Source organism: Eumetopias jubatus, unplaced genomic scaffold (assembly GCF_037043125.1).
Source record: "Eumetopias jubatus isolate StellerSeaLion01/CBP00866 unplaced genomic scaffold, mEumJub1_p1.0 scaffold_1, whole genome shotgun sequence".
Lineage (NCBI taxonomy): Eukaryota > Metazoa > Chordata > Mammalia > Carnivora > Otariidae > Eumetopias > Eumetopias jubatus.
In genome coordinates this window covers 84,382,137-84,526,315 of record NW_028274807.1, presented here as the reverse complement: position 1 = coordinate 84,526,315, position 144,179 = coordinate 84,382,137, and the positions used below count along the sequence as shown (strand labels likewise).

The window sequence follows — 144,179 nt, the reverse complement described above, 5'->3', positions numbered from 1 at the left end:
TTTGCCTTAAAAACTGATAAGAAACCAAAAGAACTAGAACGAAGAGCACTAATTTTGTACCCAGCTGCATGCTAAACACACAATGAACCAATTTGAACCCAAATATTACTGCTATTTTCAGATGTCTGTTTAATTTCTTAAGTAACCCATGAATATGTTCTATTATGAAAGATTCAAACAATCCCAAAGTTCCTTTCCTTTTATAAGTATTTACATATATACACACATATAACTTTAAATATTTCACATAAATGGAGTCATCGTAAATGTATTGTTCTGCGGCTTACATTTTTAGTTAATAATTTGTTTTGAAAATTTTCTAGTTGTACAGAACTCATTTTAACAACTGCATGATATTCAATAATGGAATGCATATAATTTATTCAACCATATCTATTAATGGATATTTAGGTTCCTTCCAATTTTTAGTTATTACAAACAATGCTACAACAAACCATAAACATTCCTTGCTTCACATTTTTATGCAGCATTTTGAAAAATCAATTGAGACAGTATATACGTAGAAGAACAATATATCCCCTGAATGACTCCCATATGCTTGATTAAAGTTCTTGCTTCATTACATATAGAGATTTATCTAACAGGTTATAATAACATATTAATTGAACAAATGGATCACTGCCTGTGTGGATGTTACCTAAAATAGTATGCTTAATAAAAGTCTCACGTCTCAAAATGGAACTGCCACAGACAAGTTCACGAGCTGACTAATCTAACTGGGAACGCAGGCTGACTTTAGGCATGGTTTATTAGACCAAATTTCTTTCCTTCCTTCTTCCCTCCCTCTCTCTCTTCCTCCCTCCCTACTTTCCCCCCTTACTTCCTTCTTTCCTTTTTTCCTACTTCCCTCCTTCCTTTCTTCTTCTCACCCTTGTGCATATCAGTAACCCCTTATTAAATGTTAGAATATACCTTTCAAGTCTTGGTACTTCCACTAACCACTGAGACATATCTGTGAAATAGTTAACGCTGTATGAACAATTACTAGGAGGAGTTTCTAATTTTCACAACTTTGAGACTTAAAGATCAGTTTTTAAAAAGTGGTTCTCGGGCGCCTGGGTGGCTCAGACGGTTAAGCGTCTGCCTTCGGCTCAGGTCATGATCCCAGGGTCCTGGGATCGAGTCCCGCATCGGGCTCCCTGCTCCTTGGGAGCCTGCTTCTCCCTCTGCTTCTCTCTCTCTCTCTCTCTCTCTCCCCACCTCTGTCGCTCATGAATAAATAAATAAAATCATTAAAAAAAAAAAAGACTGCAACATCCTTAAAAAAAAAATAAAATAAAATAAAAAAAAATAAAAAGTGGTTCTCTTTCAAGCAATTACAGAATTATACTTGTCAGGCTGTTTTTCATTACAAAGGAAGACTTGCATTATGTTTTTATTGCCTGGAAAAAAACCCAGCCATGTTTTTCATGTTATCATGTAATCTATAAATAGATTTTCTCATTCAGCAGAAAGGAAGCAGAAATTTGATAAGTTTTACATAAGATATCAAATATTCCTATGGTTCATGGGTCAACAAACTGAACTACACCAAATCTCCCTCATATACTACAGTCCGCATTAGCAGTAATTCTTAGTTTAGCAACCTAAGAAGAATATTGTAACAGAATCAAGGTCTGAAGGCATCAGAAGGTATTTTTAGACTTCAGTGGGATCATGATCTGTTCTTTTTAGGTGTGGGTTTCATATATTAAAATTCAGTGGCTAGTTTTCCCAACTTCATAAAAGCCTTCAGGAAAAATGCATGAGGAAAAATTCTGTGGGGTCCCAAACAGTAACAAGGGATATGTTTTAATTTTATTTCCAGTGTTGTTTTCAGTAGTTATTCAACTTGTTTACTGTTATGCCCTAGATATACCTAGGCAGCCAGTTGTAAAAGGCTTTTGTGATTTGGCAGTATAAGAGAACATAAAAGAATGGACACTGAGCTATTTCCAATTAGCACAAATGCCAGGTTAGATACCAGTCAAGTGCGGCGACAGATAACATTCCTTGCATGTGTAAGGAATTTTTGTTCAACAAGACTTCCTGCCAGGTTGATTTAATTTAAACATACTAAATAAAGAAAACTTCCGGAGACTTTGTAAATAGATTTCTTAGAAGGCTATAAAACTGGCTTGGCTCTCAGTTAAGTCTTTTTAAAAATCTTAATTATACTCTCTCAGCATTTTCATACTAACATCCATAGCAATCTCTTTGTACTTTGACCAAAGATTGTTTTAAAACGTAATGAAGTAGAATCGTGCTTTCATTTGCATCTGCAAAGGCACTTACAAAATTAGGGAGAATTTTTTAAATGCACTAGTAAATCCACAAGAGATTTTCATTTAATTTTGATTCATCCTAAATAATTTTAGGTAACTGTCAAAATGATTTCATATCACTTGTGATTTATAAATCATAAATGCTTTCTCAGGTTTTGACTGTATGATGACATAGTGTTCCAAAATGAGTCAAGTATTTAAAACTTGTATTTTTTTTTTTTTAAGATTTTATTTATTTGAGAGAGAGAGAATGAGAGCCAGAGAGCACGAGACGGAAGAGGGTCAGAGGGAGAAGCAGACTCCCCGCCGAGCAGGGAGCCTGATGTGGGACTCGATCCCGGGACTCCAGGATCATGACCTGAGCCAAAGGCAGTTGCTTAACCAACTGAGCCACCCAGGCGCCCTTAAAGCTTGTATTTTAATCACATAGGGGCAAAAAGTGACTACTATCAATTCTTAATTTTGCAGCATGTGCAATTTATTTATTTATTTTTAAAGCTTTTAGTTATTCATTTGACAGAGAGACAGAGAGCACAAGAAGGTGGCGCGGCAAGCAGAGGGAGAGGGAGAAGCAGGCTCCCCACTGAGCAGGGAGCCCGGCATGGGGCTCCATCCTAGGACCCTGGGATCATGACCTGAGCCGAAGGCAGACGCTTAACTGACTGAGCCACCCAGGTGCCCCATCAGCATGTGCAATTTATTTGATTCCTGCTCGGTAGTGGATGGGGTTAGGTCATGAGAGGTGAAAGTTCCACTCATTATTCATTTTCTCTGACCAAAATTTGCCAAATATTCACCATTAACTCCTTGGTTGCTTTTTTATAGATAAGGAATATAAGGCATAGAGATGTTGAATAAGGAATATAAAGCATGGAGATGTTGAATAACTTTTCCAAGCCCACATAACATGTCAGTAACAAATCAGAATAGTCTTTCTGGAAATTTCAGGATGTGACTTAACCTCCCAAATGATCTTAAAATGCTAATGCAGTGACTGAACATAGCAATGAATTGTAGCTGATGCCATAGAGCAGAAGCTTATTGTATTTAACACTTTTCCTAAGAGGGAAAAAAAAAGGGCAAAGTATATAAATAGAACAAGAAATATAATAAATTACCAATTAGCATATAAAAATATGTACTCTCGGGGCACCTCAGTGGCTCAGTCAGTTAAGCATCTGCCTTTTGCTCAGGTCATGATCCCAGGGGTCGAGTCCCACATGGTGCTCCCTGCTCAGCGGGGAGTCTGCTTCTCTCTCTCCCTCTGCCTCTCCCGCTGCTTGTGCTCTCTCTGTGTGTCAAATAAATACACAAAATCTTAAAAAAAGGAAATATGTTCTCTCACTAAGAATTAAAAAAAAGGTAGGCATACATGGGGTACCTGGGTGGCTCAGTCGGTTGGGCTTTCAGCTCTTGGCTTTGGCTCCCGTTGTGATCTCAGGGTCCTGGGATTCAGCCCCACCTCAGGCTCCGCGCTCAGTGGGGGAGTCCGCTTGGGATTTTCTCTCTCCCTCTCCCCCTGCTCTCTTTATCTCTCTAAAATAAACAAATCAATCTTAAAAAAAAAAGTAGGTTTACATAGAACAAAGACTGGAAGAATACATACCACTTTTAATAGTAATTAGTTTTGGGAATCAGGATTGTGGAAGGCAAATCTTTCATTTTTAAATTTAAACATTTTTGTATTGTTTACATTTGTTATAATCAAATAGCATGATAGTCAACAAATATTTATTGAACTTCTACAGTGTACCAGCACTGTATTTGGACTACATCAGTGAACAAAACAAAACTTCCTGTTGCTATGAAGCTTCCATTCAGCTTCTATTATATTGGAGTTCAAAAAACAGCTGAGACACCTTTAATGTGAGTTTAATGTAAACTGCGGCAGAAAAAATTAACAGAGGGAACTGCTTTCTCAAGCAACGTAAGTTACATCAAGGTAGATATGTTTGTTTTCAATGACTAGGGGAAAAAAGCCCCATGCGGAGGTGAAAAATGGACAAAACAAACACATTAAAAACAGGATTTAGTGATATCATAATAGGTAAACTGTCTTTAACTCCAATACTAGCTATGTTCCATGATTTCAAAAAGTTATCTAAAGGATGAATCAGAAAACATAAAAAGTAAACCAAGAAGTGGAGTTAGAGTTTATACTTATAATAGAATATGGTTTCTGGAGCACATTTAAGAAATTTGCATGTTTTTGTAACTTGGGTGTCAGGTGACATGGGAGGAGTATATCTATGAAGGAGATGAGAGTATAACAAAACACAATGTGAAATGCAGCTTTGAATCTCAGTCCACCTGGTTCAGCTAATTTGCTGCACAAGGCAATTGTACATACTCCAGAGCAGGAGAATTTAGTGCATTGCAGCTGAATAAACCGAGGGGCCAACAGATTGCTTCAAAATCTCCCTTTAATTAAAAATTGATTCCCTTCTTACAAGAGCCAATTCATATTTCTTATTTAATATTTTCCATTATCAAAAAGTGGTTTACACTGTTCCACACTTAGAAGGCTCTACTTTTTTTTTAAAGATTTTATTTATTTATTTGATGTAGAGAAAGACAGTGAGAGAGGGAACACAAGCAGGGGGAATGGGAGAGGGAGAAGCAGGCCTTCTGTGGAGCAGGGAGCCTGATGCGGGGCTTGATCCCAGGACCCTGAGATCATGACCTGAGCCGAAGGCAGTCGCTTAACCAACTGAGCCACCCAGGCACCCCAAGGCTCTACTTTTTATTTATGATCACATACATATTTTTCAAATGCCTTTCAGATGGATACATGATATGTATCCATATGTGTTCAGATATATATGTGAATTGTGGATGAAATTAGGTTTGATTTTTAAAATGTTCTTAAGTGTATATTTGAAGATTTTCTCTGCTGCATGATACATGTTATCTGAGTTTGATTTTAAATACTACCAGAAAGTTTTCAAAATGCTATATATACCATGTACTTCGTAAGTCATACTGAAGAAAACACTAATTTCTGAGTACTCATCCATAACAATCATAGCTATATTCCTATTAAATACAACAAATTATGCTATAGAGACTATTCCACATATGATGGTGAGTTTTGTATCATATACTCATTAAACTTTCATTTTGTTCATCTTGGATTTTGAAAAATATATTTTTATTATATATAATACATACTGTGAATCTATTAATGTTTATAATATGTTAAAATATATCATACAGACCTAAATATTACATGTTTTTTATATATTGTATATATGTTTTTTCTTAATTTATTTAACTAGCAAATAAGAGGCAAAATAATATCAGTGGACAATGATTTCTTAATATTAGAAGAAAGAATGAATATTCTTGTTATACTTAATATTATTTTTCAAGTGTTAATACTTACCAGTTAAGCATTCCACATTTTAAAATCACATTTTCCTAGGAGTGAGGTGAATTATGTACTATGAAGTGAATCAAAATACTCTTGATTCTTTTACACATGATTCTTTTAAAAGGTTCTTGGTAAAATCAAATAGTCATCCAAGAACTGATAGACATGTTTTTTGGAATTGTCTATGATATTTTTATTGTTAAGTTCTACTTTTGGTTTTACCTTCTCAAACCAGAAGTTCTATTTTATGGAATATGAACTAAACTGATGCTGAAAATCTTGAATTCATGCCTAAAGCTCTGAATTTATGAAATACAAGTTAATTGGAGCAGGTTGGAATGATTAATTTTGCTGTGGTGTTAGGAATCAGAAAGAGTAGGTTTTCGTTTTCTTTCAAATTCTGATTTAACTTAATGTCAATGATAATACCCACAAAATATTTACATATTGTTTTAGTAGCCATCAACAAAGGCTAGGGGAAAGAAAAAAATAAATACCTAACCATTGTTGGAGACCCGAATTTGCCAGGAATTGATACAAATGTTTTTTCTTCAATCTCTACAACAGTATTATGAGATCGGGAATGTTATTTTCAACGGTTTAAATTTGAAAGAAAGTAACTTTCTCAATGTCACACAGCTATTAAGTGGCTGTGTGGTTGAACCCAGGATTGGTGACTTCAGAAACTCAGCCCTTCATGACTCTACCCTGATGCCTATCGGATTGGTCTTAATTTCCTTTTGTTTCCTGGTTCACTGTTAACTTCCTTATTTGTATCCTACTTTCTTTTCTTCTCACACCCCCTCTTTCTTTCCGTTTCCAATATGAATGGAAAAACACAAGAGAACAAGTACGGCTTCATCGTATTGGGAAAAATACAATATGAATATCTGAGGCATTTTACCTTATTTATTTTCAAATTCTTTAGGGTAAAGCTCAAAAGCAGCAGAGTCCTAAAGGATTTTATCGGTGAGGGACTGGTAGGAAATTGAAGACATACTCGAATTGGATCATTCAAGGACAGTTTTAAAAAGAGACTATTTTAAAAGTGCCCTCAGGATGTAGGGAAACTACCATATGAGATAGTGCAGTAGGAATTGGGCTGCCTTGCCACTGGTAGGCCTGCAGAGCAAGCGGATTTGTGGCTTCCAGAACCTGGAGACTCGGAAGGCTCTGTGGAGAGGGCGTCTGACAGATACTCTAACCTTCAGTCAATGGATGCAAACAGATGTGAGATGGTGGAACCGGCTCCCCATGGCTACTGCCCTCCTACCATCTCCTTCAGGGGCTCTGTCTTAGTGGCAACCACTCAAAGCTAGAAGGCAAAAAAAGCCTGCGGAGGCAGCCTCTGCCGGTCAGCCTCCCAGCTCACAGAGCAGGCTGAAGGAGAATGGAGAGAGGGCCTAGTGAGGTAAACAGAAGATAATCCAGCACAAGGTCTAAATTGTGATAAAAAGAGGCAGTGCAACTTCTCTAGCAAGGGGTGATTCCTTGTCTATCAAAAGCTTTCGTTTTTGCTAATATCAGAAATAGTTCTCCCTGATTAATCCCCATCAAAATGCATGTAATTTCTTTGTACAAATTGCAATGACATTAAATATTTTATCTACGCCTGATTAATTTATTGTTTCTTTCACGCATATCATTGTTCCTAAGTTTTTGCAATGTGTATATTTCATGTATGCTACTGCTGAGTCATAGAAAGGAGCAGGGCTGGGGCCTCCTCGGTCAGATGGCTTGGCCCTGGAAAATGTTGAGAATGCTATGGTCCCCAGATACTAGCCACAGGTAGCCTGTACGGCACAATGCTTAAGAATAAAGATTCTGAGGGGAGCCCAGGTGGCTCGGTCGGTTAAGCAGCTGACTTTTGGTTTCAGCTCAGGTCATGATCTTGGGGTTGTGAGATCGAGCCCCACATCAGGCTTTGCACTGAGCATGGAGCCTGCTTGAGATTCTCTCTCTTTCTGCCCCTCCCCCTGCTTGCTCTCTCTCTTCGTCTCTCTCTTTCTCTAAAATAAATCTCATTCTCCCCCTGCCCCTACCCCTCCCCCCTCTCTTTCTCTCACTCTCTCTCTCTCAAAATAAATAAATAAAATCCTAAAAAAACAAAAAACAAAAAAACTACAATAAAGGCTCTGGGGGTGCCTGGGTGGCAGTCAGTCAGGTGTCCAACTCTTGGTTTCAACTTAGGTTGTGATCTCAGGATCATGAGATCAGGCCCGTGGTGGGCTCCATGCTCAGTGCAGAGTCTGTTTGAGACTCTCCCTCTCCTTCTGCCCCGGCCCCCGACCCTGCTCACTCGCACTCTCACTTTCTCTCAAATGATTAAATAAATCTTAAAAAAAAAAGAAAAAAAGACTAAGGGCTCTGAAGCCAGATTCTGCTACCTGCTAGCTGTATAGTGTTGGGAAAAATTATTTCTGCCTATGCTACCTATTCATAAAATGGGGAGTAATGATACCATCAACCTCAAAAGGTCATTCCAAAGTTTGATGAATTAACATGTGCAAAATGATGCCTGACACATTATAAGCACTACAACAATGCCTGACACATTATAAGCACTAAACAAATGGTAGCTTTATGGTCTCAAAAACGATGTTTCTGGTCTGACACAAATGAGCTGATTGAAAGAAGACTATGCATAAGAGTAAAGATAGATCAGTATACATTACAATTCTAAAAGTAACTCAAAGTGACTTCAAGACCGCATAAAGAAACATTGGGGCAGAAACCGTATCTAAGTGGCCAATTTGCAGCAAAAACATGAGTCCAGAAACCAGTTTCGCAGTATGGGGTCTCACATCAAATCTGCTTTATGTTTAGGTTGACTGTCATAGTTCCCTTATTCCACAACACTTTACCAAGTATTTTTGAGTCATTCAAGTGACCACAGGTCAAATTGTTTTCCCTCTGGCTCCTCCTCACTGATCCCATATCTCAAATGTCTTGAATGAGCCACTTTCCCTCTCTATGTCTCCAGCTCTGATCTGGTTTCATTTAATGCTACTTTATTTTCTTTGCTCCTGGGGACAATGGTTTTTTTTCACCATTTCTGTTCCCACAGTTCTCTTCTTAACTTTGCCTAGTTCATGCTTAGGGCCCTTGGATTATTCTCTCCAGAAACCTATAGCTTTATCGACTTTATTCCTGTCAAACAATTTCTACTTCATATAAAGTGATTGCTTTTGAGTAGTCATTTTATATATATGTCCTTAACTTTTGTATCTCCAAAAAGTGAAAGCACAGAAAGCATGTTATCATAGGTAAATGAAAAAGTATTATTAGTAATCTAACAAGCTCAAGGTTTTCTAAATTGTAGGCCATGACCCTATTATAGGTCATAAGCTAAGTTTAGTTGGCAGACTCTAGAATTGTTTTAATTAAGCAAAATATAGTAAGATAGGATGGGATAAAAAATAGAAAGCAGCCATAAAATAAGACTATGCATTGTTTCATGTAACTTTGTTTTAGTTATTTATGTGTGTATGTGCTTGGTCACCATGTAAGGTCACCACGTAAAATGTATTTCTTACTCTGGGCTCAAAATATAAAAACTTTGAAAGCCACTCTACTATATCTCATTTACTTGTTTGTTGCTTTAAAAATGCTCTTAGTCCTTTCTATGAGAACATTTTTATGTTTTCAATTAGATTGTAAGCTGTTTGAGGGAAAGGACTCATTTCATTTACCTTTTGCATAACAGCTCCACTGTTTAGTTGACCAACATTACTGAAAGCCTTAACACATACAATATACTAAGGATTTAATAAACATTGGCCATTTTGACATTTATATAACTAAAGAAAAATGAAGGGAATGCTAGCTGAAAATAAATCATAAATGAAATATCCAATTATAACAGATCTCCAGTTTATCTTATTTGCTCAATACCATTAAATTAAATGAAAAATTTCTCTCAATACTATACTCCAGACCAGGCATTTTTCTAGGTGTTTAAGGGAGAGATGTGATTAATATATGGTCCCTGCTTGGAAAGAGTTCATGATCTATAAGAGATATGTGTTTTGATGAAAGAGAACTGAATGGTAAGTATTAAGTATTTGGTGTTTTCCTCTCACAACATTCTTTTTTTTTTTAAAAGATTTATTTATTTGAGAGAGCGAGAATGAGAGAGAGAGAGTACATGAAAGGGGAGAGGGTTAGAGGGAGAAGCTGAGCAGGGAGCCAGATGCGGGACTCGGTCCCGGGACTCCAAGATCATGACCTGAGCCAAAGGCAGTCGCTTAACCAACTGAGCCACCCAGGTGCCCTCTCACAACATTCTATTAAAGTGGGTATCATATTCCCACTTTAAAGAAGTGGAAACATGTTTAGAGATGTTAAAGTACTATTGGGATTTTAATCCCTCTAAATTCAAACTCATGACTTTCCACCTTATCCACTGTATTAGGCCTGAAATTTTTATGTGACTTACTTTGCCAAATCCCAGAATGTGGAGGGGTGTAGAACTGTAACATTCAGATTTATTAACTAATCAATAAATTTTTGAGGGCCTACTATATGCTCATGTTCTAGAAAGAAGATAAACATGTGAAAACTTAGCATAGAAATTAGCTACCAAATGCAAGGAATCCCACAAGATGAACAAAATCAATTGCCAGAGGGATAGACTTCATAAGAACCGCTACAAAAGTCAAATTGTAGAAAATTGCTATCGAAGTCAAATAAGTCAAGTTAGGTCTGGTTACATACAGCATTGCAAAGCATTTCAAAGAAGTCATAGCTCCTATATAACAAAATTGGAATAACCCTATGAACCACTGCTTGTATGCCTCCCCCAAACTCATTCACTCTAAAATGTGTAAATCTGAACCAAAATGGCTGAGAATACCAGTGTCAAGTAATTATGGTTTACTGTAGTAGTTTTCCCCATAATTTTACAAAACTCACAGTTTCCTCTGTGGCAAACTTACAATGAAATCTAAAATGGAGAAGAGATAAAAGCAGAGCTAATCGTGTAGCAACGAACGGTCACACAGAACAACACTGTTCCCACCCAAAGTGTCCAAGTGTTATATGATTAGAAATAATTCAGTCGGGCTGAGTTTCCTTGTTTACTTCACTACTTACTGGCATTGGTGCCAACCCTCAGGGGACAAGAGGAAGTTGGAGGAGCATACATTTAAACAGCCTTTAGGAGTTTATAAAATACATTAATACATATCATTTTCTCAAAACAATCCTGTATGATAGGTTCTGGCAGAGATTTTAGATACTTGGGTCAAGATTGTGACTTTTTTTTTTAATTATTTTTTCCTTCACGAGTATACATACAAGTGGCTTTAAAAATATGTTCTTAAAATAATGTTGAAATCAAGAAAATATTTTGAAATACAGGATTCCTTGGTAATACCAAAAATCCTTTGCATTTTATCTCAGAATAATAATATATTGGTGATTAGTGATGGTAAAATGAGTCTAAACTTTTTCATTGTCTTATTCAGTATGCTTTGAGACTTCCTGAATAACTGAACATTTTACATTCTTGGTTCTCTTGATTTTAAATTGCCAAGCAAGAAAGGTTTATTTTTTTAAAAGATTTTATTTATTTATTTTTTACAGAGAGATTGACAGCAAGAGAGGGATCACAAGCAGGGGGAGTGGGAGAGAGAGAAGCAGGCTTCCCGCTGAGCAGGGACCCGATGCGGGGCTCAATCCCAGGACCCTGAGATCATGACCTGAGGTGAAGGGAGACGCTTAACCGACTGAGCCACCCAGGCACCCCACAAGAAAGGTTTAAATTATGTCAGCTTTATATATTCATACCTTTTTTGAAATATACCTAAGCTCCATATACATTGATTCACGGGATTAGAATCCTGATTATACTTAATATGTTTCCCATTCTTTAAAGTGGGGATAAAGTTGCTCACCTAAGGATAATCTATTGTAAAATTTACCTGTCAGATGTCAAGTTTGTGAAGGTTTATGGATGTGTCTTTAAGTATTTTCATTATAAAGCTTAACCTTGAATGACATGGGTTTGAATTGCACAGGTCCACTTACATGCGGATCTTTTTCAACAAATACAGCATAGCACTATAAGTCTATTTTCTCTTTCTAATGATTTTCTAAATAAAATTTTATTTTCTCTGGCTTACTTTATTGTAGGAATATAGTATGAAATACATATACAAAATATGTGTTAACTGACTGTTTATGTTATCAGTAGGCTTCTGGTCAACAGCAGGCTGTTTGTAGTTAAGTTTTGGAAAGTCAAAACATTATATGTGGATTTTCCAATGTACAAGGGGGTTGGCACCCCTATCTCCCCTCTTTGTTGAAGGGTCAACTGTAATTTCCATATATTCCAATTATAGAGGTATTGTGTAATTTCTTACTGTAAGATCTCAGCTTAACCTCACTTCCTCTAGGAAATAATGCATTGCCTTTTCCCATGATTATGTTATGATACCCTGCCCTGGGGTCTAATAGAATCCAGTCCTTTCCCCATCTGTAACCTGTCTCATTTTATTATAATTCCTTGTTCATTCACCTTCTTGCCTGATAAACTGAAAGCTCTTAGGGAACAAGGACTCTATCTGTTTCTTACCATTATATCCTATGTGTACCTAGCATAACATACAACAGAGTAAAAGTCTAATAAATACTTGCAAGGTGAATGAAAAATCAAAGTTGGAGCTCTTTCTCCTTTTCATAAAACTTTCATTATTGAAGATTATTATTTTAAAAAATAATTTTATTAGTAATACAATTCCCTAAGATTTTGATCACTTTAATCTTCCTCTAACCCATTAATATGAACATTTTTGCATGGAAAATGCAATCATAATAACAAATAATATTAAAATGCCTTCACAGCATATTTGCCTAGAAAACTGGTGTCTTTGAATGAGGAGTCATTAAGATGATATTCAGAGTTATCACACTTGTTGAGTTGCTATGAGTTAATTACATATTATTCTCTAAAAATGTTGTCTTACCAAGGACGTCGTTTTCCCCTAAGAAGACAATACTTAGTAGAGAGGAAAAAAATGTTTCTATTTTCTAGCCATGGGAGAAAAAGAATTTACAAAGCAAGATCACAAAAAGAAATAAATCTATAAGCAACTTTCAGAAAACAAAATTGTAATAAAATATCAAGACTGCACTGGTGCTTTAACAATTTTTTTTAAGTTCTCAAGCCATTTCTTAGGTGAATTGTATAAATTTTGGTCTTTCTCATGATAAATACCAAGCCTATCTTAGTTTAAAAATACAATATGAGGGTCGCCTGGGTGGTTCTGACGGTTGAGCATCTTGCCTTCAGCTCAGGTCGTGGTCTCAGGGTTCTGGGATCAAGCCCCACATCTGGCTCCCTGTTCTTGGGGAGCCTGCTTCTCCCTCTCCTCCCCATTCTTGCTCTCTTTCTAAGTAAATAAAATCTTTAAAATGAATAAATAAATAAATAAAAATACAATATGACCTCTGAATAAGAGTATGATAGTTTCTATTTTGATATTAAAGCTTATGTACAATGTAATTAGTAAATTGGAGAATTCAAAGGAAATTGGAGATCAAAGAATTATCTCCTTTTTTCCCTCTTTTCTCTCACTGTTTACTCCCTGGGGAGGGGAGGGATAATTCACATAATATAAAAAATTTTACTCAACATATACCCATCAAAAGAAAATGAGAGTCAAGTAAATTAACTGTATATATATATATATATATATACACACAAATATATATCTATTTGGCACTTAACAAATGCTTGACATGTTGTATATATCCCAGAAGTGTTTAATTGATGGATGAAAGAAAAACAGATTTTATAATTAGTTATTCTTAAGATCACATTAGAATTTTCAAAAATTCTATCTTAGTCTCCATACAAATGTGGATTTGCTTATATTTTTTATGTTAACTAATACATCTAGTAATACTTGGCAGATGAAAAAACTTATTTATGGTCAAGAACCTAGCTTTATTTAGTGGACTGAATCCAATACAACTTCTACATCACTGCTTTTATGGTTTCTTAAAAGCAATGTGTCATTAGAAGAATTACTGCAACTCCTTTTTCTTAAATCATTAACTTATTCACAGAGAGCAGAATGAAAAACTCACAAAAGAAAAACAAACAAACAAAATAGCTAAACCAGGTCAAAAGATTCATCAAATCTAGGACAACCAAAAATTTTTTTGTCTACCTTCAATTAGAGATGTCTTCTTTCCCATTTTGCCTAACTGAATCTACCTGATTTAATGTTCTTTATATAGAAGTATCTTCCTCTCAACATCACCAAGTATAGATCTAAAGCAAAACAATTTTAATCAAATTCACATGCAGATTATATGGGCTCCAGCCAATTCCTTTAACATAATTGACCAGAACTGTGGTACTGCCGTGCTTTATAGAGTTTTAGAATAATTTTCTTTGATGCACATTTCATATCATTATGAATGATATGGACTGTTTAAAAATGTCTTATAAAATTGTTTCCCTCTCCTGTCTTATTAACTCTTGAGAGTACTGAACAGTAAAAATTTTGGAAGTTATTTATTTCCATCTTTTTGGTTTTGAAATTTCCTTTATATCGGAAATCGAAGAAAACACTATTAAATTTCAGCTGTTTCAAAGTAGTTTTACTTATCCCAAATATATATATTTTTTAAATAAATATATTTTAATAGATAATTTATATGTATATTTTAAGTAAGCTCTAGACCCAGTATGAGGCTTGCATTTATGACCCTGAGATCAAGAGTCACATGCTCTACTGACTGAGCCAGCCAGGCACCCCTCCAAATATATTTTGGAAGTGTTATGAAGTATGTGTTATCTGCAGTTATGTCTCATAGAAATGGCATAGTCAAAATTAGCCAAAGATGTTAAGTCCAAAAGACAAGGAATTGTACAGTAAAACTGGAAATGCCTATCATTTTTTTAGTTTGTAAATCATCTTTAAAACATTTTAATATATATCATACATTCATAAAAACATAAAAAGCAGACCATCTAGAGAATAAAATAATCTCAGAATGAACACCCATAAACCTGGTAGCCTAATAAATAAAACATTACTGGTATCTTAGAAACTTTTTCTATGTCAGTCTCAGATTGAAAAATCTTTCCTTCGGGATGCCTGGGTGGCTCAGTACATTGTCTGATTCTTGATCTTAGTTTAGGTCTTGGTCTCAGCTTAGGTCTTGATCTCAGGGTTATGAGTTCAAGCCCCACCTTGGGCTCCACGCTGGGCATGGAGCCTACTTAAAAAAAAAAAAATCTTCCTTCTCCGATCTCAAGAGGTTAGCTGCTATCCTGATTTCTCTGTTAACCAGTCCTTGACTTTTCCTATAATTTATATCACCTATCCCTAAGCAATTACCTGTTTATTGTTTAATTTTAAAAACCTCATTAACAGGGCACCTGGGTGGCTCAGTTGGTTGAGCGACTGCCTTCGGCTCAGGTCATGATCCTGGAGTCCCGGGATCGAGTCCCACATCGGGCTTCCTGCTCAGCAGGGAGTCTGCTTCTCCCTCTGACCCTCTTCCCTCTCGTGCTTTCTATCTCTTATTCTCTCTCTCTCTCTCAAATAAATAAATAAAATCTTTAAAAAAAAAAACCTCATTAACAAACCCAAATCTAGATCTATATAGGTCTATATTGCTACTGTTACACATACCTTCCAAGGAGAAGAGAAACTGAACAGAGTTTTTATGTTATAGTCTTGTTTCAGCTTCCCTGAGAATTTAAATTTAAATGAGCCCCTTTTTAAGAATTCAGTGAGCAACAGTTGGTTAAGCAACTGCCTTCGGTTCAGGTCATGATCCTGGAGTCCTGGGATCGAGTCCCGCATCAGGCTCCCCGCTCAGCGGGGAGTCTGCGTCTCCCTCTGACCCTCTTCCCTCTCGTACTCTCTATCTCTCATTCTCTCTCTCTCAAATAAATAAATAAAATCTTTAAAAAAAAAAAAGAATTCAGTGAGCAAGGCCATAAGTGAATAGATAGAGCATCAGTCAAGACAGTAATGTGGGTCAACTTGAAAGAAACAGACAATGAAAGGAGGACAAACTTACACAGGATCATTACTCAATAACATGATTAATATACCCAAAATGTAATAGGAATGTATATATATACCTATGTGTGTGTATATGTGTGTGTGTGAATTTCTCTGAAGTATATAAATTACATATATAAAAACCACATACATGCAAAAACTGCATACATTCAATGGACTGAATGGTTATGTTCCTCTAAATTCCTATGTTGAAATCTTAACCCTCAAGTAATGGTTTTAGGAATTGGGACCTTTGGGAAGTGATTAGTTCCTGAGGGTAGAGTCTTCATGAATGGGATTAGTGCCCTTATAACAGAGGCCCCAGTGAGATCCTGTGCCCCTTCTACCATGTGAGATTATAGTGAAAAGATAACTATCTATGAGGAAATGGGCTCTCACCAGATACCAAATTGCCAGCACCAGGATCTTGGACTCCCTACCCTCCAGAACTATGAGAAATAAATTTCTGTTGTTATAAACCACCCAAACTGTGATATTTTGTTATAGTGGTCCAAATGAACTAAGACAATTATATATTTATTTATTTTAGAAAATTAGAAAGAGCCCCTGGATATTAAAAATATGATAGCAAAATGGGGTGCCTGGGTGTCTCAGTAGGTTGAGCGTCTGACTCTTGATTTCGGCTCAGGTCATGATCTCAGGGTCATGAGATCAAGCCCTGCATCAGGCTCTGTGCTCTCTCTCTCTCTCTCAAATAAATAAATAAATCTTTTTAAAAAAATTCTGATTCTAACAGTGTAATCAGTGCTTCTGGAGTTTAATAATAATAACTAGGCACTCATTATATGCCAGACACTTGTACTCAGCACCTTTACATATATTGCTTCACTTAATTTTCTCATTAGTCCTTAGGAGTGGCTATTAGTATTCCTCATTTCACAGAAGACAAAACCAAAGCTTAGAGGTGTTAACTAACTTGCCAGAGATCATATAACAAAAACCCAGGTCAAATTCAGTCTTTCTAACTCTAAAGTTCATATACTGAACAGTTACATTATAATACCTTGTACCATTAGCAAGCTAATTAAGGTGGAATGGGCACAAGGGTTAGATAAGTTTCCTCAAAGGATGGTGGAGGAAGTCAGCTTAAAAGCAGCCAAATGGGGCACCCAGCTGGCTCAGTTAGTAGAGTGGGCAGCTCTTGACCTCAGGTTTGTCGGTTTGAGCCTCATGTGGGTGTAGAGATTACTTAAAAATAAAACCTTTTAAAAAAAATGGACAAATGATGTGATAATATGGGCGAGGAACAGGAATCTGAATTTGAGAACCAAATCATGTCTGTTGACCTTCTGAACATGCTTCCACTTTTCTTAGTCACCACTGGTGTTATCAGACATCAAACTTTTCAGTCCTGGATTCTCAGCAGAGCATACAGGATACTCTTTCTTTGTTTTGAAAAATTATATTTTTCAATATAAATTGTCTCTTTCCCAGAGACAACCACTTTTAACTTTTAGTTTATTATTTTGCTATCTTCTATATCTCTAAATAATATGTAGGCATTATCTACTGACTTCCCACTGTGGAAGAGTAGGCCTCAGCTCTCTTCTTTTTACTGCCTCTACTACATATGCACACTTTCTATTGTTCTGTTGTTCTTCCTCTTATTTAGTCTTATTGGAATTTAGGTTGGATTATCATATATATTATATTATATTATATTATTATATTATATTATATTATACTTATATGATACATATTCAGAGCTGAGCCATAAGATAAATAAGAGTTACTTTTCTGGGATGATTTTATATTTTTCCTAGAGTTTTAATATTTTTTTACCTTGCTTAATGTTTTAATTACTTATCAACAATTAAGTCCCAAACTCTTCACAAGTTGTCTAAACATCATTTGAAGGGGTGCCTGGGTGGCTCAGTTCATTAAGCATCTGCCTTGGGCTTAGATCATGATCCAGGAGTCCTGGGATCAAGCTCCATGTCTGGCTCCCTGTTCAGCAGGGGAGTCTGCGTCTCCCTCTCCCTCTGCCCCTCCCCCCACCACCCCGCTTGTGCTCTCTCTCCTCTCTCTCTCTGTCTCTCTCAAATAAATAAATAAAATCTTAAAAAAAAAAAGACCCTGAGATCATGACCTGAGCCAAAACCAAGAGTTGGTCACTCAACTGATTGCACCACCCAAGCACCCCTAGAATCAGTATTTTAATTTAAGCATGAGACTAATTTATGTGAAATCACTATGGGCTCTTTGTGCTTTCTAAAACTGATTCACTGGGGCGCCTGGGTGGCTCAGTCGTTAAGCATCTGCCTTCAGCTCAGGTCATGATCCCATGGTCTGGGGATTGAGCCCCACATCGGGCTCCCTGCTCTGTGGGAAGTCTGCTTCTCCCTCTCCCCCTCCCCCTGCTTGTGTTCCCTCTCTCACTGTGTCTCTCTCTGTCAAATAAATAAAATCTTTTAATAAATAAATAAATAAATATAACTGATTCATTAACAGATTATGGAATCAATTCAGTGGATCATTATCAACTTTTAAAAACAAAAACAAAGTAGTAATTAATAAACCAGAGTACTAAATGTAGTGATCCAAAGGGGTATGTGCACCCCAATTTTTATAGCAGCAATGTCCACAATAGCCAAACTATGGAAAGAGCCTTGATGTCCATCAACAGATGAATGGATAAATAAGATGTGGTATATATACACAATGGAATATTATGCAGCCATCAAAAAATGAAACCTTGCCATTTGCAACAACATAGATGGAACTAGAAGGTATTATGCTAAGCGAAATAAGTCAATCAGAGAAAGACAATTATCATATGATCTCACTGATATGTGGAATTTGAGAAACAAGGCAGAGGATCATAGGGGAAGAGAGGAAAAAATGAAAGAAGATGAAACCAGACAGGGAGACAAATCATAAGAGACTCTTAATCTCAGGAAACAAACTGAGGGTTGCTGGAGTGGAGGGGAGTGGGAGGGATGGGGTGGCTGGGTGATGGACACTGGGGAGGGTATGTGCTATGGTGAGTGCATATGATGTACTGATGAATCACAGACCTGTACCTCTGAAACAAATAATACATTATGTGTTAATTAAAAAAACGAAAGTTAATTAAGAGCAATTGAACTAGACCATAAAAATTAAAACTGCTCCATCAATGGCTAAGGTGTCATAATGCTAACCTAGGAACACCATTCTGACCAGGCCCACCCCATGCCGGTGGGGCCCAGGGTGAGAAAAGAAATGAAGGCCTAACCACATGTAGAAACATTTTGAAGTAATAAACCAAGTGGACAGACTGTTAAAAAATAAAAAATAAAAAACAAAATAAAACAAAACAAAAAGCCCAGAGTACTTTGTACCAATAATGGTTTATTTAAATATTTGAGAAATATTGGCCTAAGTGTTGATGGGAGTGAAGCATGCTATCTGAAGGTAGTGGTGGTTCTCTCCTTTAAGTAAAAGCATAGTCACAGAAAAATAGGTTAAAGGTGTTATGAATAATTGTGTTTTTCAAAGTTTTTGCTGCAATAGTAAGCTATAATAAAATCTAAAGTCAAGTCCAATAAAATAATTCCTAGTTTTCAAAACTACCAAAGTCCAAAATGGTGTTTTTTGGAGTCCATTGCATCCTAGCTCATCTTGCATGCATAAGAATAAAATTCTGAAGTCTTATAAATAAATTTAGTTTATACAAGTGTCTTTGACAAAATTTCATTTTTTAAAAGAAGAAGGTATATATTTATCATTCAGACCTTGGTTTCTAGATCCAATTCCATGATAAAAGTAATCAGGGCTCTCCAGAGAAATGACTATTTCCATAACAGAGGGTAGAAAAGTATAAAATGAACTTAGAACATATTGTCATGCAAGAAAGTACATATTGCTTAAATAGTGATGAGCCATCTTAAAAGAACTTGCTAGCCAGTTTGAAGAGATTCCTGCTGGCCAAATCTTTGACAAGTTGTGAATAAAAAGAAATATTTAGAAAAATATTGGGCTGAGGTAGGGAAAATACAAAATGAACCTCAATCGTCTTATAGTAACAGAAAACAAGTAAATACACAAAAATGAAACAATGGAAGTTTATCAAAAGACAAATGGAAGTTTATCAAAAGACTCCTGTGTCTTTTGGTCAATGGCCAAAGCTGGAACAATTTGAACAAAATAAATAAGTAGTATTGGATTATATCCAAAGTATAAAATAAATTACCATGATTCCATACTCATATAATTAAATGATTGAATAAATAAATGAGAGTGAAGGGACAAATTTCCCTTACTGTTAGATTTCAAAAAACATATGAAGATACTCTTTCCTCCTAGAAATTAAGCTTAATTCCACTTCCCCCTGTCCATTCCCCAAAATCCCTTGCCTTGAGTGTGGTTTGGATTTTTTTTTTTTTTTTTTTTAGAGAGAGTGTGCATGCATGCACACATGTGGGGGTGGGGGTGGGGCAGTGGGCAGAGGGAGAGGGAGAGAGTGAATCTTAAGCTGGGCATGATCACAATCTCAGCAGAAATCAAGAGTTGGACTGTTAATCAACTGAGCCACCCAGGCACCCCGGTTTGGATTTATTGACTTCCAAAGAATACAGTATAGATAAGGGAAAATTGCAGTGGAAAAATCTGGGAGACGCTAGCTTACCCAAGTGATCGAGGCTAATATCATTAGTAACAAGTCATGTTGTTGACATTTTACCTCTGATATGATGTGATGAAGACACTTCACCTCTATGGTATTCTTCTTCCAAATTCATAACTCCAGTCTAATCATGAGAAAACCATCAGATAAAAACAAATTGAGGGACATTGTAAGAAATATCTGTCTCAAAACCATCAAGGTCATGAAAAACAAAGAAAGACTTAAGAAACTGGCACAGACCAGAGGAGACAAGGAGACATGACAACTATATGCAATCTGTTATCTGGTATCCAGAATTGGATCCTAGAACAGTGAAAAAGTATTAGTGGATAAACTGTTGAAATTTAGTAAAGTCTGGAGTTTGGTTAATACCAATATTCCAATGTCAGTTTTTTGGTTTTAACAAATCTATGATGATAATGTAAGAGTAACATTAGGGGGAACTAGGTGAAGGATATATGGGAACTCTCTGTACTAACTTTGTAATTTATCTGTAAATTTAAAATTACTCCAGGGGCACCTGGCTGTCTGTAGAGCATGCAAATCTTGATCTCAGGGTTGTAAGTTCAAGTCCCACATTGGGTGTGGAGCCTACTGTAAAACAAACAAACAAAAAAATCATTCCAAAATAAAATGTTTTAAAAAAGAAGCAAATATAATTTAATAACAATGTTAACAAAGAGTTGAAAGCAAAGAACTCTAGTATAAGGAGGCTCATAATCTTTTATGCAAGTTCTGGAAAATACACAAAGAAATGTGGAGGTAAGCAAGTTTTTAGAAAGTTGATCACAGCCCCCAGATGATAAGAATTTGAGATCACCGGGGCGCCTGGGTGGCTCAGTCATTAAGCGTCTGCCTTCGGCTCAGGTCATGATCCCAAGGTCCTGGGATCAAGTCCTGGGTTTCCCGGCTCGGTGGAGAGCCTGCTTCTCCGTCTCCCACTCCCCCTGCTTGTGTTCCCTCTCTCGTTGTGTCTCTTTCTCTCTGTCAAATAAATAAATAAAATCTTAAAACAACAACAAAAAAAGAATTGAGATCACCTATTTTCAGACTCATATTTAGAGAGTTTGAGAATTTTCCTAAGGTCACCTGGCCAGGCAAGTCATGTGAACAGCTCTTCTGTGATACAGCCTCTGCTCTAAGCTCCACGTTTTGATGAAACCATATACTTTTTTGCATGAACTGTCTGACCTCATAGAGCCACATCTTTGCTTTATTTTACCTTTAGTGGGTTCCTATTGTTCTCAGTATAAAATTTAAACCCCTTGGGCGCCTGGGTGGCACAGTCATTAAGTGTCTGCCTTCGGCTCCGGTCATGATCCCAGGGTCCTGGGATCGAGCCCCACATCGGGCTCCCTGCTCAGCGGGAAGCCTGCTTCTCCCTCTCCCACTCCCCCTGCTTGTGTTCCCTCTCTCGCTGTGTCTCTCTGTCAAATAAATAAAATCTTTTAAAAAAATTATAAAATAAAATAAAATAAAATTTAAACCCCTGGGGGCCTGGGTGGCTCAGTGGGTTAAGCATCTGCCTTGGGCTCAGGTCATGATCCAGGGGTCCTGGGATCGCCCTGCATCAGGCTCCCCGCTCAGTGGGGAGTCTGCCTCTCTCTCTCTCCCTCTCCCCCCGTTCGTGTTCTCTCTCTCTTGATCTCAAATAAATAAAATAAAAAAATTTAAACCCCTTAATTGTTTGCCAAGGATCTCTAGCCAGGTTCATCTCTTGTCATATCCCCCTTATACTCTACTCTCCAGCCATTCTGCCCCTCACGAAATATTTTTCCTCTGACTAGAATATTGTGCCCTTCACTACTGTCCCCATTCTACATGGTTAAATCAGGAATCATCTTTCTCAGGTTTCTGCATAATGGCAATCTTTCAGAGAGGTGAAATGACTACCCTAAGGTAACCACAATAGAACTGGGCCTGCCAAAGAAAGCAGTTGTCTAGCCTTCTGGCCAAATATGCTTGAACAGTTTTCTTTCTCATTAAATTACATTATGAATGGAACTCCAAATAAATGTGGGAGAAAAAAGCAGCATTCCACCAATCATACTAACAAATTAAATTTTTTTCAGTTGTCTAAGTGCTTATTCTTATCTATGTGCACAAATAAACTTTACATAGTTATATCATTATGCAGACTGACTTTTATGTTCTGCTTTATTTTTTATTCACATATTGTTAAGCATTTGCCATATTATTACATAGATTAGGTGTTTATTTTTATTATTCCTATTCCTAAATTCCATACATTTATTCATATTTAGAACCTAAAATATTTGGAGTTCTAGGCAAGATGATGTTGTACAGAAGCAGAAATAAATCTTGGCTCTAGAGGAGTTTTTATCTAGTTTACATTAGTCAGAAACTTTGCTTTCTATCTTTTATTAATATTATTATTATTAAATACTATAGTCTATATTAATAAGATAAGATTATCTTGTGTTCGGTAAGTTATACTATGTACCCTTTTTCCAAATAGTCCCATCTATAAATTGCATTTACTCTTATTTTACTTTCTCCTCATAAGCTTTCCCTAATCTCAATTGCTTCCCTGATCTTTTTTTTTTAAAGATTTATTTATTTATTTGAGAGAGAGAGAGAGAGCACAAGCAGGAAGGGAAGGGAAGAAGAAATCTCAAGCCGACTCCACGCTGAGCACAGAACCCGACGCAGGGCTGGATCTAACATCATGCGCTGAGCCAAAACCAAGAGTCCAACGCTTCATTGACTGAGCCACCAGGTGCCCCTGCTTTCCTTATCTTAAATGCTGAATAGTCACCACAGACTCCCAAAACTTAATCTCTACCCTACACCTCTACTAAAACTTCACAGGATGTTTTGAAAACATCTCAATGCCATATTTCCAAAATAGAACTTCTTATCTGCCTCCACAAATCTTCCCTTATGTTCTAAACTAATAGCATCACTATGTGCCCAATTGCCCAGATAAAAGCTAACATTTATCCTTGAGTCTCTCATTTCTCATCATATCTCTAGCTATTAGATCCCATTGCTTCAACATTTTAAATATCTCAATTTTATCTCTTTTTCATTCTTATTGCTTTTATTTGTGTTCTATTTATCTCTTATCTAGCTTGCAATAGCCTTTTAACTGGTTTCTGTCTTCACTACTGTGATTTTAAAATCTTTCTCCCTCTCTACTAATAAAAATTTTCTTCCTTAAGACCCAAACGTGGTTAAGTGATCTCCCTACTTCTGAACTTGTGATGGCTTGTTCATTATCTAACTCCATCACCATTTACTGAACATCTAATATATACCAGGCATTCTTCTAAGTTCCTTATACATATTATTTCATTTAATCTTTGCTCAAAGTTGCAGCTAGCAAGTGGCAGAGCCAGTAGTTTGACTTAGCATTGGTCCTCTTGTATTACATTACATTACAGCTGTCTTTCAGAAATATAAGAATTCTAAACCTCTTAACATGGCTTATAGTATTCATACCGATTGGGTCCAAATTCCATCCATCATTTACCAAATATATACTAAATACCAAGTACAGTTGAGTATAAACAGAAACTTCTGAGGCGCCTGGGTGGCTCCGTCGGTTAAGTTCTGCCTTCGGCTCAGGTCATGATCTCAGGGACCTGGGATTGAGCCCCACATCGTCGGGCTCCCTGCTCAGCGGGGAGTCTTCCTCTCCCTCTCACTCTCCTTCTGCTCTCTCCCTCTCTCTCTCTCAAATAAATAAATAAATAAATAAATAAAAATCTTAAAAAAAAAACCCAGAAACTTCCTTCAAAGTGCTTACAGGTTGGTGGAAAATAATATGAGTGCAAAATGTTTCGATTAAGTGGTATAATACAATGAGATAGAAATAGTCCCAAATTCTATGTGAACAGACTAAAAAGCTTCAGCTGGACTAAATTTTCCTCTTTCATACATCTGGTCATTTTTCATGCTGTTCTAGGGTTTGGAATGTCTCCTTCCTTGACTACATGACAACTACAGTGTCTGCAAGGTGCCACTAAATAGTCTTCTGCTCTGTGGAGGCACACTGACTTCTTAGCACAGAATTGGCATTTCTCCTTGGCATATCCATTTTACATGGGGCAAAGTTGTAAAACAGTATGTTCTGTTTGAATTGTATTGCTTATTTATGGTGCTATCCTCTACCCAACCCCCAAACTATAAACAGAGATCAGTCTGATTTTTCTTTATTTTTTTAAAGATTTTATCAATTTGAAAGAGAGAGTGAGAGAGAGCATGAGCTGGGGGAGAGGCAGATGGAGAGGGAAAGGAGAGGGAGAGGCAGATGGAGTGGCAGACTTTCCTGCTAAGCAGGGAGCCTGATGGAGCGCTTGATCCTGGAACCCCGGGATCATGACCTGAGCTGAAGGCAGACACTTAACACCCAGCAGCCCCAGTCTGATTTTTTATATTCCCTTCTATCACCTAGCATTGGTCATACACTATCAATAATTGCTTAAAACATAAAAGATGTCACCATTTTACTGTTTACCATGTATTTGGCTTTCTTTTAAGTGTTTTAGATAAATCAGATGAATAAATTAATAAAATGAATGAATGAATAAATAACAGAAATAGTCTAGAGAGAGGCTGGTTGGTTAAGGCTGTGCTTCACAGATTCCCAGAGTCACCGGTAGGTTCTGCTCTCTTTTATTGTGGTTGGTAGAATTTTATTTATTTATCTTTTAAAGATTTTATTTATTCATTTCAAACACAGAGATACAGAGAGAGAGAGCATGAGCAGGGGGAGAGGCAGAGGGAGAGGGAGAAGCGGGCTCCACGCTGAGCCAGAAGCCTGATGTGGGGCTCAATCCCAGGACCCTGGGATCATGACCAGAGCCGAAGGCAGGCGCTTAACCATCTGAGCCACCCAGGTGCCCCGTCAGTAGAATTTTAATATGACTCTCCTGATGCTTGCTCCCTGGGTACCGATGTTTTTGTGTGGGAAGAATATGTAACTAGCTTCCAACCAATAGAATAGGGGAAGGTGAAGGAGTTTTGCAGATGTTGTTAAAGTTCCTAATAAATTGATTTCAAGTTACTTAAAAAGGAGATGATCCTGGATGGAACTGACCTAATCAGATGAGCCCGTTAGAGGAGCATCTAGAAGTCAGAGACCATGATGGTTAATTTTGTTAGCTTGGCTAGTCTATTGTGCCCAGGTGTTTGGTCAGATACTACTACTGTAGATGTTGCTGTGAAGGTATTTTAAAGATGTGATTAACTTTTATATCAGCAGCATTTGTTTTGAGTAAAGTAGATTGCTCTCTCTTTTGTGTTTTTTTCCAATACCACCCAACAATTCTCCAATTCTCAGCAGACACTAACTGGGTGTTCTACAAATTTTAACTCAATTTTGACATTATCAACCTAGAGATAGCATCAGATCCCACAGTTTAAGGGACCAGTCCCATAAGACGTCACCTACCACAGAGGCCAATAGCCAAGTCCAGGTTGTCCTGGGCTTCAGCCCACAAATTGGAGTTTTCCATGACCTCTTCCTTGGGTTTAACTAACTTGCTAGAGCAGCTCACAGAAACATTTACTCATGCTTACCAGTTTATTATGAAGGAAATTATAAATGAGACAGATGAAGTGGTACATAGTGTGAAGTCAGGAAAGATCACCAGCATAGCAGTTTCTGTCCCTAGGGAACTAGGAAGCACCACCCTCCCAATATGTGGACGCATCAACTTATCTCCTGGTTCAAGACTTTTTTGGGTTTTTTTGTTTGTTTGTTTGTTTTTACAGAGCTTTAATTTGCAGCCACTCACCCATGTTCATTACCAGAGGTCAGGGGTGGGGCTGAAAGTTCCAACCCTCTAATCCCTTGGTCTTTCTGGTGACCAGCCTAATCCTGAAGCTATCTGGGGGGCCCCATCCTAAAACACCTCATTGGCATAAACTTAAGAGTGTTCAAAGAGCTTCCATATGATTAACAAAAGACACTTTTATCCCATTTAGGAAATTCCAAAGGTGATAGAGAGAGACAGAGACAGATAAAGGAATTGCCTCAAGCAACAGTGAGGGCTGGAAAGTCTGAAATCTGCAGGATAGGCCAGCAGGATGGAAGTTTGCAATAGGTGTTGTGGTCTTGAGTCTAAAGGTGGCTCAGTCGGTTAAGTGTCTGCATTCAGCTCAGGTCATGATCCCAGGGTTCTGGGATCGAGTCCCACATCGGTCTCCCTGCTCTGTGGGGAGCCTGCTTCTCCCTCTCCTCCCTGCTTGTGCTCTCTCTCTCTCTCTCTGGCTATTTCTGTCTCAAATAAATAAATAAAATCTTAAAAAAAAAAAAGGTGACCTGATACATATCTTTAAAAAAATAAAGGCCTTATCCATTCCTTCCAGTGGGTGTATATTATTCAACTTTATGGATAAGTTTGCTCTAATTACTGCTCTATGAAGGGTGAAGTTAGGCTCTGATTTTTATTCTTTCCTCTTTTATTTTTTGTTCTTAATTGTGACTGTGAGTTCCTTCCACCAATGAAAAATCCTTATGAACAATCTTGCAACCTTATTGAGTAGATCTGTAAAAAAGAAGTCCTACAATTTGAATTGCTGGCTTAAACAGTATGATTAACTTAAACATTGATATCATTTAAAAATGTCTCCATGGCGGGGTGCCTGGGTGGCTCAGTCATTAAGTATCTGCCTTCTGCTCAGGTCATGATCCTAGGGTCCTGGGATTGATTCCCGCATCGGGGGTGGAGAGCCTGCTTCTCCCTGTCCCACTCCCCCTGCTTGTGTTCCCTCTCTTGCTGTCTCTCTCTGTCAAATAAATAAAATCTTTAAAAAAAAAAGTCTCCACTGAGGTTGAACCAATTTACACATTTGTTACCAATATGACCCTTTTCCAAATTTTTTTAACACTTATTTCATCAAACTTTATATATTTCTATATATTTATTATTTATATATGTATATTATTTATAAATCTTTATGTTTCAGAGAGGGAAAAAGTGTTATCTAGATGTATTTCTTTGTTGAGAGTTTTAGTTGTGTTTTTAGTATGTTTATTTACCATTTATATTTAGTATTATGTCAACTGTTCATGTCCTTTATCCATTTTTCTTTGGGATTATTTGTGTTTCCTTATGGTTTTCAAGAGATCTTTGTACGGTAAGGAATATAGTCGTCCCTCCCCCCCAGTCTGTCTTTTGACTTTCTTTATAATTTTTTTCCTTTGAGAAGTTTTAAATGTTCATGTATTCAAATTTACAAGTCTTTCCCCATTGGCTTCTAGGTGTTTTGTTTTGGCAGATTCAATTAAAAAGTAATTTAAAAGGTACCCATACTTACCTGTACTATTTTCATGGTTATTTTTACACTTGGTTTTGTTTCAATAGGAATTTATTTCGAAGCAAGTAGTAGAGTAAAAATTTTAGTAGCCTAAAAGCATTGTCTTCACATTAATAAAATTTTCTTTCTCATTTACATATAATTCAAACTAGAAAATGACAAAGCTGGACTTCAAAAGGGCAATCCATGTTCAGAGCCCACGCTCTTAATTTTATTAATTATTCTTCAAGTGGACATGTGATCTAGTCCTTTTTGCTTTAAGTTCAATTTTGCATTAGGTTAGGGCCTTGGGGAGGAAGGAGATTCAATTTCTGACTTGCAAAATAAAACCAATATGGTTTCTTTCTTCTTTCACCTTAATTTTCCAATGTCATAAGAAATAGATTGAGGGACTTAATACAATATGAAGACAACTAAACTCAATTTAGTTAGGTTTAATGTTGTTTTCTTTAATATTAATTCTTATACTCCATGTTTGATAATACCTAGTTATAAAAAAAATCAAAGATGCCTGTGGAACAAAAGCTGAAATATTTTAAACTATGACTCCTGAGTCTTTCATTAGTTATTTATAAAATAGGACACAATTTGTTTTGGAAACTGTTGGTTGAAATATTAAAAGTTAGTTCACACTTTTTTTAAGTTTATTTATTCCTTTTAGTAATTCTACACCGAACATGGGGCTCACACTCACAACCTTAAGATCAAGAGTCACACGCTTTTCTGACTGAGCCAGCCCAGCACCCTTATTTCACATTTTCTAAATCTTTGTTTCTTCAGGAAGGAAAACTCATAGTCCCAATTTAGTCAAATTTAAATTATTTTCCAAGTCAGTACTTAGAGAAGATTTAAAACGATGATAGTATGTTTCCATATCACATTTCATTAATACAACTCAAACTAAATATAGTGCCACAAAGTTGATAAAAATCTTAAATTCTTAGTGTTTCAGTAGCTCTGTATACAAAGTTTCATTATGCACGTTTAATTCTATTTTTAAAGAACACATTATTTTTTTCTAAAGATTTATTTAATTATTTTAGAAGGAGGAAGGGGCAGAGAGAGAGGCAGGAAGAGACTCCCAAGCAGACTCCCCCTCTGAGCACCAAGCCCAATGTGGGGGCTCGATCTCATGACCCCAAGATCATGACCCCCAGCTGAAATCAAGAGTCAGACACTTAACCAACTGAGCCACCCAGGCATCCCAAGAACACTTTCTTATTTCATTTATAATTTTTTAAAATTAGAAATGGTACTACTTATCATGGCAGAAAACTTGGAAAACCGAAAACAGGGAGAAAACTGATCATTCATAATGATACTGCCTTAAGATAACCATTGTTAATTTTTTGGTAGAAGTCTTTACAATGTATTTTCATGCAATATATGTATATATTTCCTGTACAAAATCGATTCCACAAATAGTATTTAACCATCTTTTTTTATAGGTATGTTATAAACATTTTCTCATATCAATAAATTTTACTCTAAAACTTCATCTCTAATGGCTGCAGAATAGTCCATAGCATAGTGTTTAAAACATGATAATACTTTTTAATGTGAGAATCAAGTGATTTGCTCATTCCAAAAAATCCAAACAGTGCAAAAAATATAACAATTATAAAATTTATGTCAACCATAAGTCCACCTTCTGGAAATACACACTACTAATACACTATTTTAAATGTGATTATGCATGCTGTTTTGTGCCTTTCTTTTCCTTTAAAATTTTTTTTTACTTTTACTTTTTTCCAGTTTTATTGAGATATAATTGACATTCTTCCCTTTTAATAACAAACATCCTTTCAAGAACATGGAAATAGATTTACATCAAAATTTTAAACTTTGTGTAATATTTCATTATGACTATAACAGGGTCATTGATGGAGGTTTTAGAAATGGAAAGGGGAAGGGTGCCTGGGTGGCTCAGTCGTTAAATGTCTGCCTTGGGTTCAGGTCATGATTCCAGGGTCCTGGGATGGAGCCCCACATCTGGCTCCCTGCTCTGCGGGAAGCCTGCTTCTCCCTCTCCCACTCCCCCTGCTTGTGTTCCTTCTCTCCATCAAATAAATAAATAAAATCTTAAAAAAAAAAAAAGAAATGGAAAGGGGAGGGAGTTCCTGGGTGGCTCAGTTGGTTAAGTGTCCAGCTCTTGATTTTGGCTCAGGTCATGATCTCAGGGTTGTGAGATTGAGCTGCATGGGTTGGGGGGGGTGTCTGCGCTCAGCAGGGAGTTTGGGGGAGATCCTCTCTCTCCTGCTCCCTCTGCCCCTCCTCCTGCTGGCGCATGTTCTTTCTCTCTCTCCCATATAAATAAATCTTAAAAAAAAAAAAGGAAATGGAAGGGGGAAGACTTAAATTCTAGTCTGCTACTTAAAACTGTGCGATCCTAGATAAATCACTGGTTGCTGTGAATCTCAATTGCTTAATGGAAATCATGAGGTCAACTTAGCAGTAGTAGTAAAGTTTTAGCAGGAACGGGTGGGGGTGGGGGCAAACTCAAATGTTTTTAGCATGCATGTCCTGAAGAGGACCAACTTTAATTCTTCAAAGTTCAGATAATATGGAATACTTTGGTTTGTGTCCAAATGGAATTTTTGTAGCCCTACCCAAAGTCACTCACATTGGGAAGCAGAAGAAAACAATACACTGAAGGCCAAAACAAGAAAGAAAGAAGGGAAGGAAGAAACAAAGATGAAAAAGAGAAAGAAAGGAAGAAAGAAAAACCCATGAAGCAAACTAGACCCTCATCCATTGCTGATGGAAACACAAATGGTGAAGCCACTTTGTTTTTTTCTTTTTTTTTTTTTAAGATTTTATTTATTTATTTGACAGAGAGGCAGAGCGAGAGAGGGAACACAAGTGGGGAGTGGGAGAGGGAGAAGCAAGCTTCCCACCGAGCAGGGAGCCTGACGTGGGACTTGATCCTAGGACCCTGGGACCATGACCCGAGCCTAAGGCAGACACTTAACGGACTAAGCCACTCAGGAGCCCGGTGCAGCCACTTTGGAAAAGAGTCTAGCAATTCCTCGAGAGATTAAGTGGAGTTATTACCATATCAAGACAGGGAAACTGAAGGACTCCATAAAAATCTGCTTTTTGCTCCTTTTTCCTGCTTCTCCACCCCACTTTACACATGCCTTGTAAATCGCATCTATCCTCCTTGTAAGGGACAAGGAGTAATGGTTCTCCAGAATAAATAACATCTAAAGAAGGACCAGGTGAGAATGACCAGGGAAGCTATCCTAATGCACATTCCAGACCACTGGAGCTAGACATCTGAATGCAAGACTCCCTGGTTCCAGGGAATGACACCTGGGCCCTTGTCTTTGTTCTAACTGGTTCCTGGATGCCTGAGAGGACCATACACCAGAACTCCGTCCTCAATAAAACCCCCCAGGCCCCGAAGAAAGATGAGACTCACTCCTTTCCTTTCTGAGTCTCCTGGACACTCACTCTGTTAATTGCTTTCTCTTTTTCTTCAATAGACTCTGCTTTCACCTCCTGCTGGCTCACGTTTGATATCCATCCTGTATGAAGCCAAGGACGGCCAGCCTGCTGGCATCAATATGAGCCAGCAATTTCAATTCTAGGTATATACCTAAGAGAAATGAAACATACATCTATTAACTTGAACAGGAATCTTCATTGCAGCATTATTCCTAATAGCCAAAAAAGTGTAAACAACTCAAATGTCTATCAAAGGATGAATGAATTAATAGAATGTTATATATCCATGCAATGGTATATTTGACAATAAAAAGGAATGAGTAGTGATACATGCTTACAACATGGATGAATCTTGAAAACACTATGTTCACTGAAAGAACTGTCATAAAAGACCACATACTATATGATTTATTTCATGTATATGAAATGTCTGGATTAAGCAAATCTATAGATAGAAAGTAGGTTAGTGATTACATAGCTCCTGGGGCTTGGGTGAAATGGGGGGACTGCCCACAGGTACAGGAATTCTTTTGGGACTGATGAAAATGTCTGAAATTGATTGTGGTGGCAATTGCACAACTCTGTTAATGTACTAAAACCTGTTGAATTGGACACTTTCAATGGATGAAATGCATGGTATATGAATTCTATCTCAATAAAGCTGTTGGAATAAAAAGCAAACTAGGGCATTGTAATTCTGAAAGATCATAATAAGATGGTATATAAAGTGTTGGACAGATGAAGCCCTTAATAAATGGTGGCTATAACTCATTGAGGGAATTTAGTTTGTTTACATTTTCCTCACCATAATCAACATTTTATAAAGATCATTTTGGGGGCGCCTGGGTGGCTCAGTCGTTAAAGTGTCTGCCTTTGGCTCTGGTCATGATCCCAGAATCCTGGGATCGAGCCCCGCAGGGAGCTCCCTGCTCTGCGGGGAAAGCCTGCTTGTGTTCCCTCTCTATGTCTCTCTCTGTCCAAAAAAAAAAAAAAAAAAAAAGGTAATTTTGTATATAGCAAAGCAATACCGAATACTGTTGCAGACTGTTTTCTTTCTGAACCTTTGGAGATGTAGATGTGCTGATGAGACGTTATGTACATTATTTTTAGGACCCCCTGTCCTCAGAAGGTCTGGGCCCATGGGCATTACTTTGTGAGTATGGAGTGCCAGCAAAGCATCCTTTTTAAAGTTTTTCTGTCAAAATGGTAATAAAACACACACATAAAATAGTCCTAGGATTTTTTCCAAAGGCTTTGCTTTGGGAAAAGGTTTTGGTAGTTAAAATAGATATTCAAACTATCTCCAACACAATGCTTGGTAGAAAGCCATGCAAGATGACTCTGCTTTGATCCGTTCTGTGGAAATTTGCATGCATTGCCGAGGGGGAAAACGTGGTGTCCTGCTCAGTACCAAGTTTCCCTATTTCTAACAATGGGTATTAACGTAAACTCTCATGCAAGTTGTAAACACGTCTGACTCAAAACTAACTTCAATACTTAGCCTGACTTTTAACTAGCTGAAATGTTGAACAGGTGGGGACAGGGATCCAGCGAACTGTGTGAGGAGGTGTGGGACTGTGCGTTTGAGTGAAAAGAAGGCCACCGATTTAAATAAAAAAGTGCGAGATTAAAGAATTTGGAGGACAAAGTATGTACAATTTTAGGCTCCCTCCCCCGCCCAAAGGTTGTGCCAGTGGGCAACTGGAGCCCCCAAACTTGCTCTTCCCTCGTGAGGAAGTTAGTTCAGGGCTACCAGCACTTGCAAGAAGTTTAGGGGCAGAATGCCCGAGCGCCGCGGTAAGCAGATGAGTGGGGCAGACGGCGGCCGGACAGTTCACGCCGAGGCGGCTGGAGGTACCCACCCGCCGGAGCAGGAAAAGCAGTGGGTACGGGAGGGCGGGGACGTAGGGGTGGGTCAGCAAAGGTCTGGCGATTGTGTCGGGAGGCGAACGGGGCGTTGGCAGCGGCGGGCGGAGCCCAGGACCAGTGATGTAAGAAGCGGAGGGATCCCACTGGGAGCGTCGGGTTTGCGCTGTGAGACCCCAGGGGTGTGGGGCGGGGGATCCCAGTCCCCGCCCTGTTTTCCCCGCCCCTCCCCCCGGTCGCCTTTACGCCCCTCCCCCTCCTCCCCTCTGGTTGGAAAGTTTCTAGAATCTCTTCCCAGCGGCCTTTGCGGTTCCAACATGGCGGAGCTGACGGTGGAGGTTCGCGGCTCTAACGGGGCTTTCTACAAGGTACTGACCCTCTTGCCGCTTTGTCGGCTGTTCTGGGGGCTAAGGCAGGTTTGGGGGAGGGCTGGTGGTCCCGGAGAGTGAGGTTTGGAGTCGAAGAGGGCGGCCAGGCCGAAGCCCGGTGCTGCTGGGTTCCTCGCTTCTCCCCCCTCCACCCGCGGTTTAACGGTCTCGGGGGCCGGGGCTCCGTTATGTTTTGAAACAACACGTCGGACACCTCTTGCGTTTTCCTACTTATGAACCTTCTTCTTGGATGCTAGTGCGGCCCTTCGCGCGCCGGTGAGGAGAAGCCGAGTCTCTGCTGGGCCGCGGGGAGCTCCCTGGGAGCAGGCCTGAGCGCCGGGAGGTTGGGGAGTCGTGAAAGGAGGTGGTGGGATTGTGTGGTCACAGCCGCTCCCCCGCCCCTCGGACTGGGCCGAGCGGGAGCGCCTCGGCCCGCTGCTCCGACCCCTCCCCACCCCTTTGCGGGGGGGGCTGCGTCGCGGAATCTTAAGAATTCACCTTTGTATTAGGGTCTCGGGATAATAAACTTTAGTGTCTGACGGGGAAGCGGGTGCCGAATTGAGGGTTAGGATCGAAGAGAAAACTGGAAAACCTTGTAATGTGGCGGGTTGAAATATTTTTGCGGCCTGGGAAATTGGGCGGCGCCTTAGCCCCTTTATTACGGAAGAAAAGGCTAGAGTTGGAGGCTTTAAAGTAAGATTGAAAAAACGAAGTCGATCAGGGAGACTGGTGGGGAGGTGAGTAATTTCTTAAATCTTAGTTATCCAGTGTTTCTGGGAAGAACTGTTGATTTTTGTTTCTTCCCCACGAGGTTTTTTGTTTGTTTGCACCGGGAGATGCATTATTATGGGATGGGGACTGGAAAACAGAGGAGGAATTCGAGAGTAGAGGAATTTAGTGGGGGCTTCCAGTGTAGGGGTCACATAACTGAAAATGAAATTCTTACAGTTTAGTTTTGCCATTATAACGGCCCCTTGTCCCGATTCTTTCTCCAAAAGTATACCACGATATTACAAGATCAATACAAAATCTCCCCAGCTGTGTCTGTCAGTCAGTCTTACTAAGCCAGGATCTCAAATGTTTGAGAGTCCTGGCTATTTTTATGAAGGGCCTTCTCTTAATACAGGAGTATTGGGTGTACGCAGAATATGTTCTCCCTGGGTTTCATTTCAGCGTACCTTTTGTCCCACGGGGTGGTCGTAATTTCCTTTGGTTAGCGTTGTTTTCCCTTTTGTAGTTTACTGATAAGCTATGTGGATTTGCTTTAACTGTCACGTGGTAATAACCTGGTAGGGAATCACTTGGCGTCTAAAGGATCTCTCTAAGCTTTTTACAAGTTTAAGTCACCTTAGGTGGTCAACAAAAAGTAAAAACAGTGACTGCCCGGTGGAAAGGAGTCTTTGCTTGACTCCATATATATATATTAGCAGTCTAGATTTAACATTTGGCGTCAAACAAAAGATCTAAGTGAAATTTGAGTAGATATTTCATTGACTTCTGTTATTGAAACCTAGTGGTTGCCTTCTCTTACCCCAGATACAGTTGTGGCATAATGCACAAAGAAGGGCTTGCCATATTTTTCCTGTCAAGGGTAGGTAAGGTTCATCATTTTTGCACACCGCCCGTGGAAAAGTTTCATATTCCCACTGTATGGTGATACAGTTGTTGTGTAACGGAGGTATGCTTTTTTTTCCCCTGGCAAATTGAAAAAGTAAAATTTTTTTGCCTTTGTAGCATGTGGATGGTAGATAGGACATGCCTTTTTTAGCCAAGTATTTGTGTTGATCGCTATAGAAAATACTTCTTATTTTTATTTTATAAGATTATTTAAGGTTATCAGTTTGAAAGTTTAAGATTGTTTACAGTTTTTTTTTTAAGATTTTATTTATTTTGAGAGTGAGAGAGCATGAGCAGGGGCAGAGGGAGAGAGGGAGAAGCAGAGTCCCTGCTGAGCAGGGAGGCCGGCGTGGGGCTCCATCCGAGGACCCTGGGATCTTGACCTGAGCTGAAGGCAGATGCTTAACCGACTGAGCCACCCAGGCGCCTCTGTAGTGTTTGGTTTTTCAGTTTTTTAAAAATCAAATTCACAGTGATTGTCCCCATTTTGGAACCCTGAAGTATTGTTGATCCTTATCCTTACTCTACAAATCTGCTTGGTTCTACTTAGACGTTGAGTCCATTACTCATTTTTACTTCACAAAGGAAGGTGGTACTTTGGCAAAGGTTGGGAAGGATCTTAGCCACATTGTGTGTACTAAAATAATTGCACTTGAACGTTTGGAATTTTATGTTTTCGTAATCCACTTGTACATTGTGGAAACTGGGGTCCTCAGAACTCTGAAAGATCGAGAATGGTGAGGCGGGAGGAGACCTGGATTTGAAGTTAGATAATAGTAAACTGAAAGTACAGACCTAGAATTCCCATGTGTTTACCCATCCGTGCACTCCTGAGCATATCTTTTCTGTAAAATGAAGGGTTTGAAGTAGTTCATATCCCCTGTTTTTTAATCCCACGGAACTGCTCACTTGGAAAAAAAATTGGTTTACTGAACAAGCAATTTATTATTTTAACTACACTAATTGTTTTGGATTAATTTGCATGTGGTAAAATTCACCTTTCTGGTACATAATTACGTGAGCTTTCGTAAATGTCCTGTAGCAACCACCAACATGATGGAGATAGAAGAGTTCCACTGTCCCCCAAATTTCTCTCATGCGCCTTTGTAGTCACCTTCTCTTTTCACCCCCAGATCCTAGAGGGTTTTCCTGTCCCCATAGTTTCACCTTTGCCAGAATGTCCTCTATGTAGATTCATACAGTATGCTGAGGGTTTTGATTCTGGCTTCTTTCATTTAGCATAGCAGCAATTTAATTTTAAGTAAAATTTTCTAATTTAAAAACAATATTGGTCAGTGAGGGCATTTTGGAAACAAAAGTTGCCTTTGGATAACAGCTGTTAACATTTTGGTTTATTCTCTCCCTGGTGTATTTTTTCGTTGTGCAGGTGATTCTGATTTTCCTCATTTTCTCCCCCCACCCCTCGCCACACACAGCTGTAAATGCTAATCGCAGTACAATTTCAGTCATGGGTTTAGTAGCTAGTATCATCATGCCTTGAGGCAGTGCTCTGTAGACATTAAAGATTTTCTGGTGGAACTGAAACTTCATCTTACAAATTAATTGGAACCAGTGAAAAGCTAAAAGAAGATGTGGCCTAAAATTAAGATCTTGTTTTTTTAAATACTGTTTTGCATCTTGCTTTTTTTTTTAAACAATGTATCTGTAGTTTGTTAAGGAGGTAAAAACTTGATATGCTTCTCTTTGCAGCTCTGTAAATCTTTGGGGATTGGGAAGAGTGGGAGATATGTTAAGTACCTGATAGGGGATATAATTTTATATAAAAATTTGTTTATAGCCTTTTTTACCTAGAGTGAGGCATCTTAGGGTTTATACTACTGGCCATTGAAGGTGCTTTTATTTAAGATAGAATTTACATTTTATGTTTGTTAGTGTATTTATAGAGTTGTGCAACCATTATCACAACCTTACTTTAGAACATTTCAATCAGCCCCCCAAAACCCCTCTGCCCATTTGGAGTCTTTAAAATGCTTAACAACTGATGTATGTGATACTGTGCTTTGTAATAGCATTGCAACTTGCATAGCCGTGGGCAGAATATAATTTAAATAGAAGTTGAAAGTAAGTCCCTCGATTTCTGGCTGATGTAAAGGAAAGTTTCCATGGTGTTCCAAGGAAATGTGTAATCTCTAAGATGGCTGAGTGAAATTTCAGGCCTTCTCTAGAAGACAATTACTTTTGGAGTTCTGCAGTTTCAACTTTAACTGACTACAAATTTTAAAGCACTACAATATTTCCAAAATTTCCTATTATTTACCTTAACTTAATATTAAAATGGAATTTGAGTGTAAATTATGCAGTAGGTTTATTAACATTAATGATGATGACCTATCGAATTTTAGTAGAGGAGTTTCTTGAGAGAGTACTGACTTTTCAAAGTTAGCATTGAATATTGATTTCTTTGTGCAGATTAGTAATTAAGAAAAAGATAGTGGTTGTCTTAATACTAGGGACACTGTTAAAAACACGTTTCAGATATTTTAAAGATAATTCTCAGTTGTACTTTTTTTGTTGAAATATTTTTTTAGCGAAAGATTTAACTTAATACTGTACATATGGGGAGTCCACACATGGAAATTCCAAAGATCGCCCTAATCATGCAGATTTTAAAATGTGTTTTTATAAAAACATAAAAGAACTAAGATTTAACTGAAAAGGTCATTGAATTTTTAAAAATTAAACTTTTTTGTAAAGTTTTGTTTTTGTATTATAAAAGCAATATGTAAGTATGAAAAAATCTGAAAACAGAAAAGCAACAAAAAAATTTTACCTACCGAGAGATATATTGTCAAGGCCTGGCTTTATGTATGTACAGAAAACATACTTTATCCCATATTTTCATGCGCCTTTTTTTTTTTTAAATATTTTATTTATTTATTTGACAGAGAGAGACAGTGAGAGCAGGAACACAAGCAGGGGGAGTGGGAGAGGGAGAAGCAGGCTTCCCGCTGAGCAGGGAGCCCGATGTGGGACTCGATCCCAGGACCCTGGGATCATGACCTGAGCTGAAGGCAGACGCTTAACGACTGAGCCACCCAGGCGCCCGCCTTTGTTTCTTGTAACATCAGATATTTGTGTGCATTTTGTAAGAATAGTTTGCTGTGTCTCTTATTTACTGGATAGCCTATGAAGCTTATACTAATGTTTTCTGATTTTGTTCGTTCAAAAACTCCATTAGATACTTTTTTTTTTTTAAAGATTTTATTTATTTGACAAGGAACACAAGCAGGGGGAGTGGGAGAGGGAGAAGCAGGCTTCCCGCAGAGCAGGGAAGTTTTACATACTAGGAAACTGACAATAACAAGTAACTTGTCCATAAATAAACTAGCTGAAATGAGATTTCACTCTAGGGCTTCTCACTTCCAATGCCTAATTTAGTATAGCATTAGATGTTCTTCAAAGGAAATCTCAGAGTAGTGGGCTTATACTTAAGTATTTTAGTTAGACAAGGCAGGGTGCCTGGGTGGCTCAGTCTGTTAAATGCCTTTGGCTCAGGTCATGATCTCAGGGTCCTGGGATCCAGCCCCTTGTCAGGCTCCCTTCTCAGTGGGGAGCCTGCTTCTCCCTCTCCCTCTCTCTCTCTCTCTGTCCCTCCCTGCTGCTTGTTCTCTATCTCAAATAAATAAAATCTTAAAAAAACCAGGCAAGGCAAACACTTGATAATTCAAGAAGCGAGTTCTCTACCACAATGTTAAGGATGTAGTAAACTAGTTTTTTTTTTTTAAGTTTTATTTATTTTTAGTAATCTCTGCACTCAGCATGGGGCTCAAACGCATGACCCTCAGGTCAAGAGTTGCATGTTCTTCTGACTGAGCCAGCCAGGTACCCCAAACTAGCTTGCCTTTTTTTTTTTTTTAAAGATTTTATTTATTTATTTGAGAGAGAGAGAGAATGAGAGATAGAAAGCACGAGACGGAAGAGGGTCAGAGGGAGCAGCAGACTCCCTGCTGAGCAGGAAGCCCGATGTGGGACTCGATCCCGGGACTCCAGGATCATGACCTGAGCCGAAGGCAGTCGCTTAACCAACTGAGCCACCCAGGCGCCCGCCTTTTTTTTTTTTTAAGATTTTGTTTTTTGAGTGAGAGTGCATGAGCAAGCACAAGTGGGGGCGGGGAGAGGGAGAAGCAGGATCCCCATCCCAGGACCCTGGGATCATGACTTGAGCCAGAGGCATATGCTTAAAGGATTGAGCCACCCAGGCGCCCCGCCTTCTTTTTTTTTTTTTTTTAAGTAGTGGGAAGAGCTATAGGCGTTCCATGAGTGATCCTAATTCTTGTACTAGGTGGTCGTAAGACCCCTCTTTTTCTTTCATCTGCAGTATTAGGCAGTTAGATTGCTTTTTAACAGTTTATCAAGTGGTGGTGTCTGCTAGGTTCTGTTCGTTAAGGTTCTGTCTAGTTTTTTTTTTTTAAGATTTATTTATTTTGAGAGTGAGAAAGAGAGAGAGAGAGTACATGAGAGCAGGGAGGGTCAGAGGGAGAAGCAGGCCCCTCCCCGAGCAGAGAGCCCAATGCGGGACTTGATCCCGGGACTCCAGGATCATGACGTGAGCCGAAGGCAGTCGCTCAACCAACTGAGCCACCCAGGCACCCTGGTTCTTTCTAGTTCTAAGAAAACTATTGAGCACTCAGGCTGTCTATCAGACTGTGCAGATACTTTATATGAATTTATCTCGTCTCGTCTTCTGAATCACAGGGAAGGGGAGATAATGTTACCAGCAGCTGAGGAAACAGGCAAGTGAATCTAGGTCCGTAAAATTAATAGGCTGATTGGAAGTTCAGATTGGTTTTTCAGACTTTGGTAAAGTATGATTTTTTTTAAATACATATATTTTTATTACAGAATTAAAATAAAACCCAAAATGCAATATTCTAAAAAACCAAAAATTTACTACCAATACTAACCTACAAGTTTGTTGTGCTACAGTACATGTACGCAAGTCAAGAAATTAAGAAAACTTAAATATTTAGAAACATTCAACATCAGAAGCTTTAAATTCTAACTGTAGGAAAACGTCAGAAAGCTACAACCTGCATTTTTATTTTTTATTTTTATTTTTTTTGAAGGTTTACTTATTTTAGAGAGGGAGCAAGTTATGCATGAGTGGGAGGGACAGAGGGAGAGGGAGAGAGAATCTTAAGTGGACTCCCTGCTGAGCGGGACGTGGGGCCGGATCCCAGGACTCAGATCTTGACCTGGGCCAAATCGAAACCAAGGGTCAAACTCATAATAACTGCACCAACCCAGGCGCCCCAACAACCTGGGTTTTTAAAAAAGTATTTTCTCTAAAAAGAATCCTATCAGCTATAAATAAAAATCTGAACAGTTTTATACTGAAGCTAATACTCAGCTGCACTTAAATTCACATTTTTTTTTAAGATTTTATTTATTTCAGAGAGAGAGCACAAGAGGGAAGAGGGTCAGAGGGAGAAGCAGACTCCCTGCGGAGCAGGGAGCCCGATGTGTGGGACTCGATCCCAGGACTCCAGGATCATGACCTGAGCCGAAGGCAGTCACTTAACCAACCGAGCCACCCAGGCGCCCTTGAATTCACATTCTTAGCAGAACAGTTGTCCAAGTACACATGCACACTCCTCACATTATTATTACAGGATAGCCATTCTTCATCTTCCTTCTCTTATCATCATCATCATCTTCTCATCCTTCTTTGAGCCTGTTGGCCTGCCAGGGCCCTTTTTTCCTCCTTCAAAGTGATTTTTTTTTTTTAAAGTTCAAATACATGGCTTATTTTGTTATTAATTACATACTATTCCTAACAAGCTGTTAATACAGTGGGAGTCAAGAGAAAAATGATTTAATCATGTTTTAACATTTTAAAATGGGATTACCGGGTGCCTGGGTGGCTCAGATGGTTAAGCGTCTGCCTTCGGCTCAGGTCATGATCCTAAGGGTCCTGGGATTGAGTCCCGCCTGCATCGGGCTCCCTGCTAGGCGGGGAGCCTGCCTCTCCCTCTGCCTCTCTCTCTTTCTCTCATGAATAAATAAACATTAAAAAATGGGATTATCTATTAAAACATTTTGGATGCATTGGATTAAAATTATTGACATTAATTTACCTGTTTTCATTTTTTTAATTTAAATATGGCTACTAGAAATCTTAAAACTAGGTATATGCTTTTTAAATATACTTTTCTCAGTTGCTGCTTCATATTGCTCATTGTACAATGTATTTTGGGAAATATTTGAAATGCTTTATGCATAAGCAGTTGTAGGTTTCAACTACATGCATCCACTTACATGTATAAATGTATTTTGTCCTGATTTTACCATTTTTTCTAGCTTTACTATAAGAATACTGTATATAATACATATAAAATATGTGTTGATAGATTGTTTATATAATTGACAATGCTTCTGGTCCACAGTAGGCTATTAGTATTAAGTTTTGGAGGGGTCAGATGTTTTATGTGAATTTTCAATTGTCTTGGGGTGAGTACCCCTATCTCCTGTGTGTTCAAGGGTCAACTGTACATGAAACTTTTTCAAATTTTCTTATGATGAGGCACCTCTGGGTAATCTTGCCACATAGTATTGCGTATTAAAAGGTTTTAGCATATTATTTGGAAGATGTTTATTAGTCAATAGTAAGAGTCTTTGATCTGTTAAATTTTCTAATACCAAGTCTTAATACCTTGAGCAAAACAAAATACAAAGGATTCCTTTGTTGATTCAAATGTATATATTATTTATACATACAATTTTAGTTTATTTGTCCTTATATTAAAAGATGCTGAAAGCAGTGGCAAAATTGAGCCGGCATTAAATCTCAGTTAAGTATCAGTTGTTTTAACTTGTTTCCTTTACTTTAGCCTCAGCATTTTTTGCTTAGCTTTTTTGGGAGAATGAGTAGAGGTCTCCTCCAGTAATAACTGATGAAGTTTGTAGTTATTTTTGGCAGATGAACATGGCATGCCTTCTCTGTTGATTTCTTCAGGGTCAGACTCTCAGGCTTTCTGTATCTCTGTGTTTCTTACAGTGGCTAATTAATCATAGTACAACTTTTCTTTCTTTCCATTTTGTAACTTTCTGCTTTTATAGTTTTTCATATTATAGGATATTTTCAAGTCTTAAGTTTTCCGGTGGCTTGTTATGTGTATTTAGTACATCGTAGGGCTTTTGTCTGTGTTTGCTGAATGAACAGATGAATCCCTCATTCTTGGCTTTGGGACACACTGATTTGTTTTTAATTTTAGGTAATGTAATGGCATACATGCAGAATTAACTTCATTTCTGATTCTAATTGACTCAGTTGAAAAATTTTTTTTAGCTGTTATATATTGACCTTGGTTGAGTTCTGATGTGGTCACAGAACTTTACAGATACCTAGAACTATGGGGAACTTCAACTTCTTGCCAACTGGAAAGTCATAATAGTTTCAGGTGGCTGTGTGGAACCACTAAGGAATTCAAGGAGAGCTGTTGGACACGTGAAATTAACAAGCCAAGAACAATGATACACAAGTGTTATTAGGTATTTATGCATTCTTATGAAATCTTCATATCTTCATTGTCATTTTTTTTTTTAAAGATCTTATTTTTTATTTATTTGAGAGAGTGAGAGAGAGAGCACAAGAGGGGATAGGGTCAGAGGGAGGAGCAGACTCCCTGTCAGGGAGCCCAATGCGGGACTCAATCCTGGGACTCTGGGATCATGACCTGAGCCGAAGGCAGTCGCTTAACCAAGTGAGCCACCCAGGCGCCCTTCATTGTCAGTTTTTAAAACAGAATAGTTAAATGTTCAGTACTAATAAATGCTGAAGGTTTACTTGGAATAATTTTTTTCCGTGTTAGAACTTACTCCATAATGCAATAACTTTTCTAACATAATGTAATCAGTAAATTTGTGGACTTTATTTGTAGAACATGTGTCCATTGATTTGAAATGACCTCCACTTGTAGATTTAGTTGTGCAGGTCTTCAAAAAAAAGTACTACTTGAAGTTAAATTTGATTGCAGTATTAGTCTTAAATATTTGTGCTTGTTATTGGAATCAAATTACAATTCAAATATTTTAGGTGTAGGCATCAAACTAGTTTGTTAATTAGAATCTAGATTTGCGATCCCTAGGTATGGAAGAATTAAAAAGATAACGGAGTGGTGCTGTATATATGTGCTGTATGAAAAAAGTGCTGGTTGACATCGTGCTTTAGGATAGTATTTCAATTCTTTTAAGAATATATATATTTTTAAAGATTTTATTTATCTGACAGAGACACAGAGAAGCAACACAAGCAGGGGGAGTGGGAGAGGGATAAGAAGCAGGCTTCTTGCTGAAGAGGGAGCCCGAAGCGGGGCTTGATCCCAGAACCCTGGGATCATGACCTGAGCTGAAGGCAGATGCTAAAGGACTAAGCCACGCAGGCGCCCCTCTTTTAAGAATATTTATGCTTGCATATGTATAATTTTACATGTAGGCATTGAGTATTCACGAACTTGCTTTGTTGTAAATTTTTTTCCTTCTTTTTCTCCTTGCTCCCCTTTGCCACATAATCTCTCATTCCCACTCCATTTCGGGTAATATGTATAGCCAGGTATACATCATACTAGATTTTTCTCTACACTTAATAGAATGGTACATAGATACATACTCATATACACATGTAGGTTTTTTTTTTTTTTCCCCCAGTATTGCTCTCTAAAAATAGGATTGTCTGTATTTTGGCTGTCTTCCCTTGGAGTGTAGTTTATTTTTAAATGGTTACATAATATTTCATGGCAAGAATTATGATATCCAGCCCTTCCCCAGTTAGTTAATAGACACTCTGTTTTCAGTTTTTTGCCACTCCACATACCTCTTTCCATTGGAGAGGTTTCAAAGAATGGGAAGCTTGGTGGAAGGGAACTTTTCTTTTTTAACTCTAATAAATGTTAACATTATTTCTAAAAGGCTTAACCCTTCCTATTTTCTCTGTCAGTAAATATAAAAGCTTTTCTGTACATCCTTGCCAGAAAATCTTTAATTTTGGCCAGTCTGTTGGATATAAATGGTTATCTCAATGGAACTTTCGTTTGCACGTTCCCTCTTGTGAATTTTAATGTTTGTTGGGCATTTGGATTTGCTTTTCCATAAACTGTTGTTTGCCTGTTTTCCTATTGGATGTCTTTTGTCACTTTTTGAGATCTCTTAGGACTCATTCATTGTAAGAGTGCCCCCTTCTCATTTAATACCTGTTGACTTTTTGGTATCTCTGGTTATAGAGAAGTTTTATTTTTTACATACTGAACTACTTTTTACTTATCAGGGCTCCAGGGTTACCAGTTCTGGTTAAACGCAGCCTGTGTCATGTTTATACATAGAATTTCTTAAATTTTCTTGTGTTTTTAATTCATTTATTTTATCTTCACTACACCAGGACTTACTTTTGAATATTCATAGGCAAATGTGCTAGTACTGCGTATTAAAAAAAAAAATCTGTTTTCGGGTTTTTTTGTTTTTGTTTTTGCATATGGGGGAGTTAGGGGGAGGATGCCTAGCATCCAGGAGAGCTGTCTCATTCAGGTTGGATAGAACCTTCAGAGAATTGCTCCAGAAAGTCTCTGGAGTGCTCTGGGAAGAATGTAAAGACTCTTTGAATGAGGACATTGTGATTTGCTTTGTAGCAAAAATACAGCCAGTTAGGAGTCTTATTACCCTTACCTTACTGCCCTCACCCCTCTTGTTTTACCTGTCACATAGTAAGTGGATCTGAGACCCAGTCTTAACAGTGAACCATTGTGCTGTAGTGAGGTTTTTTTTTTCCTTCTTTAATGAGTTATTTCTATATCTGTTACCTGAATACACAGTCCAGAAACATAAATGTTTAATTGTCAATTGTTTACATTGCTTGATATAAAAGCACCAGAAGGAAGATTTCTCATGGTATTTTGGGGGAGAGGAGTAGCTTTAAGTACTTCGGGCACTTGAATGCCTGGGAATACTAAGAAGCTTTGATTCTTTACGTTTGCAAATTAAGACATATATAAAGTTACGCAATGATGATTACCTGTGTTAGGAGCCTCTAAGTCAGTTTCTCAACATAATAGAGTGTCTCATCCAAATTATAACTCAAACACTATTTTCTCAGTTCTTGTAAGGATAGTGCATAGCTAGTACCATTCTAGATGCATGGGAGAGAAGTTAGTTTATTATCCATAGTGAATGTCTTAGTGATTGGGCTGTATTCTCTTAGAATCCTAGTTAAAAAATACTGTGTGCTGTATTCAATTTTATTTTTACTCTTGTAAAAAGGATCATAGCATGTAGAGTGCAAAGCAGGACAAGAAATGATTCTGATGACGTGTTGATTTGAGGTATGAAAGTGAGCCAACGGCAGGGGTGTCTGTACAGTTAAATTGGGGTTTAGAGTCTAAGGAATAGGCTACTTTTCTATACACAGATTTGGGAAGTTAGTGGAAGATCCGTACGGTTTCATCTAAAGTGACATTAGTTCTGAGAGACACTAAGAAGTGTTGTCAGTTAACGTCTGTAAATGGTAGTTCATACTTATTTTTAAGATCTTTTAAGTAGTTTCTACGCTCAACGTGGGCTCAAATGTACGACCCCGAGATTGAGTCTCATGCTCCACTAACTGAGCCAGCCAGGCACCCCTGAAAGATGTCTTTAAACGCTTGCATGCATAAAATAGAAGATATAAACAAACTAAATTGGTTAGAACATCTTCACATTCAGGTGATTGTGTTTCTTCTTAAAATATCTTCCTCAGTGCCATGGAGAGCATTGATGTTGCAAGCATACTTGAAAAGAGCTCTCCTCTATTTCCAGGATTTTCTTGCAAGAATTTTCATCCACTCTGCAAGTTTTGGTGCTGGTGCTTTCTTGATTTTATCAGAAGGTGTCAACAGAACAACCTTCTGGTAAGAAACCTTAATCCTTCCTAAAATTGGCCTTCATTGGTTTGCTGAATGAAATGTCAAGAGGTTGTAGTCAAGTGGTGCAGAAAATTACAAGCAAACCAAGTTTGAACATGCTCAGTGACATTTATATCCTGATTGCCATGTGGTTATCTGCTATTCTTTAAGATTTGCCATCAATTGTAAGATGTATCCTGGTTTCAGAGATACTAAATTGTTAGATTTAGTATCTAACAAATTGGGCTGGGAAGGTAGACTGGGGCCAAACAATGAAATCAGTAAATAAACGGTTAATTGATCAAAGGATAACAAGTGATAATCAAATCTGCAGTGGCAGTTCTTGGGGGTGGTGCATGGAAGGACCTGAGGTGAATTTTGTACAAATTATGCTTTATTAACTTTTCCTTTCTCTTGGTTGTGTTTTCATAATCATCTTTATCCACAGCAGTAATTGATGCAGCTGGGGAAAATGGAGAGTTAGCCCATATAGAGGTAACACAGAATCTAACAAACCGTGCCCAATGTCTTTAATATAGAGAGAATTTATTGTAATCCACATATTTTTAGAAATACAGTAACTTGTCACAAGTTTGGTTCAGTAGTTAAGTCATCAACTGTGATGTTTTAACACACTGGAAAAATGTTATTTGACTGTTGTGGCCAGGTAGAAAAATAAAATTTAAAAATTTCATGAAAGTGATCCTGAGAAAGACTTTAGGAAGAAAAGCTTTGATAGAAGTATTAAAGATAGAGTGAATCTTAAATTATATAAGAATATTTTGAAGGAGGCAGTGATGATTGTGAGAACTTTTTACCTTTTGCTTAGAATAAATGTGAACTAGAGATTTTTGATGGATCCTTTGCTTGGAGTCTCAAAAAAACCTACCCTCCATTTAGGAAGATTATATGGTTTCTTGTGGCAGTTTTTGGCTCAGTCTGTTGGCAATCAGTAAACTCTTCTAACAAGAATTTTGAGTTTGGGGCGCTTGGGTGGCTCAGTCGGTTAAGTGTCTGCCTTCGGCTCAGGTCATGATCCGATGGTCCGGAGATTGAGTGCTGCTTTGGGCTCCCTGCTCGCTCACTGGGGAGTCTGCTTCTCCCCTCCTACCCCTCCCTCCTGCTCGTGATCTCTCTCTCTCTCAAAGTTCTTAAAAAAAAAAAATTTGAGGTTTAAAAGTTACAGCTTTAGGGTATATATCTTCGGATTTTGGATTTTCCACTCTAAAATCTTACTTTAAATTGAGGGTTCAAGTTGTCTGGTTTCTGGGTAGTTTGCTGAGTATTAAGCTTTTTGAGTTTGTTTTCTGTTTGATAAGGAATGTAAATTTTGTGATGTAATGAGTTGCAATTATAGGAGGTTACTAGTGGATTTTTGAGAAATTTAAAGAAATGGCTGAATTTGAAAGGATAGTTTACCTTGCAGTCAAAGGAATTTTTCTTGACTAGGATGTGTTCTTAGTGATTTAGTGGGAATGCTCTCTAAGGGATTCAGGCATCTTTCTAGATTTGTAAATCACACTTCAAGCAAGGCTTTTGATAAATTGGTTTAAACACTAAAATTTTGTTTCGAGCCTTTTTTGGTTAAGATAGCTTGCCTTTCCAGTTGTGAAGTATATATTGAGGTCCCCCCCACCCCCCGGGAACTTTGCCTTAAATAGGCTTTTTAGGAATGGCGCTTTATTTCTTCAAATTAGTATTGCTACCAAACTTAACCTTTTGGAATTTAAAAGTACAAATCAGGAAAAGCATTTTATCATCTGATTGGAAATGAGTTACTGAAGAGAGCTCCAGAGAGATGAGTGTTTGAATTCAGCATTTATAGCCGCCTAGGGAGTGAATTTTGGGACTATGTAGCTGTATGTGGTTTTAGCTTCCCTTTCACTAAAATGAGGGATCTGAAAGGTCTGTAAATGAATTTTTTTTTTTTTTTTTTAAGTAAGCATTATGCCCATTGTGGGGCTTGAACTCACAGTCCTGAGGTCCAAGAGTCCCATGCTCTACTGATTGAACCAACCATTTGTCCCAGTAGAAATTTTATCTTCGGAATCAGGTAACTTTCCCACAGACAGGGTCCCTGATTTTTATCCTGATTTTTGACTATATTTATAATCTTGGTCTTTCAATTTCTGAAATAATTCATACCATGTTTCTTTCTGCTTAACCAGTTGGATTCCCCCCCCCATGACTGCCCTCATCAAGCTGAAAACCTGTTTTTCAGCTGTAGTGTTCTCTGTCATCACAAATGTATCTTTAAGTTAGGTAGATAATTCTCTGCACTTTGTTCTTTCCCCAAGCAGTTGAAGCTCCCACCTCAAAATTGTTAGGTTGCTTTTTGTATTCTGAAATGGAATGATCTACAGAACAAAAAGTGGGAGGAGAAAAGCAAAGTTCAGAACAAATCACAGTAAACATAAGATTTTTTATTTTTTTAAAAGATTTTATTTAGTTTTCGACAGCGCGAGAGAGGGAACACAAGTAGGGGGAGTGGGAGAGGGAGAAGCAGGGAGCCTGATGTGTGGGACTCGGTCCCAGGAGCCTGGAATTGTGACTTGAGCTGAAGGCAGACGCTTCACGACTGAGCCATGCAGGCACCCAAACATAAGATTTTAAAAACGATTTATATAATTAAAACTACAACTTATTTTTTCTGTGACTACCCATTCACATAGTTCATACCCATTGTTACTTTCGCTTATTAGCTTGTTCACCTGTTAGCTCACCTGAGACTATAAATTGGGAATTTAACTCAACTGTGTTTTACCCTCCTTTCCTTTCTTTGTTATGATTATTTTTAGCTTTTAGGTAGTGTAAACTTAAGCATTTTGTGGCCTTTTTTTTTTTTTTTTAAGATTTAGAGGGAGAACCCACGCGTTTGTGTGCGCCTGTGAGGGGCAGAGGGAGAGGGGTGAGGGAAAGAGATCCTCCAGCAGACTCCCTGCTGAGTGCATGGAGCCTGAGGTGGGGCTTGATCTCACAACCCTGAGATCATGACCTGAGTGGAAATCAAGAGTCAGATGCATAACTGAGCCACCCAGGTGCTCTTGTGGCTTTTGGGTTTTGTGTTTTTGGTTAGAAAGGTCTTCCTTAGTCTGAAGTTATAAGTAACTTAGGTCTCTCGGAATCTCTGTTGATTTAAAAAACTTTGAATCTTTCATCCATTATATTTTTGGTGAAAATGTCTATTTTCATTTTTTCCCAATAATTATTCAGACGTCCCAATACTATTTAAAAACAAACCATTCTTCCTCCTATTTGTAATTTCCTAAATGACTTAGACCTAGTTTTGGAATTTGTTTTGTTCTCTTAAAGTGTGTGTGGGGTTTTTTTTTTGTCTTGATTGTTATAGCTTTAAAATAAGCTTTAATATTTGGAAGGGATAATGTGTTTTCTTTACTCTCTACTCCCACTTAAAAGTTTCGATTTTGAGTGTTTTAACTTACTTTAAATATAGACATTGGTGTTATTAAGATTAATCTCTTTTCCCCTAATAGAATCATAAACTCTTAGTTATTTTAGTGGGGTCCCACTTAGGGGCATGTTAAGTTTTTACAGTATCAAGATCTCCTAAGGATGTGATAAGATTTACACTTTCCTGAATATTCTATATATATATATATTCATTAGTCGAATTTCAAAGATTCTGCACATAGCTCCTGTACATTTTTGTTGTTGTTGAGGGCATTCCTAAGATTTTAATTTTTCATTGCTGCTGCCGTTAGATTATTTTTTGTCTGTTTTATTTTCCAGCTGCTTATTATTTTATCTAGAGAGCAAACTGATTATTAACTTGCCACCTTATTGAATTAAAATTTTTTTAAGGCTGTATTGCTTTTAAAAAAAATCAGTTCTTCAAATAGTACTTCTGTAGCTCAGGGATTTTTGCTGTTTTCTTCATCCCTTCCCTTACCTCCCATTTTACACATCGTTTGTGGCATTCCTGGGTTTTTACTGTGTAATGTTCTATTTGTTGCTTTGTTGGGGACAACATTCTAAAGATACTTTGATCACATTTTTGATGTGTTAAACTTCCTTGTTGCTTATTGATGATACTTTGTAGTTAAGAATTTCACATAAGCATACAAAGGGACAATTTTATAATGTTTCGGAATTTTCGTGTTTGCATATTATGTGGGAAGAGGAAAAAGAAATGTAAAAGGTTTTATTCTGAGAAATACAGGTCCTGGGCCAGATGAATGATGAATAGGAAGAGAGACAAAATCCCCAAAGGTTGGATTAGAACATGAGGAGGTACAGAAGTTGTGGAGACATAAAGTCATAAGGCCCTGCTGTTGTCTTGTGCAGACAAATATGACCATTGTTATTTACTGTCCCCTGACTTGGATTTTGGCAATGACCTAACCCTGCCATTTTGCGGCTTGAGTGAATAGGGAGCTAGCGTCATCATTCTGGTGACTTTGGAGCATACAGAAATACCATGAGAAGTGATGTCTGAGTCCTGCATCAAATGGACAAAATTTCATGGAGTTCTGGCCTTTAGAAGCACCTTATCCCTAGAATCAAGGGTTTGGGGATTAGAAAGTGTTTGCTAACTAACAGTTTATTGTTAGTCTATTTAATTTTATGTTTGGAGGGTATTAGTAATTTGAGTAGGTGTCTAGAGTTGTATTTTTTCTCAAAAGTTTGTGGAAAACATGCACCCAAACAAAAATGATGGTGGTGATGGAAGTAAAGTGGGGATGGGTTGGAAAGAGTTGAGTAAATGTTGACTTTTAGATAGAAAAATAGATTTTTAGTATAACGAAGGGTAAAATTTCCCAGTGGCTTGGAGCTCTGACTTGAACTCATTTTGTAAATTATACAGAAACTGCAAAGATTTCTTAGTAAAACATTCTAGACTCTGAAAGTTGTGAAGGACTAGAAAACTTTAGTCAAAGTCGAAAAGGACTAACCTCTTGATGGTAAGATATGTTTTACTTCATATTTATGAACTTGGAAATTCTCAGTTTCTAAATATTCCTTACAAGTGTTAAGGGTATTAATAGAGATAGATTTGTTGGTAACATAACTATGAAAGTGCTGACCACAGTGATTGCAGAAAGTGATCTGTGGTTGAACCTACTGGGAATAGAGAAACAGGCCAGGCTGTCATTATTATGGCATGGTCAGATAATCAGAACTGGAATGGCAGCTCTTAATTTTTAACTTTGGGAAAGAGGAATAAAAATGTCTCTGGCATTGCATGGCAGGAGTTGGTATAGCACTCTTGAATGTATCCAGAGTTTAGCCTCACATGAGGATATTTGCATTGAAATGTCCCATAGCACACAAATAAAGCAGATAATAGACATTTGAAGCTGGAGTGACATCAGGGCCAAATACAAAATCATGCAATTGAGTAGCAAATGTGAGAGGAGTGCAATGACTTTAGATTTATTTAGTTACCTATGTTTTGTGATTGGTGAATCTATATTAATGAAAATGATTTTATATTTAGCCACATCTCTTACCTTCTCCTTTCCAAGAGTTTCTATCTTTAGATTTTCTGGGGTGGTGGTAGTGATCTGCTTACTTTTCTTTTGGTTTGTAATGCTTAGAAAAATGTCTGACATATAGTAAGCATTTCAGTATTAGTAACTGTTGTTTTATTTTTTAAATTACTGATACTTCTGTTTTGTAAATTTCCAAAATGTTGCAATTTTTTCTTTGCTCTTTATTGTCTATTCTTGTTGGTTTATGCCTTAAAGTTCCTTTAGTATTACTAAATGGACTTTTGGGGGAGGAAGATGAAGTAAACTGGAAATGTTCATCCCTGCCTTGTTTTAACCAGGTACTGCAAGTGTGTTTATTTAGCTAGTTTTTAATGGATATTATGGAGTCTAGTGTGATAAAAATGTTTTAGAAAATTATTTACTGAGTACCTTGTGGCTCAAAGTATATGTAAGCATTTGGCTAAGGTTTGAGAACTTCGCATTTCTTCTTGACAGTAATACAAAGTGTCACTTAATGTCAGTTGTAATCATACAAATGTAAAGTGGACTGCACTCCCAAGGTTATGCAGTGGCAGAGCAAGAATTTGAACAGTTTTTCTACACCCGTCCTTTGCTCTTTTTTGAATGTCAGATCTTAGAGTTTCTTTCAGCAGTATCAAATGAAGATAGATTAAAAATATTAGTTTGAAAATTAATTTTCAGACTAGAAAATGACCACCGATTTTTATTGTGAATCTTTATATTCATTCCAAAATGGTTTTGAAGCAGTGTACTTAACTATAGTTCAATTTTTTTTAAGTGAAGGAGGGAGGGAAGTTGGTAGGAAAAATAAAATTAAATTAACTGCAGGTTAGTATTCAAAATGTAGTTATGATTTTTACTAATGGTGGAGGGTAATATTTATTGATATTTGTAATTTCACCAAGTACTATGGTGAACATTAAATCTCAATTTTCATAATTCCATGAGGAATGATGTTGTAATGAACCATTAGGTTAAAATTATGCCCAAGAATATGTAAATGCAAGAGCTTGGGATATGAATCCTGGCAGCCTGATTCTAAGAGTCTGAACTCCTAGTCACAGTCCTAAAGACAGCCTTGCTCAGTTTGAGTATCGATTAATATCTATGATGTTTTGTGGGTGTACATTCATTTTTTCCTAATTCTAGGGTAGGTGACACTATGTAGAAACAGATTCAAAGAGGCTAACTTCTGAGGTTCTATAGCTCATAAATGATGGAGATGGAAATCAAACCCACATCTGCCTAATTCCAAGCTTTGTGTTCTTTTCGGTGTTCCATATTTGTATGTGTAGTATAGGCTTTTGCAGTTAATGTAATTTTTTTAAGTGCTCTCTCTGCCCAAAGTGGGGCTTGAATTCACAACCCTCACAACTCAAAAAGTTGCATGCTCTACCGACCAAGCCAGCGAGGCGCCCCTAACGTAAGGTTTAATTGGATATTGACGTGCTTTTGATAATGTTTTTGTTTTTTGCAGGGATTTATCAAAGATGTTCATGAAGACTCCCTCACAGTTGTTTTTGAGAACAAGTAAGTCATTTTTTATCGATAGAGATCTTAAAGATTGGTTGTGCTAAATTCGTGTTTGCTTCTGGGTGTTCTAGTTTTGATAACTTTTCACCTCTTTCTCTGCCCACAATATACTTGTTATTTTTTCATGACTTTTTTTTTTTTTGCCAAAACATGTGAACATGAATTAGTATTTTTTGCAAAAATAGATGGCACAAATGGAATTATACTATGCCTAATTCTTAAAATCACAGAATGCTGAAACGATGTTGTAGAAGGCATTCCAAATGGCTGCTGTTGTGTATTGGGCCGCCTTTAATTTACACTTGATATTAATAAGGAATAATATCAGTTTTATAGTTGTTGTAGGGTCTAGGTCTTGTTTAGAAAATGTGTAAGACAGGGCCACCCAGGTGGCTCATTTGGTTAAGCGGCTGCCTTTGGCTCGCATCATGATCCTGGAGTCCTGGGTTTGAGCCCGCATTGGGATCCTCATGCAGCGGGGATCCAGCTTCTTCCTCTGCCCCTTCCCCTTTTCCTGTTCTCTCTCAAATAAATAAATAAAATCTTTAAAAAAATGTGAAAGACAGTATGTTGGGCTTGGTTCAGAAGAGTTTTAAAGGAGCACTGTATAATTGAAGGTCACAAGTCTTCAACTTTCACTTTTAAGCTGCTTCTGGAATGGCCTGAAGAGAGCTCTGCCCAGCAGCTGTTTCATGTAGAAACATGTGTTGGGGTGATTCCTGTCTTTGAGCAGCTGCCATTTCACAGTAATGGTGAAGAGAAAGCACTCAAAAATCTTGTCTCCTGATGTTTTGCCTAGCATCTGCAGTTGGAAGCTATAGGAATTTATTTGCTATTTTATGTGTTAGTGTGCCTCCCAGGCATATGAATGACTTCTTAGAATAGGGAAGAATTTTTTTTTTTTAAAGATTTTATTTATTTATTTGAGAGAGAATGAGAGCACGAGAGGGAAGAGGGTCAGAGGGAGAAGCAGACTCCCTGCTGAGCAGGGGGCCAGATGTGGGACTTGATTCCGGGACTCCAGGATCATGACCCTCAGGTCATGCTGAAGGCAGTTGCTTAAGCAACTGAGCCACCCAGGCGCCCGAATAGGGAAGAATTTTTAACTTTATCAACCCAGTTTTTGCAGTATGACACAAAAAATGTTATCTAACCAACAGCCAAGTTTGTTTTAATTTGGTTATATTTGCTATAAAGTTAAATGTCAGCTTTTCCCAAGTTTTAATATTAACATATTCATTGCAGAAAATGTTAATTCTGTTTAAGAAAGTTAAATCTTGTAATTCAGCTGTGCAAAATAACTAATTTTCTGCATTTCTGTGAACATGTACACACAAAAAATGCAGTTAATATTTTATAAGCTCTGAAATTGTTCCTTTGATAGGTCATATAGTTGTAAAATTGTTTGAAATAAGTTGGTTGCACTATTCATTGACAGTGTAGATGTGACATTATTTCGAGTCTAAATTATTACGATGAACTTAAGCTATTAAAATGTATGTACTGTTCCTTGAGTAATTTTGATGGCAATACATAATTAGTATTAATGATGCTAATTTATAAACTTCATTAAGAGTCATGCAAAATCTATTTTACCTCAACAGACTACTTACTTGGAAAAATATAATATGAATGAAGGTTGCTTTTTATTAGAGAAAGCTAAATGATTAACTCACACTCAAAAAATACACACTACCATAGACTGTATAGCTTCCATATTAGGGACTTTTAGAATAATCTGTTTCAGATTTGTTAATTCCTTTTCTGATCTTTCAGCTGGCAGCCAGAACGCCAGGTTCCATTTAATGAAGTTAGATTACCACCACCACCTGACATAAAAAAAGAAATTAGTGAAGGAGATGAAGTAGAGGTATGTATTTTAAGTTTTTGTGTGTGTCTTTTTTTGTTCTAAATAAATATTCTTTTAGGAAAATCTGTTTAGCTGATAGACAATAAATTTCTTTTCTCTAGTCTTTCTATTATTAATTGGCTGTGTAATATATATAGCAGGGCTTGAGTTTGAAATCAGAACTGGGATTCATATCTTAGCTTTACCATTTTTAGCTTTGTGGCCTTGGTCAAGTTTCTTTACTATGAAAATGAAAATAATTTGGGAGTAAGAATGATAGTGTATTTGAATTGGTTTGTATGGAATCTGGCACAGAGGGCTGTGTGGTATTGGTTGCTGTTTTCCTTTTTGCTAATTACTTTAAATTTTTTCTTGTACTTTTTTTTCTTAGTATCTTTGTAATATATTAATAGTCCTTTATTGTGATCATTAATATAGTTGATACATAAAAATGTGAAATATTGTAATTAGCATACAGCCTTGTTGAATAGTTTAGAAATGTCCAGAAAATTTTTAAAAGTACAGAAAAACCAAAAGGACTACATAGGAATTAATGTGAGAAGGAAAAAACCACTGTTCACCATTTTTGTTATTCCTAGGCTCTCTCTCGCCCCTATTTTTAAAAATAAAAGTGGGATTATATAGTGCTGCTGCTTTGTACATTGCTTTTATTCACACTTAGTAGAGTTTGGATGTCTATTTTCAATATGTTAGTGTTGTTAAATATGCTTGATGTTATGTGAAATGAAACATGGAAATAATTGTCAAATAGAGGTGTTGTGAGTCTGTTGGAGACAGAAAATTTGATTTGTGATTTTCAAGAAATTGATGTAATTCCTTCAAGGTGCTCTAATATGCTAAATATATTTTTCTAGTTTATGTAGGATGGGATTGGGGGAACTGGAGGTATAGGAGAACCTATACAGATGAAATATCTGTGTGAATGTTTTTATAAGCACTTAGCAGTACATACTCTGAACCAATGTTCTGAGCACTTGGCGCATGAACTCAGTTATCTGTCTTTTATTTTTTGTAATTCTTAATAGTAAATTTTGAGTTCCCATTAATTGTAGATGTTATATGCTAGGAAACCAAAGAATGGTGGCTCGTTTTAATTCCTGGCAGCCTAAACTCCTTGCCATTCTGAAATTTGGCCTAGATTTTAATTACTTGCTCTAAGTTCACTGGGCACCCTTTTGCTTTTGCTAAATCAAAGTATGTTATAACTTAATTGTGTCAGGGCACCACGAGACCACTCTGTAATGGTATAACCTTCACTTTACTTTTTTCTTTTATAGTTTACTTCCACCAAAAGTGGGAACTAAGAACTTTTTTTAAGATCTGTAGCTGTAGTCTAGGTGTGGTGTGTATTTGTGTCCTTTAGGGAAATGTCATAGATGGTATGGGAAGACACAGGGAAACAAAGTGGGAAACTGTTTGCTGTAAAGTAAGGAGTGTGAAATAGGGTACTGGTGCATACTATGAACTGTAGCCATGATGCTGCTGATTACTACTCTACTTGTTCACTTGGACTTTAGACTCCAGTGAAAATGTTTTTCTCAGTATTGAATCCTTTTCTAATCAATATCTTTTTGTAAGGATGGGTAAAAGAGCTTGATTTGTTTTCATTTTTCAAAATTTCTGTTTTAGAAGTTTTTTCTTACGGAATTCTGGTGATGGGTTAGGTCAAACAAGGAATGACTTCATTTTGGAAATGTTCTAGAATTAGAAATGTGTGGTGGTCAATTTTGAGACTAGTGCTTTTCATACTTTTTAAATTGTTCAGATAATGAAACGGTAAAGGCTCAGATTAAAGGAAAAAGTTGGTGGTGTGCTCATGGTGCTTTCCCCTGTCTCAGACTAAGAAGTTCCTGGACCATCTTTTTGGCCTGCCTCTCCAGCTGTGTACAAAATATCGGTGTAAGAGATGGAATGATTTGAAAATTGATTGCAGTGTTTTCTTTCACATTGTATTTTATGGTTTAGTCTTGGTGAAATTTGTTCCTTAAATTGTGAGAATCATTATCTGAAATTAAGATGTCATTTTTTTCCACTTCTGAAAAATTTGAAAATTCACATAAAGAAGTTTCAAATCGATCTTGCCACCCACGGATTCACTGGCTTTTTCTTTGTCCTTTTTTCTTTTTTTTTTTTGGCCACCATTAGTTAGGAAACTGTATGACCTGAAATGTTTAGGAATTATGGTTGTTAATTTTGAACCAAATACATTTTTGAAAATTCCTTACTCTTTTTAAATTTTTAAATTTTTAAAAATTTTAATTCTAGTGTAGTTAACATAGTGTTCATTTAGTTTCAGGTATACAATATAGTGATTGACTAGGTTCATATATATTACTCAGTGCTTATCAAGATAAGTGTACTCAAAATCCCCTTCACCTTTTTCACCCATTCCCCCACCCACCTCCCCTCTGGGAACCATCTGTTCTCTGGTTTGTACTTTGGTTTGTCTCTTTTTTTTTTCCTTTGTTTTATTTCTTACATTCCACATATGAGTGAAATCATATGGTGTTTGCCTTTCTCTGACTAGCTTCTTTTGCTTAATATTCTCTCTAGCTCCATCAGTGTCATTGCAAATGGCAAGATATCGTTCTTTTTTATGGCTGAATAATAATCCGGTGTGTGTGTGTGTGTGTGTGTGCACACACCCCACGTCTTTGTCCATTCATCAGTTGATGCACACTTGGGCTGCTTCCATAGTTTGGCTGTTGTAAATAATCCTGCAGTAAATATAGCGGTGCATATATTTATAACCCTTTGAATGAGTATTTTTGTATTCTTTGGGTGGATACCCAGTGGTGTGATTACTGGGCCTTAGGGTAGTTCTCTTTTTAATCTCCTCCTCCTTTAAATTCAAATAAAGTTTAATGTAAAAAATGATATGATACAGAATTATATAAAATAAAAAGCGAACTTTCCCTCTTAGTGTAGGTATGTTTGTACACTCTAGCTTAAATCTCATTTACCAGAGTTGTGTTTTTCTTTGCATTTTTAAAGAATGTTTTTTTTTAAGTTACAGAAATTGGGATTATGTTATATATTTGTGATTTCTGTATTCAGTCAGTTGGGATATAATAGACATTTTCATGCTGTACATACAGATTTACCTGATTCTTTCTAACCACCCCATAATATTTTTTAGTACGGATGTATCATAATTAGAAATTAAAATTACTGGCAGATTTTTTGCTATTGCCAAAAAATAAAACCCAGAGTTAATGTCCTTATGTAAATCATTTTCTGATAGTATGGAATCTAAGTGGTTCACTTGCTAAATTGGAGGCATGTGTATTTAAAATTTTGATGGTACCAAAATATACCAATTTTGTCCTCCAAAAATGCATTTTGATTTACTACTTCATACTTTTGCTAACACATGGAGTTCAGTCATGACAGTTTAATTCTTGTAGGTCAGGAATGGTTGAATATTGACAATTTCATATGGTTTATCCTAAAAAATTTTTATTTTATTATGTTAATCACCATACATTACATCATTAGTTTTTGATGTAGTGTTCCATGATTCATTGTTTGCATATAACAGCCCGTGCTCCATTCAGTACGTGCCCTCTTTAATACCCATCACCAGGCTAACCCATCCCCCCATCCTAAAATTTTACTACTATAAAAGTGGCTACTTGAGGTTCATATTTCCAGTCAACTTACGAGGCTTACATGGAATTACAGAACATAAATTAGTGTCATGGTCTAATGTCCTCAAGAAAACAGTATATGATTTATAGGAGAGATGGTTTTGAAAGGTTTAAAATTCAAAGTTTTATTTTTAAACCCTCTTAGTGCCTTTTTTTTTTTTCCCTTAGTGGCTTTTTCTTTGACTTTTTATTTAAAAAAAATTTTTATAGATTTTATTTATTTATTTGAGAGAGAGAGAATGAGAGATAGAGAGCACGAGAGGGAAGAGGGTCAGAGGGACAAGCAGACTCCCCACTGAGCAGGGAGCCCGATGCGGGACTCGATCCCGGGACTCCAGGATCATGACCTGAGCCGAAGGCAGTCGCTCAACCAACTGAGCCACCCAGGCGCCCTTCTTTGACTTTTTAAAAAGTGGCGTATAGGGCACCTGGGTGGCTCAGTTGGTTGAGCGACTGCCTTCGGCTCAGGTCATGATCCTGGAGTCCCGGGATCGAGTCCCGCATCGGGCTCCCTGCTCAGTGGGGAGTCTGCTTGTCCCTCTGACCCTCTTCCCTCTCGTGCTCTCTATCTCTTATTCTCTCTCTCAAATAAATAAATAAATAAAATCTTAAAAAAAAAAAAGATTTGAAGAAAGAAGAAAAAAAATAAAAAGTGGCGTATATTTTAAAATCTTTAACGTTTAGTAGAATTAAATTTTTTCAGTAAGTATTTGCTTGGTTGATTTTGCTAACTTAAGATTGCTAAGAAAATGCTCACCTTGTGGAATTGGAAGTAATGGGAAAATGATTTCTAGATTTTCTTAAGCTGGATATATAATATAGTATTCTGGGATATTGGAAGTGCAGTAGAAAATGTTTTTTCTCCAGTGATTTCACATGTGAAGTGTTTTGTCTCTTATTATAGATAACTGCTTTGTTCAGCAAGTTAGTGTATGAGCTCACACAAACACATTCCATAGGAAGCCTGACACTCAAGCCAGTATATAATTTTACAGGGTTTTCCTCTTGGGTTTAATATATTTGATTAAGCAACTTTTTTTTTTTTTTAATTGTGATGCTTTCTGGTTGAGGTAAGATTGGCAAGTTTCTGTTCTTGTGACATAAACCTTTTATCTTTTACGGTGGCTTGTCAGACATTATGTTTCTATGTCTTTATGTTTTAATTATAATGGGATAGATGCCTTGAGAGAAATAAGGGTAATAAGAATAATTTGAGATCAGAGACTCCCTTACCGGAAAATTTAAGAAAAACTTTTTTTTATTTATTGGGGGGAGGGTTGCGGGTTGGGGGAGAGGTAGAGGGCCTTTGAGTGCATGTGAGTTGGGGGGAGGGGCATAGAGGGAAAGAGAGACTGTCAAGAGGACTCCCTGCATGGAGCTCAGGGCAGGGCTGTCTCACGATCTTTAGATCATGACCTGAGCTGAAATTAAGAGTCGGATGCTTAGGGGCAGTTAAGCATCTGCCTTTTCTCAGGTCCTGATCCCAGCATCCTGGGATGGAGCCTCACATCAGGCTCCCTGCTCAGCAGGGAACTTGTTTCTCCCTTGGCCTGCTGCTTCCCTTGCTTGTGCTTGCGCACGCGCGCGTTCTCTCTGTCAAATAAATAGATAAAATCTTAAAAAAAAAAGTTGGATGCTTAACGAACTGAGGCACCCAGGCGCCCACGCTTATGTTAAAATTTTTAAAATTCAGTATTTTTTTTAATGCAAGAGACATGTAGTTTCCATTCTACCTTTATTATTTTTTAAAGATTTTAAGATTTTATTTGACAGAGAGCACAAGTAGGCGGAATGGCAGGCATTCTACCTTTAAAAAATACCTCAATTTGATTCTTGCACCCAGTCTGAAAATTTTACCTATCTGTATTTAGTCTGTCTTATAATGCCAAGTTTATTGTTAGTCTTAGTGCTTAGGAAATTTGCATATGTTAAAGAGGTAAACATTCTTGTTTATTATATGGGAAATGGCTATTTTCCAAGACTTAAGAAACCCATTTGTTAAAAGTGTCAGCAACGTATTTGAGAAAATACTATTACATAGGTAGATAAATCACGTTAGTGTGTTCTAGATGTTAAACTTGCTTTCCTAATGGACATTTTCCATTCATAATAGGTTACGATTGTAATGAGATGAAATAGTGAATATAGAGGAACAGTACTTATAAAACTGGCTGTTATGATTAAGTATTCAGTTTAATGGTTAACATTATTTAGAAATTTTCTTAGTTAATTTGGTGAAAACTGGTAAAAAAAATTATTTCTGGTGTTCATATTTGGTTTTGACTTTGAAAAGGATAGTTAGATATTATTAACTTGACTGAAAGGTTGATAACATTAGGATCCAGACTGGAATTCCATTTAAGTAACAGTTTGGTTGTGGGTTAGAATTTAGAGGCTGTTTTTTAGTATGGTTTGACTTGGAGTTACTTGGCAGAAAGAACCCTGAAATAGAATTCTGGAATTTGATTTTTCATATTCCATCCTCCACTCCGTGAAATTGGACTTCTTCAGCCTGAGTACTGTTGTGCTTTTAGGTCTTTCACGGGTCTTTTTTTTAAAGCTCTTCCTTGGATTTGTAGACACTTAGAATGTTAAAACAATGAGGGCTATTGCTTTAAAGCGTGATTTGCTCCTTGGGAATAGTTTGGAAATTTAAAGTCAGAATAAAGGGAATATCTATGAGGTGCTCCTATTCCAGTGATGTAGTCATAAATACAGTAGTCAACGTCTGGGGCAAAGTATACTAGGGCATAGTTTTAATGCTGCAGCATTAAAGTGATTTTTTTATTGTGTGAGATAAACTGTTCATTTTGGAAAGAATGTGATTTGACCCACTGCACTCAAGTGGAGCCAGATTCATAGTGTTTGATACAAGCTCAGGAACTTGGATTTAGTTGGCTTTATGAGAATGACTTTGTCTTTCAGCGGTAGAGTTTTTAATGAAGCTTACAGAGGTAGGTTAAGTATAAAATGGAATCCAGCATTTTAATGTTCAGTGAGAAATACAAAGCCTCAAGGCAGTCCAGAATGGTTTATTCTCTTTTTTTGGTGGTAAGCTTACATAGGAAGCCACATGCCTAGAAAATTGTGTTTTGGTGAAAGTAGAATTAGAGCAAAGGGATTTAGGTAATTTAAAGACCCATTCACTCCTGCCCCCCCCCGGAAACTTTTGAGGCACCCATTCACTAGATCACCAAGAGATACTCCATTCTGTTTAGCTGAACTGCCTTTCTGAGACAGTGTTTGGAATGGGCACTTTCCCTCTTCTTCTTAGGTTTTCTTTTAGTCTGGCATACTCAGGGAAAATGGTCATCAGCACTTACCATTTGGGCCCAGTGGGCCATTTTTAAGAAAAATTTAAGTCTGTTTACATATAATTTCACAGAAGTTAATAAAAGGATGCTCATGGTCCACACTAAGTATCTTAATGAGCATTTAAACATAGCAAATATAGGGACACTTCGGTGGCATAGTCGGTTAAGCGTCTGACTCTTGGTTTTTGCTTAGGTAGTGGTCTCACGGTGGTGGGATAGAGCCCTGTGTTGGGCTCCGTGCTCAGAGCGGAGTCTGCTTTAGTTTCTCCTTCTCCCTCTAGGGCCCCCCCCCCCCCCCCGCCGCCTGTGCGTTTTCTCTCTTCTCTCTCTCCCTCTCTCTGGAATAAGTAAATCTTAAAAAAAAAAAAAAAAAAAAAAGGCATAACAAATACAACTTTTTATTCCATATTTTCCTGGTTTTGACAATACATATACCTAAAATGAGTACAGGTCTCTAAATATTACTTCTCATCAGCTATCATGCATAAACGCAGAATAAATTCATCTTACAAATTCTGATATCAAATTTAAAACACATCTAGTAAGTTCTAGTTTATCATTTCATTCTGGTTCATCTTATACTTGGATTATCAGAAATGCAGTACTTTAGGAATATTTTGGAACTCTTAGTGGCTTCTAATTTTATTGAACAGAGCATAGTCATCTTTGTGTTAAAATTATACCATTTTCATATTTAACCAATTGCATTGACTAATCCATTGAATTTTTTGCATGTCTTCATCATTTGTTTCTAGTCATCTTTGCCTTTGGCATTTGTCCACTTCGCTGTATGGGGGTACATTTTGGTGTACAATCATAAAAGATGAAAGAATATGGTCACGTGTCCTTTTAGAAAAACAGAATGGTCCCGAGTCTTGTTGCAGGATTTTGTATGATGAAGTCCTAGTTTGATTAACTGGGTGAGGATACTAAATTTCCCTTTTCTACTTAGAAGTATATTGTTTGGGAATATTCATCATCTGAAGGCTTCATGGTGGGAGATTCTGCTTATAATTTCACATTCATCATTAGAATCTAGAGTGCTATTGTCTGTCTCTGCATCAGTCCTGATTCCTCTAATAATTGTGAAAGGCCTTCCTCTGTAAATTTTGTCTTTGCAGTTATGGGTGGAAAATTAAAAATTCTGAATTCTTAACTGTTCAGTGAAAACCAAAAGCAGACTTCAAGAATGGTGTCTCCAGTCTTTTTATACTTTCTTGAAAGACTATGCAGTAAAGAAACTACAGGATGATGCAATAGTAACGCTATATTTCACTGTTGTGTTCTTCCAGGTGATACCATCATTCTTCTTCTTTTTTTTTTTAAGTCTTTTTTAATGCACAGTTGGGAATAATTGATGAATGATGATGAAATAGTGAAGTGTTTCAAGATACAGAAGAAAAAGATCGCTAGATTTCCCCTTAAATTTATAAGAGGTTCCACTGGATATATAATTGCAAGATAGAATGAATTTTGTTTTATTCTAAAAAAAAGTAAAATTTATTGTTTTTTGGAGACTATAAGAAAGGATGAAAGTTACGAAATAGATGGGCTCATAAAGAAATGCAGAGCTAAAATTGAGTCCCCTGGAGCCTGATTGGTATGTAGATCTTCCTTTTTTCCCATCATGGTGCACAGTAAAGTTGATCATGAGGTTTTGGCTTACTCAGTTACATTTCCAGTATTCCCCCACTTCTAAGATTACTCTCAAATCACCTCAGTGAGGCTTCAGGCTTTCCAAAACTATTTGCTTATTATCAGTAGTTGTTTGCATTTAACCCAAAGATGGGTGTTAACATATATTGGTAGATTTCTCTCTCCTCCTCTGCAGAGACATCCTTTGTTCATATAATAAAAGATTTTTATGGGGCTCTTCTTGGTTGTCTCTTCCCAGATTCCCCCTTCCCCCAATTTTCCACATATTGAAAATATATCAAGATGCTGTACCATAAGAAATAACTCTAATACCTAAAGGAAACTTCCCTAATGTGTCACGTTACGAAATACCTGATAATTAAAAATACAGAGCAATATAAGATAATTTTTTTTACGGAAGAGGTTTGTAAGATTCTTACGTACTGTGCTAGATGTACTAAATGTGTATAATTTAAATTTTTATTCAGCTGAACAATTTTAGTGCATTTGATTTAGGTTCTTCAGGAAGGAATCTAAATATCATATCCTTGAAGGTTTTAAAATTGGGTTTCTTTTTGAAAACCATTCTTGATTTCAACATCTTAAAAATATTGTTATGAGATTTGAAATGTCTATAATTTCTAGCTTATCCTTGTGTCTGATACTTGAATCATCAGAATGCAGTGCTTAAAAGTGAACAGTATTGACAAACTGTGAAAGAACTCTGTTTTGCACTATGTTAAACTGCCTTGTGGAAAGCCTTCTTTCAAATAATATTTATGTTTGGAAAACCTCATGAATTTGGAATTAGATTTTCAAGGAGCCAGATTACCCAAAAAGGGTTCAGTTTTGGTTTTCAGTAGTAAAATTTAAGGATACATGACTTCTTTTATTAAATTATGGTTAGCTCATCAATTTTAGTGCAGTGACATTTTTCTAGAGTTTAATGGGATTTGGCATATATAGTAAGTCATTATAATGTTGAAATCTTTCAGGATGAATGGATAAAGGCCTTTTTTTCTCTTCTCAGGTATATTCAAGAGCAAATGACCAAGAACCATGTGGATGGTGGTTGGCTAAAGTTCGAATGATGAAAGGAGAAGTAAGTGATGTTTACACTTGCATTGTGACTAGTGTGCAAGGAGATACCTCAGCTCTTGGTTTCTGTAAATGTTACTTCAATTCTTAGTTTTTTTTTTTAAACGCCTAATTTGGAAATAATTGATCATACATTTTAAAAATTCGTTAGACCATTTATTTATTTATCTTTTTCCTGAATTTGCAAACCTCAAAGCTTCTCTTCAGGGATACACTTCAAGGATGTGAGGACCACCAAGGTTCATGTTGTAAGAGCCAATAATCTAGTTTAGGCAAATCAGATTGATGTAACTAAGCTGTGCTTAGTATTGTGCCACAAGGGGGAGGGTCTGTTGGTTAAGCTGAGCAAGGCAATTAGAACTCATTATTTTTGTTCAGATGGGATTTTTAAAGTATTTTGATGTCTTTTAGTTTTATGTCATTGAATATGCTGCTTGTGATGCCACTTACAATGAAATAGTCACATTTGAACGACTTCGACCTGTCAATCAAAATAAAACTGTCAAAAAAAATACCTTCTTTAAATGCACAGTGGATGTTCCTGAGGATTTGAGAGAGGCGTGAGTAATTTTGTTTACTATTGAATTGCTTTGTGAATTAAGAGGATTTTTTAGTGTTATAAAAATCTTTTTTTCCCAAACACCCAATGAAAAACTTCTGATAGATAATCTTTTTAGTAAACAAAAGTTTTAATGGGTAATGTCAAAATGAAATACTTAGTTTGCATTATAATTGCCTTCTGAATTTATTATTTAGGTCTTAAATATGAATTAATTTCTCCCTAGGTGTGCTAATGAAAATGCACATAAAGATTTTAAGAAAGCAGTAGGAGCATGCAGAATTTTTTACCATCCAGAAACCACACAGCTAATGATACTGGTAAGATAACTACATATTTTAAGGTAGCCAATGGATATTTCACAGATTTTATAATTAAATATTTGAAAAGATAAAAGCTAACTTGGTATGCAGTGTATTTGTTAATGCATATGAAAGAAACTTTTTTTTTACAGCTATAAAATGTTAAATTTCTATCTTTTGTGTGGAATAAGGAGGAAAAAATCTTAATATGGCATTCTTAACAACATGAAATTCTGAATGTGTGGGATCCTGGATCCTCCCCTGCCCCCAACCCCAGTCATTTGAATAGCAGAACTAAATACGGGACTTCAGAAAGGGGAGTGGGGAGTAGGGTTACCTGTGGGAGGGGGCGTGGTGGGGGGGGAGAGAAGTGTAGTAGATGAGGGTCAAGGACAGCTTTACGTGCAAGGTTCTTATTTGTATTATCTAGAAAAATAAGATTTTTTGAGTGATTAACTTGTTTGTTTATAGTCTGCCAGCGAAGCAACTGTGAAGAGAGTAAATATTTTAAGTGACATGCATTTGCGAAGTATTCGTACGAAATTGATGCTTATGTCCAGAAATGAAGAGGCCACTAAGCATTTAGAAGTAAGTGGGTTTATCAGAAGGTTTTTTGTGTGTCCCATTTAGTTTCATAAGTATATTATTCACGTTCCCTGGCTTAAACTACTTGACTATTAGGTAAGGCAACTTGGGACCTGTTTTGTGGCTAATACCAGGAGGCATTGTGCCCTTAGAACAATTATTTTTTTTCTGTTACTTTCCCCAAACAGCCTTCGTTTGCTAAATGCCTGTTGAGTTTTTTGTTAAGACTTAGATAACAGGTGCGAAAGAACTTAGAAACTCATAAAGATATCTAGTAGAACTGTATTCCTGGTTTTTCTTTACTCTGTCCTTAACCTTTTTTTACTACCCTTTTAGCTGTCATTCATAACACACTTCCATTAGTTAACTAGTTGACTATAATAACTCTTACGTAAGAGAGGAGGGGAGGACACATAGCATGTACGTTTTAAAAAAGAGCCTATTTCTTTTCTATCCCATCCTAAGGTATTCCTTTGTTTTCTCTTATTCTTCATTGCCACACTAGTAGGAGACTCTTCCCCCTCCCCCATGCACCACATTCAGATCTTAGAGAAATTGAGGTATATAAACATATCTTTATATGTTTAGGACGTATTTGCAAGTACCGTTAATAATTTGAAAGGTTCCAAACAAGGGATATATGGTGAGTGAGAATTGAAAAATGAATCCTCTGAATTGGAGAACTCCTTATATCAGTAATTCCAGAAAATTGTTTTAGAATTAACTATTTTCTGTGATCATGATTAATATACTTATCAAACTGTTTTTCCTCTTCTATTATATGATCCCAAATGAGTATCTTTTTTTTCTTAGTTTTTTTTTTAATTTTGGTAAAATACAACATAAAATTTACCACTTAATCATTTTTAAGTGTGTAGTTCAGTAGTGTTAAGTCTGTTCATGTTGTTAATCAACCAATTTCCAGAACTTTTCATTTTGCAAAACTGAAACTATATCCATTAGACAGCCACTCCACCCCCGCACACCTCAGGCAACCACCATTCTACTTTTTATTTCTATAAATCTGACTACTCTAAAAACCTCGTATAGGTGGAATCGTAACAGTATTTTTTTTTTTGTTCCAACTTATTTCACTAAGCACAGTGTCCTCAATCCACATTGTAGCATGTGTCAAAATTTCCTTTTGAAGGCTGAATGATTTTATATGCCTATATCTCATTCTGTTTTCTGTTCAGTCAGTGCACATTTGGTTTGCTTCCACTTCTTGACTATTATGAATACTACAAGCATGGGTATATGAAAAACTTTCTGTTTTTGATGTTTTGTAATATAAGTTCTAATATACCTCTTTTACTAGTGCACAAAACAACTTGCAGCAGCTTTTCATGAGGAATTTGTTGTGAGAGAAGATTTGATGGGCCTGGCAATAGGAACACATGGTAGTAACATACAGCAAGCTAGGAAGGTTCCTGGAGTTACAGCTATTGAGCTAGATGAAGATACTGGAACATTTAGAATCTATGGAGAGGTAAGCTATTGTCTGTCCCCCATCTCAGTAACTTTATTTAAAAAAATGTTTTTCAATAACTTTATTATAACTATTGTTTGATTGTATATTATTTGGGGCGCCTGGGTGGCTCAGTTGGTTAAGCGACTGCCTTCGGCTCAGGTCATGATCCTGGAGTCCCGGGATCGAGTCCCGCATCGGGCTCCCTGCTCAGCAGGGAGTCTGCTTCTCCCTCTGACCCTCCCCCCTCTCATGTGCTCTCTCTCTCTCATTCTCGCTCTCTCAAATAAATAAAATCTTTAAAAAAACAAAAAAAAACAAAAAAAATATTAGAGTGTCTGTGAGTTCAAAGAGCACAAGTGAAGGGGGTAGGGACAAAGACTCCCTATTGAGTAGGGAGCCCAGTCCTCCCTAGGACCCCGGGATCATGACCTTAGCTGAAGGTAGACACTTAACCGATTGAGTCTCTCAGGTGCCCCTCAAGTCATGACTTTTCATAAATAGTTGTTCTCATGAAAAGCTGGGTTATATAGTGAATCTGACTAGAGGCCTGATTTTCTTTCTTTTTTTCAAATTTTATTTCTGAAACCTTTAAAAGTGGGCAGTATAGAGTAATTAAGACAGAAGGCTTTGGAGCCACACTGTCTGAATTGGAATTGTCTCTACCACTTGGAGTGAACTTGGAGAAAGTTAGTTACTTAACTTCCCTGCATAAGTTCCTCATTTAGAAATGAAAATAGTAGTGCTTATGTTATGGTCTGTGAGGATTAAATATACTTAAAAAATTTTTGTGTTACATGATATGAGCACACAATACACTTCATCTGTTGTTATTAAAGAAGAAACAGTAAAAGTGGAAGGTAACTTCCTGAGAACTATAGATTCCCTGTAGAGAGACTCCCTTCCCCAGTCTTTCAGTCTTAAAATTTTACCCATTAGAAGTTAGGAATTCTAATGATCTTATCAGTAGGTACTTTAAAAAAAATGCATCTCCACAAAAACAGCTTTTTAAATAATTTATGTTGAGAGTGAAAAAAAGTGTGGACAGTGTAGACAATATGAATAATTTGTATCTAACATTCACCTAGAGAAATTTAACACGGGAGTATGGACCAAATATATTTACGATTGGGTTAAAATTTGGCTAATGTAAGTAAGCTAAATTCTATTTTCTCAGCTTAGGGTTCCCTCCCCTTCCCTTAGAGATGTTCTAATACTATGTTTTTTTCCTAGTCTTTTAGTAATTCTTTTTTTTTTTTTTTTAAAGCACTTCATGAATTACTTGACCTGAAATGTCACTTTAGTGGGCTGAGCAGAATCTTGTACTAGAGCATAATAAATCAGAATTTCTCATTTCTTGTGTGGGTTGTTTTTTTTGTTTTTGTTTTTTTTTTGGATTGGGGTTTTCTTCAGGGTTATATTTTATGTTTATTTTCTCCTGCAGAGTGCTGATGCTGTAAAAAAGGCTAGAGGTTTCTTGGAATTTGTGGAGGATTTTATTCAGGTTCCTAGGAATCTTGTTGGTAGGTATTTCTACTAAATGTTAAATAAGTTAAATGTTATTAATTATACAACAATTTAATTGAAATTTAATCTTGTCTGATACCGTATTTATAGTTACATGGAGCATTTGATAGCCGTACTTTTAATTTTTTAGTGATGTATGTGACTTGTATCTCGTTATTATCGTAACAAAAAGTAAAGATATTTCCTTCTGTACAGGGTGCCTCACTAATATGACCCATGATTTTTATAACAGTTTGTCATTACATTTCTTAAAAGCCATTTCACCCCTTGGGCTTGCTCTTCTTATTCACTTAATGTTTTTTTTTTATCACTCATATGTCCATCAAAATTGTCATGGTATTTTTTTAGAAGGTGTTTGTGATTTTTTTTTCTTTTGTTTAGTGCAGAAGAAAAAGTAAGAGTGGACTAACAATAGGGTAATAAACTTCTACACAGTAGGCCCTGAATAAATAATAATTGGTTGTTGCAAAGGCATAGAATAAGGTAAGAAGTCATGGGCAGGAGAGAAGAATGGTGATGATGATAGAAGGGGAGGATTCACTATTAAGTTTCTGACACCATTATGGAAATTATGAACCCATGGGCTATAAGTTAAAGTGACAGAATTTTGAGTTTGAAGCTGTAGTTAAAGGAGCTTTATAGCTTGGGTGAGTTGTTTAATAGCTTTGTTATTAATATTCCCTACATTGGTGTTATCTGTCCTTTTAAATGCTGTTTGAGACAAATGGAAAAATTTTGGTCATGTATTAAGTAAATCCTGTGATTATCCTAAACCTTGAAAAGTAAGCATTAACATAAAGCAGAGACATTTACTAGGAGGGGCTTGAGTTTTTGTCCATTGCTGTGTCTGATGAGTTTTTTGACCTTATTGAAACAGAGCCTCTTGGGCTCCATTTATATACAGTTAGGCCTGTTTTGCCTTTTGGAAATGACTTTTTTTGCTATAGGTGTTCTAGTTGTCAAATCCTGTTTCAAAAAAAAAAAAAACCTTAATAGAAAACACATCAAAACTTCCACTTTAAAAAGATGCTTGTTTTGACTAGTAACAAGTTAGCATACTCTGGAAGAAGAACTTGGACAGTTTCTTGGTATTCAACTATTAGTTTGTCTCTTCTCCCAAGCATTTGGACAGGTATGACATAGTGCCAGATAAGTAAGCTCCATTTTATTGGTTCTTGTTCACTGTAGGTTGAACTGCTGGAGAGATGAGATGTTAAAATTAAGTATAAGCTTGAAGAGTTTTTGTATAATTCTAACAAATATTAAGGTACAAAATATCAAATGTTCATCATTCTCAAATGAAGTCACCTTTAACAGGCTGCTTTTGAAAACGAATCCCCTATTTTCTTTAAATCACAATTATTGACACCTGTTGGTAGTAACATTGTGGTTGCTGCTTTACATAACAGATTTAACTTAGGTTTCTTCACTTGTAAAACTGATTTGGAGATGAGGGTGTGAAAGGAAATCCGGGTTCTTTCCAGCCCAACAATTCTATAGAAGAGAGCCTTGGTCTTACAGAGTTTGTGATAGTGTTAATTTTGAGTAAAAATTCCTGATATTTCAGAAATAAGGAAATTGGGTATATTTGTAGTTCTCTGGTTCTTCTCTTTATTCATTTGTCTGTGCAATGATGTACTTGTCATGTCTCTTTTCTTCTACTCTTGTCTTGGTTCGCTTTGGTGATGTGGGTTATTTGGGACTCTTCGGAAAATACACATTAGCAGCAACTATTATATGTTGGTGAAATACTCAGAGGTAGTGTAATGATTTCTTGGTTGTTGTATATAATAATACATTTCCCTCCAAAATGTTTTATGGGTGAAGCAGTCTTTTGAAAAATAGTACATTCTTAGTCCAAGTGAAAAAGAAAAAGTGGACTGAGGAGTAAAAGGGAATGAGGACTACTTGGTGGGTAAGTTCAAGAGAATTCTCTTACACATTCGGGTTCTAAGAGTTCTAGACCCCTGACCATAGCCACCCCTCCTAAGTCAAAAGAAAATTATTATATGAACGTTGATTTAAAAATAAACTGAAACTTTTCACCTCCTGGAAGCCTTCCTTAATCACTTCTTTACTCTGTCCCTTCAGCATTTATGCTCAGTGCTCAATTTATACTACAGGTCTGCTTCAGTTTGTCAATATGCTTTGGAATTTAATGGAAATGATCATTTAAAATATTGACGGTCTCTGGTGGGACTAAATAAAACTTTCAGGTAGGTCCCTGCCACAGACCCCAGAAGGGTGATGGATGTACACTCACCACTGGTATAGTTCATAGAAGGAAGGGGCAAAGATTCTGGGGGAGGGATTATGATATATCAGTCTGATTTTTGTATTTTCGAAAAGACATTTGCTTATTTTTAGCAGGGTCAAGGATGGAGTTGCTGCTTGAGCTTCACTGTGTTAACAATGAAGGTTGCTTTTATATACTGCTGCTAGGGCTGCTCAGAGAAGACCTACATCATGTGAATTCCCTGTCCTACTCTTATTTTTTTCTTTTTACCTGTTCAGTTGCTGCTGCTTTTAAACTTAGGGTTATTAATGGGGAAGGAGGTTTGAGAATAGGGATAGAAAATCCTGTAATGGTGTCTTTGCTGTACTGACCCATTTACTCTTGCTGTTGTTCCCTTATTTATTCTTTAATGGAAACTTGTTTTTTCAAGCATGCAATAGGAATTAACTCCCATTTTAACCCCTTTCAACTGAAATTAATTTATTCTGGAAATAGATTGCTGATTTAAAAAAGAATGAGGGATTTGGACTTAGTAACTTTTATAAGGGATACATCTATTTCATACGGGGAAGGTTACCTGTGAATATTTACTTCTTTTACCAGGTAACACTATCTATTACTGCTTTGCTATTTTACTAGTTTGCTGTAAGTTCCTAAGGGGGAGAGAATTTCCTGTCCCCCCCTTTTAGTTTCTCTTTTAGTTATTGGATACTCAGTAACTGCTGTTTGACACACTTAAATGTTAAGTGTGGAGAAGGTAAATAATTTGGAATTTATGTCAATATATTGTATTTCATACCTAGGAAGACAGCATTAACATATACATACTATATGTATTTGTATAGCTATGAAGTACTTAAAAACTTGGTCAAAAATGTTAAACGTAAACATTTCATTGAAGGAGAGTATTCATTTTAAAAGTATCTTCAAGTTAATAGGTGTGTTTTGGACGAATAGCACCTTGAATATGAAAGCAAGATTGAATTTGTTAACAGTGCCAAAATAAGTTTCTTTTGCCTTTATATGTCCACAAAGTTTTGGAATGGGTTACATTGATATTTTAAAAATATAGAAATGATGGTAGAGCACATTAAAAAATGTTCTAGACTTGGAAAATGACTTACATGTGAGTAACATTGTCAATCCTAGTTAATAATAGCCTTAGGCACTCTGAAGAGAAGGAAGTTTTTCAGACCAAGGATAAAATTCCTCCGTAGTCCTCAGGGTGAATATGTTGAGAGTATAAAAAGATGGAGATTTGCTTGATTTTTTAATTTGATAGCAAGTCAAATTATTTGGGCTAGTGTTGGAAGGATAACAGTATTGGTTTTAACTTACTGTTATATTTTTTTCTCTTATTAAAGGAAAAGTAATTGGAAAAAATGGCAAAGTCATTCAGGAAATAGTGGACAAATCTGGTGTGGTTCGGGTGAGAATTGAAGGAGACAATGAAAATAAACTACCTAGAGAAGATGTAAGTATTTAAAATGTAATTTAATCCCCCCCTTTTTAAATCGTGTTCTGTTCCTGGTTGATTTATAATGTTTTTTTATATTTTGGAAATCATTTTGATGAGTTTTAACTAGTGAACTACTTACAGTCTGATGCAGTGGATTTTTTTCTTTTTTTTAATTTTATTCCTCACAATATTGCTTTCTGTGCTTAAGGAATCCACAAGTCATCTTTCAATTGTGGGCCGTGGGATCTTGATTGGTTTCTCAGTACTTCAGTAAAAAGCCAATTTTTGATAAAATGGTTTCAATTTGAGAATTTTAACAGTTCTTTTTTGTACTTAAGTTTGTTATAAAGGAATTCTTAGTAAGTAACTGTGTACTTAACCTTTTTTAGAATCTGAAAACACTGATCATTTCTTAACTGAAATCTTTAATATTTTGTGTTGTTATTGTGACACGAACTTTCTGAAATTTCTTTTTCCGTCTCCTTACATGTTCATGTTCTGTCTATAATACTGTTCTTTACTCCTCATCCATAACTTGAAGGATCTCTTACTTTGTTGGCTCCAGTGGCTTAAACTTTGTATGCCTATGAATGAATATAAGGCAAGGATTTTCCTCCCATATTATCTCTCGGGAAGCAGCTTCAGTTTTGCACAATAGATTCTTGCTTACTAGCCTGTTGGAAAGAATGCGTTTTCTTTAAAAGAAAGATTAGCTCAGATAACCTCACATCAAGTATTGGATGTTGTAAAGATGTCTGTTAGGGAGCCACTTCCTTTATTCCTTTTAATTAGAACGTAGAGGCAAAGCAAACAAAACGATTAACATAGGACTTAGTATTACAGAAATGAGTACTTGTGGCTGAGATTTGTTTCATCCTACACTGCTTCCAAAATTGCTATAAATCTCAAATAACCTTTACTTTGAAGCAACCCTCCCTCCTGAAGAGGATTAAAATCGAGGTGTCATAAAAATTCACACTTTCCCCTTTCTTTATACCCCCTATTTAATGTATAAAAGAATGGTGATCCATTTGGCATACAACCACTCCATAAAAGTGGTCTGGACATCAAGGTGTTTATTGGTCAGGACCATTATATGAGTCAACTATAAATTTCTTAGCTTGATATGAGTAGCTACTCTTAGTTTGTTTTATCCCTAGTTGCTTTCCAGTGTTTAACATTTTGTTGCAAAGCTAATTCTTCTAAGTCTGTCTTCATAAATAAGAACTTAACTTTACTGTTTGTAGTTTTGGTTATTGTTACCCCCATTTCTGTGTCAGGGTTAAGAAACTTAAATGCTTATAGAAACCAAGCAGATTACTTGGTTTCTGGTTGGGATATACAAGATACACATAGGGAGGGTACATGGTCTCTTTCTATAAAAGAAGCAGATGCTGCTTAGCTTTAATCTGGTTGCTATATCTTTTGATAAGAGAAGTTGGAAACCTATAATATACAAAATTTAAAAATTTTCAGAACATTGCATGTTAAAACAAATTTGAAGGTTGGTATTCACTTATTTGGGGCCACCATTTCATAATTTAAGCTGTCTAAATCCCCTGACAGACTGTTTATAACTGGTTTATGCTGAAGTCTTTGGTGACCCACCTTGAGCCTGAGATGACCTTTCCCACCTATGTGTCATAGCAGTTACTGTCTATGTAATTGTGTATTTAATGATTTTTCTCTCAACCTTATATTTTTTGTTATCTCACCAAGCCACATTATGAACTCTGAAATCAAGAAATAAAGTCTGAATTCCCATATTCTCTGTTTTTCTCTAGCTCAATGAAGTGTACAGAGTTAGATGCTCAGTATTTTCAATCCGTTTTTAAGATTGGATTTGAGCTTTTCACTGTAAAAGAAATACACTTAATGTAAAAGTTAGAATAGCACAGAAGGATATAGTGTGAAAAGTAAATGTGTATCTATGTCCTGTCTGTGTGTCTCCTCTCTCCATTGTGTCTTAGAGATTTTAGCCTGTTGCTGGTTGCCTTTTAATGTTTTTGTTTTGCTACTAAAAACAATGCTGCAGCAAATATCCCTTAACCACTGGAGAGTAAATTCTGGGATGGGTTTTTTAGATCAAAGGGTAAAAGGCATTTAAATATTTAGATCTTAGTTTTCCCACACATTCTTTTTTTTTTTTTTTTAAGATTTATTTATTTTGAGAGAGTGAGAATGAGAGAGAGAGAGAGAGTACATGGGGGGGGGAGGGTTAGAGGGAGAAGCAGGCTCCTTGCTGAGCAGGGAGCCTGATGCGGGACTCGATTCTGGGACTCCAGGATCATGACCTGAGCCGAAGGCAGTCGCTTCACCAACTGAGCCACCCGGGCGCCCTTTCCCACACATTCTTTCCACCAGTGTCGGAAATGGGTCTATTTTCCACATACTTGCCATTACAGAGTTTTATCAAACTTTTAATTAGTGCCATTCCAGTGTACATGTTCTCTCTCCATATGCTTAAAAGACATTTTAATTTTTCTGTTAAGCAGCTTGTCTTTTGTATATTTTTTGCCTTTATTAATAAGTTGTTAGAACTTTTGCATTTTAAGGAAGCTAGTCTTTTGTCTTTTTATATTTGTAGCAAATACTCTTTTTCCTTGATTATTTCCCCCCAATATAAGTTTATGTTGGAATTTTTTTAAGGCTTTTGCTTTATGACTTAAGACTTGCATTTTGTGTCCTGCTTGGCGGGATCTTTCCTACATGTAGATCATTTAGAGACCCATTTATATTTCATTCTCCAGGTTTTTTAAAAGTATGTAAATTTTTAGGGGCGCCTGGGCGGCTCAGTTGGTTGCGCGACTGCCTTCGGCTCAGGTCATGATCCTGGAGTCCCGGGATCGAGTCCCGCGTCGGGCTCCCTGCTCGGCGGGGAGTCTGCTTCTCCCTCTGGCCCTCTTCCCTCTCATGCTCTCTGTCTCTCATTCTCTCTCTCTCAGATAAATAAATAAAATCTTTAAAAAAAAAAAGTATGTAAATTTTTCACTCCAATAAATTTTTGGGGGCGCTTGTAAGGTATTAGGAACCAGGGATCCTGCTTTATTTTTCCCAAGTGCTAGTTGGTAGTGTCAGTGCAATCTGTTAAATATAAGTAACCAGTGTTTAGCATTTTTTAAAAAATCTAGAAATTTCGGGGCACCGGGGTGGCTCAGCTGGTTAAACATCTGCCTTCGGCTCAGGTCATGATCCCAGGGTCCTGGGATTGAGTCCCACTTCGGGCTCCTTGCTCGGCAGGGAGCCTGCTTCTCCCTCTGTCTGCTGCTCGCTTCCTGCTTGTTCTCCCTCTCCCTCCCTCTGACAAATAAAATCTTAAAAAAAAAAAATCTAGAAATTTCATGGAAATAACTCTTAGAAACAAATTTGTATATTGAGTATTAATCATTTACTTTTCAAATTTTTTATTATGGCTCTATAGTAGCCATTAAAGTATTCCATAAAATATGTCTTTAAGGTTGCATTCTTAACTGTACTTTTCTTTGGAGGTAACTATTGGTGATAGCATCTCAACTTCAGGGTCAAGGCATTGTATTTCTCTTACTCTCCTTACAGATCGTCTGTCTGGAATGACTTTTCCTTCTTTACCTCCTTGGTAAAATTTTGTTTGTTTTTAACATTTACTTTAATAATGTTCTTAGGAGTTCCCCTAAGTTTCCACATTTGGGATGGCATAATCCACATTCTACTTAATATTGCTGTGTTTTTCATTGATAACCACTAATGCTGTGCAGTAAGATTATTGCAGGAATGTTTAGTATCTTTTCTGAGATTGTGATTGCCTTTAGGGATTTTATTTATCCTTTTTCATTAGTGTATATTGGGGCAAGTGACAAGTGATTGTTACTTGGAATTAGGTAAGTGGATATGAAATTGGCTGGCTCATTTGCTAATTGTATGACTTTGGGGCAAATTGCTTTCTCAACTGTAAAATTGTTGGAGTTTTTTTTTTTAATTGGAGTGTTTCTTAAAGTTACTTTTTAATGAATATTAAATAAGATACAGGTGAAGAATAATATACTCCTAGAAATATGGTATGTGCTTAAAATATTTTAGATCTTTTTTAATCCTCCATCTTTCATTCACTTTGCTGTCTTTCTTACCTGCCCATGAATTCCTGAGGACAGAGTCAAGACTTCTTACTTCTTAAGCTTCAGTTATAGTCCTTTTTTTCATGCCCTCTTAAGCCAATCTGTTTGAATAGCTGTTAGGAACTCATCTGTAGAATCAAGAAAATGAGACACTGAATCTGCCTGGGGAAGTTTATTTAGGCTCTACTCCTTTTTTCCTTAGCCATTAGGAAGGTAGAAGTGTATTTCTTTATAATTCAGCAAAATTAATCCTTTGATTGGCTTTAATATTGGTGACTAAATATTTGCCCATATCAGTAATTCCTTTATTTTACATGGTGTAAATATTTGTACTCTGTACGTTACACTGTTAATGGTCAGGAAGCACTACTTCCAATATACAACATTGACAGTTTTGTTATGTGAGCACGTATTAGGGATAACCTCCCTAATGTGCTTTACCTTTTTAAAGCCATCACTACCAACGTGATCTATCTGGTCTATAAATTTATACCAGTTTGAAGGAAAATTTCATTAAAAGGCGGTTTATATATGGAGAAAGACTGAATTAGGAATTAGAAAATCTTATATAAACTGGTTATTTTAAAGGTAATTTAAATTTTTGGCATACTTAAATTGTAGGGCAAATACAATAAGTTATTGAAAACCTCAGTATTTCAAATTACACTGATTTTTTTCTTAGCAGTTTATTTTTTTATTTTTATTTTTTAAAGATTTTATTTATTTGACAGACACAGTGAGAGAGGGAACACAAGCAGGGGGGAGTGGGAAAGGGAGAAGCAGACTGAGCAGGGAGCCCGAAGGCGGGACTCGATCCCAGGACCCGGGGATCATGACCTGAGCCGAAGGCAGATGCTTAACGACTGAGCCACCCAGGTGCCCAGCAGTTTATTTTTAAATTTTGAATTTTAGTAGATATAAATTGCTGTATTTTTAGAAAAGTTTTCCAAATTATATATTGGTATGTGAAATTTAGGCTAGACTTTGTTAAAATATGAAATACTGAGGATGTTGTGTTTTCTTACAGGGTATGGTTCCATTTGTATTTGTTGGCACTAAAGAAAGCATCGGAAATGTGCAAGTTCTTTTAGAGTATCATATTGCTTATCTAAAGGTTTGTATACTGTTCACATTCATATCATTGTTGCTTCATATGTTAAACTGCAAAATACATCAATTTTATATTCATATTAAATTTCAAATCATTAAATATTTTTTTAATTCAGCTTCAGATTTACCCTGTTCTCCTACTTGAGAATTCAGGAGTAAAAGATCTGTTTGCCATAATAAAATGATTGGCCTTAATGCACATTGTTTCTCTTTTTCTCTGAACTTTGACATTCTTTCCTTACTGTTTAAGAAATGGTCACACTTATGTTCCTGTGATTTGACTGTCCTCACCTTATGTATATACATGTGCTATACTGAAACCATTTTGTTTTTACCTTGATGTTTTAAATGCAAATAGGGCAGGGAGTAAGATGGGCTTTCTTTGTAACTGGTATTTGAATCAGAGGTGATACCCCATAGACATAATTTGGTAATTCTTAACCATTATTTTTAAGATAGTCTATTTGAGTTGATAAATAAAGAGCAAAGATTTGAAAAAAGAAATGGCCCATAAATTATTAAAAGTTGCAATTGTCATTTTCTACTTTATCTTTTATTATTAAGTTTCTCTTCTAATATCCTCAACTGTTCTGTCTCTAGTAGGTTTTAGTCCTTTTAATCACTCATATCATTGCTGTTACGTTAATATTTTGAAAGCACACATGATGTCATTCTTTTAAAACTCATGTTTATAAATCTCAATTCAGTCTGGCATTTTAAAGCCCATGCTTTATCTTCCAGTACTCTATTACTACTTAGCCAGAAGCTTTGTCTGGTCGCCTTACCTTCACATTCTGTAATGACCTCGGTTTCTGAATGACCCAGTCTCCTAGTTCATGTAGGCCACAACTCAGGTGTCACTGTTTTGATGGAAAAGTAGCTTAATAGTCCCTCTCATACATGGCACCTGTATCTCACTTAATCAGAGTTTTAATTTCTTGAAGGCTGGATCTGGTAATATTGTGTAATTATTCGCTATTTAACAAACCGTTAGTTCATTCATTCATGCCAGGAAGTTAAACGCAAACTTTGAATATTGCTCTAGCATAAGAAACATTTGTTTTGGCCCTGTAAGCACCAGCAGATAGTTTATTTTAATGCTTGTCTGTTAAACATACCCTTGAAGGTGGAGAGTCCTTGTCTTTTTCTATATTGTATGTTTGTAGCACTTAGCATACTTAGTGCTCGCTGAAGTATTCAGTAAATGTTCAGTGAATTGAGTCAGCAAATGACCTTGTGAATTGTATTTACTAGGTACACAGTTGTATTTTACCAAATAATTGGCCAAGATCACAGCTACTTTCATTGGTAGGGAGTATAGCTTTAACTGTAGGCTTTAAGAAGGTAAAAATGGTACAACATAGAATATTTACCCTTTTTTGTTTTGCTTATAGGAAGTAGAACAGCTAAGAATGGAACGCCTACAGATTGATGAACAGCTACGACAGATTGGTATGGGTTTCAGACCTTCTTCCACCAGAGGGCCTGAAAAAGAAAAAGGATATGCCACTGATGAAAGTACCGTCTCTTCTGTACAAGGTTCTAGGTCTTATAGTGGAAGAGGCAGAGGTCGTCGGGGCCCTAATTACACCTCCGGTTATGGTAAAAAAACAATTTTTTGTTAGTTGTTTTAGTTTAGGCACTTCAAAACTTTTTTCTCGTTATTATTCGTTGCTCTGTCTTGGCTTTGGGGGCAGGAGATAGTTTTGAGCTATGTCTATGGTAGTGAAGGCATACTTCATATTAATGACAGTGAAAGATATATGATCATGCAGCTTTGTAATGAGATCAGACATGTTTTTGTTAAGTTGGCAGTTCATGATCATGTTTATTTTAAATAATTTAGAATAAATATAGGTGGCATTTGTATATACATGTATACAAAAATGTATACATATCAAAATCTAGTAATGGTGATAATACTGCTAGGAATCTCTTTAGCCTACTCTAGGAAAAGTAAAAATGAAAAATAATGCTAATCAGTGTGCTAAGGTTGTGTATAGTACATCTGTACTAGCTTTATAAAATATACTTTATTGGCTCTCTTGGCAGTTTTGAATATAAATATCTCATATCTGGAATTATTTTATGAAGTAACATTTCACTAAAATGAGGACTTTTTAAAAAGCCGGAACCAAATTAACATTTTATAAATGAACATTTTTCTAAAATGTATTTCAGTGTGAGGATGGGGCCTTAACCCATATAGGAGGGGGCCAGTGGATGGTGGTGGTCAACAATTTTCTAATCCTAAATTTTCACTTATTCTTCTTCAGCTTTGGAGTTGTTCCATTTTTCTGCATTTGGACTTGGATCTTAGCAGTGACCTGATTTTTGTCTTCCCTTGTTGTCTTCCCTTTCTATTTCCTTCTCCTTTCTCCATACCTCTCTGCTCATCCTAACTACTTTAGAAAAATAATTCATAAGCCTTTTCCAAAATAGAAGGCATTTAGGGAAAATGGATAAACATAAAAGCTTACAGAGTGCAGATTCCACACCCAGATTTCATGTTTGAAGGATCATCTAATGATGCCAGAATTATATTAAATTTGTCCTTTCATTTGTTGTAGAGCTGAAAGGTTAATTATCCCTTCCCTTTCATGTATTTCCACGTTCTCATTTCTTGATAGTTTTTATTATTTAAAGTTAACTGTTGAAACTGAAAAACAAAATTCTAGTAAAGTGTTTAGCATATGAAGGGCAGAAAATTGTGAAGTACTACTGTATTTCCTGAAAATACATTTAATACAAAAGACAACTAACCAGTAATTAAAGAAAAATTACATTGAATGATTCTAGAGGCACAAATTACTAGTACAGATAATCAGATTTAGTTTTTTGGTTGATAGGATGAAATTCATTGAAGACTTTTATAGGCCTTTGTGGGAAGTCAGCTTATTGTTGAGGCCAGTCTTCTGCAAAATGCCTTTGTTGACAGTAGGTAAAATTTTTATGAGTTAGTAAGTTTTTATGAGTGGTAGAGGAGTATCATCTGGATTGAAGAAAGTTATGCAAGTTGTTCAGTAGATGGCACTCTTACCTCTGAAACGTTGCGGACTGGTAGTAGTGCATTTCTTGAAATAGCTATTGAATTTAAGTGGACTTGAGAGAAAAACCATTTAAATTTGGTTATAGATGTTCTCTTACCTACTTAATATCAGGATATTTAGGTGATAATTTATAAGTTGTATAAGAAACATTTGTCATGATGTCCCTGAAGTTGGTATGTTCCTTAGAATGAATGATATTTTAAAGCTAATGGGCAACATTTTTTTTAATGGCACACAAAATATGTCTTTAAAATGAATGGATGGCATGTTGGAGTTGATAAAATACGCTACTTTAGCTATTAGGTTTAGTGTACATGAACATTGAAAAGGATGTGAAGTATCTTCAGGAGTGATTTTAGAATTTTTTAGGGGAAAATCTGATTTGCAATTCTGTTAAAAACAGGTTTTATTTGTTGGAGTCATTAAAAATTGGATTAGTTTCATGAATCATTTTTAGAGCTACTTAAAAAATTTTTTTGGATCCATGAACTTCTAGAGAAGTTCCTTTTGCATATGACTCCCTCTTTCTTGTAAAGCTAGTGACTTCATAGTTCTGCTCTTTGGTTCTCTGCAGCTGAGATTTGTATGATTAGTTTGGCCTCACCTGGATAATCCATGATAATCTTCCCACTTAAATATCCTTAATCTTATCACATCTGCAAAGTCCCTTTTGCCATCCCAGAAACATTTAAGCTTTATTTAATATGACTAAAGCAAGAGCACTAGCCAATTCAGCCCTTTTTGTTTTTTACTTTAGTATCTGTCTTACCTACTGAAACCTTATTTATGTTTCAGACCACCCCCTTTAAGTATTTAGAATACTAGATGAAGCTTAAAGTTTAGGAAGAATTTCCTTGCTTGTGATGCTGAGTTAAATACTACAATGTATTTCTGGAGGAAATTCAGTAGGGACTCTTGTGAAAAATTTAAAAATGAGATACTCATTTATCTTCAAATTTTGTTAGTGTTTTCAGGCAGTGTATAGGCTTGTCAGTAAATTCAGAAATTCTTACATATTCCAAAAGATGTTTTCATGACTCATGAAATGATAAATTGCCATTATTCTAACAAACCATGACATGAGCTAGTAAATTTTTTGTCATTTGGAGAAATAAATGGGAGATGCATTCTCTTTTGCGAGACTCTCAATCTTAATAAAACTTAAGTGTGAATACTAGAAACTTCCTGTTTTTTCTAAAATAATAGTTCAGTGTATTAATCCAGTTTTATGTAATTGAGTGGTTACATCCATATTTAAGGTCATGTGGAAAAAAAGGAATTGGAGGAGAAAGGAAGTTGTTAGACTCCTTCATTTCAGTTTTATTCTGGGTACCTTAATACTTGTACTTTTGTACATCTGAGGAGTTACGATGTTTTACTTTCATCATCAAATGACTGGAATTTAAATGTAGGGAACTTGTAGTTTATCATGGAATCACTTTTATTTGGGAGCTAAGCAAACGAACTTCAAAATCATTCAACAGATTCATTTATCAAGAGAGAATTGTTAGGCAAATTGTTAGGTGTCTGGGGCATGTAGAGGTAGAAGAAAGAGCTCTACCATTTAAATATAGACCAAGTGGGATGTAAATCCAAAGGGGAAAAAATGGAAAAAAACATATGACAACATTGCATGATAGACACACTTTGCTTTTCAGGTAATAAAAGGAGAGGAGAGGTCTATTTTCAGTTAAATTGGTCTGAAACTAGAAATTGAACTGGGCTCTGAAGGAGATAGATTTGGACATATGAAAAGGAGAGGTGGAAGTGGCATTCCAAGAATTAAAGAATAAAAGTGAGAGTATTGTAGTGATTGAATCGTCTAAATCTTGCACTTTGTGATACAATAGTAATGATATTGCAAGCTTTTATAGAATATTTGCAGTGTTTAAATTTTTAAAAAGTCAGTATTAAAATAGGTCATTGAAACCTTAGAAATGGTCTGTCAACCTTTAGAGTCATAATGAATTTTTCTCTTGTTAAAGTTGTCTTAGCATTCTTAAAATTTGTTCTGTAATTTCACGTAGTGTATTTAAGCCACTATTGCACATAAAACATTATTTTATGTACAGCCACTAAAAATACACTCCCAGTTTATAAGAGACCATCAATTATAGGAAGCATTGTGATTTCAGAGATGTTAAAAGTGTGGAAAAAATGTGCTTCCAAAAATCAATGAAATAATGGTAGAGTACACTATACAATTAAACTCCTTTTTCTAAATATGATTTGGTTTTCAATATTGGATAGCAGTTATTTTTATTACACTAATTTGCTTCTAAAACAAAAATGGGCAAATTTTTTTTATTATTTCCCCATACTAACTGCATTTGCATATTATATGTAATGTTTTGTGTGTTTTCTATAATCTCTTGGCTCTATTTCTGCACATCCAAACCAATTTTTAATTTCCCATTAGTAGATCCTGTATTACTAGTCTAATATTAACATGTGATTCTTTCTTAGTACATTTCAAACTCATTTTAATTTTTATTTAGCTTTCTTTGAATCAGCCAATTAGGGTTATTAAAATAATGATCTGTAGGAAGTAATTTTGAAAAATTTCACTCCTTTTTTTTCCCCTTTAAAAAAAAAATAAGAATCTAATTGGTTTATGTCCTCTTTCCCAAGGTACAAACTCTGAGCTGTCTAACCCCTCTGAAACAGAATCTGAGCGTAAAGACGAGCTGAGTGATTGGTCATTGGCAGGAGAAGATGATCGGGAGAGCCGACATCAGCGTGACAGCAGGAGACGCCCAGGAGGAAGAGGGAGAAGTGTTTCAGGGGGTCGAGGTCGTGGTGGACCGCGTGGTGGCAAATCCTCCATCAGTTCTGGTAGTCTTTTATGTACTATGTCAGCATCCTTACTTTGTAAACAGTATAACTTTATACAAGTTAATTCATTTCCCAAGGCCACCCATTTTGGGAAGTGTCTTCTCACTGAGGCAAGTAGTGGAGCATATGGCAAGATAAAGAGAAACCCTTTAGGGTGTTTCTCAGTGAAGGTTTAGCTAGAATATTCAGGTCAGAGAAATTTTGGTTGGCTGATTCTCTTGTTTTGATGGTCAAAGTTTTCTCTCTCCAGTTTTTGGAGGCTTATGTAATTAGAATGTTTTTTTCCCCTAGGAAATTTGGGCTTTATATTTGTTTGCCAGACAGACCCAGAAAATTCTGATGCACAGAGAGATCTAAGTAACTTTACATACTTAATATTGAAAATTAACAGAAGAGTTTTTGCTGCACTATGTACTATTTTAGGAACAGAAAAATCGTGAAATTAAATTTTTTTTTACTGTTTGAGGAATTGAGCTGAGCTGTAAAGAAGGCTGTTTAGACAGAAATGAGGTGCATAAGCAACTTTTTACTCACGTCTTTTTGTAGGAGTTGCGAGAATGTTTTTGCTTAGCATAATGGGCTAGGGGGGAAGAATTGTCAGCATTATATGGACTAGATTATATGACATATAACCTTTACGTATTTTTGTTGTATACCACTTTAAGAAAACCACTCCTAATGTTATAAAAGTTTATAAGTATTTTAAATGTTGAAAACATATATAATGAAATGTATATCAGATTTGCTTACAAACTACAAAAAACTGGAACAAATCACAAAATTTTAGGGGCTTTTAAAAGTACTCTAGTTTCAGTGATATTCTTTGAGCCCTAAGTTTAGTTTATAGGTGTTTAAGTGTTTAGGGAAATACTTTTTATATTCTACTACATTACATTGCTATTACCAAGGTTTATAGAATTGTAGTATGAATTGCACAATAAATGTACTTTACCTAGTGCTTATGATTAATGGATAAACTTAGTGTCTTTTGCAAAGATGCTAGCTTGCTAGCTGTTACCAAAGGAAACTTAGGAAAAATCGTGATTAGGTGAATTTCTTCTATAATTTGATTGGTGGAGGCAATAAATGCACATAGGTAAGATGGGTATTTTTTTTTCTTACGAATTATACTTTAAAACTTTCCCTTTCCCACCCTCACCCCACCTTACCCCGCCTTCACTCTTTGTTTCTGGAGATGGGAGTAGTAGTCAACATTCATTTCTCTCTTTTCCTATAACCAGTTAGAATTTGAACCTTTTTTTTTTTAGTTTACTTTTTTGTGTAGACTTGTTTTGATTGCTTCAGTTCAGTAATATTTCTATTATGCCATGGAGTGCAGGTGTTGAGAATTATTTGGGAATAGTCCATTAACATTAGCCCATAGCAGCAGCTGACACCTTGAACTCCATAAAGGTGGCAGAATTGAATATTTCTCTTCATTTTCATTTCTCTAGCCTCTGGGCAGGATTAGCCGAGAATGTGAATGTCAAAAATAGCATGTCATAATATACTATTTTCTAATACATTTTCAAAACAAGTCCAAGAAGTGGTAGGAAGCTGTGAGGGTATTTGCTCATCTTCTTTAATTTTTCATTGCCATTTGAAGTTCTTCATATTTGTTATTTTCCAGGGAAAATAGTGATACAGAAAACATTTATTTGAATACAGAATATAGGGGGAGAATTGAAGTTTCTTTATCATTAATAGATAAAGTTCTATAGATCAAAACATTACTAATGACTGCAGCTCTCTTAAACGAATATTTCTTGCCTCTGACATGCATATAGTGCTCAAAGATCCAGACAGCAATCCATACAGCTTACTTGATAATACAGAATCTGATCAGACTGCAGACACTGATGCCAGCGAATCTCATCACAGTACTAACCGTCGTAGGCGGTCTCGTAGACGAAGGACTGATGAAGATGCTGTTCTGATGGATGGGATGACTGAATCTGATACAGCTTCAGTTAATGAAAATGGGCTAGGTATGTAAGCACTTAGGGAAAAGATACATTATTGTATAATGTATGACGCTTTTTTCAAAAAAAAAAAAAAAAAACCAACCCCAAACGTAATGCAATTCCCATATTGAATTTTCCTTAGTGTTTACTTCAAACAAGATAGCTTTGTGTCTGAAGTGTCTAGTTCTCAGATTTGTACAGCTAAATTATTTGAAATCAGAAGGGTTTATTAAAGTGCCCTTTGATGCCGTTAAATCAATACAGATATTCAAACTGCAAGCCACTTAATACTCTTTTTGTTCCTAAACTAAAATTGGGCTTTCAGCTTGCCTCTTTAAAATTTATTATAAATGACAGTAGTGAAGGTATGTATATTGAGTAGGTATTAACTTCCAAAGGGCTAAAATGTTAACTTTGCTTAAAAACAAAAAACCCAAAAACTAAATTGTATTGGAAAGGAAGACTTTATTCCTGAATGATGGTAATTGTTGAGTTTGTTCAGTTAAGAGTTTAAAACCCTCTTAATTTCCAGGTGATAATTCCATTTTTAATCTATTTGAAATGTTTACAAAATTATTTTCCTGTCAGTAATGTGTATTGTTTTATCCTCCCTGTTTAATTAAAAAGTCTTTCCCCATTCTTAAATCTTTGAAGGAAAGAAGTTTTTTTTTTGTTTTGCTTTTGTTTGTCAGAATAGTTCATGGTAAACTTTGCAATTACAGATGATAGTGAAAAAAAACCCCAGCGACGCAATCGTAGCCGCAGGCGTCGTTTCAGGGGTCAGGCAGAAGATAGACAGCCAGGTAACTTGAGTGGACCTGTTGACACCACCAGGTCACAAGCATGAAAAAAATGTCATGTGTCTGCTTTCTAAATATATTATACTTACTACATGTACACATGTGTGCATATACATTCAAGATGTGCATTGCATAAATTGTTTACTCAACTAATAAGACTACTACTCTTAAGAAAATGCATTCTTTCTTCACTCCGTAAATGTTCAGTAACCTGTCTAATTGAACTAATGTTGTGTCTTAATTTTTTTTTTTTTACATGGAAATACTGTTGAGAAGACCATTATTTTGTCCACTTGGCAGATTCTTCATACTTGAGTTTAGGCCTGCCATCCCAGGGACTACGTTGTAGATTGTGAATGAGGTTGATTGGCAAAACTGGGCAACTTTTGCATGGTGCTGCTTATTATATCTGAATTCAGCACCTCATTTTTGTGGGAATTTTAATACCCACAGTTAAAAAAGAAGTATAATTGAGAAAAATACTTGAAGGTGTCTTTTTTCTAATAAGAGGAATGCATGTTATGTTTTGTTTGTTTATTGTGGTGTGTTGCCTTTTCCCTTACACCTACTAACTATTCAAATTAATAGTACTTATTTATTAGTTTTAGAATGTTAATTTAAGTAGTCATAATTTTTAGTGACTTCAAACTTGTTTGCTGTGTCTATATTATTTTGAACATAATTCCATTTCCTGTATACAGAAAATCACGTGTATATTCACAGTGAAGAAATTGTGTGCACCAAAAATAAACCCCTTTTAAACTAATCAATTTCTGCATTCTTTCCAAAGCAAATTCTTGGATGTGTTTTCCCCAAATAAAGAATGTAAATTCAAGTATCTTTAATTAAGTTTAGTGGTTGTGTAGAGACATTTGGGAAAACTGGTTAAAGGTGTTAGTTCCCATTCTTGAAGAAAAGTTCATGTTTTAAAGATAGTTGTTAAGTTTAAAAGGAATTAAATACTGTCAAAAATAGAAAGTTTCCAGAAAGTGTTTTACTGTTTTCCCTTCTCTTCCCTCTCTCACTGTAGTGTCAGAAATATTCTTTAGATCAAGAGGTCATGTTGTTTAAAGTTGGCATGGCAGTGAATACAATTTCTGCCATACTTTGTAAATAAGAAAATTCAGACTATCCTTGTGCGCTTAACATAGGGTAAATAACAACACAATTTGTTAACTAGATAGATGGTGGTTTATTACCAAGTCAGTGGACATAAAAAACACAGTGGTGTTAAAGAAGAGGCAGAGAAGTGAAACTTGAGTAAGTTGGGGTGTCCAATAATTTGATGATTGTTCCATACTTGCATTTATTCCAGTTTTACTCAGTTCTTTGGAATTGCTTTTTCTGTTTAGAAATCCTTGTCTTCCCTATTCTGCCTTCCCCTAAAAACGTTTAAAAGCCCCCTAAGATAGCATCGATGGAACAGGCACATCATTTTCTCCTTGCCCCTGTCAGTACTTCTAGAAAAGTGGCTTCATCTAAAAATATCAATATTCCCTTACATACACAATCATTTCATTCTCATTTGCTCAAAATTTTTTGATTTTAGTGTGAATTAAGCAGTGAATATTCCTTATTCTGCTAAGTGCTTGTACACTTGTGTCCAGTTGATTTACTTGGGCCCCTTAGGAGGAAGTTCTATATTCCAAATTATGCTGCACAAATCGCTTATTTTTCTTCTAGCTATCATGTTTATTAATCTTTAATGTCCTTTTAAATGGCTAGTATTATAAGGACTGGCTGTAAATAGGCTTTGAGTCACCTAAGTTTGTTTTTGGTTGTACCTCCCTTTGTGGGGGAGGGGCACTGATAAGTTTTTACCTTTCCAGCTAAGTGCCTCTTAATTTAGTTGATACCCGTATCAAAGTATTATTCTATGAGTGTACATAGTGGATGAAGGGTTCTAAGAATTGTCACATACTCAAATTTAGCAGTATGTTTGTGCAGCAGCATGGTTTCCAAGTTGCTGAGTTCTTCCATGTGTCACTGAGGGCTGAACTATGGAAACAGAATGAATTCATTTAGGTGCTTCCCAAACTGGAATCATTTCTAGAATGTTTTGCCACCATATATGTAGACATAAATGGATTTGACAGTATTCCTCTTCTCAGTTTTGTTAACAGTGGATTAAAATGATTTTTTGAAAGCTCTGAAATGAGCACACCGAGTTTCTTACAGTTTGGAAGAAAAGAGGCAGTTTTAGACAGGAAACATCTTTATTTAGTGCTGTTTCTTATAAATGATTTGTATTCTGAATTAAGTGGTTTCTTTGAGATTTAAGATTCATTTAGTAGTTTCAGAAAATTCTTGGATCTTAAAAAAGTATTATGTTAATTCATGGTCACAAAAAATGAATTGTAAATACTATCCAGCTTCTTTATCAAAATGATTTATTTTCGTATAATTTGAACCTGATGGACCATTTCTCCCCTAGTGACTTTTAAATAAATAATTTAAAATTTACTTGAGTTTTCATTCTTTACATTAACTTGCTTTTATCCCGTAAGTTAAAATACACTATATTTCATATAGTCAGAGATTTTCCTGCCCAGTTTCTGATAGAAAATAATTCTTTGAAAGAGAGCAGTTATTTTGATATTTCTCCAAATCAGAAAATTCTAAGCTGTAAGTTCTAAAGAGAAAGGATTGAGGTGTAAAGTGAGGCCAGAGTAGAACAGAGATGTTGCACTTGGGTTGGCAGAAGGGTGTTAGCTTGCTTTAGTCTTATTCTTAGGTCACTATTGCCATCCACTTTCTTGCAAACACACATACACTTCAATCAGTCCCTTGAAAGATTGTCAAAGCGGGGAAGAGGAGGTTACTGAATTAATGGTGGCCCTTTTCCCACCAGGATCATTGTCCACATTTTTAGGGTGCTGTTCTGCCATCTTTAGTTGGCTTGTAGTTTTTTATTTTAAATCACTCAGAATGGTTTCTAGTGTGAAACATGAAAAAGGAACCATAAAATACCACAGTTGGGTATCTTAGTTGCGCTTTAAAAAAAAAAACAAAAAACCCTAACAATTTGGTAAATCTTTGATATCTGATGAAATTTTCAAATTGAAGTATATGTAGTACACCATGATTTGCACCAAATATTCCCTCCTTTTTTTTCCCCACTGAGAATTGCAAACACTGGGCTTAGAATGCTGTATTTCTTATTCTTGGTTGTGGATTTCTGTATCAAGCTTTATCCCACAACTGTAGAGTCAGAAGCAATGGCTGGATTCCTGTGAAAGCAGACTTAAATCTAGGCTTCCTTGGATCTCCAGCTTGGAATTTTCTATTGTCAGCACTAAATCACAGGCACATTTTTCGACTTTTGTCTTTGGTTGGAGGTGGTACCCAGCTTAAAATTTTGGAATTGGGTTACCCACCGTCAGTTTATTTTAAAAGTAAAATTACTCTTTATCCATAAATAAACTTTAGAAATATTTTTTCAACACCTGTAATTTTTTTCTCATCTTCAACAGTCACAGTTGCAGATTATATTTCTAGAGCTGAGTCTCAGAGCAGACAAAGAAACCTCCCAAGGGAAACTTTGGCTAAAAACAAGAAAGAAATGGTAAGGAGAATTTAACCTGTAGGTTTTGTTGTTTTTGTTTTTTTGGGTTTTTTTTTTTTTTTGGTTCTGTTTTGGTTTTTTTGTTTTGGTATGGTTCAGCTTTATTTTTACTTCTTGACTTACTGTATGATCGATCACTTGTTTCCCCAACTAGACAAATAATATTTTAAAGATTACTCTTGATTTTGTTCTTGGTCCCAGGTAACTGAAGATATGCATGCTTGAGCCTGGAATACTTTTCATTTAGAATTCCAAATAGCATTTGTAAAATTCAGTCTACCCAGAGATGTTGGGCATAAAGTCTGTTGGCTTAATTTGGGGAGCAATAGGCTATATACCTCTTCTCAGTGATGGATGTAGACCTTTTTTAAGTTTCAATTCTTTAAATGCTTTAATGTAAATGAGTTTCAAAAAAAAAAAGGTGAGTAAAATAGGTGTTTATTTGCTTAGGGTAACTTTATATCTTTACATGGTGAGCTTTCCAGTGGTTAAAATTAGGTTCAAGTTTCCAGTAAACAAGAACAGATTCTTCTGTGATTTAGCACTGCTAGGTACTAGAGATAGAGTTGAAAGACAGTAGAGGTGGAGTACATTGGTATATGCTTTGAAAACTTAAGAACATTTTAATCCTTTGATCCAATGTGGTTATGAAACTAAAATGATTTATTAGCTAATGTTTATATAGCTGTTTTCCTCCTCAGCTGTAGATTTCATTTATAAAGAAGTTGAAAAAGTTGTCTCCCTTTGGCAGGCAAAAGATGTGATTGAAGAGCATGGTCCTTCAGAAAAGGCAATAAATGGCCCAACTAGTGCTTCTGGCGATGAAATTTCTAAGCTACAGCGTACTCCAGGAGAAGAAAAGATTAATACCTTAAAAGAAGAAAACACTCAAGAAGCAGCAGTCCTGAATGGTGTTTCATAAACTGAAGAAGTTCCTAGTTTACAGTTCTTTTACATTACATTTTACAATAGTGCTTGTACAAGCTTGCCAAAGATAGAATATGGATCGCCAGTCTTTACATCGCACTTTCAGTTCCTCCATTTGGAATTCAGAAAGGGGAGGGATCCTGAAGAAATCATATGTTAAACATACTTTGACACCTACTGTGTTATAAAATATATCATCAGATGTGCCTTGAGAATAGTATATGTAACATTAAAAAAGTTGCTGGCTATAGGAAATGTTATTTTGTTTTCAAAATATGGCAGAGATGGGGGGAAGTGGGTGGGGTGGGATCCCTAACGTAATATTCTTTATGAAAGCATTAGCTGCTTTTGTTACATTTTTAATAATATGCAACCACTTCTTCACCTGAGGAAAACTAGAATGAAATGCAGTCTAAAATATTTTGCACTGAATTGTAATTTCTCCATTAGTTTAGTCTGGAAACTGGTCTGTTTTAATGTGTTTTTTAAATGCTGTATGTAGAGGAAAATCTGCAGACCACTGGAATACATTTGTTAAACTCTCATCTGCAGGGACACTGGGTGATATTGGCAGTGACTGTTCTACATTGAGGCTTTGTTTGGTTTATTTATTAAAGTGTACAGTATTTAAAAATCAAACATAGCTTTAGTTAAAACACTAAGCTGAATTAGTCATGTCCATTTCAGACATAACCTGAACTACTGAAAAGATCAATTTCCAGGAGGTTTATTCTGTATAAAAGTACGTGTTAGTCTTCAGTAGAGTATCTTTCCTTTTTTCTTTTCCTTTTTTTTTTTTTTTTTTTTGGATTTTGGTTGTTTGATGTGCAATATGTTTTTGTATGCAGGTAGTAAATAAACTTTGATCTTCCATTTGCTGATTAACTTTCTACTTTTTATACCAATTGTAGCAAAGTAGTTGGAGCTAGTAATAGGCCTAGAATAGTTAACCTGATTGCTTTTTAAAAAGCATTTATACTTATAAATAGTATTAAAATATTAATTGGTTGATCATTTTGTAATATATCCTCTGAAACCTTAGCACTTAAAATTTAGTCTATTAGAATAGATTGGCTTAGGGAATTGATCATACCTTTGATACTAGTAAAATCTTTATTATCTTATCAAAGGCAACTTTTGGAAGGCAGTGGGGTAAAATCCAGAATTTTGCTTTGGCCTTTGATAATTTATTAAAAATTATTTTTATAAAGAAGCATGGTGAGCAATTTTTAAATAAGAAATAGACCATTAACTTAGTTTTTGATTCTCAAGGAAATAATTTTGAAGGTTGTCATATTAATGATTGTATTTTTTGTATGTATTTTAGCCACGTGGCTTAACTTTAGGAAGATAAAGACTGCATAAAGTGTGTTCAGAGTAACAGCAATGAAGTAATTATGCAGATATATGTGAGGTCATATCAAATGTGGATTTACTGGAGGGTCCTCCCCCCATAGAAACACATAGACCACTGAGCAAGAAAGAGCCATTTCTGTCATTTGGTGTTTGAAGTGTTTTTTTATGTGCATAAACTGTCTTAATTTGTTATGTGCATAAAACTGTTAAGTGATTTTAGTTAATTTATAATGACTGAAAGACAACTGAAGGTACTGCTAAAATGTAATATTTGCCAGGTCAGTGTCCATATAACCACAGACCTCAAATTTATTATCACTACAGTTAAGATGTGATGGTATTAAATGCTTTTTCCTAAAACCCTAGTAAGAGAATTTATAAGATGTGGTACAAATAGGGCAATCCTTGCATTTTGAGTAACAGTATCAATTTCATATCCTGATTTTTAAAAACTTAACCCACAAACATCTTTTTTAACCATGAAAGGTTAGAAGTAAAACTGTTGGCTTTTTTTTCTTTGTTCTCTTCAGTATCAGGGTTACAGATTAATTACAAGGTATGAGAATTTTCATTAATTCCCAAATTGGTAAATATGGTATAAATAAAGTGATTTTTCATTTTCTTTCATATAGAATAGATTCATTAAGATCCTTCCATTAAGATTGTTTCATTGAGAAAGTAACAAAACCATCTTAGAAAATGGGCATAGTACAAGCAGTTTAGTAGAAAAACCGTATTCTACGAAATAAGTATCAAGATTTCATTATTTACAAACGACTAAACCTAATGCCTTGTGTAGTGTAGAACCATAATCTTGCTTTTTTTTTTTCCTTCTTAAGAAGAGAGAGCGAGAGAGGGGGGAGGGAGGAGCAGAGAGAATGGAAGAGAGAATCTTTAAGCAGGCTTCACACGGCCAGTATAGAGCCTGATGGTTTGATCTCATAACCTTGAGGTCATGCCTTGACCAGAAATTGAGTCAGATGGTTGACTGACAGCACCCAGATACCCCCATAATAGGCTTTTCTTGGGGTAAATACTGATTTAGAAGTGGAAAGGGCTACTCCTGAAGGTAGTAACCATTTGATTCAGGTAGCCTTCCAAATTATCTTGAGAGGGGTGCATCTTTTTTGGCTACTTCTACACCAGTTAGATAAGGTGTTGCTATGGGAAAACTTACTGGTAAGTTAGGACATGCTAAAAGACACTTAAGCAAAAATTATTAAATAAAGGTCTTGTGCAGCCCTCACATTGTTTCAGTATACTTAGGTGAAATCACGGAAGCTTATTAAGATTACATGGGGCCAAACACCTTTTCCTGAAACTTTGGGAAGCCTAGTATTCTTGTTTGGCATCAACTTATTTTTCATAGATTTTGTTTTTAAGTAATGTCTATACCCAGTGTGTGACTCTCAGTCCTGAGAGTGAGTCACATGCTCTACCGACTGAGCCCAGCCAGGTGCCCCTGGCATCACCTTTTTAAAGCCTTCAGTGGGTCTAAAACTTTTGCAAAATGGTGTAAATGAGTTTGTTGATAGCTCAGTCACTGTTGGTAAAATTATAAATTGTGTATTTTAATGTGGAGTTGAGAAGCAGCACATCAAACTGGTGGTGAGTTCATGAAAAACCTCACAGGCATTCCTTAGAACCAGGCTGAGGGAGATCACTTAAATGATTTTGCAAAAGTACAGGTGTATGTAGGCAAGTAAAGTAACCTAAGAATAGATAACACTAAGCTAGTGAGGAAGAGGCAAAATAGCTAGTATTTTATTGTATTCCAGGTCTCTATGTCAGCCATTCTTTTGTATCTGGGATCCATCACCTTATGCTGAGTCACAGGTGTTTTTGTAGCTGTTTTCTGAGTCAAGCATGTAACTTGAGAAAGGTCTCTGCAGAGTTGGCATATAAACTGAATGTTGCAGTTAGCTTGGGAAATTGTACCTTTTGTCTTCACACAGATTTGCACTTTTTTGAGGTTAAAACCAACCTAGTTTTCTCATAGGCAATGTCTACAATATAAGAACAGATGAATGGAAAACTAGCTATAATGCAGTAAGTCCTACATCGGATGGTGGTTATTGGAATGAAGGTAAAGGAAACTTCACACTTGGATTTTTCTAGAAGGCCTTAAGGAACTTGAATTTGAATTGGATCTGTGTGTTTGACAAAATTTCAAAAGGCAAAAGGATGTTTGATGAGAAGCCTCACTGTTTCCTATCTTTGCTGTTATGGTTTGGATCCCTGATACCTCTTAGAAGGATATCTGGTATAGTGAATTTGGTGACTCCTTCTTAAAATTTTTAGTTATTAGTAAGTGTTCTTGAATGGATAGTAGTTAAAACCTTTGACATTTGGGTTTTATTTCAGGATCTGCAGTAAAGCAACAATCAGTCTGTAATAGTTAAACTTTGGCAAGTGGTAGTAATTTGAAGTTGCACTCAACTGTTCGTTGAGAATAGGTCAGTTATGTTGAGCCATACGAAATTGCCACTAGTTCACCATTTTGACGCAGGAAAGTGGGAGTTAGTTTCCTGTGGCTCAACCTAAATACATTTTTAAGTATGATCACTTACTTTAGAAATCCAAGCAAGAGCCTAATCATTCAGAAAATCCCTTATTTCTCGATGGATGTACATTCTATAAGGAAATATATTAATTTTGTAAGAAGGGTTTATTATTTATAGGTGGATTGCTTTAGATTCAGAATCCTCTGTACCTTCTGTATTACTACTTCAAGTGCTCAAATAAGGTATAGGCTGTAATGCAGGCTATAATCTTTGTAAGAGGATTTCTACAAGTCCATTTGGCTTGCCTCTTTCTTCCTTTGATAATTTGAAAATTGTAGGTATAGGTGTACAGAATTGGGAGTTTGTATATACCTAATGCAGATGTTTTCCAGCTATGCTGTATGCAATCTAAAGACATAAAAAAGCAAGGGCAAGATTATTTTTCACTGACATTCTCAGTCTTAAAGCCCCACTATTAAGTATACTAACTAGTGAATAGCTTCTTAAATTTGTGTTTCAGTGATTGGTATGTTTTTCTTGGGGGTGAAATTACAGGAGTATTTTCCAAATACTTTGTACCTCTTGGACTGTCAAAAGCTACTCTTTTTTTTTTTTTTTTTTAAAGAGTATTACAAAGAATTTCTCATAGTTTTGTAGATAGACCAATTTAATTTGTCTTGTTGCCTGGAGCTTATGCCTCAACCTGATTGAGTTTCATTTTTCAACCTGCCGTTTACTTGGTTGTAAAGAATGTAAACACTATGTTTGAAATTACATTAATTCTAACTGTACTAAAGTAACAGCAAGCACTAACATATTCCAGATTATACTTTAACACTGGACTATGGACCTTGTCATTGGGTCAGGAATAATTGTAACACTGGGTAGAAGCTCTTTTTTTAAAGATTTATTTATCAGAGAGAAAGAGTGGGAGAGAATCTTCAAGCAGACTCCCTGCTGAGCATGGGGCTTGATCCCACAAACCTGTGAGATCATGACCTGAGCTGAAACCAAGAGTCGGATGCCTAACTGACTGAGCCACCCAGACGCCCCTGGATAGAAGCTCTTCCTATAGCCTGTTGCTAAGGCAACAGTTAGCTATAAGCAGACACATTGTACCCTGAACAATAGTGCCAAAATCAAAAAGAGCTTAGGTCATTTAAGTTTCCTGGTACTCAAGGTTACTCTCAGTTCAGGATTCTTTTTAAAACCCAAACCCACTCTAGCATTAAATAGTGTTTTTGTACTTTACCTCAAATTTAAATTTTTTTCTATCCTACTTTTCTCCCATTGAAACAATTCTGTATTCTAGCCAGAAGTGTGGAAACTTAAAACCTGACTTGTCAACTCTAAATGAAGCATTCTGCCTGAGTGAATTTTTTAAAGAATTCTGATGCAAGGTTTTGAGGTAGGGCATACATTTTCAATATGCTGAATATAGCTTTTTAGTGTGGCACAGTTCAAAATGCTTAAGGTTTTACTCTTACGTTAAGATGTTAACCTGATATTTTCCAATTAGTGGTTTTCTGGCTGCTTTTTACCCTTTTTGTTTTTGTTATAAACTAAGGTTAGCAGAGAAAACCTTATAATCAGGCTTTGGAATTAGAATATATGAGTATTCCACCTGTTTTCATACAAGTTTTCAATCATTTCTTGAATGGTTTGGGTGTTGTGGGATACTGATTTGTGTAACTAGGGTTTTTTTTTTAATGCTTCCATAGGTATTCCCATCATTTGGAAAATAGTTGAAGGCAAGAGAATTTTCCTAAAATTCTAAGAGTGGGAAAAGATTTAACTTCCAGGACCGTTCATTATAGCCCACTTTTATCACCAGCAAAGCAGTTTTTACAAAGCAGCACAGGACTCATAGGAATGTCAACCCAGAGGCAGTGAAGGCAAAATGGAAGGGACAAAGTAGGGAAACTTAAATCTCTGGTATGCCAGATCTAACATTAAGGCTGTGGATAGGAATTCCTCATAACCTACCTTAATTATTCAGGACTAATAGAACCATGTACAAATGAACAGAGTAAATTGGAGAAGACCCCCAGGGCTTGCTTATTACAGTTTCATTAGCTGTGTAACCTCTGAAATAATTTGCTGTTTTTGTTTCCCTACCCACAAAATATGGAGGAACCATTAACTTTTTTTTTTCTTTTTTAAGTTGGCCATTAACAGATGGGGAGGCAGAGGCCTAACCACGTAGTGTACTCAAAGTTGTCTGGCCATTATTGCCCAAGTTTGACTTGAAACCTGCATCTCCTATCTCTCAGTGTTGTGTGCATACCTTCTTCCCCTTGAAGAAGAAAAAAGTCTGAGTATCTACTGATAAAAAGGCCCCACGCTAAAGGTGTAATGACAGCTCTCAGACTTGAGCATTCATTACCACCAAGGAAAACATCCCTGGTTATCAGATTGGTGACAGGTTATCACAGGTTAACAGCATGGACTTTAGGTTTAAGAAAAATCAGCCTTCTCACCCAGAATATTGTTTTGGGCATTACTTCACTATTGTTTCCTTACTTGTAAAACATTTAAATGCTTACTTAGCACAATACTAGTATAATGTTAAGTAGTCAATAAATGTTAACATTACATATCAACTATTTTGTTAAAAAACATTGAAAGATGAAGGCTCTCTTCAGATCATACTTGCACCAGTTACTATGATCTGAAGCCCTCACACAGGTGGCTTTTTCCCAAGAAAAATGGTAGGTCTGGTTCATAATCTACAATGAAATGTGGATTATTCTACTTAAAGGTAAGCCTAGAGGAAATAAAACTGATTACTGAAAAATGTGCTCTGTTGTGCTCCTTAGTGTTATTTGAAAGCATTTTTCATTATCTTAATAGTTGTCTTAAAACAGGTGTGCTATTTGCATTAAACACCTGAAAATATACCCACTACACGAAGTTTTCCCTTTTAGGGCCAATGCTTGATTGTCTCTGGGCATATTAGCTCATATTTCCTATCTTTCAAAAATTTGCTTTTAAATTATAATTGATAATCTCTTAAGGAAACTTTTGATTAGTCCAAAAGACTGAAACAAAACGTTAGTAAGCCAAAATAGTTGATTCTCATTATTAGTAGATTCCTTGTTTGCAAATTCACAATCACCCAACACCCAAAGTGATGCTTGCCTTGTTTCAGTTACCATACTGTAAATAAGCATTCCTTCTGTGGTCCAGTTAATGCTAAGTTTTTCACATTTTTGTGCTTATTGGTGATTTTCCTGTTTAAGATGGCCCTCAAGCCTAGTGAAGTGCCGCCCAATGTTCCTAAACACAAGGCTGTAATGTAACGACAGGAGTTAGTGTTGGTTGCAAGTTTAACGTTAATGAATCAACAACATAAGGTCTTTAAATAGAAACACATATAAAACAAGGTTATATATTGACTGATAAAAACATGACCCAGAGGGTCAGAGGAACCTTTATTTCCCCTATGAACACATGGTTCAATATTTTCTAATTTCATTGTTTAGAGTAACTTCATAGAACATTACTACTTTGAATAACAAAGTGTACCTTCATATCCCTTCTCCCTAGAAATAACTCAAAAGATTTATCTTACATAAAAGCCATGGCTGCCTTAAGCTGGTGCTTTCTCCTACTCTAAATCAGAAACGGGAAGATAAAGAGCAGGTATAACCCAAATCTGAAGTGCTGGTAAACACATTCTGACACCAAACAGGACTGCCGCCACTATTTTGATCTTAACTGACCTTGAAAGTCTTGTGTTCTCCATTAATTAGAACTTTTAAGATGATGTAGGTAGTATACTTTATCATCTTACAGCTAACAGTATTCTTGCTGGTGGCCGCAGACTTTTACTTCAGATGTTTTTACAGGTCCACTAGTTAAGATCCTTCTATATTTTATGTTAGATCAATAGTAAGCCAATTTACCCATAAATGTTATTTAAATATGTTTATAAATTCTCCAATAGTCCATGCTGAGTATTTTCCATAAGTGAGAGCATTTCAGATTTTAGTTTTGCTAACGGTGTTTAAGCTTAGTCATAACAAATGCAAAAACTTACTACATAAAAACCCAATAATTTACAAACTTTTGGTTTAAGTGGCTAGTTCAATACATTGTAAATACTTCTTGATTAAAAACAAGACCTCTACTGTCAAATCTTACACTGTTAACAATTTTTGTATGAAGTCTAAATTCTGCCAATTATATATATAATCAGATATATTTCTTAGGTCAAAGTTGTGGCTAAACTCACTTTTAAAATTTAAGGTTCCAAGCAGTGGGGTTGGTTTTCTCAACTTTGAGCAGCCTTTTCTCCCAATAGGATGAATCCCTCCTATAACAACCTGTGCAAATTTTATCCTAATATCACACTGTATTTTAATTACCAATTTTTCACTATCCCATTAGATTGGGGGCTCCTTCACAGCCAGAGACGGTCTAATTTCTATTCAAGTGGTATCTATAATTACTGAATGTTAAATCTCCAAATACTCTATAATCTCATTTAAAATCCTCACATTCAAAGAAGAAACTTCTACCAAAGCTTTGGTTTAGTTTGTGCCAAATCATTTAAAATTTGTAGCTTTGAGGCATTTTATTATAAAAAGCTAGCACTTGTATACATAAACAAGAACTTAAAATTTGTCACACATTTACTTCATTTTTTAGCTTGACCTTCTAGTAAATCTTTAGCTTCATTGATTTTGGCTGCTATATAAGGAGATCCTCCTATAGGAAGAAAGAAAAAAGGAATAGTTATAATACGGCTTCTCAATTTCTGCTTGGTGAACACTCTCGTTTAAAGGATTCCTATTGCTTATCTGAGAGGTGGAATTCGCAGAAACAGCATTTTGACTTTTTAAAATAACTATGACACAGCAACCAGATGACCAAATATATGGTAATATCTTTGACCAATGGGAAATGAAGTAATTCACATGAAGATTTCCACAAAAATGGCACCTTTAAAGACTTAAACTGACAGAAATAGGATTAAAAAACCTCTACATATGTGACCTTGAAATAGTTACTATTTATGATGATTGTCATAAATGAGCATGAATTTATTGTACTATGTTACTTTGAAAATGTTCTCAGAGGTTTCTGAGCTTTGTTGGAAAGCCCCCCCCCCCCCCCTATGATTTGTACTCTTTTTCTGTCCTTTACAAAGGTTTTTCTCTCTTCCTGTTAATTGTGCCTTATGATGTTGGGTGCTTTCCTACTACTACGCTAGAGCACTGATTCTCAAAATACAGTTCTCAGAGCAGCAAGCATCAACATCCCAATAAGAAAATACAGCTTTACAGGCTCCATACTACACTTAATGAATCAGAAGCCCTTCAATAATAGAAGCTAAATTTTGTAAAGGAGGCTACTGCAGTCCAATACCAAACAATCACAGCCCTGTTTAAACTCAAAACATTCTTAAAAGGGCCTATGCGTTTCTGAGGATTTTGGGATCTATATTTTGGTATTCCTACTAATTATTTGCTTTCAACACAGTCAAGTCTGCTTAGAAATATATCAGAAACAAATCTTACAGGTTTCTAGATATGGATAGAAATGGATAATGATTAGAAAAAATTTTTAGTTTCCTTAACTGAAACTTAACATTTCCTTTAATAATATAGACCCCCCCCACCACCAAAACCAGCAGTATTGATAGTACTGACTAGTAGAAGTCACATTTTATCACTACTGCAGATCTGAAAATGGTAATGTTATCACTACTTTCAAATTAACAGTAGTTACTAGATAAGCTTATTCTATAAATTTTTCACTCAGGATTTATTCTTTTAAGACATTGGAAAATGGATGGATCCAGCCTGGGCAACAGTGCTCACAGATTTAGGCATTTCCCTTGAAATAGGCAAGAATTAAATATGAAATTGTTCTAGTAACAGTCACTCATGTACAAGAATTTAATGGCTACTTACCCTTGTCTGGGTGGTTTAAAAGCATAATTCGTCGATGAGCATCTCTTATTTTTCCTTTATTGGCAGTAGGGCTAATTTAAAAAGAAAAAGGTGTAGTTTACCTCTGGATCACATCAAAAAATTGTACATAAAGGCCAATTAAAGATACTGTGAAACTGGAGTCAAGTCAACACAACAATATGAAAATGGTTTAGGAACCTCTTCCCTAACATACAAGGATGATGAATCTTCTGAATCAGGGAACTAAATAGCTCCTTAGGAAAGTAAGGCATTCCCTTTTTTTTTTTAAGAGATTTTATTTGAGAGCATGAGAGAGCACAAGTGGGGGTGAGAGGGAGGAGGAGAGGAAGAGGGAAAAGCAGACTCCCCGCTGAGCAGGGAGCCTGACATGGGGTTTGATCATGACCTGAGCCGAAGACAGACACTTGACTGAGCCACCCAGGCACCCCATAAAGTCATTCATAAAAAATTAGTTGAGGGGCACCTGGGTGGCTCAGTCAGTTAAGTGTCTGACTCGATTTTGGTTCAGGTCATGATCTTGGGGTCCTGGGATAGAGCCGCTCTGGGCTCTGAGCTCAGCACGGAGTCTGCTGCTCCCTCTCCCTCTGCTCCCACCACTCATGCTCACTCGCTCTCAAATATTAGTTCAACTTTATAATCATTATAAAAAGCATGTTTAAGTATCTGGAAGTGGAGAATTTCACTACAAAAGTTATAGAGAACACTGCGCGCTGCAACCATCGGTTTAAAAGTATCTGAGTGAAATAAAAAGTGCTTATGTGCCAGTGTGCCTTCTCAATGTACTTTTGTAGGGAGTGTTTAGATCTTACGATGTATGTTAACACTATTATAAGTCTTAATAAAAGGTCTTTCTACATTTGCTCATAGTTCTAAGAGTTGTACAAAAATGTTACAAATATTAGAAATTACCTTACGCCTAGTATTAATGCTGCTTCTCGTTTTGTCATTTTGGGTTCAAACCCACCTCTATAATAGCCACCACTGAAGGCCTGAAAGAGGAAATGCATCCGTAAAAATAATTATTAGAATAAACTGAAAACTGCTAAAAAAAAGTGTTGAAAATGTTCATAGCAGAAAAATTAAGACATTTCAGAGAACCTTAACTGCAACTCTTACGTCATTTTAACTTTACAAGTAGCAAAGAATATTTTAATGATTTAAACATCCCTCAGAAAAACTATCTTAAAAATGTAAGACAAAGAACAGTGCCTCAAAGCCAGTTCTTGGAATAAAGGGAAGATTATTCCATGTTAGCTATGTTATAGATAAAATTTGATCTACGAGGGGTGCTTGGGGGCTCAGTCAGTTAAGCATCAGCCTTTGGCTCAGGTCATGATCCCAGAGTCCCGGGATGGAGCCCCACATCAGGCTCCCTGCTCAGTGGGGAGTCTGCTGCTCCCTCTGACACTTCCCTGTCTCATGCTCTCTCTAAATCTTTAAAATTTAAAAAATTTGATCTAAGAATATGTTAGAAACACAAGTGCTTTAAGAAAAGGATTTGGAGATCTTTTCAGATGAGTGGTTTAAGGGTATTTTGAGGTTAAAGGTAACTACTAAAACAAGACTTTAAGATACGTATTGAGAAAATCAGGCTACCAGGTCTTGTGACCTTGTTACGTCAGAGATGATATTGGTAAAATCTACCATCACCCTATTCTGTCACATTCAATCACAACAATAAAAATAAATACTGAACAAGCTGTCACAGCCAAACATCACATCCACTCATACTCTATAGCCTACTTAACTCCAGTGCTACCCAAGAATCTTATTAGGGAGTGCCAGGGCCACACAGTTAAGAATGGATCACCTCAGACCCCTAGATCTCTCCGTGTTTGTCATGCAGAGCGGATAAGGGAAGGCAAGAATTTGGACAAATGCTGCAGAAGTTAACAGTATCTAAACAATAAAGTGATATTAATTTTCATGATACTAGAATTGTGTTAATACCCCAATTCTGTCATACAAAACATTTTTTTAGGACTAACAATATTACAAAGCTCAGAACTTCTAAGAAAACCCTTTTTGTGGGAAGGAAGAGAAGGGGCCCAAAGCAATCTCTCAGAACTTGATGGATGTTTGGAAATTTACCCTCTTCAAGTGTGACTCTAGGCTTCATATACAGGAATTAGAATTAGCAAAAATGTTTAGTAAGTCTTACAGATTTTGGTAGACTCTGAAAAACTTGTTTTACTTGCGGCTCCATATGTTTCATGGCTTGCAAAACATAACGGCCTAAAAACAAAAGCAATAGACTAATTAAGAAATCTCCAACCTCCCCTACTTCACTTCCACTCCCAAACCATAAACAAACCTGCAAATCCTGCAGCAGCAATGGTCAGTCCAACTGCTACCACTGTACTGGCCTGGTAAAGGAAGCAGAGTCAACAGTTTACTTCTGGAATTCTCACCCTTCCCTATCGTACCTATTGTCCCATCCCAAACTCATTACAAGTTTTATTTCAAAAGGAGAAACAACTTTTAGGAAGTAGTCTGTCCATGATCCTTTAACTGCAACTTTTATCTCCAATTCATTGTAAAGGTATGGGATTTTCACTGTGAAAGACAAGAGCGAGTGGATTTGCTTTTACAACAGTGAAAAAGATTACCCTCCCTTTGAAAACCTCTCACCTCCGGGCAAATGAAACCACATTAACGTTCATAAAGAACAATGGAAATAAAGTTTCCGCTAGAGAAAGAACTAAAGTCACTGTAGAATTTTGACAACACGTTTCAACGTTAAACGTGGGCTTAACAAGAATAGTTTTTCACAGCGCCTCTGGCACTGTGGCGTCTTACGGTCACTGCACAGAGGCCCAAATGTATTCAGGAAAAGATGTGTCGGCAAAAGCCAAGGGGAAGGAACAGCAAAGTAGAGAAGGTACTGTGAGGCTGTATCAGAGGAAGGGCAGATATAATCAAATGCGTTTCCACTAATCACTGGGCCTCTAGGACGACGAACCAGGGACTGGAACGCCTTGTAGAAGGGCCATATGAGAACATAAAAGCCCTCGAGGATTGAGCCAACAGCTTTGTGTCCTGGAGAGCGTGGCTCTCTGGGGCCCTGTATCTCCAGCCCAGAGTCGCAATGGGGAGACAACCTCGGCTCCCCTCCTCCGAGATCGCGACTTGAGATTGAGGCCTGGGCCTGAGATCGCTAAGGAGACCAGAAGGCCGCACTCACCATGGCTCTGGCTCGGCTCCCCGGCCTCCACCGAGAGCGCGGTTCATCCCAGCCCAAGGGCCGCAGCCACCAACTCCCACTCCTCTACCAGACAGCAACGCGACCACCACCAGCCGGCACAAACCGCCCAGATACGGACGCCCCAGGAAATACGACAGTAGCCGCCGCAAAAAGGTCGAAAACTGTCGTAAAAGGGGACGCAGTGGGCCAGAGGGAAAAGGTCGCTCAAGCAGTGGGCAGGTGCAGAACACGACTTTAGATTGGTTGAAGGGTGGGCGGCTTGCCTCCTTACTTGGGCTCAGAGCTGGGGCTTCTCTGTGTTTTGCACTTTGCTACCGGGCCGAAGGTGCTTGGAAATTCCTGTGGGGAAAGGTATTGGTGCAGAAGGGCGAGAACAAATACTGTGTAGCCTTACTCAGAACGCCCCCCGCCCCCCACTTTTCATCAAGTCCATTCGCCTTTCATTTTGTTTATAACTGTCAAGGGTAATGAATATCCTTAAAAATGCCGTAACAGTTCCACCGTGAAGCCAAATAAATACGCAACAAGCCAGTATAGCAAATGAGAATATGTCCCAGAAAACCAAAACAACAAACCAAATTGTGTTTCAGGGGTGCTCGGTAGCATTTTCTTATTTAAAATAATTTTATTTTAATTTGTGACTTGACCTTGTATAAATATTTGAGGTTTTGTTTTGTAGAATGGAATTATAACTTCAAAGTCAGTTAATATTCTGATCATGGGATTCCCCAAATCCCAACTGAAAAATGCTATTTAAAATTTCTCTTCCTCTCCTCAAAAACTAAGGTTTGGTTTTGCCATTACAGGGCATCAGTTTCATATATCCCTCCATAAATGCTTGAGAAGAGGAAAGTAATGGAGACAGTAATGGAAGTTTTACAATGTTTGATCAAGTAAGTTTGGAGTTACTTTCCACTTAGAACTTATAAAGTATTAGAAATCGGTTTACATTGCAATGAAATTCTGCTTTGATGAGCAGGTTGCATATTAAACAAGTATGCAAATTTGTTGGCCTTATTTTCCCCATCTGTAAAAAGATTCTGCATTTGGATCCTTAAGAATTCATCTAGCCCTGAGAGTTTTGTAATGTAATTTATTGTCAACCAAAATTTCTTATGTATTATATAAAGAATTTTTTATCATGTATATTTTTGGTAGGTACAAACTATAGCATATAGGTTGCTTGAGGAACAGGTAAACGTACAGAAGCCCAGTCTCAGGAAACCAAGGATAGGTAATATAGGGAGACACTTGAAGTGGACAAGGCTCTGTTTTTGGAGGCAAGTCAAAGTAGATGTACAACCTAGTTCTGTCACTAGTTGTATGATTTTGATTAAGTTATTTCTGACTCTGAATTTTCTCATTTGTAAAACAAAGGTAATGATGACTACCTCACCAAATTTTTGTGTGGATAGAGAATTATGTACATGTATGCTCTGCATGTAATTATCACTCAGTGTGTTGGCCATTATTATGAAGCATGTTGAAGTACAAATTGGTGTGCAGAGGCCCTCCCAATTCTCATGATACCTCACTCATGGACGTAAGTCTGGTAATCTTTTTCCTTCCCACTAAGGACATGGAAAGAAGCTATAAAAGTAATCTTTTGAAATTTCCATCAGCTGATGAATGGATAATCATTCCTTGCTTCTTCTAGCTTCTGATGACTGCCAGCATTCCTTGACTTGTGACTCCATCATTTCAATTTTCAAGGAAGGTCAGTATCTTGAAATCACTCTCTACTCTGTCTTCACATTGGCTTTCTTTGTGTGTAGAATCTCCTCTTCCTTTTAAAGGATACATATAGTTGCATTTAGGGTCCAATCCTATAATCCAGGATAATCTCCCCATCTCAAAATCCTTAATTTAATCATAGCGGTAAAGACTTTGCTATGTGAGAGGTGAGAGTAGAAAGAAGTGTTCTTGGTTGTGCTTTTCAAATACTTTTTGACCATGACTCTTAGTAAGAAATACATTTTATGTTGTGACCCAGAGAACAAATACATACTTGAACACACACACACAAACACACACATGTGCACACAGAAATACACATTGAATTTAATGGGTATTTATTTATTTATTATTACTTTTTATGACTAGCACATTTTTTTAAGTGCTTGAAAGGCAAACATAGTTTAGAGCGTATAGCAGAGAAAGTGGTAAAGGTTCTCCAATAGAGAAGCTACTACACCAGAGATTTATAGTAATAGGTACAAACTATTCAGACCTCTTAAATAGGAATATGAAAGAATCTTTGAAAGGAAACAAAATCCTATATAATTTGGGGGACAGATCCGCAGCCTTATCAGGTTAGGAAGACTTGACATTGCTGAGTCACTTTCTACATTGATTCTATATTGCCTTCTTCACCTTTCCTTCTCAGTAATCAATTTATATTCTGGGACAGCTCAGTGAAGTGGCTCATTAATATGTACCCATAGAGCTCTGAATCTAAAGTGCTATGTTCTATTACTAATAGAAATCCAAGTATCAGTGAGATCATTCTTAGGTGGGTATAGCCAGGAATTCCCACGACCACTTACCCTGAAATGAAAACGACACTCTCAAATTAGTTTAAAATGTTATGCACAATCAAAAGTGATTGTTAGAGATGATCTCTCAGAGTGATGTAACCTATCATTACTTCTAGATCTGTATTAAAAACAGCAAATGAGGGGCTCCTGGGTGGCTCAGTCAGTTAAGCACCTGCTGTTGGCTCAGGTCATGATCCTGGAGTCCTGGGATCCAGGGATCCAGTCCCGTGTCAGGCTCCCTGATCATTGGGGAATCTGTTTCTCCCTCTCCCTCTGCCACTTCCCCTGCTTGTGCTTGCTCTCTCTCTTTCTCTGTCAAATAAAATAAATAAATAAATAAATAAAAACAGCAAATGACCTGACTAGAACCTGAAAGAAGATGACATAGGACTTGAGAAACTATGGGAATACTTAGAATACTAGTAGAGCTGCAGACATCTTCAGAGAAAAGCCTCCTTATTGACCATTTCATTAAAACACACTCCTCTGCTCCATTCAGAGCTGAGGAGTTTGCTGAAACCAGAGGTGACTCAGGAAACCGGGTAGTCTCCTGCTTTCTGCCAGTCCAAAGCAAACTGCTGTCTGTCTGCATGTCTTGCATCCTGAGCCCTCAAATAACTGCTCTGCGACGTTAACAATGTCAGAATTCTAATTTGCATTTCTTGTTCTAAACTATTGTTGGCAGAATGTTTGTGCTTTTCTTTTCTTTTCTTTTTAAGAATATAAAATGAATGTTTAATTCAGCATAGAAAAAAACGGAATAAATGTTCAATAAAAGAATAGTTACATAATTTGTTTCGTTCTCTGTACAGTCGACATAATACTAGTATTTCATTGCATTGTTTTAAGAATGAACTTAATGTATGTAAAGCATATAGTATATAAATAACATAATTGCTCAGAGAGCATATTATTTTTACTTCAGCTTATCTCCTCAACCCTGTAACCTCTAATTTAGCCCTTTCCAGCTCAGGTCAAAGTTCTCTGACCTGGCCCCACAATTCCAGAGAGTCTCATTATTCTGTCAATTTTTAGGCTCCAATGAGATGAGATTCTTCTGTCAACCTAATAGATACCAAGGTAAAGTATTCCTCTGTGTCTTATTTCTCACAAAGATGCGTTCTGCTGCGTCATTTTGCAGGTATTCAGTATGTCTTTCTGATGGACCTAAATCCATCTTCAGCCACAAATTGCCAACTCTAAGGAATTAGGGCTGCTTGGCCTATACCCCTGGTTTGTCCGTTTCTCTTTTGACGGCTAATTTGTCCAAGTTTTCATTTACTTCCTCTCCCTTGGGATTGTGCTTTTCTTTTTTGTCCTCTCAGAGAATATTTAACATCAGAGTTTATCAAGAAAGCCAAGTTTTCTCACAGATTGCTAAATGATACTTTGTCTTGCCAATGGCTGAACATTCAGATAACCAAGAGACAAATTTCTTAAAACATGATATATTACAAATACTTTCTTGCAGTTTTGAGATACAGCCTTCTGAGACTCCATATTCAATCCAGTGGGTTCCAAATGGATCTAAAAGGGTTCAGTTCAATTGGAAATTGATGTTGGGTGCTACAGTCAGTTCTAAGGTAACCAAATTGGAGAAAAATTATTAAAACTATATGACTGGATCTGGTTTTAGACTTTTAGGTAAGTTCACCTTAAAATAATAGGATTGTGGCATGTGGCAAGGAAACAGAACTTCTGATCAGTTATATGTCAGAAATCTTGGATGGATTTGAGAAAAAAGCAAACTTAAAGGCCCATGCATGGGCTTTATCTTACTCTCTTGCAGAGGCTGAATGGGTGAGAGGGTAAGACCACCTTTCTGATGCAAAAGAACAAACTCTCTTTTCTGCCTGAACTTGGATCAGTTCTGTGACCTTCTCTCTTGCCACAATATATATCTGCTTTCCCAGGGCCCTGGAAGCCATTGCCCTGCTGGTTTTGGAGTGTATTCAACCAAGAATCAAGTTTGCTCTTTTTGATACATAAATCATTTGTCTGATGAAGCTTTGGGTGTGCTTCTTTGTCTTTGTCATCAGCTCCCATTGCACTTGAGCAAGCTTTTCCTACTACATCTTCCTTTGCATTCAGTAATTCCTTTCAAAGTTTCTTGATCTTTAGCTCTTCAAATGTTGTGTTCACAGAAACTCTCTGAAGGGTTTCTAGGTCCATCCCACAGCTAAATTTGCTGATCATTAGTTGTTTCTTCCATTTTGCTTATCCTTTTTACCATCTCTCTTTTTTCTCAGATAAGCTGTTTACACCTCTTCCAACATTCTTTGTTAAGTTTTTGTTGCTTGGAATTTTCCTCATGGAGTCATACAATTTGTTCTTGCAGCCATCCCAAGGAATGGTTAGAAAAGACCAAGGTTCCAGAAAGATCATTAGGTATTTCTCCAAATACTACATGCTCTATCCAGGGGAGCTTGAGTGGAATCATAACCAGCAGTTCATACAGCCACTGCTGTGTCTCTAATTGGTAAACTTCTAGGGCCTCCTTTGCTGCATTCAGGTTATTTGTCACAATTTTTACTTTTTTGGATAGTGCATCGTATTTCTTTTTGAGGTTATTGGTAATTTTCTTTTCTTCATCTAAGGCCTCCTCAGTGTCCATCCTTTTCTATCAGAGTGGAAGGGCCAGTTCAAAAAGACCCATATCACAATTTGTTGGGCAAATAATATCATCAAAAACCTCATTATGAGATTCATATTCATCCTCATCACTCTCCCAGCCGGATTCTTCTTCACTTGATTCATCATTATCCTCAACTTCATCAGCATCTCATTCAACCTCCTTTTTCTGCATCCACTTACTACTCTTTTAAGACTTCCATGAGGAAATTAGCAGATTTATTGTTTTCTCCAGTGGCAGCTTGGAAGCCCATACAGAGTGACTTTTCTTGGTCCTGAAGCTTGGCAATTTCATTCTTTTTCTCTTCCATCTCTTTAAGAGTTTGATTTATTTTCCATTGCAAGTCCGGTTCCTCTCTGCCTCATGAATTATGTGCTCTTGAAGTACATTCTCCTGTTTTTCACAATTCTCGAGGAGAAGCATTTCTTGAAGTAATGTGACATGGTGCTGGTCAGATCATTTCATCTGAGTATCTAGTTTTAGTTTCTGATGCCTTGGGAGATAGAGTTCTGCGTCAAAAGCGACAGTTCTTTGATCCTGTTGGTCAAATACTGTTGCATGTATAAGTGTTTAATGTCATCCCTTTTGGTAATCTCCAGCTTCCACATCAGTTGGATCTGCTTTTTCAAATTCCATTAACTTTTTGGAGTATCTAGGCTGAGTGTTGATGCCTTTGATGATCTAGACGATTAATCTCATGTCATCAGATAACTGTCCTTTCCAGAAGAGAGTCTGAGGAATCCTCCATCTGAGCCTGCAAGACCCTGACTTTTCATCCTGACTCAAGTGCTGTTGCTTAAAACTAGGAGAGTTTCCTCATCATACTGAAATCTCTTTTCTGGAACTTCTGGGTATATCTGGGGGATTTGGAGAATAGGGATATGCTTGGATATGTGAAGAATCAACTGAATGCTCTTCAGTTCTTATACCAGGCACTGTATTTCCTTGATGACAGCCACTGTGAGGTCTTGAAGAGAGAGGATGCACCTGTTCATGTGCATTTTTTTTGAATGGGCCATGGGATCTAGGTGTCCCAGTTTCTCTTTCTTCTTTGTGGCTGAGGTATCTTATAGTATAAGGCTGTCTTCAGATTAAAGTCTCCCATATACAACTGGTCTCCTTGATGGCTTCAGAATCTTTGGAATCTTCATAGTCATCATCAGGTTTACTCTTGTACAGTTCCTTCCATTCTTTTTTTTTCACTGCTCAATCTTAAGTTGGGCCCCTTTCAGCTTTTAATATGTTTCTTCCTTTTCTCAATTTGATTTTTCACCATAATTTCTCTTAGGGTTTTAGGTAGAATTTTTTCCCTTTTTCTATAATTGATTCTTCTGGCATACTAATATTCCTACCTGTATCTTTTTTGATATCCTTTCTTTCAGCTCCCTCTTTTTCAATCCTCTCCAAATTGCTTGTTCTTCTCTCTGATTGACTTGCTCATTTGGAGTTGGAGTACTTAGGGGGATTCACAAGCTGATAGGAGGATATCTTGTGATCACTTTGGCATGGCATGAACCACAACAGTAGCATTTTCCAATGAATCATGAAATTTATTCTGTAGCTTCATGAGGCCAATTTGATATTTCTCTTCTTCCCAAGGTAATTCCTTTCCCACTTGTTGAATTTTATAAGCTGTTTTTCTGCCAGTCTCAGCATGAATTTTGGAATCTAGATCAAAATCTGTTCATTTAAACTGCATATGCTTTGGTAATTCTTCATTCATTTCTAGAAGTTTCCAAAATTTATTCCTTAAAGCTTTGAGTTTTCTCTTTCCAGCCTTTATTCTCCCACTTCTTTCATTAACTTGTTATGTTCTCTTTTTCTTCTGACATTCTCAATACTGTAGGCTTTAGGATCTTCCATATCTTCTGGAGTTGACTGTGCTTCAGTTCCTAACCTGGGAGACAGCAGTTTGGCTTTGATGGCTTTGTTTAGCTCAAATTCAGAAAATGTGGTGAAAACAAAATATTAATACCTGTTCCAGTGGTCACCAAAAAACGGTCATCAAAGCTAGGATAGATGCCTTTAATCCATAACCATAATTATTGGCGTGCATATTGAAGTGCCAGTAGTCTACCATATTTGTCAATGAAGGATTTTTCTGGCTTGGAATACTAAGACTTGAATTTCTCTATTTTGCTTTCCACAAAACATCAGTCTTGGATGCTGAAAGTGATAGTTTGGTTGGGATTATTCTCTGTGTCCTCAAGAAGAAAATCAGAATGCTCATCCTTCTTTTCTCTGATATCACTGCTTTTGTCATATGGGGGAACTCATAATGATATGGAAAACCAGAGTCATAGCCACCCAAAGAAACCCAGAACTTCCTTGGCTCAGAGTAAAGTCCACAGAGGATGTGACAGGGAATTGATGGAATAAAGATTTCCGGTAATGGCTCCTCTTCCTCCTCTTGACCCTGGAATTCCTTTTCTCCATCTTCTCCCATCTCTGCTGCTAGCCTTTTCCTCCTTTCCTTTTCCTTTGACTCCATTTGTTTCTTTCTCTTTTCTGTTTCTATTAATCTCAGAATCTTAGATTTGACACTTGAGAAATGGAAACATTTTATGCACATGTCTTTGATTTCCTAGGAAACAACATTATGATCTTCCTCTTCCTCCTTTGTTTTTTTAAAAAAGATTTTGTTTATTTATTTGAGGGAGAGAGAGAGAGCAAGCCTGAGCAAGTGGGAGAGAGCATGAGCAGGGGGGAGGGGAGAGAGAGGGAGAGGGAGCAGCGGACTCCCCACTGAGCAGGGAGTGCGACATGGGACTTGATCTCAGGACCCTGGGATCATGACCTGAGCTAAAGGCAGATGATTAACTGACTGAGCCACCCAGGTCCCCCTTTTCCTCCTTTGTAGTTGGAAATGGAGTTTCAAGAACATGGTCATTCTCACAGATAATCAGTGAAGTACTTTGAGGATGGGAGATTGAAGACCATGTTAACTGGCAAACACATCCATATTATATAATATAATCGATTGACTTATAATCCTTTTCTACCTCAAAGAAGAAGACAGTTTGATCTTTACTCCCTGTAGCTAGAATTTCTCCATTATGTTCCTAAGCTAAAACAGTGACACAAACAGTATGGGATTTGAAAACCTGTTTCAAATGAATATCTGCATTTGAAATTTTCTTCTGTCCTACAAAATTATGAGTCATTTTGGATCATAAAGTTCAAGAATTTGAACAACTCCATATTTGAATTCTACAATAATCTGTGTTTATGTGTAGCTAACCAGTTAGGGTACATAAGCAAGGGCAGTACCTCCTACTTTGAATTTCATTTGAGCCAAAGGAGTTTTGCTAGCAGAATCATAGATTCAAACAGAGCAGTTCAAGGCAGTAGTGGCCATGAGATACATGAGGGGAGAGATAGCCAAGGCTTCAGTAGTTTCAGAATAGAAGGCAAGAGGCATTCTGGGTCTTGAGTCATATTTGAAGTTTGAATTTTATGTGTGTTTAAATTAAATTTAATTGAATGGTTTTTTTCTTTTATTATGTTAATCACCATACATTACATCATTAGTTTTTGATGTAGTGTTCCATGATTCATTGTTTGCATATATCACCCAGTGCTCCATTTAATCTGTGCCCTCTTTAATACCCATCACCAGGCTAACCCATCCCCTGACCCCCCTCCCCTCTAGAACCCTCAGTTTGTTTCTCAGAGTCCATAGTCTCTCATAGTTCATCTTAATTGAATGTTTTTGAGACAATACTTATCTTTACTTCATGAGACATATGCTGGTCATTTCTATTTCTTAAAAAAATGCTGGGAAACCCTTTAAATTCACAGCCCACTAATTTGTCATGATTGGAAGTATGGAAAGCCTCATGCCATAAGATTCCACACTTGGAAATATGATGCCAGGCAAATAAGAGTTGTTTTTTTCCCTAAAAATTATGTGGCAGGCATTGTGCTATATTCTTTATGTAGATTATTGCACTTTATTCCATGACAGTAATACTTATTTCTGCTTTGCAGATGAAAATATTTTGCTGGATATATTTATTTTTCCCTCCAGATCCCTTCTCAAGGTTAGGAGCCTCTCTCTTCTTCTGGCTTAGGATTCAGTTATATCCATGATCAGAAGATCAGAAGGTAGGAGGACAGTGAGTTAATGATGTTCATTTCTCCATCTTCATTCCTGGTGGTTGCCACAGGCTGATTGAGTTTGTCCACTGAAGAATACAGTTTCTGTTGCGTGTGTGTTCAGGTAATTATTCCCACTCCTTGCTCCTTCAGGTCTAAGAATAATAATGACTTCTTTGGCCCCAGTGGCCTTACCATACTCAGGATAGTTGGCCCTCATTTGTGAATTTCTCTTAATCTTGTGTGTACCTTTGTAAACAGTCCCTTTATTAAATTCTCCTCAGTTACTCCATTTGGGTATAGTTTGCATCTGTTTCTAGCATGGATGGTGATTATTATAAGAAGCTACTTCAATAATTCAACTAGCAGTTGATGGTAACAGTGGAAATGGAAAGAAGGGCTGGACTCCTGCTTATGTGTTCAAGAAAGAACCGATAGAATTTGCTGACGGACGACGTGTAGTATGTGAGAAAAAGAAAGGATTCAAAAGTGACTCCAAAGCTGTAGTCTCGAGCAGCTGGAAGGATGGAGTTGCCACTTAATGGGACTGGAAAGACTTCGGGAAGAATAAGCTGGGGAACTTTCGTCATGTTAAATTTGAACTTAACTAGGTATTCAAAGAGTGTTTTCACATAAGCATTTGGATGTATAAGTGTGATGTCAAGAGAGAGTTCTGGGAGTCATCAGCCCGGAGATAGTCTCCAAGGCCATGGAACAGATGAAATCATCCATTGCCTGAGTGGAGAGAGAAAGAAGAGGAATAAGGGCTGTCTTGTAGAATCTTCCATGTTTGGAATTCAGGGAGATAAGGAAGAACCAGAAAATTAGATTGAAAAGGGGTGACTAGCAACGAGGTAAGTGTGGTGTCCTGGAAGCCAAATGAAGAAAGTGTTCGGTGGAGGAACTGTGTAAAATTCTGCTAACAGTCAAAAGAACAACTGAGAATTGACTACTAGAGAGATCACTGGTGACATTTCTGTGAAGAGTTTCTGTTCTGTGATGGGGACAGAAGTTTGATTGGAGTGGATTCAAGAGAGGATGGGAGGAGAAAGAGTAGAAATATGAATTATAAGACATCTCTTTCAAAGAATTTTGCTGAGGGCGCCTGGGTGGCTCACTTGGTTAAGCGACTGCCTTCGGCTCAGGTCATGATCTCAGGGTCCTGGGATCGAGCCCCGCATTGGGCTCCCTGCTCAGCGGGAAGCCTGCTTCTCCCTCTCCCACTCCCCCTGCTTGTGTTCCCTTTCTCACTGTCTCTCTTTCTGTCAAATAAATAAATAAAATCTTAAAAAAAAAAAAAAGAATTTTGCTGAGAACAGAATTTGAGAATTAGGATAGTACCCAGAGGCAGAAGCAATGTAAGGAGAGTTTTTTGTTTTTGTTTTAAGATAGAAGAAATAAAAGCATATTTATCTGCTATAGGAATGACCTTATAGAAGGGGAAATCTGACAGTTCATTGAATCACATAATCGTATAGTTAATACTTTAGTTCAATAATTTTAATAATATTAATTAGATAGCATATTAATAAATTATATAATCTAAAAATGAGAAGAAAGTATAGATACCATTTTTTCCCCCAATGGCATTGCTTTAGTAATGAGAACACAGGGCCTCAGAGTAGCTTACTGATTTCTAAAGCCCTGGCAGAGTCCAGTACCTGCCCACCCTTGCTGTCCACTTTCCAGCTGTGTATAATGTTAGGGTCATAAGATGAGCGATAAGAGGGTCACAGAATTGCCTTTCCCTGTATTTCCTGACCATTGTTTTTAGGAATTATCTCAGATCTGGATTAATGGAGTTGAAGTTCCTAACTAGCAGCCATTTAGTCTAGGGAGTATTGTTGGGGAATTTGCTCACATAATGCTCTATGTAAAACTAAATGGCACTCAGTAAATATTTTCTTCCTTTCCTCCTTCATTCCACCTCTGCTTATCCTATTCCTTCCCTCTTTTCCTCCAGTGATCCTGCCATCACCTGATAATCTACCATCGGGAATTCATCTTGTTGTCCCCTGTTTGTATATGACTATTCTTGGTAGATGATCACACTGAACTGTGGTCTACAGCTCTCTCTGAAGTATTTTAAGAGATCATTTTGAGGTTATAACTAGTAAAAGGAATACTTTAATGGGGTACAGAAAGCAAGGAAGAAGAGATTTCAAGCAACAGGGACAAAGGACAGGCCCAGGTAGGAGTCATATGAAGACTAGGGCAGCAGAGAAGTGGAGGGAGTGCAGCGAAGCCAGAAGGGAGGGCCCAAGGTCCAGCCACTCTACTCCAGTCATCTGCACCCAGTCAGCTGAGCTCACCCTGCCCTGTGGCTATTATAAAATAATTTATAGCTATTTCTCCTGTGATTTTTCTCTCCCCTTTTCTCAAGTTGTTTCATTTTTTCCTCACTGCATCTGTTTTAGTTTGATTTCCTACTTTGCTTTTTTAATTACAAGAACTGTTGTCCTTATTTAGTTTGGAGCAGGAGTAGAGGGCCAGTCAGAGAACTGAAATATGTTTGACCAGGGTGACAGCACTTAGGAGGCATGTATTTGTGGATAAAGGCTTTGCTCTCAGTCTATGAGGAAGGAAAATTGAGGCACTCAGGATTTCAGGGGACTTGGCAATTGGGGTAGCCTTGGCATCTTTTTGCAAATGGAGATTTTCCATTCAATCCTCCATTTCATTCCATCTTTGCATGTCTTTTTCTGTTGCATTTCTCAGTTCTTTTTCCCCCTTCCCTAGCCAGGGTTTCACTTGTATGTAGCAGCTTTATGCATTGAATAAATCAAGCCCTCCCTGCTGAGCTGTCAGCAAATGGAACTGACCAACAGAACAGCCTGTGTAAGTGCATCTTGTGCTGGGGCCAGACAGACAAGCACAATTATTTGATTGCAAGAGATTGCCACTAAACGAGAGTGAAATAGTGGGTCTGAGACTTGTTGGTGAATATTATTAATAATATAGTGTCATGCATTAATAACATAGTGTCATGTGAAACAAAGCTACACTGGAGGGTCTGTCTGAAGTCCCATTTTAAGTCACATTTTCAGGGAGGTAGAAGATGGAAGAGATGAGATAAAATAAAGCGAGGTGTCTTTAGGCACCCGTTTGGGAGTTTCAGTTTGATGTAGGCTGAAGTTAGGAGAATACATGTTGCCATCATAAGTTATTTGGTGGCCAGAATGAAGCATGGGATTTGTTTCTGGCTAATTGTCATAAAAATCTCATTACTATAATGCTCTATTGTGAAAATCATCTTCACTCTTATTAGAGTCCTTGAAGAGAGGCCACTGCAAAAACTCCATGAAAAATGGAGTATGATGTCCTTCATTATTGCATAGTCAACTTCCTTAGCCCACCCACCACAGACAGTCATTCCATACTCTTCCACCTCTCCCTACATAAACCTCATCATCCTGCCAAATAGGATGCATCACCATCGTCCTCTAGATGTGCTTTGAAGTTCACTGCCCCTGGGCTTTTACTCAAGTCATTCTCTCTATTCCAAGTGCCCTTTCCCAGTCTTATCTCTGTCCATCAGTTAAAGGCCCAAATCAAATGTACCTTCTGTGAAGCTGTCTTTGTTTATTCTTTTTTGTTCATTGTGAACAGGTGTCCACAAACTTTATGTAAAGGAACAGATAGTAAACTTAGGCTTTGTAGGCCACCTATAGTCTATTTATTCTTTGTTTTATCAAAATGTGAAAACTAGCTCATGGACCTTGACAAAAACAAGTCGCAGGATGAATTTGGCTCATGGGCCTTAGTTAGCCAATCCATGGTCTAAAGTGATCTCTCCTTTCTCTGAACTTCTGTACAATTTTGTTTGTGTTACACATGCCACTTACCACATCTAGCCTTGTATAGTAATTAGTGGTATATGAGTATTTTCTCTATTGGACTGAAGATTCTTGACAGTTGAAATCATGTCTCATATACTTTACAACATCTATTGTAATATCTGAACATAGAAAGTAGCCAAAGGATATTTGTAAAATGAATGAATCTATTACTTATAATATCTTTCAGCAAGAACATAATTTATTTCCCAACCCTTCCAAGCTCTTCCAACCCTTGACTTTCTGACAGGTAGGTCTTCCACCTTTACTCTGAAGCTGGACCCCTTAATAAGGCCATTGTGCACTATAAATACAATACAATGTATTGTATTCTGTACATACAATATTGTTTTCATTTATTAAATATTGTATTCATTGAGCAGTTATTATGTGCAAAGCTCTGAGAAAACATCAATGAATAAGATAGACAGCAACCTCTGCCCCTGTGGTGCTTTTGCAGTCTTGGCTGGGAAGCATGATCTTAATATGAGCTCCCTTCCTGACATGTCTCAACTGCACTTTTCTGTTTTTCAGATCACCACTTAATATTTGCTACTTGGTTTACCAGGGTAGAAGAAATAATAAAAATTATAATACTAGAAGCCAACATTTATAAAAGATTTTATTTATTTATTAGAGAGAGAGAGAGCACAATGAGGGGAGAGGGGAAGCAGGCTCCCCGCTAAGCAGAGAGCCCCATGTGGGGCTCCATCCCAGGACCCTGGGATCGTGACCTGAGCTGAAGGCAGCCACTTAACCAACTGAGCCACCTAGGTGCCCCTAGAAGCTGACATTTAGTATATACTTCAGACAGTAATAGATATCCTCTTTAATACGTACAGCCATAGGGACATTAGGGAATTTATCCTTAAGGAATTTGTCCATAAGGAATTTAAGGAAGCAATTAACTGTGTTTAGTTATTTTGTTGTCAATCTGGATAGGCTGGTGATCACAGCTGTCACTTAACCAGATTATTGCAGATAAACCAGTCTACTAGAGGCAGTATCTTGATCACCCACTAAAGTAAGCAACATCAGTTAGCATGGGCACATTAGTGGTGGTTTAAAAAGATAATTTAGCCAGTAAGTGAAGGACTAGAGATTTGATTTAAGGTCTGTTTGAGTCCTAAGTCTGATATTTCCAGTGTAATCAAAGTAATGTTGCCTCATGTTGTTTCATTCTGAGCACAGATTTGCATTAATAGGAACAACAGTGAAGTAAAATGTAAAAATTAGAAACAAAAATAAGTACACATACAATTTGTTGAAAGAAATTAAGATATTTATGGCAATCTCTGAAGAGAATATTTAAAGAGGGACTAAGTTCTTAATAGAAGAATACTGTCTGCCTCACACAAAATCCATTGCCAAACAAAGCTTTTAGCTCTCCCAGTTCCCCCCAGTGCTGTTTGCTCAGCTCTTTTTCCTCTTGCCACCATTCCTCAATCTGTTTTATTACCTTTTCCACTTACTATGTGCGCATTCAAGGTTTTCCTATTCCTTTATATTATCTCCCTCCCCACAGTCCACACTGTGGTAAGTCAAACTCTAAGATGGTTCCCAAGAATCCTAGGCACTGGTGTTCACCTGCTCTATGATTTTATCCCCATGGGTGTGGGCTGGACCTGTGAACACAGTGGGCTCATTGCCCCTTGATTAGATTAGGTAATATGGCAAAGGTGATTAGATAGTCATTCCTGTGGTTATAGTACTTTCTGTAAGAAACTGTTGTAGCAGACCAGAGTGAGATTCTCATGCTTGCTTTGAAGACATAAGCTGTCATGTTTCAAAAGGCCTATGGTTAGGACCTGAAGGTGGCTTTTGGGAGCTGAGAACAACCTGTAGGAGCTGACAGCCAGTAAGAAAATGGGGCTTTAGTTCTACACCTGCAAGAACTGAATTCTGCCAACAACTTCACTGAGTTGGGAAGAGGCCCCCAAGCCTCAGATGAGATTGCAGCCCAGGCTGATATCTTGGTTTCAGCCTTGTGAGAACCTGAGCAGAGAAGTTACCTACAGTGTCCTTTCTCATCTTCTTCTGGATGAGTCAAGTGTTTTGTTTTGTTTTGTTTTCAATTCCATTTCTGGGGTGCCTGGGTGGCTCAGTAAGTTAAGCATCTGCCTTAGGCTCAGGTCATGATCTCAGGGTCTTGGAATTGAGTCCTGCATCTGGCTCCCTTCTCAGTGGGGAGTCTGCTTCTTCCTCTTTCTCTCCCTCTGCCCTCCTGCCTGCCCCCCCCATGCATGCATGCTCTCTCTCAAATAAATAGTCTTTATTTTTTTTTGTTTTATTTTTTTATGTTCAGTTAGCCACTGTATAGTACATCATTAGTTTTTGATGTAGCGTTCAATAATTCATTAGTTGCGTATAACACCCAGTGCTCATCACAACACATGCCCTCCTCAATTCCCATCACCCAGCTATCCTATCCCCCCTCCCCCCTCCCCTCTGAAACCCTCAGTTTGTTTCCCAGAGTCCAGAGTCTCTCATGGTTCGTCTCCCCCTCTGATTTCCCCCCTTCATTTTTCCCTTCCTTCTACTGTGGTCCTTCATGCTATTCCTTATGTTCCACAAAGAAGTGAAGCCATATGATAATTAACTTTCTCTGCTTGACTTGTTTCACTTAGCATAATTCCCTCCAGTTCCATCCATATCGATGCAAATGGTGGGTGTTCATCCTTTCTGATGGCTGAGTAATATTCCATTGTATATATGGACCACATCTTCTTTATCCATTCTTCTGTTGAAGGGCATCTCGGCTCCTTCCACAGTTTGGCTATTGTGGACATTGCTGCTATGACCATTGGGGTGCATGTGCCCCTTCTTTTCACTACATCTGTGTCTTTGGCGCAAATACCCAGTAGTACGATTGCTGGGTTGTAGGGTAGCTCTATTTTTAACATCTTGAGGAACCTCCATACTGTTTTCCAAAGTGGCTGTACCAGCTTACATTCCCACCAACAGTGTAAGAGGGTTCCCCTTTCTCCACATCCTTGCCAACATTTGTTGCTTCCTGTTTTGTTAATTTTTGCCATTCTAACTGGTGTAAGGTGGTATCTCATTGTGGTTTTGATTTGTATTTCCCTGATGGCTAGTGATGTTGAACATTTTTTCATGTGTCTGTTAGCCATTTGTATGTCTTCCTTGGAGAGGTGTCTGTTCATGTCTTCTGCCCATTTTTTGCTCCCAAAAAACAAGAGTCCAGGGCCAGATGGCTTCCAAAGGGAATTCTACCAAACATTTACAGAAGAATTAATACGTATTCTACTGAAGCTGTTTAAAAAAAATAGAAACAGAAGGAAAACTTCTGAACTCTTTCTATGAGGCCAGCATTACCCTGATCCCAAAACAGGCAAAGACCCCATCAAAAAGGAGAATTACAGACCAATATCCCTGATGAACATGGATGCAAAAATACTCAACAAGATCCTAGCCAATAGGATCCAACAATACATTAAAAGGATTATTCACCACGACCAAGTGGGATTTATTCCTGGGATGCAAGGGTGGTTCAACATTTGCAAATCAATCAGTGTGGTAGAGCACATTAATAAAGGAAAGGGCAAGAACCCTTTGATCCTCTCAGTTGGTGCAGAAAAAGCATTTGACAAAATACAACATCCTTTCCTGATTAAAACTCTTCAGAATGTAGGGATAGAGGGAACATTCCTCAATATCATAAAAACCATCTATGAAAAGCCCACAGTGAATATCATTATCAATGGGGAAAAGCTGAGAGCTTTTCCCTTAAGGTCAGGAACATGACACAGATGCCCACTCTCGCCACTGTTGTTCAACATAGTACTAGAAATCCTAGTCTCAGCAATCAGACAACAAAAAGAAATAAAAGGCATTCATATTGGCAGAGAAGTCAAACTCTCTCTCTTTGCAGATGACATGATACTTTATGTGGAAAACCCAAAAGACTCCACCCCCAAGTTACTAGAACTCATACAGCAATTCAGAAATGTGGCAGGATACAAAATCAGTGCACAGAAATCAGTTGCTTTTCTATACACTAACAATGTAACTGTAGAAAGAGAAATTAAGGAATCAATTCCATTTACAATAGCACTGAAAACCATAAGATACCTAGGAATAAACCTAACGAAAGAGGTAAAGGATCTATACTCTAGAAACCACAGAACACTTATGAAAGAAATTAAGGAAGACACAAAAAGATGGGAAGACATTCCATGCTCATGGATCAGAAGAATAAACATTGTTAAAATGTCTATCCTTCCCAGAGCAATCTACACTTTCAATGCCATCCCTATTAAAATACCATTGGCATTTTTCAAGGAGATGGAACAAATAATCCTAAAATTTGTATGCAACTAGAAAAGACCCCAAATCATCAAGAGAATGTTGAAAAAGAAAATGCTGGGGGCATCATGTTGCCCGACTTCAAGCTATATTACAAAGCTGTGATCACCAAGACAGCATGGTATTGGCACAAAAACAGACATATAGACCAATGGAACAGAATAGAGACTCCAGAAATGGACCTTCAACTCAATGGTCAAATAATCTTTGACAAAGCAGGAAAAAGTATGCATTGGATAGACAGTCTCTTCAATAAGTGGTGCTGGGAAAATTGGACAGCTATATACAAAAGAATGAAACTGGACCATTCTCTTATACCAGACACAAAGATAAACTCTAAATGGATGAAAGACCTCAATGTGAGACAGGAATCCATCAAAATCCTAGAGGAGAACATAGGCAGTAACCTCTTCAACACGAGCCACAGCAACTTCTTTCAAGACACATCTCCAAAGGCAAGTGAAACAAAAGCAAAAATGAACTTTTGGGACTTCATCAAGATAAAAAGCTTCTGCACAGTAGATAAAGTCTTTAAAAAATTCCATTTCTGCTCCTCCATTACTTGTTGGTTACATACTCTTTTACAATTTTTGTGGTGGCTACTCTTGATAGAACAGCATGGATCTCAACTTATTAGAATCTAATATACGTTAATACTTACGCCATTTCTTTTCCCTTCCTGCCTTTTGTGTTGTCAAGTATTTTAATTATACATGTATTTTAAATACTGAAAACTTTATTTTTATTTTATACCATTAATATTCACTAAGATTTACCCATATAGTTATCATCTGTATTGTTCTTTATTTTTTTGTTTTTCTTTTCTTCATTTCCATGTCTCTTCCTGTGGTCATATTCCTTCCACCTGAAGAAATACTTTTAGTATTTCTTTATTGCAGGCCTGTTGGTGACCTACAATTTTTGTTTGCTTGGAAATATCTTTATTTTGTCTTACTTATTAAAGGATATATTTACTGTGTATATAATTGTAGATTAATAGTGCATTTCTTTTATCACTTTAAATAGACCATTTCATTGTCTCCGGCTCTCATTGTATTCTGGTAAGAAGAAAGGTCTCAGGATAATTTTGTACTTATATAATTTTGGGGGTATGTGCTTTTAAGTTTTTATCTTTTCTCTAGCAATTTAAATATAATATACCTAGATATAGATTTTTTAAAATTTGCATTTCTTGGGGATAGTTTTTCTTCATGAACCTATGGATTTTTGTTTTCAGCTTGAAAAATTCTCAGGCATATTTCTCTAGTATTATTTTTACCCTGTTTAGTATTTTCTCTTATTCTGAAACCCTAGTTAGATGCATGTAAAAATTTCTTACTGTATCTGCTTTCTTTTACTCTGTGAATTTGTTATCTATGACTAACAAATCAACCCAAAATTTATAGCTTAAAGCAACAAATATTAGTTATTACACAGTTTCTTTAGATCAGGAATTATGGAGCAACCATCATTTTGGCTCAGGCTCTCTCATGAGGTTATAGTTGATGTTGGCCAGAGCTGTAGTCATCTAAAGATTTTATGTGGCTAGAGGGAACTCTTTCAAGATGGCTTACTCATATGGCTCTTGAAAGGAGGTCTCATTTCCTTACCACATGGACGGTATGTTTCATAAGGCTGCTTGTGTGTCACAGGATATGACATCTGGCTATCTTCAGATAAAGTGAAATGAGACAGAGTGCAAGGAAGAGAGTGTAATGCCTTCTGTGACCTAATTTTGGAAGTCTTACACTGTTACTTCCACCATATTCCATTTGTTAGAAGAGAATTATTAAGTCCAGCGCACAGTCAGGAGGAGAGGAATTAGGCTCTACCTTTTGGGAGGACAAATGCCAAATAATTTTTGGATATATCTTAAAATCAACACACTCTGTAAGGAGGACACTTGTAATGAGCACTGGGTATTATATACAAGTAATGAATCACTGAATTCTACCCCTGAAACTAATACTACACTACATGTTAACTAACTTGAATTTAAATAAAATCTTTAAAAAATTTTTTTTTAATTTTTAATTTTTAAATTTTATTATGTTATGTTAATCACCATGCATTACATGATTAGTTTTTGATGTAGTGTTCCATGATTCATTGTTTGTGTGTAACAGCCAGTGTTCCATTCAGTACGTGCCCTCTTTAATACCCATCACCAGGCTAACCCATCCCCCCACCCCCTCCCCTCTAGAACCCTCAGTTTGTTTCTCAGAGTCCATAGTCTCTCATGGTTCGTCTCCCCCTCCGATTTCCCCCGCTTCATTTTCCCTTTCCTGCTATCTTCTCCTCCTCCTTCTCCTCCCCCTCCTCCTCCTCCTCCTCCTCCTCCTCCTTCTCCTTTTAACATAAATGTATTATTTGTTTCAGAGGTGCAGGTCTGTGATTCAACAGTCTTAGACAATTCACAGTGCTCGCCATAGCGCATTACCCTCCGCAAAGTCTATCACCCAGCCACCTCATCCCTCCCACCCTCACCAGTCCAGCAACCCTCAGTTTGTTTCCTGAGATTAAGAATTCCTCATATCGGGCGCCTGGGTGGCTCAGTTGGTTGGGCGACTGCCTTCGGCTCTGTTCGAACCTTGCAGCCCAGGAATAAATACCACTTGGTCATTGTGAATAATCCTTTTAATACACTGTTGGATCCTATTGGCTAGTATATTGGTGAGAACTTTTGCATCCATGTTCATCAAGGATATTGGTCTGTAATTCTCCTTTTTGATGGGGTCTTTGGTTTTGGGATCAAGGTAATGGTGGCCTCATAAAACGAGTTTGGAAGTTTTCCTTCCATTTCTATTTTTTGGAACAGTTTCAGAAGAATAGGTATTTAATTCTTCTTTAAATGTTTGGTAGAATTCCCCTGGGAAGCCATCTGGCCCTGGGATTTTGTTTGTTGGGAGATTTTTGATGACTGCTTCAATTTCCTTAGTGATTATAGGTCTGTTCAGGTTTTCCATTGCTTCCTAGTTCAGTTTTGGTAGTGTATACTTCTCTAGGAATGCATCCATTTCTTCCAGATTATCTAATTTATTGGCATAGAGTTGCTCATAATATGTTCTTATAATTGTTTGTATTTCTTTGGTGTTGGTTGTGATCTCTCCTCTTTCATTCATTATTTTATTTATTTGGGTCCTTTCTCTTTTCTTTTTGATAAGTCTGGCCAGGGCTTTATCAATCTTGTTAATTCTTTCAAAGAACAAGCTCCTAGTTTTGTTGATCTGTTGTACTGTATTTACAGTAGATGTTTACAATTGTTAGAGATTCTTGTTGGATAGACCCTTTAAGTATGATATAGTGTCCTTCCTCATCTCTTATTGTAGTCTTTCACTTAAAATCTAATTTGTCTGATATAAGGATTGCCACCCCAGCTTTCTTTTGGTGTCCATCAACATGGTAAATGGTTTTCCACCCTCACTTTCAAATGGGGGTATCTTTGGGTCTAAAATGAGACTCTTGCAGACAGCATATTGATGGGTCTTGTTTTTTTATCCAATCTGATAGCCTGTGTCTTTTGATGAGGCATTTTGCCCATTTACATTCAGGGTAACTATTGAAAGATACGAATTTAGTGCCATTGTATTGCCTGTAAGGTGATTGTTATTGTATGTTGTCTGTGTTCCTTTCTGGTCTATGTTACTTTTAGGCTCTCTCTTTGCTTAGAGGACCCCTTTCGATATTTCTTGTAGGGCTGGTTTCGTGTTTGCAAATTCCTTTAGTTTTTGTTTGTCCTGGAAGCTTTTTATCTCTCCTTCTATTTTCAATGACAGCCTAGCTGGATTTAGTATTCTTGGCTGCATATTTTTCTCATTTAGTGCTCTGAAGATATCATGCCAGTCCTTTCTGGCCTGCCAGGTCTCTGTAGATAGGTCTGTTGCCAATCTAATGTTTCCACCATTGTAGGTTACAGACCTCTTGTCCCAAGCTGCTTTCAGGATTTTCTCTTTGTCTCTGAGACTCGTAAGTTTTCCTATTACATGTCGGGGTGTTGACCTATTTTTATTGATTTTGAGGGGGCTTCTCTGTGCCTCCTGGATTTTGATGCATGTTTCCTTCCCCAAATTAGGGAAGTTCTCTGCTGTAATTTGCTCCAATATAATATACCTTCTGCCCCTTTTCTCTTTTTTCTTCTTCTGGGATCCCAGTTATTCTAATATTGTTTTGTCTTATGGTATCACTTATCTCTCGAATTCTGCCCTCGTGATCCAGTAGTTGTTTATCTCTCTTTTTCTCAGCTTCTTTATTGTCCATCATTTGGTCTTCTATATCACTAATTCTCTCTTCTGCCTCATTTATCCTAGCAGTTAGAGCCTACATTTTTGATTGCACCGCATTAGTAGCCTTTTTGATTTTGACTTGGTTAGATTTTAGTTCTTTTATTTCTCCAGAAAGGGTGTCTCTAGTATCTTCCATGCTTTTTTCAAGCCCAGCTAGTATCTTTAAAATCGTCATTCTGAATTCTAGTTCCGACATCTTACTAATGTCCATATTGATTACGTCCCTGGCAGTCGGTACTGCCTCTTGTTCTTTTTTTTTTGAGGTGATTTTTCCATCTTGTCATTTTGTCCAGAGGAGAACAAATGAGAGAACAAAATGCTAACAGGGTAACAACGGCTGCAGAAAAATATACACTAAACAAATCAGAAGAGACCTGAAACCGGGGGAAAAGAACGGGAAAGAAAATAAAAAGAAAAAAGAAAAGAAAAAGAAAAAGATAAAACAAACAAACAAAAAAACCAGAATATGATCAAATATCAGGCTGATGCATAGATTAGTGCCACATACTAGATTTTGGGTGTATTTTACTCTGTTAGAAGAAAGTGCCTCCCAAAATTTTAAGGAAAGAAAAGATGATATATGTACAAAAATAAGGGTAAATACGATGAAGGGATGGAATATGACTGTAAAGATGAAAATTATAAAAGATTTTATAAAAGGAATTGATAAGAAGTTGGTTGAAAAAAGAAAGAAGAGGATTAAAAAAGGGAGAGAATGTGATCAGGCTGGAGACTAGAACAAAGCCATACACTAGAGATTTAGGGTATATTTTGGTCTGTTAACTACTATGAGGGGATAGAATATGACTCTAAAAATGAAAAATAAAAAAGATTTTTAAAAAAGGGATTGATAAGATGTTGGTTGAAAAAGGGAAAAAGAAAAATTCGAAAAAAAAAGAAAAAGAAGAAAATTAAAAAAATTAACTTTGAAAGACTAAAGAATCATGGGAAAAAGCCATGGATTCTATGTGCAGTATTCCCCTAGCGCTGGAGTTCTGCCGTTCTCATTGATCAGTAAACTTGGTCTTGGCTGGCTGTTCTTGCCGATCTTCTGGGGGACAGGCCTGTTGCCATGGTTCCCAAATGTCTTTGCCGGAGGCTGAATTGCCCCGCCCTTGCCGGGTCCAGGCTAAGTACCCTGCTCGGGTTTGCTCTTGGGAGCTTTTGTTCCCTGCAAGCTTTCCGTTCAGCTTCGGAGGACGAGAGTGAAATGGTGGCCTCCCAATCTCCGTCCGGAGGAGCCGAGAACTTGGGGCCCCACTCCTCAGTGCTCCCCCAGAGAAAACAGTCAATCACTCCCGTCTCCCCGGTCTCTGGCCGCACCACACGCTCACCCGGCCTGTGACTGAGCGTTTCTATCTCTGGCACCTGACCCTGTTTGCAGTCTCCAAACCCAGCAGATCCCTGCGGTGTGCTCCCAAACCACTTCTCCTGGGGGAGGAAGGGGAGTCTCCCCACATCTGCCGCTTGTTGGGTCCCTGCTGGAGGAGCAGTGGCCTGACTGCCGTGGATCACGGTTTATGGCAACTCTGAGCTGCGAGCCCACTCCTCGGCTCCATCTCTGCAGCTGGCTTCCCTGCTCCGATACCTGGGAGCTCTGCCGCACTCAGGCACCCCCAGTCTTTCTGTGACCCCGAGGGTCCTGAGACCATACTGTCCCAGCAAGGGTTCCACCCCCCCCCCCCACTTATGTGCTGGAGTGACGTCCCTCAGCGGAACAGACTTGTAAAAGTTCGATTTTTGTGCTCTGCGGCTCTATCACTTGCCAGTAGCAGCTGATGGAGGCCCCCTCCCCCACCATCTATCCTCCCGAATATTGCCTTGGATTCACTTCTCTGCACATCCTACCTTCCAGAAAGTGGTCGCTTTTCTGTTCAGACAGTTGCTGCTATTCTTTTCTTCGATGTCCTGTTGAGTGCGTAGGTGTTCAGAATGGTTTGATCCCTCTCTAGCTGAATTCCTGGGACCAGATGAAATTTAGGTCTCCTACTCCTCTGCCATCTTGCTCCTCCTAAATAAAATCTTGAAAGAAAAAAAAACCCCAAAAAACCTTACCACATTCTGAATTCTGTTTTGTCCATTCTTTTCTATTTCTGTGCTTTATTCTTAAACTATTTTTTCTGATCTTTCAGTTTACAGAGTCTCTCATTAGCTGAGTTTAGTATGCTGTTAAATATACCAAGTGAGTTCTTAATTTTGGTTCTTTTTCAGTTCAAGAATTTCTATTTGGCTTTTTTTTTTTTTTAAAGATTTTATTTATTTATTTGACAGAGAGAGAGACAGTGAGAGAGGGAACACAAGCAGGGGGAGTGGGAGAGGGAGAAACAGGCTTCTGGTAGAGCAGAGAGCCTGATGCGGGGCTGGATCCCAGAGTCCTGGGATCACGACCTGAGCTGAAGGCAGCCACTTAATGACTGAGCCATCCAGGCGCCCCTCTGTTTGGCTTTTTATAAACTTCTGGTCACTGGGTATAGTTTCTATCTCACTGACAACATTTTTAATCTTTTCAATGAGAAAAAAAGCATGGCTATTTTAAGTTCATAGTGGATCTGTTCAAATCTGGAGCTGTTTGTTGTTTATACTCTTTCTTGTTTGTGTTGTCTTGAATCCTCATGTTTGCTTATTTTCTCCTGGATATTTCACTTGAAAAATATTTGCAGAAATTAGTTGGAATTTGAGAGATGTTATTTTCTTCCATAGGGGATGTTTTCCCCTTCTTCCAAGTGTCTACAAAAACCTACCTTTGGGATTACTTTAATCCAGTTTATATTTTCTGAACCACTCAGATGACTTGAAGCTGGGTTTTCATTCTGGTTCTCCTGAATCACTGAGTCCAGTTCTTTGGGAGTGCCAATATAAAGGTGGATGTTTTGCTGGGGTTCCTATCATTTGGAAGCCTGGAATCAAGTTTGTCATCCTTGCTGCTAAGCCTGTCAAAAAGTGTTCTTCAGTATCTCAGTCACCTGACCCAAAGTTGACAAATGCCATCAAGGCAAAAGAGGCAATGTTTGGCTTCCTTCCTGAATCTCTGACTTCTCCAATATCTCAGATAATTTATTTTTAAATCTTGTTAGCTCTCCTGACCCATCCAGGTCAATGTTTTATGTGTGTTATCTATTCTTTCCAGTTTTCCTTTGTTGGTAAGATGATCTGAATTACTTTTGCCACCATCACTGAAATACAGTCTCCCTGTTCTTTATAGCAATTATAAAAAAAACTAGCAAGATCTGATTTTAAACAAATAAAGGCTCTTAACAAAAAACTTGAAGAAATTACAAGATTTTTCCTTTGTTGCAAAAATATTGCTTATTTTTTGGAAATGGATATAGAAAATCTTGCATACCTTGCTTGAAAGCACAAATGATCGTTATCCCATTTACTTCCAGTGAGGAGGAACCCAGTTGAATGGTAGTGAGGGATCTCTGGCTTCATGGATATAATTTTCCTTGGGAGCTCTTATACAAGGTTATGTGGCATTTTGAATTTAGTTGATGAGGGAGGAAAGAGGGAGAGGGAGAGAGGAGGGTGGAGGGAGAAAGAGAGAGAACAAACTAGTTTGCAGTGATATTACTGCAAGCCTTAACAGATTTATATGTATGCCTGTGGGATAAACTGTCATGGAGTTTAATTGCATAAGGATTGTGGTTGGATGTGACTGGAAATGGGGAGGAGCAGAGCGTGGTACTTTGGATTTGAGGCTGAGCCCTGTGGAGAGAGGAACTTCAGGCAGAAGCTGAAGTTGTTGCTTTAATGATGGGCTTATTGAAATGAGGGCATCACCAAAGCTCTTCTAATTCCCAGTGACAAGTGAGACACAGAATGGCCCTGAGAGGGTTTGGCACTGAGAACTCTGTGGGAATGAAGTGCCATTTAAGTTAAGTAGTTTGGTGCTGTGACAATGAGACATCTAATGAAAGTTCAGTAGGCAAGTGGAATTATGGAGTGTGAGTTAGAATTTAGTATGGAAAAAATCAAATTTGGCAGCCATTAGCCCAGAGGTGAGATCAATACTCTCAGAAACAAGGATATTGTTAAAAATAATGATGCTATATAAACTGTAAAAAATTTTTATTTTAAAGACATAGTTCATTTATGCTTGCATTTCTTTATTCTGAGTTGAGATGATTAGATCATAGTTGAAGGGTTTTGTAAAAGGAACATAACAGTGAAGCAGTGATGCCATTGAAAGGAGTCTGTCAGGTAGCAGAGTAGGATTAGCTTGCATGTGAGGGCTTAGTGAGGGTTAAAGAAATGAAAAGAAAAATGGAATTAACGAATCATTCATTCTCTGTAAACTGGAATGTAGTTTATAACAAATAAACTGCCATAGTTAGAAAGACATAAGGGCTCAGTCTCAGATACCAGAAAGCATTCATTAGACAGAATCAAGGATAAATTTGGAGTTGAATGAGTTCTGTGAACTTCTCCTTCTTCTTTCCTCAGGTCACCTTTCAGACAGTTGAGAATTCACTACCTAGGGCACTAGGAAGTCTGTTTCCCTCTTGTTCTGTTTTCTTCCCATTTTACCCCTCCCTCTACCAGGCTTCTGTCTTGTCCTGGATATTCACATTCTCCAAACTGGAGACCTGTTGAACAAACAAAACCTTCCTGGTGCAGTTAATTTATTATTATGGTAAATTTCTCCTTTCCACTTGGTGTGCGCATGGGGTGGGATGAAAGAGATCAAGGGGAGAGGGAATCCTTTCCCACCCTTCTGGTGAAGATCAGGTGGAACAAAGGAAGGGGACAGAGTTTCCAGTCCTGTCTTACATGTGAATGATGAAAATACATACTCTTTACGTGGAAATATAGTAGTCAAGAAATGGCCATGTATTACAGAAGGCTTTTAAATGTTTCAAATGCTATTTTAAGATTATCAGAGTGTAGTCACTAAAGGGGAGGGTGTAGAAATATGCAGAGTCAAACTTCCTTTTTAATGAGGGCATTTACAGCTATAAATTTCCCTCTGAGTCATGCTTTGACTCAATTCCATGTTTTTGTAAGTGGTATTTTTATTTTTATTAATCTCACAGTATTTTCTAATTTCCATTCTGATTTCTTTTGACCCATTGGTTATTTTGGAGTGTGTTGTTTAATTTCCCTAATTTCCTTCTGTTACTGATTTCTAGTTTCATTTCATTGTTGTCATAGAATATGCATTGTATGATTTCAGTTCCTTAAATTAATGAGAATTGTTTTATGGACTAACATATGGTCTATTTTAGAGAATATTCCATGTGTACTTGAGTCGAATATGTATTTTCCTGTTACAGAACGGAGCACTCTATAGATGTCTGTTAGGTCTAATTGATTTATAGTGTTGTTTAAGGCTTCAGTTTCCTTACTGATTTTTTTGTCTAGCTGTTCTGTCCATTACTGAAAAAAAGGAGGGTATTGAAATTTCCAACTACTGCTGTTGAATTATCTGTTTCTTTCTTTAATTCTGTCAGTTTTTTATTCCTGCATTGTGGGGCTCTGTTGTTAGATGCATATGTATTTATAAATGTTATATCCTCTTGGTTGACATTTTTTATCATTATAAAATGTCATTCTTTGTCTGTAGTAACAATTTTTAAAATATTTAATTTATTTGAGAGAGAGAGAGAGAGAAAGAGAACAAGCTGGGGCGGGGTGCAGAGGGAGAGGGAGAAGCAGACTCCTCACCAAGCAGGAAGCCTGATGTGGGTTCGATCCCAGGACCCTGGGATCATGACCTGGGCTGAAGGCAGACGCTTAACTGACTGAGCCACCCAGGCACCCCTCTAATAACAATTTTTGCCTTATTTTTGTTTGTTTTTACTAATTTTTTAAAAAATTTATTTTATTTTATTATGTTATATTAGTCACCATAGAATACATCATTAGTTTGTGATGTCATGATTCATTGTTTTCGTATGACACCCAGTACTCCATGTAGTACATGCCCTCCTTAATATCCACCACCGGGCCAACCATTCCCACCACCCCCCTCCCCTCTAAAACCCTCAGTCTGTTTCTTGGAGTCCATAGTCTCTCATGGTTCATCTCCCTCTCCGATTCCCCCCCTTCATTTTTCCCTTCCTTCTCCTAATGTCCATGCTATTCCTTATGTTCCACAAATAAGTGAAACTATATGATAAATGACTTTCTCTGCTTGACTTGTTTCACTTAGCATAATCTCCTCCAGTCCCATCCATGTTGATGTAAAAGTTGGGTATTCATCTTTTCTGGTGGCTGAGTGATATACCATTGTATATATGGACCACATCTTCTTTATCCATTCATCTGTTGAAGGGCATCTCGGCTCTTTCCACAGTTTGGCCATTGCGGACATTTCCACTATGAACATTGGGGTGCATATGGCCCTTCTTTTCACTACATCTGTGTCTTTGGGGTAAATACCCAGTAGTGCAATTGCTGGGTCATAGGGTAACTCTATTTTTAATTTTTTGAGGCACCTCGACACTGTTTTTCAAAGCCGCTGTACCAACTTGCATTCCCACCAACAGTGTAAGAAGGTTCCCCTTTCTCTACAACCTCTCCAACATTTGTTGTTTCTTGCCTTGTCAGTTTTTGCCATTTTAATTGGTGTAAGGTGGTATCTCAGTTTGGTTTTGATTTGTATTTCCCTGATGGCTAATGATGATGAATATTTTTTCATGTGTCTGTTAGCCATTTGTATGTCTTCTTTGAGAAGTGTCTGTTCATGTCTTTTGCCCATTTTATGACTTATTTGTTTTTTGGGTCTTGAGTTTGAGAAGTTCTTTATAATCTTGGAAATCAACCCTTTGTCTGTAGTATCATTTGCAAATATCTTCTCCCATTCTGTGGGTAGCCTCTTTGTTTTGTTGACTGTTTCCTTTGCCATGCAGAAGCTTTTTATCTTGATGAAGTCCCAAAAGTTCATTTTTGCTTTTGCTTCACTATCCTTTGGAGATGTATCTTGAGAGAAGCTGCTGTGGCCGATGTCGAAGAGATTACTGCCTGTGTTCTCCTCTAGGAGTTTGATGGATTCCTGTCTCACGTTGAGGTCTTTCATCCATTTTGAGTTTATCTTTGTGTATGGTGTTAGAGAATGGTCGAGTTTCATTCTTCTGTATATAGCTGTCTAATTTTCCCAGCACCGTTTATTGAAGAGACTGTCTTTTTTCCATTGCATATTTTTTCCTGCTTTGTCGAAGATTATTTGACCATAGAGTTGAGGGTCCATATCTGGGCTCTCTATTCTGTTCCATTGGTCTATATGTCTGTTTTTGTGCCAGTACCCTGCTGTCTTGGTGATCACTGCTTTGTAATATAGCTAGAAATCTGGCAGCGTGATGCCCCCTGCTTTGTTTTTCTTTTTCAATTTCCTTGGTGATTCGGGGTCTTTTCTGGTTCCATACAAATTTTAGGATTGTTCGTTCCAGCACTTTGAAAAATATCATTGGAACTTTGATCGGGATGATGTTGAAGGAATAGATTGCTCTGGGTAGCATAGACATTTTAACAATGTTTATTCTTCCGATTCATGAGCATGGAATGTTTTTCCATCTTTTTGTGTCTTCTTCAATTTCTTTTGTGAGTGTTCTGTAGTTCCTACAGTATATATCCTTTATCTTTTTGGTTAGGTTTATTCCAAGGTATCTTATGGTTTTTGGTGCTATTGTAAATGGAATTGTTTCTCTAATTTCTCTTTCTATAGTTGCATTGTTAGTGTATAAGAAAGCAACTGATTTCTGTGCATTGATTTTGTATCCTACGACATTACTGAATTGCTGTATGAGTTCTAGTAATTTGGGGGTGGAGTTCTTTCGATTTTCCACATAAAGTATCATGTCATCTGCAAAGAGAGAGAGTTCAACTTCTTTGCCAATTTGAATGCCCTTTATTTCTTTTTGTTGTCTGATTGCTGTTGTCAGGACTTCTAGTACTATGTTGAACAATAGTGGCAAGAGTGGGCATCCTTGACATGTTCCTGATCTTAAGGGAAAGGCTCTCATCTTTTCTCCATTGAGGATGATATTGGCTGTGAGTTTTTCATAGATGGAAACCAATGAGAACGAAAACACATTGGTCCAAAACCTATAGGATACTGCGAAGGTAGTTCTGAGGGGGAAATACATAGCCGTCCAAGCCTCACTCAAAAAAATGGAAAAATCCCAAATTCGCCAACTAACTTTACACCTTAAAGAATACAGAAAAAGCAACAAACGATGCCTAAGCCACACATTAGAAGAGAAATAATTTAGATTAGAGCAGAGATCAATGAATTAGAAACCAGAAACACAGTAGATCAGATCAACGAAACTAGAAGCTTGTTCTTTGAAAGAATAGTAAGATCAATAAACCACTGACCAGACTTATCCAAAAGAAAAGAGAAAGGACCCAATTAATAAAATTATGAAGGAAAGGGGAGAGATCACGACTAACACCAAGGAAATAGAAAAAATTATTAGAAATTATTATCAACAACTATATGCCAATAAATTAAGCAACCTGGAAGAAATGGATGCCTTCCTGGAAACCTATAAACTACCAAAACTGAAACAGGAAGAAATTGACAACCTGAATAGGCCAATAACCAGTAATGAGATTGAAGCAGTGATCAAAAACCTCCCAAAAAACAAGAGACCAGGGCCTGATGGATTCCCTGGGGAATTCTACCAAACATTCAAAGAAGAAATAATACCTGTTCTCCTGAAGCTCTTTCAAAAAATAGAAACAGAAGGAAAGCTTCCAGACTCATTCTATGAGGTCAGCATTACCTTAATCCCCAAACCAGGCAAAGACCCCATCAAAAAGGAGAATTTCAGACCGATATCCCTGGTGAATATGGATGCCAAAATTCTCAACAAAATCCTAGCTGATAAGATCCAACAATACATTAAAAGGATCATCTACCACGACCAAGTGGGATTTATTCCCGGGATGCAAGGGTGGTTCAACATTCCCAAATCAATATGTGTGATAGAACACATTAATAAGAGGAGAGAGAACCATATGGTCCTCTCAATTGATGCAGATAAAGCATTTGACAAAATACAGCATCCTTTCCTAATTAAAACTCTTCAGAGTATAGGGATAGAGGGAACAATTTTTGTCTTAAATTCTATTTTGTTTGATGTTGATATTGTTACTCCAGCTCTTTTCTTTCCTTTTGCATGGTATATCTTTTTCCATTCTCTTTTAACCTATTTGTGTCTTTGACTCCGAAGTGTTTCTGTTATATAAAGCATATAACTGGAACGTGTTTCTTTGTTCATTTTGGCAACTTCTGCCCTTTAATTGGAGAGTTTAATCTGTTTACACTTAATATAATTACTGATAAGGTAGGAATTACACATGCCATTTTGCTGTTTTTAATATGTCTTTTTTTTTGATCCCTCAATCCTCCATTACTCCTTTCTTTTGTGTTAATAGAGACTTTCTAGTACAGAAAATATCAGTTGTCAGTTCTTTTACTATGTATCTTAAAGGTATTTTCTTCAGTGGTTGCTGTAGGGATTACCTTTAACATCTTAATGTTAGTTTATAAAACAGTTCTCATTAATTTAAGGAATTGAAATCATACAATGTATATTCTCTGACAACAATGGAATGAAACTAGAAATCAATAACAGAAGGAAATTAGGGAAATTAAACAACACACTCCCAAATAACCAATGGGTCAAAAAAAATTAGAAAATACTGTGAGGCTAATAAAAACAAAAAAACCACTTATAAAAATGTAAATAACTTAGTAATTGTTACTTGATGGTTTTGTAGAAGATTAACAAGTAAAGGCTCTTTGGTCCTGGTTTCTTTTTCTTTCTCTGTCTTTTTTTCATTCATTGGTGAAAACTGAAAATGTAGATCTTTGCCAGTTCAATTTATTTTATTCCGTTTGTTTACTTCTTTTTTAGTCACTTTTGTTACTTTTTCTTTTATAACAATCAAATATTTCATCTAAAGTTTTTAATAGTTTAGAGTTGAATATAACAGCAGTCTTTAGAGTACTTATCTCTGAGGATATGACAATGTTCCTAAGGGTCTGTAGCCCATGAGTTTTTTCATGAGAGTTCTAGAAGAGCATAGCTTTTATCCATTCCAAATCTTACCATGGTATATTGTTCCAAGGTGTCAAAATTCCAGTGTTTCAAAGAAGAGATAAGTTTAAGGGGCGCCTGGGTGGCTCAGTCATTCAGCGTCTGCCTTCGGCTCAGGTCATGATCCCAGGGTCCTGTGATCAAAAGCCCCACATTGGGCTCCCTGCTCAGTGGGAGGTCGGCTTCTCCCTCTCCCACTCCCCCTGCTTGTGTTCCCTCTCTCACTGTGTCTCTCTGTCAAGTAAATAAAATAAAATCTAAAAAAACAAAAACAAAAAAACAAACCTTCAAAATTAAAAAAAAAAGGTAAGTTTAAATTATTTGGCTCAGCAAAGTCTACTTCAATTAGGGCATACTTTTTAAATTGTTTTGTTTCTCTGAATTCTTGCTTTTCATCCAGAGACAATTTCTTTCTGTACTTTCCATATTTTTTGTCTGTCATGCTGTAGATTTCTTGCAAATATCTGATGATTTTTACCTGGAAGTGAAGGAAAATGAAGATTGACTGGGAGCTCAGTGTGAGGGAACCATACATTGTGTTGGAGGACCCTGAATACCAGGATTAAGAAAACATCATTATGGAGTACTGGCACCCACAAAATACTAGCAAACTGAGTTTAACAGCTTAGGAAAAGGATTATACCCCACGATCATGAAGGATTTATCCCTGAGATGCAGGGATGGTTCAACATACATAAATTAATAAGTGTGATACATGTTAAAAGAAGGAAGGATAAAAATCATATAAATATCTCAGTAGTTGTAAACAAAACATTTGACATAATTCAACATCCTTTCATGGTAAAAACTCAAACTGGGCATAGAAGAAATATACCTCAACATAATAAACAGGCCATATATAACAAGCCCACAGCATCACCCACACTAATGGCCTTGGTTTTTCCCCAATGGGTCATTCAGATTTTTTAGAACAATTTTGGCGATGGAATGATGACACTGGTAGTAGGATATAGTCCATCAAAGAATCTCATGAATCTCCCTATTTTTTTTTTAAAGATTTTATTTATTTATCTGACAGGGAGAGAGAGAGAGAGAGAGAACGAACACAAGCAGGGGGAGTGGGAGAGGGAGAAGCAGGCTTCCCGCTGAGCAGGGAACCTGATGCAGGGCTCAATCTCAGGACCCCAGGATTATGACCTGAGCTGAAGGCAGATGCTTAACAACTGAGCCACCCAGGTGCCCCTGAATCTCCCTATTTTTATTTTTATTTTTTTTAAAGATTTTATTTATTTGAGAGAGAGAGAATGAGAGATAGAGAGCACGAGAGGGAAGAGGGTCAGAGGGAGAAGCAGACTCCCTGCTAAGCAGGGAGCCCAATGTGGGACTCGATCCCAGGACTCCAGGATCATGACCTGAGCCGAAGGCAGTCACTTAACCAACTGAGCCACCCAGGCGCCCTGAATCTCCCTATTTTTAATTGTTGTTTTTTATTGTTGAGTTTTAAGAATTCTTGGTTTATGTTGGATAAAAGTCTTAGATATATGTTTTGCTGATATTTTCTTTAAGTCTTGGGGTTGTCTTTTCACTCTTTTAACAGTGTCTTTCACAGAGCAGAAGATTTAAATTTCAATATCATCCAACTTACTGATTTTTTTCTCTCATGGATTTTGCTTTTGGTTTTGTATCTAAAAAATCAGTCAAACCCATGGGCACCTACCTTTTTTCCTGTATTATATTCTCTTGTATTACATTTTATATATAGCTTTGTGTTTTACATTTAGGTCTATGAGCTGTTTTAATTAATTTTTTTGAAAGGTGGAAAATCTGTGTCTAGATTTCTTTTTTCTTTTCTTTTGCATGTACGATTTTTTTTTTGATGTACAGTTATTCTCCCACCATTCCTGAAAAGGATATTCTTTCTTCGTTGAATTGCCTTTGCTTTTTTGTTAAAGATCAGTTGACTATATAAGTGTGGATATATTTTTGGGCTCTCTAATCTGTTCCATTGATCTGCTTGTCTATTCTTTCACCATTATTGCACTGTCTTAATTAGTATAACTTTATTGTAAGTTTTGAAGTTAGGTAGTGTCAGTCCTTTGACTTTGCTCTTCTACTTCACTATTGTGTAAGGCTATTCTTGGTCTTTTGTGTTTCCTTATGAACTTTCAAATCAGTTTGTTAATATCCACAAAATAATTTTCTGTTATTTTGATTATGATTGCATTGGATTTAAAGATCAAATTTGGAAGAATTGTCAGTTTATCAATGTTGAATTTTCTTATTTGTGAACATGAAATATCTACCCAGATATTTCATTTTTTTTAACTCAGTGGTTCCTATTTGTTTCTTTTATATAGGTTTTATTTCTCTACTGAGATTTATCATATTTTCATTTGTTACAAACCTATTTTCCTTTATGTCCTTAAGCACAGTTTTATAACTGCTTTAAAATTATTGTTTGCTAATGTCCAGGTCATCCTGAAGTCACACTTTCCTATCCTTTCTTTTGAGTATAAGTCATGTTTTTTTTTTTTTTTCTTCCCGTATGTTAAGTGATTATAGATTGTATCCTGGACATTTTGAAAAATACTGGAGACTGGAGACTCTGGATTCCATTATGTTTAAAAAATATCTGTTTAACTTATTTTTTAATTAAAGACTTATTTTACCTTTTGACTCTTTCTTTCGCCCTCCACTTTTCTTTCACCCTCCACTTTTTGCCTCTGGCAACCACAAATCTGTTTTTTGTATCTATGATCTTGTTTTTTTTTTCTTTTTTAAAGATTGCAAATAAAGGTGATATCATACACTATTTGTTTTTCTCTGTCAGACTTATTTTACTTAGCATAAAACCCTGAAGTCTTGAAGTCCATCCATGTTGTCACAAATGACAAGATTTCATTCCTTGTTATAGCTGAAGAATATTCCATGTATATCTATATACCATAATTTTATTACCCATTCATCTATAATTGGACACTTAGGTTGTTTCCATATCTTTCCTATTTAAAGAGTGCTACAGGAAGCATGGGGATGCATATATCTTTTCAAGTTAGTGTTTTCTTTGTCTTCCTATAAATACGAGAGTGGAGTTGCAGAATCATATTGATAATTCTATTTTTAATTTTATGAGAAACCTCCATACTGTTTTCGATAGTTGCTGCACCAATTTTCATTCCCACCCAGAGTGCACAAGTGTTCCCTTTTTTCCATATCTTCACTAAAGCTTGTTTTTTCTTTTTGATACTAGCCATTCTAGTAGCCTCACCAGGTGTAAGGTGATATCTCACTATGGTTTTGATTTTCATTTTCCTGAAGATTGTTAAAAAAGATTTTATATATTTGTTTGATAGAGAGAGAGAAAGCAAGTGCAAGCAGGGGGAGTGGCAGAGGGAGAGGTAAAAGCAGGCTCCCCACCAAGCAGGGAGCCTGATGTTGGGCTCCATCCCAGGACCCTTGGATCATGACCTGAGCCGAAGGCATACGCTTAATGACTGAGCCACCCAGGTGCACCTTCTCTCAGTTTTTAAATAGGATTATTTGTGTTTTTGCTATTGAATTGTATGACTTCTTTATATATTTTGGATATTAACCCTTTACCAGTTCTATGATCTGCAAATATCTTTTCCCATTCAGTAGGTTAACTTTTTATCTTGTTGATTTTTTCCTATGTTGTGCAGAAGCTTTTTAGTTTCATATAGGGCTACTTGATATTTTTGCTTTTGTTTTTATTTTTAGTGTCAGATTCAAAAAATCATTGTCAAAACTTAGGTTAAGAAGCTTACCACTTATGTTATCTTCTAGAACTTTTATGATTTCAGGTATTACATTCTTATCTTTAATCCATTTGAGTTATTTTTTCTATATGGTATAAGAAAGTCCAGTTTCATTCTTTTGCATGTGGCTGTCTAGTTTTTCCAGCACTATTTTGAAGAGACTGTCCTTTCTCCATTATATATTCTTGGATTCTTTCTTGTAAATATATGTATGCATTTGTTTCTGGGCTTACACTATTCTTTTCCACTGATTAATATGTCTGTTTTTATGCCAATAACCTTACTGTTTTTAATTATTATAGCTTTGTAATGGAGTTTGAAATCAGGGAGTGTGATGTCTTCAGCTTTGCTCTTTTGTCTCAAGATTGCTTTGGGAATTTGGGATGTTTTGTGATTCCATACACATTTTAAGATTGTTTTTCTATTTCTGTGAAAAATACCATTGGAATTTTGATAAGGGTTGCATCGAATCTGTAGATTGCTTTGGGTATTATGGACATTTTAACAATATTAATTATTCCAATCCATGATCACAGAATATTTTTCCTTTTTTTTTTTTTGTATCTACTTCAATTTCTTACCTTAATGTCTTGTAGTTTTCAGTATATAAGTCTTTCATCTCCTTGGTTAAATTTATTTCTAGGTATTTTATTGTTTTTGATGCAATTATAAGTGGGTTGTTTCTTAGTTTCTCTTTCTGATAGTTTGTTATTAGGGTATAGAGATGCAGCAGATTTTTGTATAATGATTTTGTATCCTGTAACATTAGTTCTAATAAATGAATTATGGTAAAATTCATAAAACATAAAATCCAACATTTTAACCATTTTAAAAGTGTACAATTTACTAGCATTTAGTATATTCACAATATTGTGTAACTCACCACTATCTAGTTCCAGAACATTTTCATCTTCTAAAAGGAAACCTGTGCCAGTTGATTACTCACTTCTCATTCTCCCCTGCTCCTATCCTCTGGAAATCACTAATCTGCATTCTTTTTTATGGATTTGCCTACTCTGTTATATAGATATGCTATATTTTTTATCCATCCACCAGTTGATGGACATTTGGGTTGTTTCTACCTTTTGGCTATTGTGAATAATGCTGCTAGAAACATTCACGTACAGGTTTTTGTTTGAACACCTGTTTTCAGTTTTTTTGGATATGTACCTATGGTTGGAATTTTTGGGTTATACATTAATTCTCTGCTTAAATTTTTGAGGAAACACTAAACTGTTTTCCAAAGGAACTGCACAATTTTATATTCCCACCACCCTTCAGGCCTGAGAAGGCTCCAAAGTGTGTAGGGAGGCAGTAGAGAAGCCCCTGAGCTGATCTCTCAGTGGGCTACCAGATAGGTCAAAAACACAACAACAGTTGTTTAAGAACAAGGTTCATATTGCTCCTCTTGTCACTAGCAAGCTGCATCAGGAATCTGGGCCACCATCTTCATGGTTGCCACCTGATCTGGGAGTGGACAGTGGGGAATTTTAGAAGTAAGATAAATGCCACAGTCCTCTCTTACCAAAATTCAGTAGTTTCTTTCTTTATTAAGTGTTCTCTTGGATGTTGTAAGTCTTTGATTAGATTCCAGAGTTCTGAAAAAGTTGATTATGACTTTTTTTTTGGTCAGCTTACTGATAGCTTTAATGGGGGGTGAGGGTTTGGAGTTCTCTGCCATTTTTGGTAATGTCACTTGTTGTTATTATTATTTTTTTTTGTCAGTTTGGCTCAGCTCAAACTGAAAATTTGGTCTTTCTTATAAGAGAGCAGTAGCTGAAGTTTCATTTTATTTCCTCTAGACTTATCTAGGCTGATTGTAGATTGCCCTGTGTAAATGGTTCAAGAGTTAGCCAGAGATTTAGGCAGAGATTATATAGAGAATTTGGGACACTTTTTTCTGGCCCTCTTCATCCTGGGGTGTCATTTTTTCTCCCAGATGTTGTGGTCTTGGAGTCTTTCCTTAACCTGTCAAGCTTGTAAGACTGTGGGTTTCTATGTAGTTTTTAGTGTCCCAAATGTCATGTACTTGGTCCTCAGTTGTGAGCTTTTAAGTAATTTAAGAGGAGTACTTACAGTGAAGTTTCAGGCACCTTCTAAAAGGGTGTTATATTAGGGATTTGGTATCTGTATTAGTCTTCTAGCTCTGCCATAACAAAACACCCCAGAATGGGTGACTTAAACAACAGAAATTTATTTCTTACCATTCTGAAACCTGGAAGTCTAAGACCAGGGTGTCAGCAGGTTTGGTTTTTCCTGATGCCTTCTCCTTTGATTGCAGATGGCCACCTTTTTGGTGTATTCTCACATGGCCTTTTCTCTGTACATGCATAGAAGACCCTTGACATTTCTCCCTCTTTTTATAATGACACAGTTTAACTGGATTAGGGCCTCACTCATATAACCTCATTGATTCTTAATTATCTCTTTAAAGGTCCTGTCTCCAAATGCAGTCACAGTGGCAGTTAGGACTACAACATATAAATTTGGAGGGACACATTTCAGTCCATAGCAGCATCTTCTTAGTCTCATAACATAAGTGAGATCAAGGAGAGCTGTGTTTGTTTCTCTGAGGCAAGCATGTAAAATTTAAAAATAAAAAAAGAAAGATTTAAAATCAGCTTTCCAAAGAAAATATCTGAATTGTGGTATCACTGGCCACTCCTGGATGGCTGGGCAACAATTGAATACCAGAGCATTCCTTTATTTTCCTGCTAGTGAAAACAAAAGGTTCTCTTATAAAAGTAATTATCTGAATATTTCCAACTAATTACTGGTCTTATTTATTAATTTATTATGTTTTTAATTTTAATTCCAGTGTAGTTAACATACAGTGTTATATTAGTTTCAGTACAATATAGTGTATCATGTTGATTGATTTGCAATATATATATGTACACATATATATATATACATATTTAAAGATTTTATTTATTTGACAGAGAGAGAGCACACAAGTAGGCAGAGCGGCAGGCAGAGGGAGAGGGAGAAGCAGGCTCTCTGCTGAGTAGGGAGTCTGATGTGGCGCTTGATTCCAAAACTCCGGGATCATGACCTGAGCCGAAAGCAGCCGCTTAACCAACTGAGCCACCCAGGTGCCCCGATTTGCAAATATTGAACCACTTTTTCATCCTGGTAATAAATCCCATTTGATGTGGTGAATGATTTTTTTTTGATGTATTGTTGAATTGGGTTTGCTAGTATTTTGTGGAGGATTTTTGCATCTGTGTTCATTAGAGATATTGGCTTGTGGTTCTCTTTTTTTTTTGTGGTATCTTTATCAGGTTTTGGTATCAGGTCATGCTGGCCTCATAGAATGAATTTGGAAATTTTCCTTCCTCTTCTATTTTTTGGAATAGTTTGAAAAGATTGGTATTACTCTTTTTTTTATTTTTTGAAATTTAAATTCGATTAACAATGTTACATATAATAATATACATTATATATATAATATATATTACATATATTATATATAATACATATATAATATATACATACACATATATAACATATATAGCTATAATAATCATATATAGTAATACATGTAACATAATAATACACATTATTAGTTTCATGGGTAGAGTTCAGTGATTCCTCAGTCTTATGTAATACCCAGTGCTCATTACATCACATGCCATCCTTAATGCCCATCGCCCAGTTACCCCATCCCTTCACCCCCCCTCCCCTCCGGTAACCCTCTGTTTGTTTCCTATGATTAAAAGTCTCTTATGGTTTGTCTCCCTCTCTGATTTTGTCTTTGGTAGGGATTGCATTGAATGTATAGATTGCTCTAGGTAACATAGACATTTTAACAATATTTGTTCTTCCAATCCATGAACATCGAATATTATTCCAATTTTTTGTGTCTTCCTCAGTTTCTTTCATGAGTGTTCTATAGTTTTCTGAGTACAGATCCTTTGCCTCTTTGGTTAGGTTTATTCTAGGTATCTTACGGTTTTTGGTGCAATGGCAAATGGGATCAACTCCTTAATTTCTCTTTCTTCTGTCTCATTGTTAGTGTATAGTAATGCAACGGATTTCTGTGCATTGATTTTATGTCCTGCCACTTTGCTGAATTAGTCTATGAGTTCTAGCAATTTTGGGGTGGAGTCTTTTGGATTTTCCACACAGAGTATCATGTTGTCTGTGAAGAGTGAGAGTTTGACTTCTTATCTATTCAGATGCCTTTTATTTCTTTTTGTTGTCCGATTTCTGAGGCTAGGACTTCTAATACTATGTTGAATAATACAGTATGATGAGAGTGGACATCTCTGTTGTGTTCCTGACCTTAGGGGAAAAGTTCTCAGTTTTTCCCCATTTAAAGTGATATTTGCTGTAGGTTTTTCATAGATGGCTTTTATGATAGTGAGGTATGTACCCTCTATCCCTACACTGTGAAGATTTTTAATCAAGAAAGGATGCTGTACTTTGTCAAATGCTTTTTTCTTTTTCTTTTCTTCTTCTTCTTTTTTTTTTTTTGATAGAGACACAACAAGAGAGGGAACACAAGCTGGGGGAGTGGGAGAGGGAGAACAGGCTTCCTGCGGAGCAGGGAGCTTGATGTGGGGCTCGATCCCAGAGCCCTGGGATCATGACCTGAGCCGAAGGCAGCTGCTTAATGACTGAGCCACCCAGGCGCCCCTCAAATGCTTTTTCTGCACCTGTTGAGAGGACCATGTGGTTCTTGTCCTTTCTTTTATTAATGTAGTATATCACATTGCTTGATTTGCAAATGTTGAACCATCATTTGCAAATGTTGAACCACCCTTGCATCCCAGGAATAAATCCCACTTGGTCATGGTGAATAATCCTTTTAATGTACTGTTGGA

The 144,179-nt window shown here is 36.9% G+C and overlaps 2 protein-coding genes and 1 pseudogene across 5 annotated transcripts; 1 reads left to right on the top strand and 2 right to left on the bottom strand.

Moving 5' to 3' along the window:
* The first annotated feature begins 33,203 nt into the window (after positions 1-33,203).
* On the top strand, positions 33,204-91,721 carry FXR1 (FMR1 autosomal homolog 1). Of its 4 annotated transcripts, XM_028100965.2 has the most exons (18): positions 33,204-33,290; positions 52,748-52,800; positions 54,580-54,673; positions 64,303-64,374; positions 64,782-64,930; positions 65,156-65,249; positions 65,703-65,819; positions 67,135-67,305; positions 68,729-68,807; positions 72,412-72,521; positions 77,625-77,711; positions 79,102-79,159; positions 79,247-79,309; positions 83,389-83,592; positions 85,380-85,580; positions 86,279-86,359; positions 89,830-89,921; positions 90,673-91,721. In XM_028100965.2, the coding sequence occupies exons 1-18, from the start codon at positions 33,240-33,242 to the stop codon at positions 90,841-90,843; spliced, it is 1,947 nt and encodes a 648-aa protein (XP_027956766.1). In that variant the 5' UTR covers positions 33,204-33,239; the 3' UTR covers positions 90,844-91,721. The 4 variants fall into 4 exon arrangements, with proteins under 4 accessions (XP_027956766.1, XP_027956763.1, XP_027956762.1 ...); XM_028100962.2 differs by lacking the exon at positions 86,279-86,359; XM_028100961.2 differs by lacking the exon at positions 86,279-86,359 and having other exon boundaries at positions 79,102-79,309.
* A 6,381-nt stretch (positions 91,722-98,102) lies between these two features.
* DNAJC19 (DnaJ heat shock protein family (Hsp40) member C19) lies at positions 98,103-103,994 on the bottom strand. Its single transcript, XM_028101154.2, has 6 exons — positions 103,835-103,994; positions 102,965-103,016; positions 102,812-102,885; positions 101,560-101,639; positions 100,630-100,700; positions 98,103-99,421 (listed from the first exon to the last, which is right to left on the bottom strand). Exons 1-6 carry the CDS (start codon positions 103,835-103,837, stop codon positions 99,351-99,353), a joined length of 351 nt encoding a protein of 116 aa, XP_027956955.1. The 5' UTR covers positions 103,838-103,994; the 3' UTR covers positions 98,103-99,350.
* Positions 103,995-110,708: 6,714 nt separating this feature from the next.
* On the bottom strand, positions 110,709-112,540 carry LOC114207101 (cilia- and flagella-associated protein 44 pseudogene; annotated as a pseudogene).
* Between the last annotated feature and the right edge of the window lie 31,639 nt (positions 112,541-144,179).

Excerpts from the sequence above, each read along its gene's own strand:
- FXR1 (XM_028100961.2), top strand. The coding sequence starts at position 33,240 with ATGGCGGAGCTGACGGTGGAGGTTCGCGGCTCTAACGGGGCTTTCTAC. Across the intron at positions 52,801-54,579 it reads ACAGTTGTTTTTGAGAACAA|CTGGCAGCCAGAACGCCAGG; the intron begins GTAAGTCATTTT and ends CTGATCTTTCAG. Across the intron at positions 72,522-77,624 it reads ATAAACTACCTAGAGAAGAT|GGTATGGTTCCATTTGTATT; the intron begins GTAAGTATTTAA and ends GTTTTCTTACAG.
- DNAJC19 (XM_028101154.2), bottom strand. Across the intron at positions 101,640-102,811 it reads TTCAGAGTCTACCAAAATCT|GCCTTCAGTGGTGGCTATTA; the intron begins GTAAGACTTACT and ends TTCCTCTTTCAG. Across the intron at positions 99,422-100,629 it reads TTTAAACCACCCAGACAAGG|GAGGATCTCCTTATATAGCA; the intron begins GTAAGTAGCCAT and ends TTCTTCCTATAG.